Genomic DNA, 144,179 nt, shown 5'->3' with positions numbered 1-144,179 from the left:
GTTTCAATGGAAAATCAAGTGCACCAAAAACGTGTGTGAGTGTTAATGTGAAGCACATTTTGCTAGCTTAGTGTGAGTATTTTTATCTGTTTGGCCTATTCTACAAAAATCAGTGGAAATAAGGATCAAAATTATTTTAACCAATACAAACTGATGGAATAATATAAAAGTACAAGAAGAAGAAGAAAATACAGGAAATGTTCAAATAACAACAGAAACACAGTGCACTGCAGGGTTAACAGCTACACAATTAGCCCTTAGAAGTATTATGAAATGAGAAAATTAGTGTTTTGCAGTTGTTGCCTGGGCTCTGGGAACTTTAGTAATATTATCACTATTGAAAAGTTAAAACGAGACATCCAAATACAGGCAAACAGGTTTGGTGCGTACAAGATTAGCTTGCTACGTGCTACAAATATGAGCAAACACATTCGATGTCTGAGATCAATAGAAAGACTGCAAAAACGCCACTGTTGAGTATGGAGTAAAAATTGCATTTTCTCAGGTCAGGCCACACATCTTAATAATTTTTTGAACAAAACTACATATTTTAGTTACTCTGCTGTAAGCTAACGTCATAAGCTAATTTGCTAAGACCTTAAGTTAGCATTTTTTGCTCCATAGAAAACTAAAGACAGGACTGGATTTTGTCCTCTGTTTCCTTTCAGGTCATTGTTCTTTTTGGATAAATGGTGAATTAAGGTTTTAACCAATATATATGAACTGTGAGTACTGAAAGGACAGTTTTAACACAGTTTTGGCCTGGCAAAATAAAAGCGCCCTCTTTCATTTCTCTCCATTCATTTTCCTTATCCTGAGATCACTGTGACCTTTCTGTCCTCTTTTTTTCTTGCTTTCTCTCTCACTCGCTATCTTTCTCCTTGCTCTCAGTTTCAGGTAATCTGTCCAACCAGCTGAGGCGAGAAATCTCTTGACTGCAGCGCACACAAACAGTCTCTCTCTGTCCCTGTTGCTCTCTCTGCCTCTTGCTCTCTCTCTCTCTCACAGTTCACAGCTCATCTAAAGCTCCTGCCAATGCTCACGGCATTATTATTCACCATGTTCATAACTTTACAGAGGAGCCCTGTGGTCGGCCAGACAGTTGTAGTGCTACCGAGACCTCGTAATCTCTCTGCTCTCGGCCTTGTTAAGCCTTATTCTCCACTGGAAACCTGGAGGTTATAATTATCCTACCTTGAGCGGTCCAGGAGCACCTCGGTTGCTCTCTGTAGTTCTGGTGTCGCTCCAAGAAAAAGGCAACAGAGACTCTACAGAAGGCAAGCGATAGCACAGAAGCACCAGCACTGGGGACGCTAAGCTCTAAATTTTCCAGGTAAATGATTGTGCTGTTGGTGAGTGCTGTTTCGACACCATCTCTTACAAGAACAACAGGACACGTCCGACCACACTTAGCTTTGACAGTAGGCGTATTTTCTATTAATGTTTTGTTGCTCCATGGGTCATGCTAAATATGTACTCTCCACTTTCTGGGAATCGAGGAGTTGAACAAAGCAGAATGAAAACTGTATAAATAGACCCAAAAACATCTTCTTTCTTTTGTTTTATTTTCTTAAGCTCTGTTGTTCTCTTGGTCTCTCCAGTTGTTTTGGGGAGCTAACACGCTATCGCCTGAATAACATTGTTTATTAGAACCACAAATTCACGTGTTGTAGTTCTGCAGATGGGATAACGCCCACGCACGGACACATGGAGATTTTCTCTGTTTACCATCAGCAGGTCCCACTCCTGGGAGAAACAAATTCCCTTCTTGAACAGCAAAGCAATGAGCACAGGAACAACACCAGTTTCCCGTCGCGTCTAGATAAGACCCTAATGTCGGTCAGCCTCTACCTCTAGCCACCTCTTCCATTTGAGAAGCCTGCTTTCTAGAGGAAACTGAGCAAACTGACAGACTGAAATCACTTGCAATTATCCTCAAAGTAATCTGGCATTACATTTTACCTTTTTAGTTTCAATAAAAATCACCCTATCCTTTATCAGATAGGATAGTTGAGTCAGATGTCCCCAAATAGCTGTTAGCTATTTCCTTTTTGTCACACTTTAAAACAAATGTTTAAAATGACTCATGTATAAAACATTTTTTGGGCTAACTACCATGATGTACTGTTTGCAAAGTATTTTTGAAACTCGTCATTTCCCCAGACTCTACAATGGTGGTGCAGTGCAAAGTTGACGTAGCGCGAAGGTAGTCGCAATAATGGAAAAGAAGTAAGCGGTTGAAGTAAGCGATCCTTTACGGGCCAGAATATATAACCTGGTTAGTATGAAACGTTGGCGTGTTTTACTGTTTTTGATCTCTTGATTCAAACATAGACTTAAGGCACTTCCAACGTAGAAGTTCCTTAAACCTGCTTTCTTTCTTGTGTCCAACAAGATGGTTGAAAAGGAACTAAACCTGTTGTGTCGAAAACAGATCTTGAGCTGCCTTGCTCCATGACCTCAGTAAACACTTTCCTGAGTTTATTGTCTTGGTTGGTAGTTTCAAGTCTTACCAGGTTACCAAATGCATTATGGCAGCAATTCCCAAAGTCAAGAGTGCTGTGGCCCACTTAAAAGTCCCACGGGGCCCACCCGAGCTTCACTGTAATCAAAATACAAGAGAAAGTGATGTGTTTCCTTGAAGATTTTATTTTTAAAAACACTAATCGCTAATGCTACACAGTCATATTGCAAAGTGTCAAGGCCAGTCTGTGACCCACCTGCCACTGGGACACAAACTTCAATACAAAAGCAAAAAAATATTAGCTTTTATTCACTTTTTAATGAATAAATACATTTATATGAATTTGTGCTGTTAGCATTAATATCGTTAAAATAACGTTAACACCATAATCGCATTAACGCAGCAAATCTCTGTTAGCGAGTTATCGCGGCTCGCCCCATGTGTAGGGCTGGACGTTAATACGTTAACGAGCTAACCGCGCTAATGCGATGATGCGGTGCAGCCCCACGCACGGGGCGATCCGCGATAACTCGCTAACAGAGATTTGCTGCGTTAATGCGATTATGGTGTTAACGTTATTTTAACGAGATTAACGCTAACAGCACTAATATAAATATGTAAGTTTCTGTTGTTACTGCGGCCCACGTGCAGTAGCTTCAAGGGCCACCAAGGGGCCCCGGCCCACACTCTGGGAATCGCTGCATCATGGTTCTCATTTTAAAAATCGTAGTCCCCTGTTTGTCAAAATGGACGATGAAGCAAGACACACTTTAGGCCTCGTAGCTAGAAAAGTTACTCAGTGAGTCCACCCTCGAACTGTCGGCATAGTTTGCAGAGGTTATTCCGTGTGACTTGTAAAAACAGATATTTTATGATTCTCAATTCAAAAGTGTAAACTTATCCTGTAGAAATGATGGATAGGTGGAGGAGCAGGTGAAGCAGTAGGATGGTTTTTGGTGTGCATCAGGAGGCAAAGATGTGTGTGTGGAGGGATTGAGGGTGAAACACAAAGCAGTGGCCTGTGGAGAAGAAAGAGAGCTCCTCTGTGTTTAGAAGTCAATAGGCTCTTTGTTCACTGATCCTGGGACACAGTTAGCCATGAGACACACTGACACTTCATACACACCATAATGTACCTGCGGACACACACACGCAATTTAAATACCTAAGCCCGAAAGGGCATTCCTCCATTTTCAAAGTAGCTGCTTTCCAGTTTTAATCTGTCTACATACATATGCCACTCTTTATCGCTCAGCCCTCAGCTTTGGTGTCTTTATGTTGAAACTACAGAGAAAACCATTACCTTGACTCTTTCTTTCACTTATCTGGGAGGGGGGATGCGGGGAGGGGTCAGTGGGTTTTTCTTTTTTTTTTTTTTAACGAAAACTGGACAGAGGATATTTTGTGTGAGAACAAGAGAAAGAGGGTTGGGAAACAGAGAAGAGGGCAGGGCTGCAGGTACAGGTAAAAGCTTTGTGCAGGTACCAGAACCGAATACGTGAATTCAGATGGAAAAGAGAGCAGGAGGCGCTCTGTGTGTTGGAGTCAGTCGCACAAAATGGCAGGAATTGGTTCTTCTGTGGCTTCACGGTGACCTGGAAAAGTGCATAATTGTAAGTATACATAAAGGTATTTCTCTAATTTTGTGTTATCTCTTGAGCTGTAAAAGAGGAACTCGTGACTTTCGGGAGCTATATTGTGTTTCTTCCTAGTTGTGCAACCGCGACTCATTCAGGGTTTGTTTCGGGCAAATATTCAGAAACAAGAAGATGTTTCCTTTTAAATGAAGTCTCGCGCATTCAGTTTGGCATTACAGTTTTTTCTGTTATAGCTGTTTGGTTTTTATGAAAAGGGGATAAGGACATTGATCTAATTACACTTAACCTTAGATGGGTTGCCTGTGACCCGGTGAACCCCAAGAGGTTAATAATGTGTAAAACTTTCCATGAAACGAGTGCTGTGGAATTCAGGGTTTTTTTGGCCATTGCCGAGTAGAACTTCTGGTTCTTGCACCAGTGAGAGCAGGTAAGGCGCTTGATGGGAAATGTTCTGGATGGGAGGTTTCTCGGTGGCTACTTATTTTCCATGAGAAGAAGTCAGGCATGTGTCAGCACGAATCACGCTCACACACAAGGTTCCTGCTTTGTATGTATGTGTGTACGTGTCCGAAGGCGGGCCCGATATAAATAATGGATAAAGGTCTAATAAGTTTTCTGTGTTATGTCTCTGGGCTGTTGACCATTGGGATCAGCTTTAGGATCCCGTCACTCAAACTGTGGCACAACACTCGGCTTATCTGTGTTCTACGCACACAAATGCACACACACGTCCACGCCAACACTCCCACACGTCTGCGTACGCGCTCGCAAACACTGATCGCCTTATCTCATTGTCCAAACAAGAAGATAACAAATAAACCGCATTGTCTGTTTCCACAGAGGATCTCGATAAGACACAAATCAGCTTACGCACACAGACAAACGGACACACGCGTAAATATCTACAAACAGCGCACACAAGGAAGCGGTGCGAGTTTTCACAGGGAATGACGGTGGGGAAAAAAACGGATTAAAACATGGATGGATGACTTTGACATTAATCCCACCTGTTTCAAACTCTTTCTGAGTGACCCTTTTGCTCCATTTTCAAGCACTGATACCTTTATCTCTCATTTCTTCTTATCTTTCCGGCACGTCTTTGCAACCCTCTGACTTTCCGATTCCCATGCCTGTTGATACAGCAGGCTGCTGAAAAAAGAGGGGATTCCCCTTCAGTCTGAAAAGTAGCTCTTTGTTCACCAAACAAGGTACCACATATTTTAGATGTGATTGAGGTTATTAGCTGGATGAGTATATACTATTCTGCTGATCGCAGTAGTAAATATCAGAGAAATAATCTGACACTGATCTTTTCCAAGCACTTTTTTTTGGCACATTAGCTACTTTTTCACATATACAAGACTACAGCTAACAGCAAGTTAGCATGGCTTAGCATAAAAAAACGTACATCACAAAAACTGATACCTCTGAAACTCTGAAGGGTTCCAAAGATTTAATGCAATCCTTTTTTGTCCTTTTATCTCATGGCAGGTGTAAATAATTATTCTATTATGTATTCAGGTATCCTCATTCATTCCTATTCAGTGAGGCCCATCTCATAAGTACCTTCTTCTGCATCCCCTGACTGAACTGCAGCCAAGGCCTGGCTCAATAGATCGGCTTCAGCTGTATTTCTGCCATACAGCAGGTACCATAAAAACTGTGGGAACAGGCACTAGTTGGAAACAGCGCCATAAAAAATGGTTGCACACACTAAAAGTCATGTATAGAGAAATTATGCAGTTGAGTTGGATAATCTGGAAGAATTCATAAAAAAATAACAGTCAACTTACCAAAGCTGCTCAAAGACAGACCGAGCTGTGAGCAGAACTGAAGGTGAGAGAGAGCTTCAGCTATAAAGGCTGTGCTCGTGACGTTCGTGCCACAGCTTGTGATGCTGGCGGTAGAGCAGGTCACATACCAGTTAGATCAGCGGCCCCCCAACCTTTTTTGCGCCACAAGCCGACTTAATGTCAGACAATATTTTCGCTGTGTAACACATTGTGTAACTTTATTAGCAGCGTCCGCCTGAAATGTGGCAACAACATTGAGAGTAACATCCTCCTCTCTGCCCCTTAATGCTCTCTGGTCACTATGGTAACGCGTAAATATTTCTTTCAAAATAAGACGCACAACTACAACACGGGAAAAGACCCAGGGAAACCGAGTTAACGATAAAAACCCTGAAAACCATAAATTTCACACCCGAGCCTCAACTCTCGCGGCCTGGTACCAAACAACTCACGGACTGGTACCGGTCGCCCGGGGGGGGGGGACCGCTGAGTTAGATCAATTATCAGACGACCTGGTGGTTCGACCCCTGGCTGCTCCAATCTGCATGCCAATGTGTCCTTGAGCAAGATGATACTGAACCCCAAGTTGCTCTCACATCCAAGTGTTAATGTTAAAACACAGAAAGCAGTTAGGCATAGAAAAAGGTTCTTGTATGAATGAATGAGGCGGTTTGTTTGAAGTGCTGTAAGTGCTCAAGTAGAGTAGAAAAGCACTATATAAGAAGCAGTCTATTTACCATATAGGACGACTATTAAATCTGAATTTAAAACATTCGCCTGAATGTAGGGCTACCACGATTAGTCGACTAGTCACGATTACGTCGACTATCAAAATCGTCGACGACTGATTTAATAGTCGACGCGTTGTTTGAAGCTTTGTAAGATCCCAAAAGACGCAGGAATAAGTAGTAGTATTTAAGAGTGTAATAACGGACTGAAACAGAAGATGGCAGCACTGCATGTACAAGGATGCCAGCTGCCGTTAAACCCCGAAGAAGAAGAAGCAGCTCTGTCCCAGAATTCATAGCGCAGCCCAGCTCAGTTTCCAACAATGGCGGCAGCTAGTTAGTTTTAATATTACTCTTATTATTATTTCTGGGTCACAAAATAAACGTTTAACATATTTTCAGGCGAGAATGTAGCTGTGTAAACCTCAAATATCTGCTCAGTTTATCAAGACGCCACATATTTTCAAAAGCGCTCCAACGTTTTCAGAGACGTCTGTTAGCCACTAGCTCGATAGCTAACCGGGGGCTAGGCTCACTAGAGCCGTGAGAACACCGGACTCCCAGCAAATCGTTTTCAAACCCACCGCCGTCTTTCGCTACTCAGGTTAAATATAAATAAGTCACTTAGATAACTTAAAAATGTTATTGTTTGGCTTTTTTTTGTATTTTATTTGTTCCTGAGTAAATCGGTTTGGCTAAGATTAAAGTTATAGTTTTTACACAGCAGAATAAACGTCAAGCAGACAGCTGATTATCAGAAGTTTGAGATGCTCAAGAATTTACTCCGGTGTCCCGTTATATTTTAGATAGCAAGGAGTTTATTAAACTCCACCGAAACAATCTGCAAATTTCATTAATATTTAATAAACTATCATCTTATCTTTATTTTTAGTTAGCACATACCTTAAACACTTAAAGCTGTAAGCTAATGATAGTTATATAAGAGCAGAGGCTGCTGGTGCAATAAGCTGTACGTTTTACGTCCAATGGATGATGATCTGATTAGTCGACTAATCGCAAAAATAATCGGTAATTAGTCGACTATCAAAATAATCGTTTGTGGCAGCCCTACCTGAATGAGATTGTGAGAAACAAAGAATAATATATTTTGTGAAGATTAATAAATAAATTGCATTTTGTGGAAGACAACCATTTCAGCACCTGGGACACCTCATGACATCCAAAAATACTAATATATGAAACCTTCTTGCTAACCTTCTCATCATCTGCTGTAAGCCAGACCCTGACTTGTTCTCCCAGCATCTGGTATTGTTCCTGCTCAGCCTTTACAAGCAACACTAAATATCTCTGTTAACTTCAAAAGTTACTTCTAGTTAGAGCTGACTAAGCCAACAAACTAGTTAGTTGTAGGGATACTTGGGCATATTACTGCCTTGTAATCAATAATTTACGAGTGAAACTTTTATCAGAGCGTTAAATAATTCAAATTCATCGCCGATCTACTTTTTTCACTAACAAAAGCTTACGCTCTAACCCTTGTTTGTTTCCCACGACGGCTGGTTCATGCACAGTGCCATGCTGTACTTTATGTGCATATTTGTGGACGCACGTGGGCTATTTTTTTTATGCCACCCTCCCTCTCCCTTGCTCCCTGTTAACGTTGACTCATCCATTTTCAGCCAGTTAATAATTCAGAGGATCTGCAGGCTGTATTTTCATCTATCTCATCTCTACACTTGCCTGTGAAAGAACCTCTAGAAATTACGCATCGCCAAACAAGACGGTGACTCCGATGGCTGGCAGCGTGGCTGGAGATAGAGAGAGACGGCGAGCCGGATGAGTGGGAGAAGAAGAAGAAGCAAAAGGAAAACAGGGGAGAGTGAGTGGAGAAGGCCTGGAGTGGGGGATTGGAGGATACATGTGAGACAAGAAGGATACGCGGTGGAGATGGGTGTCTCAGCACTGCTGTAAATCCTCTGCAGGGCCTTGTAAGCTGTCAGACAAGCTGAGGGTGTTAAAGGCATGTAGTGAGAGAGCTGCACACACAGACACACACACTGCGCGTGCATCATTGTGTGGAAAGAAAAGTTTACTCTCGCTACCGGCGTGATGGCTCGCTGCTGTGTTTTATGGCTTTCTATTCCTATGTGATTTTCTCTGGCATGTCACATAGGGTCTAAAGCCATTGGGTACAGAGTGGGAGATCTGCAGACAAGGATTAGATGGATATATGGGATGGCAGTAAAGGGATAAAAGAAGAGCTCATGGAGGTTTAATAGTATATAGTACACACAAATGCATGCGCGCACACACACACTGCATATGGCCCGAGGCCTTTTTGTCTCCGCTCTCAGGCAGCCCAGAGCCCAGCTCAGCTAATTGCCCCCATATGAGACAGGTTGAATCAATCCTTAAACCACACACACACTCAAGCACACGCGTGAATGCAGACACTTCATGTTTCATCTGTGCTTGTGTTTTTGTCACCCACTCACTCCCTCTTGCACACACACACACACACACACTCCCCAGCCAGGCCTGCTGGTGCTGCTGACTCAGGTTGGTATTTAATGAAGCTCTTAGTTTCACCTCGCGTCTCCTAATCTCAGAGCTCATTTGTGATTGGCTGCTCGAACACTGGTGAAAAATGTTAACGCTTGGAGTTTAGTGAGCCTTAAGACATGCGTGTGTACGTGTGTGTGTGTGTGTGTGTGTGCGTCTGTCTGTCCATCTGTTTGCGTGAGAGGGAGCCAGAGATGGAGGCAGAGCAGGGAGAGAGTAACTGAAGCGCAGACATGGAGAGATGTTGAAAAATATGAGAAGTGTAGCAGTAAAATGAGTTTTTCTCCTTGCTGAGTGACAGCGCTCAATAGACTGTGTGTGTGTGTGTGTGTGTGTGTGTGTGTGTGTGTGTGTGTGTGTGTGTGTAATGACCTACTGACTGAACCCCTGTAACTTTATCTACATGGAGTTTTTTCTTGCTTAATGGGCTGAACATGGTTCTCCGTTGGCGGTGTGTTGGCAGACCGTAGCTTTGGACCGTCTACCTGCAGGGAGCGTCTGTTACCAGATGGAGGCAATGTGCTAAGTATGTGTTAGACCGGTCTCTGGGCTACTGTTGCATGTGCTGCTGTTGGTCGCTCAGCCAGCCGTGGAGAAGAGCAAAGTCCTAACATTCAAAAAACTGAATTCGACTCCAACCGCTGTCTGTGCTTTTCAAACTCTGGTTTTGATCTCATTCCTGATGAATTCCATGCACGAGAGCACGTTTGTGTAGACTGAAAATATCTCTCTGTAGCAAATACCGATGCAAATATACAGCAGCAGCATAAAACAAGTATAAGACACTGCAAATATGTGGAGACAACTATCTACACAGTCACACACGCTGCCTATTGTGATTTACTGAAATAACATCACTTGCACATCTGTACACCTTTACCATATAAGTGACGATAAATCCCAAAAGATTAAGAAGTTAATCGGTGTTTTTGCAGGTAAGATCATTTAGTTTTGGTCACACAGGAACTTCCATCGGTCCATTGGCTGTAACTCTTTTGTTTTGTAGAGTGAGTGTTCGCAGACTACAGGCAGTGCCGACCCCTAAACCCAACCCTACCCCTTGACAAGAACAAAAGGCTCTTGTATGCTTAGAAAAAGAGGGTGATTTTTGTTAATCTTTCGTCTTTCAGCCATAATATCAGAGTCATGGCTGGTACACAGCGGCCATTTCGCTGGACAAATTTACGACATTCATTTTTTTCGAACCAAGCTCGATTTTTGTTTGGATCCAAATAAACAGATCTGACCAGTCAGACCACTCGTAGCTTAAAATAAACCAGTCGTGAATATAAAATGCTATGGAAATGGTTAAATATCTTTTAGATCAAATATTACCTTAGACACACAGCTGCTCCGGGTCAGTCAGCTCTCTGAAATTATTTCCTCCTCAGATGGGGTCCCAACTCTGCCAACAAGAGTTCAACCTGCCCCACTGATATCCTGAAATATGTATGAAAGTGCTCGTGCTACAGCTTCATCTCCTGGATCAATCCATGAAACTCTCCCTGTTGCTCCCTTGTCTCAAGAATGGGATGGGTTAGGAATCTGTTTCTTCCTCATCTTATTTGGAAACATTGGGACCATCTCATCATCTCTTGATGCCGTCTTAAATTTTTTTTTGCACTGCGTTTTTTGTTGTTGTTGTTATTGTTTTTTAAAGACAGATTTTCCACACACAAACATTGACAAATACTACAGGTTTTAAATGTAACCTCAACAAAAATGTGACTACAAAAAATGAACACAAACACAAAGGATCACTTTGATATTCTACGGTCAACTCAAGGTGCTTTATATTGTAAGGTAAAGAACCTACAACAATACAAAGAAAACCCCAACAATCAGAAGACCCTCTATGAACAAGCACCTTGGCGACAGTGGGAAAGAAAAACTCCCATATAACAGGAAGTAACCAGGCATAGGGAGGGACGCCCATCTGCCACAACCAGTTGGGGTTGAGGGGGGGAAAACCTCATACATATACGTTCCATAATAACTAATGATTAATACAGAGTAGTGTTTAAAGACATAAATGGCACATTACAAACACTGAAAGTGTTAAAGTGTACATTATCTTGTGAAACCCTCATTTGGGCCTAAAGCTTACACCAGCTGACACTCGCTAAGAGGCGGCGTGCACCCTCAACAAATCAGCAGTCCATCCAAAGATATGTGGTTTTGAAACAGATTCAACAACATCAGTGTTTATGAACCAACGCACCTGCTTATTGGGACATAGACTTGCTGTGTTTTAAAATACTCTAGGATTGGGCACCTTGCGCCCACAGTAGCCTAGCTATTGCTGATTGATTTTTGGCAGCCTTAATGAAAAAAGATGAAGTTCTAGACTTCCACCAGAAAAAAAAACAACCCAAATGTAGTCAGCAAGAGCTGCCAAATAGATCAATAAACACATACATACAAAAAAATAACCCAATTTGAAAAAATAACCCAAGTTTCTATGCATAAAAGATACCTAGAAGAACTTTATATGACAATAATTATCCCCGTGTTTATTACTGGCTTCGAGGAAGGTGTAAAAACATATAATATGATCAAAACTCTAAATGACTAACCTGAACAGTGAGTCAGTGAAAACAACTTTAATGAACATGGTTCAGAAATTGTCAAGTACAGATGCAGCAAATTTGACACAACAGCCATAATTACTGAGCAAGTGATGGCCTTTGGTGAATATGCAGTGCTTGGTAGGAGTTTCAATCAGCTGTTCCTGGTCCCAGTTCAAGGACAGGGAGAAACATCAACAACAATCTTCTACTTTTCTATTCCCACACAGTATGAAAACAGTATTTCTGTGGGAGTTAAACAGTAAATACAGGCCAATGTAACACGTTCTCCATGTGAGCGTGACCTCTCAAATGCCCATTCTTTGTCCTGATCTAAGTTATCATCAGTTATGAACCTGACACTAACCCTTACTGTTTGCCATCATGTCATTTTTAAAAAAAAAAAAAGTTCTTCCAAGTGTTTGCTTGTCAAAAGAAAAAATAATAATTCTAACTCAGCCAATTTCAGACTCATGACACTGACCAGCATCATCTTCCCAACGGTTTCTTTATTAATGGCAACACACCTCAAAACAGAAGACCAGACTGAGATCGCCTTCCTTTTCACTCAGTTGTATGAGGGTAATGAGTTGCCAGGTTTTCTTTTTAACTTACTGATATAGTGGATGCCAACTGAATGTTGTGTTATCTCCACTGAAAGCCTGTCCAAGGTTCACACTTGTTATACATTCAATATCTGTCACTTTTACCTTTAAAATTAGCTCATTGCTCATTAGCTCAGTCCTGCCTCAGAAGCAGAAAAGCACTCTTTCTATATCCCCTCATTGCCAAGACTTCAGAGAACAATTAAAAGAACACAAACTCCATGTGTAGGGTTAGTGTCAGACATCACTGATGACGCCCTGGACCACACACGGCCTGATTCAGAAGTGGACAAATACTTTTGGGACAAGCATCTTATTCTGCTCAGTAATGTGGTAGCTGTAGCGACTTCTTTTCAAAATTAACTGTACGTTAATGTTGGTAAGTATTTTCACTGTAGACATTTCAGTATTGAAATAGAAAGATTGTCAGCGATGAACCTGTCTGCCATCATATGAATATTTTATAGGAGCACCTAATTTTATACATTTAAAAAAATGTTCTTCCAAAAGTTAACAGGCAGAAAACTAAGAACTGTTAAACTCGTGTTTTTTAATTGGAGAAAAAGTATCTGAATTTCGGGAATGGGAAAATGCCTCCAAACACTCCTTCTGGTTCTCATCTATATATGTTCCCCAGTTCAGAATCAGAATACTTTATTAATCCCGAAGGAAATTAGGCTTCTACAAGCGGTTCCTTCTCATTTACGTGTCCCACCCTCCCTCCACTTTTCAGTTCTTTTACTTCTTCACTTCTATTTAGTTCATGGGGATCTGCCGGGCCAGCCCCCTTCGAGGCCTTCCCCAAACCGCAGCTCAATTCACATCCAAGCCATTCACCTCTATCTACTAAAATGCTGTCAAACCTAAAATGAGGACGTGGGCCCAGCGAGTGAAAATGCTTTTTGATTAGGGTCAGGTTCAAAGGTAGAGTTGTGATTGTTTCCGATGATAACTTTGACCTCTGAGGGTTAAGAGCTTACAGGTCTGTGCAGAGCCTTTAGATTCATGTTGATTACAGTGAAATTTAATTTAGTTGGGGAGGCTCTCCCCATTTGTGTTCCAAGCATAAAAAGGATGCTAATTACTGTAGCATTTATTGTTTTAGATGGTACCTCTGCTTAAAGAGTCCACTGCACATAAAGAAATAGCCACTAGCTTAATCTTTGCTAAGTTCCATCCAGAAAACTGTCTTTGCCTGAAACGTGCATGAAGAGGAAGCTTCTTCTTCTATTGCAGATATCCACGTGCGTTCCAAGCAAAAGTCCTTATCATGAGCACTAGATGAAAGAGGACTGTTTTAATGATTTACCTATTCTTCTCTCTCTCCCTCTTCCCTCTGTGTCCATTCACAGGTTGACGTAGATGCGGTGCATCAGATAGGACATGCCCTTCACCTGCGCCTGCTTCTGTGGCCTTAATGGCTTCTGCCGCAGACGGAGGAAGAAGAAAAGTGATGAAGTGGAGGACGAGGAGTGCGAAGAGGTAGAGCAATGGAGGGATCAGGAGACACAGGTGTGACAGCATTGCTGTCAGCCCAGCTGTCTTCACCTTTTCTGTGGGATTTATCCCTAATGGACTGAAATGTGTGGCCTGGGTTATCACTGCTCAGTACAGACTCCACTGTCTGATATGCTGCCTGGAGTCATTATAAGAGATGGTAAAGGGGGTTCAACGAGCACAGGCTTTTATTTAAAGTTAAAAAAAGAAAAGAAAGAAAAGGTGCTTTTGATTCAGGTACTGTGTTTTTCCCAGAGTATCGGTGACTAACACTTCTTCTTTTGTACTTTTTAACCTGGCTAAACTCAACAAGCACAAGGCGGTCTTGAGCCACACTCTTCAAGTTGAAAATAAAAGCCTGCGAACTCCTCGCTCATGCCCATTACACATCCCTGCAGCACTCTCATTTCTCCCTTGGCAGCTGACTGAGAACTTTGCTTTTGCTGATGTGATTCCAAAAAAAGAGAAAAAAAATCGTATCTGTTTGATTAATTTCTTGCCATAGCTGGCGTTCCGTACAAGGTGCGAAGAGGCGATGGACTCGAGAAATCCATTATTTTTCCGAGTCGCACTCCTCACCGCTCCTCCGCGGGGGCTGAATTAGAGCCAAAGCTCGACGGAGCTCTGCACCTCCTCACCTACCTGCTTATGTCAGATCAACTTAGTGAAAACTTCAGCTGAGTGAGAAAGTGTGCAGTAATTTCCAGAGTCACCCATGGAGGGCCGGAGCCCATCTCGGCTTTTCACGCTGCGCTGGGCTCCATCTAAAGCCAAGCAGCTGTCCAATCAGCAGCTTAGCTGGAGTGTGAAGATAGGAGTCAGGGGTCAGAGTGAGCAGCGGAGTTTGGGAGAAGTCCTTCCGCTTACGGCGTAGCATCTCTGTCTCATTACCAGGCAGACGAGTAATTACAAACGCACGCACACATGGACGCAGACCCATCAATTAATGTCCCCCGTTGGGAGAGGAGTGTCTGTCCGTAAATGCCATTGCGGTGCTCTTCCAGCTGTCACCTGTTTGAGTGTAGGACTCTGCGAGTGTTGTGTGTCTGTGCTTCTTCTTGGCTGCAACAATAGCTTTTCAAAGCTGAACAAGTGGTTAAGATATCTGCTCAGCCACTACAGTACAGCCTTTCCAGAATGCACATGGAGACACAAAGACAAAAGACACACACACACACAGGTCTCATTAGCATGTGTGATTATGCATGGCACGTCCAGTCAGGCAGTGGAGATGTAATTAACCTTTTCCAGCAGGAAACAGATGCCTGGATGTCACACATAAACACACATGCGATGGCACACACACACACACGCACACACACGTCTGCTGTCAGGGAAACAAAGCCAACGTCATGGTGTCACGGAAACAAAGCCCCAAAAGCGCCGCCTGGCACTCTGTGATAATCCCCTCACGCATATTTACATTCAGGGCTTAGAATACGCCTCAGTGCCGCCGTCTCCACCCCCTGCTGCACGCTGTTTCGCCCCCCCTCCCCAACTTCTTCGCTGCCATCCTCTCTCCCCTCGCCAATCTACCTTCGGGCCTTCCACCTCATTCGCCCGAAGTCCTCCTGCTATCTCTCCCTCTGCTCCATCTTTCACTCGTCGTGTCCCGAAACTCTCTCCTTGCTCGGATTCATCTGTTTATTATCGGTGGATGGTACATGGCCTTGCATGGCAGCTCCCATAGATTAGCCCCCACCCCTCTCTCTTTCTCTGTCTGCAAATATCAGGGATTCCTTCAGGCGGGCAAAAAGCTGCTTTACGACAGATTAATGGACGGCCCTGATTGTGTCTGTTGGTGTGTGTCTACGCCTGCATGGAATAGATTGTCTGTTTACTCATTCTCCTGCTACAAGCGGCGAAATGAGACAAAGCTAAAGCCATTTCACAGTGTAGAGCACCTATTATGATTCACTGTGTTACGACGCAGCCCTAATGAGAAAGAGAGAGAATGAGAGGAGGGACGATAGCGGAGGAAGAGAGAGAAAGACGGTAATGAGAGCACGAGCTGGATGTGTGTGTGTGCGGGGAAGGGGGGGGGGGGGGGCTAATGCTAGACAGAGCAGTCATGCTAATTGGCTACAGTGGATAACTTTCTGAGGTGGGGCATGAGAGTGTGTGCGTGTGAGGGGGGAGGCAGCGAAAAGAACAGCCTGATCTGTCGGCGTTGCACTCGTTTAACTCCCTCCATTTCACCTCTTTAATGAGAGGAATATTCGCTCCAGTAATGGAGAAAGACTTTAAATTGGTAACGATTTGTTGCTCACACACACACACACACGCATGCACAGAGGTGGTACGATGTGGTGGTGGGGCATTGAGGATGGGGTGGGGGGTGAATTGGCACTGGCAAAGGTGTGTGTGTGTGTGTCTGTGCGAGCATGTTCTCCCTCAAGCACCACAACCCCTTTATGGATCATGGCAATTTTCGGGGATTGTAACTCAAGGACAAACAGCTAAAAATAGAGGGGTGGTGCATGACTCCTGCGAGAGCGGCGAGGGGGAGGGCGGGTTGTGGGAGGAGGTGAGCGCGGGGACGGCGAAAACGAGTCCTGTCGCATTAGATTTGGGTCAGAAACGAGGGAAGAGCCGGCGAGGCGGAGAGTGTTACAGACGGCTGGAAGATTCATCACTTGCTGCTCCCTGTACGTCTCACGCGTCTCCTGCAACACCTTGCTGCCCCTCCTCTCTGCTCCCACACATATGCGCACACCTGCAGGAGATGGAGAGGGGAGGGCGCCGGGAACAAGGACGCCCAGAGAAAGGGTGAGAAATTGGTGAGAAAAGACGGTAAACCACCGGAAAGACAAAGACGTAATATCAGGGCAGAAAAGGCAAATTTGAAATGTGGCCAAAAAAAGAGAGTGAACTTCAGTTAGGTTAGATATAATATTAATATATGTCATCCGATTCAAAGGCCCTTTGCTGCATAATGAGGTCATACATAAATTCAAATGGTGGATGATACTAGTAGGGAATGAACTCTAATGAAAGGGACTTACTTCTGAATTGCATCAGAAGCTCTGTTCGCCCAGCTTAAAGGAGAAGCTTCACACAGTAGGCTTATTTGCTCCTGTGTCAAAATGGCTAATCTTCTGTCTGCACGTTTAATTGTTAGCAAAAGGAAAAGGGCAGACTGAAGTCTTTACACGAAAGTGTCATTTCCAAAATGTCGGACTTCTGCTTTATTCTGAAGGGGAGCGAGTTAGTCTCTACCTAACCCCGTGTAACCCAACGATAGTTCCCTGTGAATTTAAAATGAGACTTCTGAACCACATTATTTAAGATCCATTTGAAAACATGAATCACCAAAAATCGACCCAAAAAAGATATTTTCATTGTTGGGCATTTGGATACAACCCAAGATTTGTCTTAGTTGGTTTGCAACTACTTACAAATCATAAGTAGAGTATAAGTAGAGTAGTTGCAGTGTCACGTATATACTGTATATATAAGTTGCAGATATAGTCCAAACATATGTGTCTGCATTTCCAGCAGCTTAAGGAAATGACATGATGTTGCAGATGTTACAGGGGTTTGTGGTTTGGTTAGCTGTACAGCATGATTATTATAGCAGGGTTAGCAAACTCAACCACAGACTTTATATAAACGATGGATATCACCAATTTGACTCTGTATTTGAAACCTCAGATTAAATTATTCATTCTTACATTCTTTTCACTATCCCAGGCTGTAAATGTGCTGATTTCATGGCAAAAATTTGCCATCTAAATATGTCTGTAGTTGGATGATCTGATATCCTCGTGTTGGTGTTGTTCCCAGATCATCATGAAAATGTTGTTCCAGGTTCAACATTGCAAGTGACCAATCACATTATTGTGACGTTATTCTTTTGCGCACCAACCCATTCGTGCATTTATGAAATTCCAATGTTGCAAGGACAATATCAATTCTGCTTAGCGTTTATTAAAGGGTCAGGGTCAGGGTTAGGGTCCGTTGATCGGCGGACAAAGGCGGTTTCTCGCAGCTTAAGTACAGTTTTTTGTTTTACGCCGGTTTTTCCCGAAGTCGCAAAAGTATGACATCACAACATTCTGATTGGTCACTTGCAATGTTGATCCTGGAACAACCTTTAGTATGATGATCTGGGAACAACACCAACACGAGGATATCAGATCGTGCTCTGTAGTTACTGACTTACCCTCAAGTGGCCAATATAGGAACTGCAATTTCTGCACCACAGGTTGATTGTTGTGCTTTACTTTTTCGAAAAGGGTAGAAGTTCTTATTCTGGTTCAGACAAGTCATGATCAACACGAGCTGATGGATCAAATCTATTTGCAAGTGATGTATAAATCAAAGAAGACCTTTGTAGACCCCAGAAAAATGACAGTATTGCTGGCACTAACATAAAGTTGTGTGGTATTCAGGAAAAACCAGTGAAGCAAGCTCGCATGGTTGCACCACAGTTGCAAGCTGTTCAGTCAGATGTGTGTTCTAGTATTCTGGTATTGTAGATGAATGCATTATACCTGCAATATGCTACAATTTGATTCTGGCCACCAGCCTATGTGTCACTGTCAAATAAGAGGCAAAATTCCAAAAGAATAATCTCAATAAAAAATAGGCAGTAAGCGTGCACATACACTTAGGTGGCAGACCCGATCTCTCTGTGCAAACATCCCCACATGCAGATAGACACACACATCACACACGCACATACACCCTACCATTCATCACACTGTTGTCTCACCATTGCTTCTGCTTCTCTCACCCACATCTGTTGTGTTGTTCCTAATGAAGAGAAAAGTGATGGTCCCACTAAGGCTAATTAGGAGAAATGAGATGCGCAGTGATGATAGACTGGTGATAGTCAAGAGGGAAGTGCTAACGCCGTCAGCTTAGAGCTCCCACCGGCTCTGGGGTATCAGAGGAGTGGAGCGGGAAAAATGGGGGATAAAAACAAGCAGTGGAAGGAGAAGGAGGGAGAGATATATAGCGTAATTGAGACTGTAATGGGTTTTGTCAGGAGCACCTGTCAGGGTCAAGTTAAAATGGCTTCGGTGAGAGAGGAAGAGAGGGATGAGAGGATGGGAGAGCGGAGAAGGGGCCAATTGGAGTCAGGATCCTGGTGAGGAGAGGCCCTCGTCCATGCCAACCTCACCTGATTGCCAATTTGTGCCAGTCTTCAGGCATCAAACACAATATGAGCCACAGTGAGACACACAAACACCTCTGATTGGAGAGTGGTAACCAGCTAAAAGCACCCATGCACACTCAATCACACACGCGCGCGCAAACTCACACTGACAGCCCACCTACGCCTGTTGATTGGGCACATCTAGCCTCTTAACAAGGTGTCCACGGTGCAGACCCAGGCGTGTGATTGAAAGATAAAACTGTCGCCGTTAAATATCTAATTCTCCCCCACGCCTCCATGAAAATAAGGCGCGGTGCTGATTAGATTGCAGCCTGCTGTGCCAACCTCAGGTCTGCGCCTTGGTCATTACCAGCCCCCCCCAACTCCACCAGGCCCAACCAGTCCTTGAGTTGCCAACCACACATGTGCTCCTCGTGATAGAAGAGCAATTCTGACACCCTCGAGAGCTGAGGTCGATGCCTGAGGAGTTATGAAATTAAGTTGAGTAAAAATGTATTTATAAATCACTACTAAAGCTGCACCTGGCAATTTAGCATGCTGCCAGACCCAAATGGCTGCACTGCATAACTGAAAATGTAAGACTTTACAGAGAAATTCTGTTAAGGTGGCGCCAGTGACTGCCTGACTCATGGGCCAGGGTAGTGGAGGTGCTGTAGAGGACGAGATCCATCATCCTGGGGATAAAGTCCTCGCTGCTGCTGTTTATGGATTTGCTTTTTCAATTTTTTTTCAACATTTTTTGTACTAGCAAACATTTTGACGCTGCATGCCACATTTGAAGTGAAAGGTGGAGACTATGCCTGGTGCCTCAGTCAGATATATTGGCTCTCAGTGACATCATACAGAGCCAAGAGCAGAAAAACCTGTCTCAAACCTAGTGCTCAGAGAAGTGTGAATCTTGACCTTTGGCTGTCTGCATTTAAAACGTCTAAGAACAGAAAATAAGTGAAACGTAGTCTCCTGTAAGAGTCTGAGGTGACAACCTGTTTGTTATTAGATAGAATGTAACCTTCCACCAGGTTCCTGCAACTCCTGAGTGGCTTATTAATAGATGTGCTGCACTGTTTTTAAAATGTACTATTTGCAAATGTACTTGTTTTTTCAAATCCTCAAATTAGATATTCATTCATTTCCCAGCAGTGTTATAGTTTGTTCACAGTTGCTGAAAATCTCCATAAATATTCAGTGATGGTTTGGAGAAAATGTTGTGTTGGGTAAATTAACACCACAAAGAATCGTTCAAAAATCACAACAATGAATTTTTTTTTTAAATCATGAAAACAGAAATATGCCTTTCACCACACAGAGATGTTAACATTTGTGAATACTATTTACAGATAATAGATGTGAATTTGAGCTTAGGAAGAAGTGGAGGAAGGCATGCAAGATAGCGGACCCTGCGTCGCGGGATATAAACCGCTAGGAAGAAGAAGATGTGAATTTGAGCTAAAGGGTAATTGACAAAAGGCAGAGTAAAGAAAAGAAGCAGAAAATGTTAAGGCCTACAATTCCCATCATGCAACTCAAGAGAAATAGCAGATAAAAGTTGCTAAAGAGCCCAGTAAATATAGCTGAGTTCATACATTGAGAGATGTGATAAGTAATTACGAAAAAGAAAAGATGTATAATTTAAGAAATGCAGGGTGGGTAAAATGGGAGGGCTTTGACTCCTGACATTAGAGTTTCTGGCTACGGCCCTGGTGCTCATCTACACAAACCCCATAATTATCCCTTTGTGCGGCATGATTTGCCTTAAACATAAACCAACAGCCTGATTTTTTTGTACTAACTTTTTTAGTTTGTTGATTGTAAGCTGGAGTAAAATCCTCAAGGTCTGCTTGCTATATTTTGCAAGTACAAATACAGCATCAAAGCATCAGGAAAATGAACTCTTTGGACTCTTCTCCCTTGTGTATCTCCTCAGCCTTCACCGCTAACTGGAGAAATGAAAAAATATTTTCAAGCGGAGGCTTTCGGTGCATTTACTCTTCCTCGCAAATTAGCGAGACACTCCGCCACTTCAGTTGCCTTATTTTTCGACCGGGTGGGGGTGAGGGTGGCGGGAGGCTCCGTTTATTGGAACATTTGCTGCTAGCGCTGGAGATGTGAGATTATTTTGTATACTTCACTGCACCAGGAGCTTCACTGGGGAACTCACTTTGCAGAATATAACCTGGTTCACTGGCACAATTCAGGCTTCAGAGCAGTTTAGCTTAATGGTCTTTAAGTGTCAGAATTTAGTAAGGGTAATGAGAAATTTTCTTTAAAGAGCAGCCTCAGCAGCAGCCCTGCCAACAAAATATCAAATTGATGTCTATTTGAGATGCTGGAAATACCCCAGGGCCTTCAGTTTTAGTGGGCTGAAGGTTAAAGGAGATGCACAGCGAGATGGTCGCTTTTTCCCACCATCACCTTTAACGGACTCTTCCATAAGTCTCCACAACTGATTCAGTCGCATCAGGCTGTCTGCTCTCTTACACGCGCCATTTTCCACACATCCCCCTGTTTTATACTTTTGTGTTATTGAGCTGTGTTTTCAAGCGTACAGAGGAAAACTTTTCTAATTGGCAGGCGGAGGAGGTGGGGGGGCTGTAAATAAGGTCAGGCATCCCACATATCTGACGCCAAATCACCATCATCAATGGGAGATAAATCAATCCCTCGCTGCTTTTTCCTCTTCATCCCGCCCCGCCTCCCATTCTCTCTCAAACTCCCTCTCTCCTTCGCGCACATAAGCACTCCCACCGAGGCCGATCGATACCGGAGCGGGTATTGAGCAGTGGCTGTGGTCCAAATGAGAGTTTGATTTCTCGTGGGGGGTGTTAGCCCCTGTAACCATGGTGTTGAGTCCCCATCGGGGACCTCTTCGCCAAGCGCTCGTTGATGAAGTGCGTGTGAGAGCAGCGAGCATGCGCTTTAAACACCTTTTGATTTAGCTGCGCTCGAGAACAATACTTTTCATTAGCGGCTGATAGCATTCATTAAGAGCAATTCAGCATGGCCGCTAATGAGCTGATCTGCTCTTGAACACTTCATCCTCCTTGAAAAACAATCAAGCGCGAGAGAAACTTGCCCTGACTGGAAAACCAGAGTTCGTCACAGCTCCAAATCAGTGACGAATAGCTGGTTGATTCTTTGCTTGGGAAGCTCTAGCTTTGAGCTCCTGACTGCAAATCCACCCGTTGGAGCTTATTCATTTATTAATCTGGCGATACAGTTTGTCTAAACTGACACAAAGCCTGTGCCTTCAGTCCAGTACGCGGCCAGAGCAATCGCAGACTCCGTCCATCAGCCGCTTCTTTGCCCGCGGGAGCCTCGGTTCTCTTTGACAGGAATTCGTTTGTAGCACCTTGCAAATTCTTTCACCCCCGTCAGATTTCTTTGCCCTCTGTCTCCTAACAACACCCGGAGCAGCCTGTTTGTCTGAGGGTGAGCAACGCTATCTGCTTCTTTCTTATATTATTCATATCCCAGTGCCTTTGCAGCGTAAAAACAAGCAAGGCAGAGAGACGAGAGAAAAGATGGAGAAGGGACCTTTGACAGAGCAGCTCTGATGAAGAGCGCGACATAGTGAGATACATAAACATGAGGCCAGAGAGTGCTGCGGCGAGAGACGGAGGAGGGAGGAAAAAAGCCGAGAGAACGAACGAGTACAAGGGAAAAGCAGCCGAGAGGCAGCGCACAGCTTCAGAAAGGTTGTCCGACATTGACGAGCTCTCACCCCGCTCAGGAAATCCACCAATCAATGCTTTGGCACAACACACACATTAACCTGTGATGAAGGGTGTGTGTGATGGAGGAGAGAGTGTGCTACTGGTTTGAAATGCAGAACACGTCAAGAGTCCTAGGGAGCTCCTTTTGCAGCAAAGCCTCATTAAAGAGACACTTGCCTTAAAGCAAGGATATACTGCCAGACCACACACACACACTCACGCAGGCAGACTCACTCAGGCTAACAGAAAGGGACACACACGCAGGAGCAACAAAATCGAACCCGAGTGCAGAGATAAATGTAGACGGGTAAATGCGGCGCTCTAATCCCTTTCCCCATTTCCTCTCCTTGTTCTCCATTTGAATAAAGTTTCATTTAACACCCCCCCCACCCCCCCACCCACCCAACAATCTCACACTAATATTATATTCATGTATATTTGATTGTGTCAACTCTGTGGAGATTGGCTACGCTGTATCTTGTGTGCCTTTTTAAAAATGCATCGATGAATAAATAATGTCTGTATTCGCTGATTGAAAAAGCCATATTGCCAGGAAGCCATGATGAAATGATAATGTAATATCTGTCCCTGTGCCGAATAAAGTCAAGCCATCCCCGCACCCCCTCTTTTTTTCCCTTAATTCTCTCAGTAAATGAAACCTGAAGCTCTGCAACTGCACCTTACACTGCCTGATGACATTCTGCTGTATGGTTTGCACTGCTGCACTAAGTGTGTTTTAATAAAGACGAAGCTTCTTTCTGTACGTCTGAATGCTGTGTGCTTGTTTCCAGATATTAATAAAGAGAAGCCTGCCATTTGCAGTCCACCCCGCCCCCCACCCCTCTGAGCGTCTCCCCCTGCTAATTGACAGTGATAGCAGAGACTCGTCTCCTGGGCTGATGTTGGGAGCCTAATAAAGATGCATTACCCACCTCCCATCTTCACATCCTCCCCCACCTCCTCCTCCTCCTGCTATCCCCACGCAAGCTGATTAAACTGATAAACTGTGCCAAAAAAGAGCCAGAGATGGGGATGTAAATAATGAAACAGCAGCGAGTAAAAGGAAGAGTCAGTAGGGGAGGTGAGAGCAGAGACGAGCCAGAGAGAGCAACCCCATTAGGAGCAGCTCCATGCCTAATGAATAAAATGCAAAGTTTGATATTGCCTGCTTAATTTCACAAATTCTTAATTGGTATGACATTTTAAGTTAAAGGCTCTGGCCTCTCAGCGACCTCTGAGGTGTCAGACTGTAAATTAACCACACACACGCACAAACTCTCTCACGTAAACTCGACAGGCAGCCGCTGCTGCTTGTGGCTTTGATATTCTCTCATTAGCATAGCAACAGCAAGATGACCATCCACAAGGGATACAGTAACCCAGGCAACCAGAGCTGGCCGGTCCAACTATGGGAACCAGAGGCACGAACAGAGCTCTCCTCCCAGTCCTCACAGAAATGCTTCAGTACTCAGGGCTCGGAGCAAACACATTTGCGCCCCAAGGGTGTAGCAATAGTTTGCAGTTTTTACCATAAGTGAGAAATACATTAACATGTACTCGTAGTCGTTTTTTGTTTCCTGAATCACATGGGTGACTTTGGTGAATTTTGAATAACGTTAAGTATCTGCAGCCTCTTCTCAAGGAAACAGAAAGTTATAAATTTGCATGTGATTAAAGAGGAAAAGGTGAAAAAACACAGCGCTGTGTAGATGCTCTTCACTTTTTTTCAGTAATGAAACTCAGTAGCGCTTTTAATGCCAGCCAAAATGTATCCGACATCAACTGCAAGCCATCGAAAGTTTGCACATAACCCTTTGTCCTTAAAAGCCACAAAAATGTCTTATGCTAATGCAACCTTATCACCATATTGCACAATTCTGCAAAACCCCGAATTTCCATCAGCCTCCTTTCTCACGACCCGTGCCAATCTTTTTTTGAGTTCCTGTTTTCTCTTAAGCTTGCTGAGCCCCAAGTGACTGAGAGCACATGAAGACTGCGGTCATGGTTAATAAAACACAATTTTTAATTGTGGCATGGAGTGAATGATACTTCTTCAGCACCCCGACACCTACAGTGTCTACAAGGTACATGCTGGCATGAACTGTATGTAAAAGACAGAGCGCTGTGACATCACCTGTTAGACTGTGGTGTCCCAGAGGGTGGCAGATCTGACTGAGAAAGTGAGGGACACCGCATGCTCACAAGGTAAGTAATAAAGATTTTAACCATCACATGCAGCCAGGGCATCTTCAGTCACCCCTGACATTAATTCTCTGCAACACTACAGGACAAACCTTCTTGTTGAAGATATATTTTTTTTCTTGTTTTGATGATGCAGTTGTATAGAGCACCGTCAAACACATCATTCCAAAAACCTTCCATGTGTTTAACTTGGATGAGAGCACATGGTGGCTTGTAAGAAACGGTTCTTCTGAAAGATACCAGTGACATCAGGCTAGAAATAACGCTTTCCTGTTTTAAAGGCTAAAACCCTTGTTAGAAGCTAAAACATCACATTGAAACACATTAAAAACAATCATTCAGAACAACTTAATGGATGGTGTCCAGGCTTAATGGTTTGGGATGTTGATTTTTTGCAAGTCAACCCAAAAGACATCCTGGTATCTTAAAAAACAACAACCCAAAAACCAAAACCCAATTCAACCCACAAATTCTGAGATTTTTAGAAGAGAGAAACCAAAGAGCAACATGCTAACTCGTTTGTAATTTCAGGTCTAGTTCCTGCCACACTCTGTCGCTGCTTTATCAGGATTTGCTTTTTGTATCTGTCTTTCTTACATCTTTCTCCATCTAGCACTAGGGTTGCCAACTCCCTGAGAAATAAATAAGGGACACCTCGTGGCCAGGGCCGGGCGACCCAGTTGTCTTCACCCTTCCCAGTGTGGTGAATTTTTTAGCTCTTTTTTTGTGTGTGAAATAATTTTTTTTAACCATTTGACTTGAATTTGATTTAAGTAGATGGGTATTCTTTGTGATATCAACACATGGGAAACAAAAATCATTTAGCCATTTATTTTTAGCTCAAAATGACAACATTAACACAATAAAACAGGTCTCTTTCTTAAACAGAAGCCTGTCATGCTTAACTTTTGATAATAAAAGTAAATCTTTCTTTAAAAGAACTCTGTCCTGCTTAACTTAAAATTATATAAATTAATAGAAAACAATAGAAAGAAAAATATTCTTGTAACAGTGCACATTTAGTGCATTTAGTGCAATTGGCTTCAGCAGAGGCATTATTTCAGCTTTTGCTCCCGTTTGTAAACCCACTTGTTCCCATGATTACGCATCATAACTCATCATCATTATTCATCTATGTATTACTTTTATGTATTACTCATCTATTTGTTGTAATCATCTATCCTTGCAGTTGTTTATTACACAAAATAAATTATATTATCACACTTCTGGCCACATAGCGCTGCACATGCCCATTTTAACCTTAACCAGAGGGTTTAAAAACAAACAAACCAGTGTTTACCATATCTGGTTCTGCCGTGGCCTGGTAGACAAAAATTGGTTAAGGGTTCCCCGAGCTTTCACGCCCCTCATGTTCTTCATGTGCCCACCATTAGAAGCATGCCTATGGAAAAAGTGCGCCGGCACACAGTGCAGTGCGCTTTATAGGTGTTATCGTGAACTTTTCCAGCCAGGTGTTTTCCTTTTCCCATTCTTCCCTGCACTTTTGCAGCCTTTTTTTCTTTCTCTGAGAGGCACAAACATTGCTGGTCTAATGCCTGGCTCACACTGTGCGATTTTTGGCCCATTTTGAGCCGATTTTTGAGTCGTGATCGGCCCGATTTTGGCCTTCATCGTGCATAGTGTAGTATACGTGGGGTAACGAGAAGCGATTAACACCTCACGACCAGCTCCCGATCATCAATCGCTCGTGAGGGTGTCACCGCAGCCGCTCACACTGCTCACGCGCAAACACGTAAACGTCGGTGAAAAAGACGGAGCAGCACGGCTGTGCAGCGTGTGATCTGGACACAAGCGATGGAGGCACAACTTGTAGAACTTTGGAAAGCTCATCCGAGCCTTTTCGATGTGGCATCACCAAATTATCACGACCACAACAACCGTGAAAATAGTTGGATTTACATTGCTGCTCAATCACAGCTGCCTGATCATGTTTGTCATTAGTAATTTAGCAATGTTGATGGCGGTGTGTGTCTGTGTGAGTGAAAGACAGAGAGGGAGAGCGAGCGACAGATTTTCTGTTATAACCTTCATTTTATGGAGGCACAGTGTGACTCATGTCGCATCAGAGCATCGGGCGGTATAGTGTGAGACCCTGCATCGTGACCTACGAACTTATAACCCATGCGAGCCAATCGTGCAGTTTGAAAATCGCACAGTGTTTGCCCAGCTTCAGGTGTACTGTCGTCTGAGACTTGCACCGCAGTGTCGGCGTTTGTTTCCCTGTTGGCCATGCTTTTTGTTGTGGTCATCTGTTGTCTTCCGGTATTTTCTCCGCAAGCGACCTTTCCTCAACCAATGAGATGAGCGGTAATCTGAATTGTCATACTCGAATTGTCATAAGTGTGCTGTCAGCTCATTGGTCACAAAGCAGGGGCGGGGCTGGGAATTATGGTTTCAAACAAAGCGTTAATTACATTACAACTTATAGACTACTTTTGATTCTCACTGTATTACGGGACAAAGTGCGTCCCTTATTAGCTCAATACGGGACGTGTACTTTTGTTTCTAAATACGGGACGATTCCGTTTTTTAAGGGACGGTTGGCAACCCTATCTAGCACTGTGCACCAATCTGCAAACAGATTGAGTGTTTGCGGTTATTTGTTGGGCAGTTAGAAATGTTGCATTTAAATTACTTGACACTTAAAAAACGTTTAACCCTTTAGGTTAGGTTAAAATCTCCTTAAAGCACAGTAATAATGTATTTTTATTAAGCAGTTTTGTGGTAGTTTTGCGGTGTTTTTTGGCGACTAGGCTCGGCTAGCATTGTTTATGCTAGGCTAAGCTAAACTGGTTTCTTTCTGGCAGTAGCACCGAACATAAACACTGACAGAAAATAGAAAGGCAGTCTGGTTTTACTCCTTGCACAAATATGAATGAGCCAACTATTCATTCAAAGTCTTCGGCAGTGCATGATTTTTGTTTTAAAGTGGCTTTTTTTTTTTTTAATGTTTCTATTTGGGATGAGCTGCTTCTCTCTAACAAACATTTGACTCATGTGCTATTTTTACTCTGTTCTCAGAAGACATTTCAGCCAAACAGCTCTTCACATTGAGTGAGACATTGTAACAAGCTCTCCACCCCTGTTCGTACCTTTCCCACCTCAATTGTAGACCGTGCTGCCAGGTGGAACTGTGTCAATCTCTCACTATCATTTAGCATGAAAACCTTGCAGAGTTTTTCTTAAATGCATATGGTGGAACCTGCACAGACGGATACCTCACGCTGGCAATTTCATTCCACCTGTCAGTGTCTATCCCTTGTGCCTGACATGTACAGGCGCACAGTCACGCACACACATGTGGGAGAACAGCGGAGGTGGTAGTGCTGTAGTTAATTAGAATGTAACGTATCAAACTGCATTTTCTCAGTACCTCCGTGTGTGTGGGGGGGTTAATTGTGTGGGCAGAGTGACTAGCTGCATAGCTGTTTGTGTTAATTCAACACAGAAACACAGGCTATGTATGGGAGTATCTAATAATAGAGACATGGACAGATTGGAAAATCCTCTGCCCAGGAAGAAGAAAAGTGCTTTAACTACGTCTCAGAGAAAGCAAAGAGGCAGCGGGAGGAGAGCAAGAGGAGGAGGAGGAGGGAAAAGTTGAGAAAAACGAAGACGAGGGAGAAAAAGGGTTTGTTTTCCACTCTCTGTTCGTTCTTTGTGATCATGAAAAAGCAATGCTGTTCAGTTTCTGGATGCGTGTGGTGGTATACAAGACTTTTCAGCACCACGTTTGCCTCCTTGCTCTTTGTGTGCAGACCCTTCGCAGGCCTCCCAAAGACACAACTCTTTAATGAGCATATTGATCAGTGTTTCTCACACCTTCATTTTCCCCACAGAGAAAGGAAGGAGGAGAAAAGGATACAAGGGGAGGGGGAAGGGGGGGAGGAGAAAGCGATGAAGAGACGAAAGCTTTAGAAAAGCTTTAGACTCACAAAGTGGGGCTTTTTTTCTAAAGACCGCAGGGGAGTCAGCTTTGTGCCTGTAAAATTCAATTTACCTTTTCACAGATGGGCTGTACCGCAGCTGGTATTGAGGTGCACAACTCGTAAACTGCTCTGTGTGTGTGTATGCTCCTCGTATTGCATGTGCATCAGTGAATATGCATGCGTGTGTGTGTGCACACGTGCAGGTGTTTGTGTGTTCATGCGTGCGAGCAAAGCAGCAGTGTAAGCCACCCTGGTGTGAACCTGGGCTTTCTCTCGGAGCGCCGTCTCGCTCCGGTCGCTTCTCTGCATCACATTACTTCTCCACCTCCACCCACCCAGCAGCACAGAGAGAACGGGAGGGAAAGAAAAACATTACAAACAAAAACAAGAAGAAAAAAAACATCAAAGACAGCCTGTGAGAGCAACTTAAATTGCTGGGATATGAGTTCTTTGTTGACTCGAGGGAGAACAGTCAATACTGTGCAGTTTGGGGGAGGTGGCTCTGTTGTTAACATCCATCCCTGTGTCTCCTGGGTGTGGGGCTGCACTTTAACAAACACTATGTAAGTGATAATAATATGCTATGTCAGCGGAACATCCGGTTCCACTTTGTATGCGACCCGAGTTCTTTCAAGTGACGCTCTGCAGTGACATTTCCTCACAAAATCAATTCCTCTCAGCCAGCCAGACAGCTTGCTTGGCCGCAGAAAACATCTAAAGATTACATGCTTGTTTGCACTGGTAACTCTGCTAGTACAACTAGTGACAAAATAGGACAAGGAACACTTGTAGATAATGTTTAATAGATATTGAGTGCATATGCTCTGTAGCGCTGATGTTACAGAGCATATGCACAACCTTAAAATGCTACAGAGCTGGTTAAATGACAATGTTGGAAAAGCCATAGAAAGTAATTTTTCACATTATCTACACAGAAAACAAACAAACATGCATGTTCAACTGCAGTGCTTATTTTTATTGTGTTTATGTGATGTTTGTATTTTGTGCCACATCTTTGTACCGGCCAAAAACAGCCCTCTTTCTTGCAGTGTGGAATGTTTCTCCTTACCCACACCGGCAGCATGCAGGTCCACTGTTCAGAGTTTGCAAGGTCCACAGCTTTCCACAGGAATTGCATGTTGGCTTTTAGAGACGATGACGACGGCGGCCATATGACAGACATACTTTAGCAATAATAATGTTGTTGCACTGGCCCACACAGCAATTATTACTGCCTGAACTTGCAGGGTAACTCCAACATTCTGTGTTATTTTGCTGTGTTCAGAAAACAACCAGATAACGCGCAATGAAGAAGTTATCCACTATCTCCACCACCTTCCAGAGATTCTGGGAGGCACGCAAAACAGCATGTGCCTAATGTGTGTGGATGAATAAGGTATTCTTTACATGTCATGTGCAACTATCTCATCATGAGATTTAGATTTGGTTCTTTGTGAGTCATGTGAGTCACCAGACTCAAGCAGCACCACTAATAGAAAAAAAACAAGTAGAAATAAGACTCAATGATGCTGGTGATTACTAAAATTACTACAACAGCTCTTTTCAATTAGCTTGTGCATGTTTGTTATTGTCAGGGCTCTGTGTGCGGGAAGGTGGAGATGTGGATCCAAGCGCAGGACTCTGAGTCGGAAATATAACTGAAAACCACAGCTTTATTGCTGGCACCAACAAAACAGAAACCAAACATGAAAACACTAACTGGAACACACAGGCAGGATCTGAGGGTACGACGCAACACTGGGTTGAGGACAACACAGGGCTAATATACACAGGGTGGTAATCAGGGAATGGGTAACAGGAGGGAGACACAGCTGGGAGAGATCAGGGCTAACGAGACAGGGGGGAGCTAAGCTGCACACACTAACATAAGACAAAGACTTTCACAATAAAACAGGAAACCACTAAATAAAGATGCAGACAGGACACTGAGAGACAGACCAGACACTGAACAGAAACTGCAATACACATGAGAACCCAAAACCAAAGAACTGATCCCTCACCAAGAACAGAAACAGATCTATAATGATAACAACAATAAACAAAGCACTAGAACATCAGAAAACAATCCATAATGCAAAAATAAACCAAAATATAAGAAACTCAAAATGCTGGGTCAACACTGACCCAGAACCGTAACAGTTATATTGTCCAGGGGACAGGTATCATTCTGCACATCCACCTTTGATCTATGTGCTCTACTTTATTTCATTCTTCAATCAACTTCATCATTTTACAGTTGAGTGTGAAGCTGCAGATGACGAGAATAAGAACCTCCAAATACGAGGCCCGAGTTCTTGGGCGCAAAAGGCTGCTATGCCCACTCCAGGTTGGGAATGGGTTGTTGGCTCAAGTGGAGGAGTTCAAGAATCTTGGGCTGTTGTGAGGATAAACGAAGGGAGGCGCTGGCTACAGTGAGGATTATAAAGGGTTCCTACCCTCGCCACAAGCTGTGGGTAGTGACCAAAAAAATTACACTGCAGATACAAGTGGCAGAAATTAGCTTCCCCAGAAAAGGAGTTGGGGTTCACCCTTAAGGTAAAGGACTCTACTCTATCAGAGTAGCTGCTGTTCTTCCACATCAGAAGAAGCCTGTTGAAGTTACTCAGGCATTTGTCCTAGATGCCTCTTGGACATGTCCCAGGTGAGGTGTTTCAGGCATGTTCAACTGGATTACTTGGGGATGTCCTGGTGTGTAGAAGGAGCTACAAGAGGGAAGCAGAGTCCTGGGTATCTCTCCTTACACTCCCTTAAACCCAGAATGGACAAACAGCAGAAAATGGATGGGTGGATGGGTGGATGGGTGGGTGGGTGTCCACTACTGTAACAGAATGTATGTGACAGAAAAAAATAAGGAAAAGCATGAAATAAGTAACAAAATAACTGCTTGCATTGTATAAGTATTTGCATTACTTGTTACAACAATAAAGTAACATTATTCTAATGAGTTTCTTTGTAGAGATTTAGCCAAAACAACATGACTGTAGTTTCTTTGTTTCTGAATGAAAACTGAAAACTTTTCAATAATTTCTTCTTTTTTTTTTTGTCCAGTTTACTTAAAGAAAAAAAATCATGGAGAAAACTGAATAAGTAAATTAAACTAAACAGGAAAAGTGCAGAAAAGAAGCAAGAGGAGAGAGTGGAGTAGAAGAAATGTGAGGACTTAGGTGTGAAGAAGATGAAGCAGCGATGAGCGCGAGAGCGAGAGAGAGAGCTTGTATGTGACTGTGATGGCTCTGTCAGGTTCTGTTAGCGTGATTGAACCTTCAGTGTAGCTCCTGGTTTATGTTTGTGCGTTCATGTGAGTCCATATCTGTGTGTTTACGTGCACCTGCCACACTCCACACTTCTTACAGAGTTTTTAATGAGGAGGAAAATTCTCTCCTCGGCAACCCGAAGTCTCTGCAAAGTCAGGGATGAAAAGAGAGAGAGAAACTGTTGTCTTCATAGAACAATTACAGTGACACTCCCCCTCTTTCTCCAGTAGTAAAGACACTGTGCAGCTCTGCACCAGCCACAGCAAACGCTTTGACATTTCAGACGCCCGAAAATGGAGCAACAAAAAAAGTAGCTTTCTTTGTCAACAGAGCAAACGTCAGAGTTGAAAGGGAGATACAAGAGCGGTGGGGAATTTATTCCCTCTTTGTCTGTCAGTCTGCGTCTCTGTCTGTAAGTCTACATGTCTGTCGCACACATATTATCTCTATTTGTATGCTTTGCTGTTGTATGCATGCAGTAACTCCCCATATTTATATTTATTGCCTAAGGTTTAACCATATTAAATAATTCACACATATTCAGGTAAACACATTTGTACGGAGCCCCGCAGGGGACATGGGAGGAAAAAAAATTAAGACGGACTTTTGCGAGATCTCGCAAAACTAACTCGGGATCTCGCAAAACAAACTCAAAAGTTTTGCGAGATCTCGCAAAACAAACACGGGATCTCGCAAAACTTTTGCGAGATCTCGCAAACGTTTTAGCCGCATTCTTCGGACGCTGGCTCGAAGCCGACCGGGAGGTCGAGGCACGATGTGCCGGGAAAGCGGTGTTCCTCCCGGCTGTAGTAGGTCTCGACCTCCCGCTCGAAGGAGGTCGAGACCCGTTGGCTCGAAGCTTCGAGCTAACGGGTCTCGACCTCCTTCGAGAAGCTAGCTTCGAGCTAACGGGAAGAATGCGGCTAAAACTTTTGCGAGATCCCGAGTTTGTTTTGCGAGATCCCGAGTTTGTTTTGCGAGATCTCACAAAAGTACGTCTTAATTTTTTTTCTCCCATGTCCCCTGCGGGGCTCCGTACATTTGAATAATGCATCTATGACAATCATTTTTATTGTATGTGAAGGTAAAAACTTAACGTTATGTTTATGTATTTCAGTTTGGGTTGGGTTTTTTTTTTTTTTACATCAGTGGTGTACATATTATGCCCAACACCATGAGCCATGAACACAGCAGCAGAAGACACTCGTGGTGTCAGCAAAGAACAGGAAACTGAGGCTACAGCTCACACAGGCTCAATAAAGTGGAAAAAAGTGGCCTGTTCTGATTAGTGTTGATTTCTGCAGTAACACTTTATAATACGGCCCATGACTAAGTGCATAAATTGCAATGCGTTATATTTAAAATTATAATGTAATTATCTTTACAGATAAATACTTAAGTTAAATTTAATATATTTAATATTAAATAAAGATGTTAAAAGTCAAGTTTAAGCTACTTGATAATAAGGCTCTGAAAAGTACAGAACTTTTAGGATGTGAAATATGGAAATATTCTTTGTTTTCCTGTAAAAATTCCTGTAATATTACACAATACTTAACTGTACTTACAGTTTATTATTCCTTTGTTTCCTGTAAAAACCTGACTTGCTACCCTGTAATTCTGGTGTACCTGCCTTTAAGTACTTGTAAGTATAATTACATTATAATTTCAAATAACAAACATTGAAATTCCATTTAATTAGAGGGTATTATGCCCTTAGTCATGGGTCATATTATAAAGTGTTACCCATTATTCAGATGGTACGGTCAGAATTTGCTGTAAACAACATGAAACAGAGCATTCTCATTCCCAACAGTAACATGCCAACAATTTGCCATGTCCCGAGGCATCTCATAGTAACGCGAAAGATAACCTTCCGTGTCCCTATGATACGCTTTGGATTGTGAAAGGAATCCAATAGAATGACGCTCCATAACACATACATATAGGGCCTTGAGGATGGGCACGTTAACGGTGTCCAGTGGACGGTCTGTGTATTCAACCCCACCTCTGGCGCCAGTGTCCACCTCTCAATTTTAAATCCATGTAGACATTGAGGGTTCTCGGGAGGGGCCGTGCTAACACCTGCTGCTCTCTGGCAGCAGCACCATGCTCTCCCGTGTTTTAAATGCACTTTAGAACAACACGCAGCAACACTACACATGAGTGAGAGGAGGGAGGTTTGGGGTCTTCACACACCCCTGTTCTCTGCTGGTCATCGGGGCGGGGGGGCAAGAAGGAGGTGTTGGCCGTCCGATTGGGATCTGGGATGCGGGGCCTCCCTGCTGCTGCGGAGCCTGGGGCGGTCTGCTTACCTCCACCCCCGGGGAAAGGGTAACATCTCCTGGGTCTAGGTGCCGTTTCCCCCTCTGGGGGCGAGGATACCTGGACCCGGGGTATAGAGTATGTTTGGGGAGTGTGATTGTGTGTACAGTGTCCATGTATGTCTATCCCTACGTTGGGTGAGTGCTGAGTATTTGTATATGTGTGCATGAGGGTGGGAATGCATGTTTGTGTCTGTGTGTGCCTGTTTGTCTGTGTCTATATGTCAGGTCGGGTCTTACACTCCACCTCTCTTGGAACTCCCAGGCCCTCCAAAGGCCTATCTCCCCTCACCACACTCCCTGCTGGTAACTGATGCCTTCAGGGGTCGGTGCGTTGGTGGTTCTTGGCGTCCGGGGCTGGGCGTTCAGGTATGTATCAGCTCACCCACGGTGACTACTTGGCGGGGCCTGGCGCCTGTTGCTCAGTCAGGCCTCTTCTGGGGCAAAGGGGGCCCTCATGCCTCTGGCCTGCGGCTCGGTTCACTCTGGCAGAGCCAGCGGGCACGCCACTGCAGCCCCCTCTGGCTTCTGCTCCGTGGCTACTGGGTGACCCCTCATCTGGGGCTCTCCTCAGCTCTTCCCAGGAGGGTGGCACGGATGCCCCTCCGGTGGTCCTCCTTGGGCTCTCGCACTCTGGGGCCTCTGGATGTCTGGGGCCTGGATCTCCTCCATGCCTGCTTCAGAAACTACACCTCTATTGGCTGCTATTTCCAAGCACATTGTGCGCTGTCGGTCCTGCGTGCTACACAACAACATTCATTATTTAGTATTTACTGCTGTTTACACTTAGCTAGATTAACATGATGGTGTTGTGTTTAGTATGTTGCTCTGTTGTTTTTGCTTGTTTTCTCTTCTTTTTCTCTCAACAGGTGATCCAGGAGATTTGTTTTCTTCTTTCTCTTTTTAAGTGCCCTTTCTCACTGTCTCTCTTCCCTTCTGTTTTTCTTTTCCTTCATCTTTCTTTCTCCCTTTCCTTTCCCTCAGTCATGTCTGTCCCGTCTGTAACAACTGAAAATAAAATAAATAATAACAACAAAGGTCGATCAAATGGACCAATACGGCAAGGCCATGATGATCAATTTGGCAAAGTAAATCCATTGGGTATCCTTGTTGGCACGGTGGTTAGCACTGTTGCCGCACAGCAAGAAGGTCCTGAGTTCAATTCCACCATCAGGCCGGGGTCTTTCTGTGTGGAGTTTGCATGTTCTCCCCGTGTTTGCGTGGGTTCCCTCCGGGTACTCCGGCTTCCTCCCACTGTCCAAAGACATGCAGCTTGTTGGGGACAGGTTAATTGGTTAATCCAAATTGCCACTAGGTGTGAATGTGTGATTGAAAGTGAGTGCGAATGGTTGTCTGTCTCTGTGTGTTGGCTCTGCGACAGACTGGCGACCTGTCCAGGGTGTACCCCGCCTCTCGCCCTATGACAGCTGGGATAGGCTCCAGCGCCCCCCGCGACCCTGAAAAAAAAGGATAAGCGGAAGCGAATGGATGGATGGATCCTTGTTGGTCCCCAGACAACAATTCTGACGGCTAAAGAACCAAATGGAACAGGCAAAAAAAAAGAAAAAGAATGACGCTCCAGGCGGTAACACACACTCCAGCCGTGTATTCCAGCCCTAACCATTCCAAATGGTTCCAATGTTTCCAAAGGCGTAACATACAGACGGGTTGGGTGGCTGAAAGCATAACATACCAATGATTTGTCACATAGCGTTGGTACGTTGCGTTCTGGGATGAGAACGTGTTGCATGAAAGTGTCGATCCAGCCTGACTTGTATCAACTGTTCAGACTGGTGGTGTCGGTGTAATAATGCAGGGTTTTTGTTGTTGGTACACTTGTTAGTTCCAGCTAAGCATCATTTAAATGCCACGGCCGACCTGAGTATTGTTGCTGACCAGGTCCATTTGTTACACACACCTTCTGATGGCTGCGTTCAGCAGGGTAATAGATCATTGTTTGTTTTCCAGTTTCCAGTATTAGTTAACTCTCTTGTGGTTACCTTCTGAGATGACTTGCCTATCTCGTCCTCACTGTTTCCACCTCAGTGTACATCGAGTCCTGTCTCATCTCTGTCTTAGTTGGATTTCCTGCATTGTGTTTCTGACCTTTTTCTCGAATGCCTACCTCTCTGCACCTTTTTGTTGTATTACTCTTTTGGAATGTATTGAATGGCTTTTTAAATTAAGTTTACTTTTTGATCATTTATTGTGATTTTGTTCTACTTTTGTATGAAGTCCTGTATAAACCTCAGTATATCCCTTTTATATTTTACAGAATTGCTTTTAAAACATATCAAGTCAGTCAGAAACTATGACTCACTATAGAGGAGAAAATGATCAATAAGAAATGGTCGATTATTCTCACCTGTGTTCTTCTTTGGTATAGATGCTCTATCCTTATATAGGGCGACCATGGTTCAGGGGGTTGGGAAGTGGGGCTGGGTATCGTCACTGATTTCTAGAATCGATTCGATTCCGATTCACAAGGTCCCGAATCGATTCGATTCGATTTGAATCTGGGAAATTTTGCCTCAGTCAGAAATATTATAATTCTGATCACGTATCAGTACATTTCCATATTTTTATATCTATACAAAGAAAGCTGACACTTGCGAGACTTTATCAAAGGTGTGAGCACCACAGCAGATGCCTTTGTGTCAAAGTAGCTGAGGATAAAACACAGAGAAACATGAAGGTGATTTTCCTGGCCTGTGATTTTATAGCAGATAACCTGAAAAATATTCTGCAGTAGATCAAAAATGAAAGAAAGTCATTAATCAACATATGAATATTACCTGATGCTGCTGAAGTGAAGCAGAGCAAAGTTACAGGGGTTTTATTAGAGACACAGCTAAGCGTTTTGCAATTCTGCATAATTTTAAAAAGTTTACATTTGTTCAGTAGCCTATTGAACAACAGAAATGAGGCTTTCTTTTCGGAAGTAAGTAAAAGAAAAACACAGCAGCCGACAGCGCTGTAAACAAGGAAACTGTTCTTGAAGTATACAGAGAAAGAGAGAGAGAGAGAGAGCTGTGCATGAAGTGTGATTTTATCGTGGTAAAAGCAAAACAGCAAAACTAAGAGTGAATTCATGACGATGTTTACGTGAAGCGAAATGTGAAGCGTAGTTTGGATCTTCTTTTGCTGCTGGTTCAGTCAATATTGTTTGGAGAGAGATAAAACCTGCAGCTTCAGAATCGAGCGCAAAAAGGACGTAAACACAAAGCTCGGACCCGCCGACGGATCAGAATCAGTGAGCTGTTGGCTTTAAGCCCCGACCGAGTCCGTGCCGTCGGGTGAGAAAGGCCACATCTCACTTATTCTGATGCGTCGGCGGGTCTGAACTTTGAGTTTACGTCTTTGTGCAGAATCCATGCTCCTGCTCTCATTTACTGTTTTAGCTGTTTGGTGGTTGTTGAAATTTTGTGATGTTTAATTTGAGATTCTGGGTTAATCGATTCAGGATTTTAATGAATTGATTTTACGTTATCCAAGCAAGAATCGATTTTAATCGATAAATCAATAATCAAAACCCACCCCTATTGGGAAGCTCATCTTGTAACCGGAAGGTTGCCGGTTCGATCCCCTGCTCTGTCTGTCTTGGTCGTTGTGTCTTTGGGCAAGACACTTCACCTACCGCCTACTGGTGTTGGCCAGAGGGGCCAATGGTGCGATATGGCAGCCTCGCCTCTGTCAGTCTGCCCCAGGGCAGCTGTGGCTACAACTGTAGCTGCCTCCACCAGTGTGTGAATGTGAGAGTGAATGAATAGTGGAATTGTAAAGCGCTTTGAGGGCCTCGAAAAGTGCTATATAAATGCAATCCATTATTATTATTATTACTTTGCAGGCCCAGCTGTTTCAGTGCTGATGTTGTGACACTTAGCACACTCGGACCACTCGGGTGTAATAAAACCAAATGACCAAATAAATGATGCTGTACAAGTTACATGACTTAAATGGCATTAGTCACCAAAGAGAATAATGGTGAAGGATGTGTATGCAGTAACTTCCTCCAATCAATGCATGAACCAAATAAATATGTTGTAGATCAATCAGCCTTTCCCACTGGGGTTCCTTTGTTTCAGACAACTGCTCTTTTACTTTCAGTCTTCTCACCTTCTCCAGTAATTTACTGACACCTTATATTACCATCACATTGGGGAAATCAGTGATAGGTCCTCGCATGATCAAGGATTTTGTGTCTGTGTGCAGTAACCTTGCAACCTTACAGTGGTTAAAATAGTTGCTCTAAAGATGTGGACCAGGTCTGCAACCACTCGCAGTCAGTTGTTGTCAAAGTGACTTTTGTGCATCAAGATGAGTTGATTCCCTGCGATAAAGAGATGTGTCTAAGAAAAGATGCGTTGATCAGCACAGATTGATCTGATTGCAGTGTGTTTTTGCAACACCGGTGGACGTGGAGGGCGTCTGGCTAATCAGCTGCTCACTGCAACTACTTGCAGTCAGTCTCTACCAGCTAAAAAAGTTCAGTGCTATCACCGGGCAACCACGTACTTTAGTTAATTACAAGGAGGTTGATGTCCTAATGTGACTGATTCATTAGTAGGAGCACTATTAGATATTTGTCTTAATGCCACCACCTCCTAATAATCATGGAACACTATGACATAATAATAATAATAATAATAATAATAATAATAATAATAATAATAATAATAATAATGGATTGGATTTATATAGCACTTTTCAAGGCACCCAAAGCGCTTTACAATTCACTATTCATTCACTCTCGCATTCACACACTGGTGGAGGCAGCTACGGTTGTAGCCACAGCTGTCCTGGGGCAGACTGACAGAAGCGAGGCTGCCATATCGCGCCATCGGCCCCTCTGGCCAACACCAGTAGGCGGTAGGGTAAAGTGTCTTGCCCAAGGACACAATGACCAGGACAGAGAGCCCGGGGATCGAACCGGCAACCTTCCGGTTACAGATGCGCGTAAACAAATCACTCAGATTTGTAGGAGATGATAACATAATACAACATGTACCACAGAAAAAATATCGTACAGAATAGTGATGTTGTTAGCTCTTCAGGTATCATCACCTCCTACAAATCTGAGTGATTTGTCAGTTAAACGTATAAATAGTCAGACACCGTAAGCTAGGCCAAATAGGTATATTTGACCTAGGTGCAGCAACGCCCCTCCCAACACACACACACACACACACACAAACTTTAATTTAAAATCGCATCCTGATAGTAAATGCTGTAGCCAACAGGTCCATTTCTGAGTACAGATCAAGGACTGGATCATGTTTTAGTAAAACTAAACTTTACACAAGCTACTAGAGACAACTATGAACAAATAGAGTCGATGAACTGCAGAGATATTTTTAACCCAAATACACAAGAATCTGCCACTAGTTGCACACAGAACTTACACACTGGGGTGCTACAAAATTCTTCCTCTAAATCACTTTAAGGCATCATGAGAATCACAAATGAGGACTGCATAGAGGATAATGAAGTAAATATTGGAGTTATGGACCCACAGCGCAGTCATTTGGCTGCAGAGTGTTTGGCTTCAAAGTATTTGGGTATTTTATTCACCAACTGCCTTTAATGGACCTCCATAACGAACCTGATGATGTCTGCTGCTTAACAAAATGTGGAACTGACAGTGCTCACTTATAGATGATATCTTTGTTCTTTGTTTTATGACTGTCCTCACAAGAAAAACAGCAGCTTTTACAAATGTGAAAGAATCTGCCATATAGTGCAGGAATTTACAGTAGCAGGTGGTTGAATAACTGACTCTAGTGAAAACATGAAGTAAGGTGCAGTGAGAGGCTTTTTTCTTTCTTTTTTTACTGTTTACAGTTTTAATGGGGCAGAAGCAAAGAGTGAGGAAAAGGTTTTCCTCACTCTGGTTATTTATTTTGACCACACAGGTCGGTGGTCAAAAAGTACAAAAGAAAAAGTCACTGGGAACTAAAAAAGTAACTGAAAGATGGGTTGTTGTCTTCTGGACTCTAGACACGTTGACGTTCAGTTTGGTGAATTAGCAAAGGGGGGGCTGTGGCTGCCGTGTTGGCACAGTTGTCATTTTACACATCCATATTCCTAACTTCTAACCTTGGATAAGTTTGGTAAGGTAGGCTAGTTAAGGTAAGTTGTGTTCCCTTCTACAGTCTTTTGTTTGTTGTTTGGCTGTGCCCACTCTGATGTTTTCTACCGCTAAAGAGAAATAAAACTATTCTGTATGGAACTGAAAACCTGAAGCTTGGAGCAGGGGAGTCACTTTTGTGTCGCGCTTCAGTTTCCCCAAGGCTGTGAAACCAGCATGCACATGAATGAGTTTTTACTTTTATTTGATGGACACTAAAGATTTTTCAGACAGGAAAGTGATGGAAGACACACAGCAAAGGCTCCTGGGTTTGAATCAAACCCAGGTTGCTATATTAAGCCTTGCAGCATATGATTGCCTCCTCAACCAGGTCATTAGCTGACCTGGTTGAGGAGGCAATCATTTATGCCCGGAAACGTTTTTTTTTTAATCCAGTGGATTATAACTGCTGTTTATTTGGGTATTTTGACATGAGCATCTGAGAGAACTGACTCACATGTACGGCCAGCCTCAAGTGGCCATTAGAGGAACTGCAGACGCTTTGCATTGACGCTTCTGTGTTTTCTTCATCTTGTAGCCCTGCAGTGTGGTAGTCAATGAACTCCATAGATGTGTTTCAGTCATCACTAACCTTAAAGAAAATATTTGGCACCTTAGCTGCTACATCCTCCAGTACCAGCCCAGCCGGTAGCTACCTATACCCTGGTTGGCGGTCGTTGGTTGGCAAAGGGCATGATGTTTTTCTATAAAACCTGGAGCATCTTTCGTGAGAGCACTTTGCGTGAACCAAGACACAGATGTAGGGCAAAGAAAGTAGAGCAGTTAGCTGTAAGATGCTCAAAGAACTGCCGTACAATCATGTAACAGTTCTGTAGCTTTTGCTATGACATGCAACATCTTTCACTTAAAGTAACCACATCTACTAACATATATCATCATCCTAGCGATAGATAAGCCAAGTAAGATGAACGCAGAAGTACAAAAACACATACAGTAGGTTGCAAAAGTGTTTGGGGCTTATAGAGAAATGAATTAAGGACCAATCAGGAGCCCTGAAGATAGGAAAGCATGCTACTTTGTCACAAGGGGCCACCACAGCAGGAAGCTCCATTTGATTTGGCAAATGTTTTGCAGCAGATACCCTTCCTGACACGACCACCAAGGGATTCACGTCTCCTCCTATGATCAAACTGGGGATCTTTTGCTTTTTACACTTTTGCACCTGACTAGACACAAACAGAGAAAACAAGAATAAATCAAAGCAAGAGCTGCTTGTTGTAAATTGGACTTGTAGTCCATTCACCTGTTCCTCAGGCGTATTAGGACCGGGGAGTAGAAAACCTCAGCAGCACTGACATTCTGATGGTGTTACTGGTGGAGCAGAGACACCCAATGGCAGCTTGCAGTACTGCGACTGCCTCAGACATCAGATCATCACTTTGACACAGATCCGCTGGGTTGAAGTTGAAGTTGTGGTGACTCAGGTAAACAAATACGATAATAACCACGTCTCTTCTGTATTGATGTAATTAACTTGCTGTAATCCAGCCTCTGATCAACTGTACGTGTTTGTGTGTGTCTATCAAATCCTGAGGCTCTTTGACCGTTATCAGAATTTTGATTCCAGTCCCGCCGTCTCAGTTCTCCACAGGCTTTGTCAGCCACTTGGGATTTGGAGCAGACAGTGTTGCTACGTAGATATCCAGACATCAGGACAGAGGGTGTTTCCCCTGGGAGATAAGGGAGCTTGATGGGTGACTGTATCACAGCATGGCAGGGGCCCGTTTCCAGCCGAGGATAAGACGTCGGGCTGCAAATCATTCTTCATCTGTGAAGCTGAAGGTCAAAAACTAAAGTTGTCTGGAGTCATGGAGGGAGATTTAATCAAAACGTGACTGAAATGCACAAATTGAAGGCTGTTGGTGCGCACTGCTCCACACCCTCTTCTTTGACAAAACAAAGACACACTGATTGTATTTGTGTTCATGTTATATCTTAGCATATATAGCACATACTGTATATATCTACATAGATATTTATTAGAATACCACCTCATTGAGGCGACTGTTGTGATTTGGTGCTATATAAAGAAAATTGAACTGAATTGACTTGAATTAGCACAGCATAAAATGACTTGGTGATTGCTTTTCTCATTTGCATGATGCAAAGTTTTGAATGTGAGGAGTAATATGAGCTTCATAAAGCAGAGAATTAATTGGAAAACGTTGCACTTAATTCCATCTATTTCTAGCAGGACCAGCATTGCCAGCTGGTGATCCAGACCAAAATACTTTAGCAGCAACTGAACACGATTTAGCCGACACTCCTGGTGCTTAGACAAAGTCAGGGTGTCATCAGAGTCAGGATCTCCTGTCTCCTGTTCTCATGTTGCTTTCAGAATACATAAAATTGGTGAACACTTTTTATCTAGCACAATTACCAAACTTGAACTTTATAAGCCTCTATAACCAACTGTTTGGTGATTAGACTCCGATGACCAATCATGGCAGAACAGAATTTCAACAGTGACGGGATTTGGGATGGAACCCCTGGGAGTCTAGAGGCTGGTGCTGGTGCTGATGAAGATGGAGGCTTGGATGGAGCTCCAAGTGACCAGGGTGTAGCAGAGATGTTGAGGAGGGGGGTTGCATGAATGCGAGTCTGAAAGGCAGAATGAGAGAAGACCAGTGAGATTTAAAGTACACAGGATTGAGGCTGATTGGCTCAAAGAAGATAAGCAAGATGATGATTGGAGCAGAGCAATGATGTCAGCACTGAGGTCGACAGCGTGGGAAAGTGGAAGTGATTGCAAGGAACAGACTAGCAGCTGAACAACCAGGAAAGGGGGCTGAGGAGTTATTATAGATCCTCCTTATTGAACTTAGTCAGAAGCTTCATTATACTAGTGCTGTTTAACAGGGCATTGAACACTAAGCTAAAATGGGAAAGTAGGAAACTAACCTACTAAACACTAGCATTTTAGGGCTCTATTTAAATCTGCACACAGCTTTAAGAAGCTTCTGCAATGGTGTCACATTCAGAACTGAAAACAATATCAGTTTTGCATTAAAATGGCATTCATTGTTCCGCTTTGTTGCAAGCCCAAACTCTGATTCTTTAAAGACACATTCTTTTTTGAATACACGTACATGTGTGCAGAAATCCGATCGTGATTGCCTTTTCTAAACACCAAAACCTCCCTAAACCCTCAGCCCGGGGACAAAGCTGATATTTGGATTTTATTGTGCTGATTCTCTCAGCTCTGTGCCTGCTAGATTTATTGGGATGTTTCACCACTCGTTACACTGTGGATTCACACTTCCAAGGACATAAAAAGACAGAGTTGGTAATGATACATCCCTTGTATTGCAGCGAGCTGACAAGAAGGAGATTTCACCCTCTTTCCAGTTCTGATGCAATGCCTTATTCATTACAAGCCTATTGCAGCTGTCAGATGGTCTCTCATTCCTTTTTATTTCTTAGTCCCCTCAGGGTAATGTACATCTGATATCAAGTTAAATTAATTTTTTTTCTCATAGGCCGACTGTTTGCCGTGTTGTGGCGATGCCTTTCATGCGTTAAAATGGTAAAGCTCCCTCTGGAAGTAGGTGGGTGCCGATAGAAACTACTCCCCGGCGTTTCCCTCATGCCTGGTGTTGACTTTGGCTCGTTTTTCACTCTTTCATCCTCCCTCTCTGGTACATGGCGTGTCCCCCATTCTTCCACCCTCATCTCTGTTTGTTCTGATAACGAGCATCGAGGCGCACACGGCCTGCCCACAGAGAGAGCGGTGGAGAGAGTGGAGCTGAGAGAGAACGCTCTGTTTTTCATAGGAGACTCCTTGTGTTCCACTTTTGCCGTAATGGCCTATTTGTGTACGGCAATCTCACTCCAACACCTCGCCTCTGATGCCTGGTTTATTTTAAACAATGCAGCGTATGTTTCCCCAGACGTAATTATGCAGGCATGTGGGCTTGCGTATGTGCATTTGTCTTAATGCCTTCATGTGCATGTTTGTGTGTCTTTTTCCAACTATGTGGGAGGCCCACTCCCGCGCCTCTCATCTGTCAGCTCAGCAGGGTTGCTATGGGAACGACAGAGGGCCGACAAAAGTAATGATGATGCTCGATTTGTTGCGAGGTGACCTTGAAAAAGCAGCCTCGTCTGCAGGTGAGACACACCAGAGGCTTTATTTAAAAAAGGGTGAAGTTTTGGCTCTGAGCCACCCCCACCCATCTCTGCAACGCTCTGTGACAAGAATCTCTCACGGTCGTCCTTTCAGCCGTTTTACATCTCTGAACTTGTTGAATCTCTCAATGGCCCATCTAGGGTTAGGGGTATGGTTTTTAATTTAACAAACTGTAAACCAAAACCCATCCCTAACACTTGACAGGTTTCTGTTGAATGAACACGTGATCCATCCATCCGTCCGTCCGTCCGTCCGTCCATCCATCCATCCATCTGTCCATCCATCCATCCATCCAGCCATCCATCTGTCCATCCATCCGTCCATCCATCCATCCATCCAGCCATCCGTCCATCCATCCATCCATCCATCCATCCATCCATCCATCCAGCCATCGGTCCATCCATCCGTCCGTCCGTCCGTCCATCCATCCATCCATCCGTCCGTCCGTCCGTCCATCCGTCCGTCCGTCCATCCATCCATCCGTCCATCCATCCAGCCATCCGTCCATCCATCCGTCCGTCCGTCCGTCCGTCCATCCGTCCGTCCGTCCGTCCATCCGTCCGTCCGTCCATCCATCCATCCGTCCATCCATCCAGCCATCCATCCAGCCATCCGTCCATCCATCCGTCCGTCCGTCCGTCCGTCCATCCATCCATCCGTCCGTCCGTCCATCCATCCATCCATCCATCCATCCAGCCATCCATCCATCCATCCATCCATCCATCCAGCCATCCAACCATTCATCCATTTGAATGGAGGGCAGCAGGTGGCAGCATCACTTTATTTTGAAAGTAATATCTTCAATATTTACTTAGCATGTGGCCAAATCCTAAACCTAGCCCATGACAGGTTGCTGATCAATGGCCAAGAACAATGAATCAGAGTTTCTTGCTCACTTGTTTTCATCCAACCATCCATCCATTTGGATGTAGGGCTGCATTACTTGTACCCCAACCATAACTGTAGATGGTTGCCAGGAGTCTGGTGGTAAAAAGCTGCTGCAATGAGGCAAACCTTCTGTTTCAGATGCTTCTTCAAATATTCAGAGTTTTACACACGAGAGCTGCAGATCACCAAAGCGCTGGTGTTGACGCTCAGCTTTTAATCAGACGCTGATGGAGTGGCATGGAAGCCAGGTGGAGACTCTTTCTAGGAAATTAGTGCCATTAACTGATCAAGTAAAGTAGCCAAAATGCACTGCAGTAGCATCTGTATTCCCTAATGGAGAGAAACTGCTAATAACTGTGTGTGTGTGTAGGTGTGTTGGGTTGGGTGTCTGGAAAACGTCAAGAGTAACAAATGCTCATCTGTGTGCATTCAGGTCGGTGCTCATGCATGTGTGTGCCGGCTGGGGAAATGAAAAATTGAGGTCACAGGAGGTGCAGACCTACTTTGAGAGATTCCGGTTTGTTTGTTAGTGTCAAGCAACCACCATTTAACGCTGATCCCACCTCCTCATTGTCTGGTTCACATTGACCTCTATCACCTCCTTGTATACGTGTGTTTGTGCATGCGTGCACTCGTTATGACCACACCAATCAACCAAGGACCCACTATTGATTGTGCTGCTCTCTGTTCACCTTTCCACTTGTTTACTTGTTTTAGTGATTAGCCTGACCCTCAACAAGCTAAAGCTCATCACAGCTGCTTTCCAATGGAAATGGGGAGGAAGAAGTACTCTGGGTAGGAAGGTCGGGGGAGTCGTGAATAGAGAGAGGGGGTGAGTGAAGGAGAAGGTGAGGAAATGAGGAGCTGAGGGAAGGAGGCGTGAAATCCCATGATGGGCTCTGCTCAGCATCCTGAGGATTACAGCAGCATCCACCAGTGCAGGGTAAGGCAGCATTCCTGATATACACACCGTATATTTCAAAATGAAATATCCAGCAGTGGAAAGAAAACAGAAGTTCTTTTTATAAGATGATTATGGCACGAAAGTAAACAAAGGTTATGTTGGATTTATTTCACAAAAGAGATCAAATGAAAAAAAGATATAAGAGTGAAAAATGGTACCAAAATGATAGAAAACAGCATAATCATTGGATATTTTTACTGGGTTTAGACATCCCATTACTTTTGTCTGTTGTGATAGTCACTGTGTCTTGCCTTTTCATGATTTAGAGACATGACAAATTCTCTGATCAGTCATATTTGCAGCTTTTTCAAGACAAGGGTGAGCACAATTTAGCAATTTTGACAAAAAGACATTAAACAGTCAGTGTGTATTTCATATATAATTAATATTAATTTTGCTCCCTCAGTTATATGAAGCCGAACCGTCAGTACAGTGACCTGTCCTCACATCGGTCAACTTCACAGAAGGGAGTGAAGTAGAATTCCCTCCAAAAATCGAACACTTGAGTTTTTCTGTCGCGATATGCTGAGGCATTGGTTGGTTTTTGTCCACTATGCAAGATAATTCAGCTCAATTCGAGTTCTATTTATATAGCACCACAACAACAGTTACCTCAAGGCACTTTATATTGTAAACTAAAGACCCTACAATAATAGGCAGAAAATCCCTATAATGACACAAACAGCTATTAGCAAGCATTTGATGACAGTGGGAAGGAAAAACTCCTCTTTAACAGGATGCAGCTCCAGGCTCAAGGAGCAGCCATCTGCCTTGATTGTGGATTGAGGTGAACGTGACTCAAAGTGATATCCCGCATTGTCTGTGTCAGGCCACAACTGGGCTAATGTGATGCATCTAAATCTGACATTTTGAATGTTTTAGAAGGGTTTGTTTTACATTGATTTTGAATTGGCAGCACGGTTGCACTGTGGTTAGCACTGTTGCCACACAGCAAGAAGGTCCTGAGTTCAATTGCACCATCAGGCCACAGGGGTCTTTCTGTGTGGAGTTTGCATGTTCTCCCCACGTTTGCGTGAGTTCTCCCTGGGTATTCTGGCTTCCTCCCACTGTTCAAAGACATGCAGTTTGTGGGGATAGGTTAACTGATTAATCTAAATTGCCCATAGGTGTGAATGTGAGGACGAATGTTTGTCTGGCTGTGTGTGTTGGCCCTGCGACAGACTGGCGACCTGTCCAGGGTGTACCCCGCCTCTCGCCCTATGACAGCTGGGATAGGCTCCAGCACCCCCCACGACCCTGAAAAGGATAAGCAAATGGATGATCTTAAATTGAGAGTTGTGGACATGGATGCCCTCATTCTTATTGTAAAACCTAAAAATCTCAAAATGATTTCTTCCATCAAGAAGCCAATATTGAAGCACTTTTATATCCAACTAAAGAAATCTGCTAGTTAAAACCTCACTCTAGATGTTTAACATCTGTTTTGCGAAAAACTGCCATTTTTTATGTAATTTGGAGCTTGTGTAGTTAAATCCAATAAAACAGTGTCAAATTCTGTCATGAGAAACACAAACATTAACAGATTTACTAAGTAAATCTTAGAAAGTCTGTCAAATTTTCCATGTTGTGGACATAAAAACACATTATACCAAATTTTATTTTTGCTTTATTGTTGATTAACGATGCAAATGAACACTGATATAAAATTTTGCCAGCCTTTAGGTTGTAATGGTTTTGGGTTGTACTCATTGTTGTCTACAGAGACAACCAGAAAGGTTGATAAACCCCGGGTGATGCCAATCTTTAATGCATTCTGCTCTCAACAATTTAAATCCTCTGAGCAATAAATTAGGACACATCTTCTCTGTAGAATCCTTTTTGTTTCCACACTTCCACATCAAAGCGGTCTGAATGCTTAAGCAGAGTAGAAAAGCTACCATCCATCCATTTACAATTTTAACTCAACAGTGCATGAACACCACAGAGTTGAAAGACTGACTTCAAATTTCTCAAAGGGGACAATCTGAGACGCACTTGAAAACACAGTCAAGGTTAGCTGTTATTAAAACTCTAACCACCTTCTATAGCTTCAGTCACTTTTGTTTTTGCATCAAGTTTGAAAGAATGAAGCAGCCATGGCAGCATGGGTGTTATACTGATTTCCTCTGACAGCTTCTTCTCCTAATTTACAGGTCATGGCTAATGTCGTATTCAGACACATCCACCAGAACAAAACAAATAATTAAACATTATGGTAGCCAATATGCACTGACTTGATGCCCCTAAAGAAAACCTCTAAAGAAGAAATTGTCCAGTCATAGCTTAGTGCCAAACTACCTTCATTTGGAACTTAAACCAACATTTCTTTCAGTTACATGACAACCTTTTTTGTGGCGTTACTATAGGTTTAGATGAATTAATCATTGTCCTGCTCAGTAATTGATTCATGAAGGTTTTCACTCCATTGACATGGCTGATTCTGTTGTGGTACACTTCTGCTTTTGAACACATGCCATTGATTATGTATTGGTTTGTCAGGTATGTCACTGGGTCTGGGGGGCGGCTGTGGAGGTAGAGCAAGTCATCTGCTAAACAGGAAGGTTGGTGGTTCAATCGTTGGTGTGCCAAAAATCCTTCAGCGAGATAGTAACCCCAAGCTGCTCTCCAAAGCATCTGTTCATCCTGATTATGGAAGTGTGTGAACGATAGATGGCATGCCATTTCTTGGGGGCGATCGTGGTTCAAGAGTTGGGAGTTCGCCTTGTAATCGGAAGGTTGCCGATTCGAGCCCCGGCTCGGACAGTCTCGGTCGTTGTGTCCTTGGGCAAGACACTTCACCCGTTGCCTACTGGTGTTGGCCAGAAGGGCCGATGGTGCGATATGGCAGCCTCGCTTCTGTCAGTCTGCCCCATGGCAGCTGTGGCTACAACTGTAGCTGCCTCCACCAGTGTGTGAATGGGTGGATGACTGGGTGTGTAAAGTGCCCTGGGGTCCCTAGGTGGGACTAGTAAAAGCGCTATACAAATACAGGCCATTTACCATTTGTTTTTTCATTTAATGTATTTTTTTTGTATCCATGACCGTATGTATCTTTGTTGATCAACAAATGTATTGGCAAGCAGTCCACCTCATTACAACTACTCTAACATTGCAAACTAACAAGAGAAAAGATAATCCTTTATTAGCTCCACAGTGGAGGAGATTTCAAAAGAAATACAAAAAAGTACCAAGCAAGGTCATCAGTTGTTTCACTCATGCCTTTATAGATACATGTAGCCTGGTTTAAGTAAGTTAAAGTAGGATTTGGGAAGTTGGGGATCTCAAGATCATATATAATGTTAAAAAAAAAGGGCAAAGGACTCACTCAGAAATAAATCCAGCAGACTTTTCTAAACAAACTATAATCCTCTGGCTTATGTCAGAGCTCTGCTCTGAGATTCACTGATATTTGTGGACTGAATCAACTGAATTCAACAAGATATAAACAAATGTTACATGACTTATTCAGCTAATTTCTAATCTAACACTCAGTGAGTGAATGTAATCAGCATCCAATATCTAATTTGAAGGAAAAATAAACATTTCCAGTTCAGAAGATTTCACTTTCCACGAAGTTCTTACCTTTGAAAATAATATCTCATCTTCCTCTCCTGTAATCTCTACATCTTTCTCCATCTCCAAGGGTATCACAAGCTTTTGTGTCTCTGAGAAACACAGCAGCTGTACATTTAGCTGCTAAGACACAAACCACAGTAACTCTTTGTGTTTGGTGATATTTGATGAGCTGACTGAAAAGTTGCATTTGAATTTATGGCCCACGTCTCTGTTTTACACTGTTTATGCTTGCTCCTCTTTAGTATTGCTAGCTCAATGCTGAAGTTCAATGAATGCAACACATGAACCATGAATGGATCAAGAAATGAGAAGACAAAAATAAATGAGTTGAGCATGTGAGTGAGGTATGGGATGTAATTTTTTTTATTTCAGATGAGGTATCTCCATGCTATCGCTAGAAGTGATGTCAGGTTGCAGCTCATGGAGGGTTTACTCACGCCCTATTATGGAATAATCTGTCAGTAAGTTTTAAATACTCATTAACTGAAGGTTCCGATCACTTTAACCCATTCAGACGTCTCTTCTTCCTCATGTTAAGCAGATTAATTGGGTTTTTTTCTTAATTATAAAGATCATGGTTAAATCTGAGAGGGGCCCGCATTTGGTTAGCTTCTTCATGGCCTCAGTTGGTTTTTGCTCAATCATCTGGCTGTTTTAACAAAGGCTAGCTTGCAGTCTTTGATGTGTCTCAGGGATAAGGTGTTTCAAAAGAATGTTAGTAATCAAATGAAAGGACCAGGGCAGGTTAAAAACTGGTTATGGACAAATCAAGTGTGTGATCATGTATGAGTTGTATAGTTTTAATGTTTTATTTGGGAACAGAATGGTGTGTATGTGTAAGTTTGGTGATAGAGTTTTTATTATGAATGAATGATGAATTTTTATGAATTATTATGTCTATTTTGTATGCTTAAGGACAACAGATGGAAATTATATATAATTTATATAATATATAAATATATAAATATAAATATATATATATATATATATATATATATATATATATATATATATATATATATATATATATATATATATATATATATATATATATATATAAATATATATATAATCTGGTATGTTTACATTCATGTAATTTTTTTTTTACATTTATGTTCATTAACATGCACTGTCCTAAATAAATAAATAAATGTTGACATTTATGTTACAATCATGCTAGGAAAAATGTAGCTTGAAGACCATGACACAACCAAAATTACTGGAACCTCATACAACATGCAGTCACTGTCTTAGAAACAGTTGTTTCAAAGACAGTTGGAGAAATGTGGAGATTTTTATTTTGCATACCCAAGAGGACACAGAAGAACAAAGTCAAACTCAAGGCGAGCACTTATTGCTGAGATGTCCAGGAATATTAGGGAATGCAAACATCAAGAGAAGACTAGCAATACATGTCCAGGAATCACAGGGAAAACAGAACTAGGGAACAGAAGACTGAGACAATATATCTGCATATGAGTTGATGAGAGAGAAGAAACAGTTGGGGGACTACACGCAGCTAAAAACAATCTAGATAAGGAGCAGGGGGAAGTCAAGATACAGAGCAAACAAGCAAAATATAACAGGAAATACGAAGGAATAAACAAGATTGGCTTAACCAGGGGAGGACAGAGGTCGGCAAAGACGAGCGATAAACACAGAGACGAGACTAAAGGAATAAAATGAAAATGCAAAGGGAACTAATGAGATAAAACCTCAAAGTCATCAGAAAACTACGGACTGGATAAGAATCAATACAGAAGGAAATCTGACAAACAAAACTAGAAAATAAATCATAACAAAATAAACAAAGTTTCTGTACTTTTAAATTAAAGCAACAACTCCACCAATAGAAGGACTAAGGACTAACTCAATGCAAAAGATACCTAAAAAGCAAAGTTAAAGTGGCAAACTTTCAGTTCAGTTCATTTTTATTTCAAACATTTCAAACATGTGCCTTCACAATCATTACAAAATATCTTTCCATTATTTGTTTGAAAAGGAGAAGGCAGAAGTATATACTTATTTGTCCCTACCCCCTCAGTCAACTTAAATATATACAAGGGCCACTGAAGAGGTAACAAAGAATATAAGCAGGACTATATTACTAAGGAAAAACTCCATGACAGAAATGAAGGACTGCCTGGAGATCCTTTATAGTTGTGTTCAAAGCAACTTTGGTGCATCTACACAGAGGTAAAAAGGCAATAGGACAGATTCAGTCTGCTCTCAGACTATGATTAATGGGGTCAGGTTGGCAATTAAATGCAATCTGCTAGTGATAATGCAACAATTAACTGTGACAACTTAGTGAAAATTGCAAACATGTTGCCATCTGTTGTTTGTTACACAGAAATTCATATTAAGTATTTACGTTCACAATTCAACCAGAATCTCATGACTCTGAAACAGATACATGTTGTTATGAATTCCTCCACAATAGTGATGTAGTTGCTGCATGTCGCCAATTTAATTGCAAAATGACATTGGCGCTTGGCAACCAACTTGCAAACCTTCACCAGTCTGTCTGAGAGGGATTACAGTCAGTGCAAGTCAGACCGTAACTGTGTGGTGGACAGGTTACCTCTGAATAGCCTAGACAACTTCTGCAATCGCCTTGCACGATTGTTCCATGCTCAACTTCTGGGTAATCAGTTAGACCTCAACTATTTGCAGTTGTTTACTGAATGCAAAAAACATACAATGCCTACACCTGATGACCAGTGATCTTTTTCTTTGCTGCAAGGTTAGGGATGGGTATTGATAAGATTTTCACGATTCAGATTCCATTTTCGATTCTGTTTAACGATTTGATTCTTTATCGATTCTCTTATCGATTCTTTTTAAAAAAGGAGAACACTAAGGTCTAATAGCTTAGAACTTTGTTTTATATCTTCTCTTTGAACAAGATAGAAATTTAGGAGTAACATGGCCTTACAAACCCAACAGTGAGATCTTAAGAGATCCACAGCCTACGGCTCTTCAATGGGGTGTCACAGGGTCCCCAGGAAAAAAAATTGTAAATGTAAAATAATAAAATAAATATTCTTCTGCAGCAATAACAAAGTATAACATCAATTATTCTGTAGCAATTACACAAGAATATCCAGTAATGTCCCTGCCTACAATTAAACACATTCACTTACCGAAAATCATCTGCTGTGGCAAATGGGTGCAAACCTTTGACCACAAACTGAGTCTCTGCTCGGTGACATTCGTCTATCCTGGCCTGAAAGGAGATGCTAACGGTAGACTGCAGTGAGAACTGCCAGCATCTGAGCCAGACTCTGTCTGTCTCTCTCATCATGGTCACCTAAATGCACAGTAATGGCAGGTTTTGTAATAAGGCAGATCGCGCTAACATAATCTGCACTGTTAGTTGATTATTTACCTGCCGTATTAACGGGAGAGGACGTGCAAACGTTACCGCTGCTGCTGGGTTGAGATTCAGGAGTCCGGAGCGGAATTAAAAACACGACATTCATTTAAGGTCATCGTGTGTTTTGTGACCAAATGCTTTTGCATATTCGTAGTGTTTCCTCCCTTAAATGAAATATCTACTTTGCAAGTATTGCAAGTTGCCCTGTTGTCATCCATTCTCGTAAAGTAAAACCAAACTTTTGAGCATTTGAGCCGCTTAGGCGCCGTGTTTCCTGCCAGGTAAATGACGCTCCGCAACGTGGTGACGTCATTCGGGGCGACTGGAATCGATAAGGGAATCGTTTGCAAAAATGGTAAACAATTCCAAGGAATTGAAACACTGGGAACCGGTTTTCGATACCCATCCCTATGCAAGGTCACTGTCACTGCCTATTTTTGTTCTAGTAACTGAGCCATGAAGCAAAGCTTCTTGCACTACCCTGTCAATAAATGTGGATCATAATCAGGCAAGAAATTATTTTATCCTCAGGTTAGTATTAGAGCATGTTGAAGGATTTCTACTCTGCCAACCTACCCCTAGTTTTATTAAATGCATATGCAGAAGAACGGAGAGCATAGCAGTTTCAATTGTGAACGCTGCAGGACAGCTGTTGTACTGAAACAACAGAAATACAGTCTGACAGCATAATCCTGACTCAAGTTCCACTCAATAGAACTTGTCACAGCAGGAAAGGCTCAGGTGTAATGGATCACTTTAACAATGACTGGCTTCCATTAAGTGTCGCATTAATCGGTGTCAGTCACCGAGCATGCACAATATACAACAGAAGACTGGAAAGGGCTCATCTAACTGGAATGCTGCCTTCAATATTGACATCAGTAATGATGGCTGTGCCTTTAATGCCACCTCATGTGAAACTATTTGATGTGAAAAAGGTCTATTATACTTCAGGCTATGGGACAACTGTGTTTTTTTTGTTGGTATTCAATACAACAAATCATTTATTCTTATTTAATTTCACAGTTTTTCGGAAATGTTACAAAAGGTCTGATCTTGGTAGAATCGAGACAAAGCACCAAACTTTCAGCATACTTCACTTCAGAGCTCTTGCCACAAAAACATGTCAGTTAAAAAATGTTTTCAGGCTAGAAAATGTTGACAAGCTGTACACCGTGTCCAGTCTGCAGAGCACTCACTGATACTTCACTGTTCACTTTCTATTTTGCGATTTACTTGTGATTCATCGCTTCTTGTGGGCAGATAGGGGACCTAAAATTTGAATTGGGCAACCACAGTGAATTTATAGCATCTCATTCAGCTGCAGTGAGGTGCTCTTCTCTGCTGGAGGACCTCTTTCAGAAGCGGGCCAATATATTTTACATAATTATCCTGTCTTTCCCAGCATTAGCAGAGAATATGATTACACCATGCATATTAAATGAAACCATGAAATGTAGAATATTGACTACCACTGTCAATTTCTAGGAAACAGAGACCAGGACACAACAAGAGATGCTAAGCAATCATCAGCACAACACATCATCAAGCTATTTCAGTGTGGAGTGTACTTACAGATGGCTGCAGGGCTGATTAGGATGCTTGATGAAGCATCTTGGTTATTTAACGGTACCCTTGATCATTTCTGCATGCTGGGAACATATGTGAGCTTTTCAGAGATGCTTCTGATTGACACTGGTATACACGCCAAGTGAGATTATTGCTGAGTATTATCTGCTGAATGGATTCAACTGTCCATTTAGGACAGATTTTCTTTTTTTAAATAAGTAAAACACCTGTTTTTAGGCCACTTGGGTCACATCCAGTATCGATAAAAAGACATGTGGCTGTTCAGCTTTTAAATACACAACTATGACTACGACTCTATGTTACCACCAAAGTCTAAAGACCCAGAAAATATGAAAAAACTTGGCTTTGTCTCGAAGGTCTTGAGTAATCAGCCCCCATCTTATCTTAAAGACCTCATAGTACCATGTCACTTTAATAGAGCACTTCACTCTCAGACTGCTGGTCTTTACTGGTGCTGGTTCTCAGGGTATGTAAAATAGGAACGGGAGGCAGAGGCTTCAGCTTTCAGGTCCCTCTTCTGTGGAACCAGCTCCCAGTTTGGATTTTGGAGACAAACTCTCGCTAAACTTAACTCTTCTTTTTGATATGGTTGGCTCAGGTGACGCTAAGTCCTCCCTTAGTTATGCTGCAATATAAAATAAAATTGAATTGAATTTTATAATGACAATAGACAATAACACCAGAGCCCCCCAATAGAGAGGCGTGAATTACATAACCTGTGTAACTGTACTGTCAAATTACAGTAAAGTTACATACATAATAAAATACCATAACTTGCTAGAAAATGCATATCCTATAAGATAGATAGATGTGTTACAGCATTATGATAAGGAATAATAATAGTACAATCCAGAATAAACGATATAGCCATTATATAACAGATCGTTCCACTGTTGCTATTTTGTTGCTGTTTTATATTTAGTGGATAAGGTGGTACACAGAAGCTTCTGGGTTTGAGTCCAGCAGCTGGCCGGGCTTTTCTCTGGGGAGTTGGGGTATCTCTATGGCATGCTAAATTGTTCTGGTGCACAGCCAACAAAGTTATTGTGACTATTAGCTTTTAAGCTTCTAAACAATTTCTTTTCCCATTAGATCTAGATCAAGTGGCTCAAAAAATATAATGCTTACTGTGAAAAAGTGGAAGATCAAACAGTGCCTTTCATATTTTATGTTGTCTGTGTTCTGATGTACGTCCCTCTTCTGTAACATCCCTTTCTGCTGTAAGTCATCCGCTACATTCATGTGGTCACCACATGATTCACAGGATTGATATATTGTGTAACCATATGATTACGAGCTATTACTAATAGGAAATGCAAAAGGGAGGAAGTAAGCGCTCAGCTTTTTGATGTTTGGCTCGCTCTACATCCAAGAGAATACATGTGTGCTGCTGAGCTGGATGTGCTACGATACAACCAAGCCAGTCATAACCGAGTGAATGTTGGTCTCTGCATTTGCTCTAGCTGGTTCTGACCAGTTCAGGATGTAGCCCATTTTGTTTTACTATTACCCAGTTATGATGTACTCTGAACACATGATCATGATGGTTTTTGATCAACAAAGTTAGCAGCGAACTGTTGTGCAGAGTGGAACGTTTTTCTGCTAAGGATGTGTTTGCATCACTCAGGGATTTCTATAAGCCTTATAAGCATAACTGACATGAATGACAGCTTGGCTCAGTGTCCACTGGATCTGTAAGTAAGTATATGTGAGCTAACAAAATTTCCACAAGTGGTCACAAAAATTGGTTGCAGCGTTTAGTATTTGAACGTACACTACAAACTACGTGTTTACATGTAATTCTACAGTTGCTGTCAGGGTCTCGTGCTGCTTTGTAACGAATCTTTCCACGCAAAGTCAGGACTAAGTGTCTACAATCAGGCAGCTGCTGTGTAATGGAGGACGTCAGATCCCAGGCTGCTGTCTATCAGTCCTCACAGGGAAAGGCAAAAGAGTCTCAACTGTCAAATTACTTTTTCAAGTCAGATTGGAACAAAAGCGGTTAGACTCAAACTTGAAGGTCATAAGTGAGGAATTTATTCATTGTTTCATCTCTGCCTGGGCCAGAGCAATTACTCCTGTATATTCTAATCTCACTTTGCATCCATGTACACTTCTGGCAAACTTCAAAGGATTTCTTTGAAAAACACCCTTCCTCTTCCTCCCCAACCACCTCCATAACAAATTACCATACAAAAGTCTCCCAGCACATGATGCTACACTACACTGACTCTCTTCACAGACAGAGCTCCGCTGGATGATTGAAGTCGAGCTCCCCTGAATTTCCTCAGCTCGCTTCCGTGATCAAAGTGGATGAAGGCAGGCGGTTAGCAAGACGGCCCCAGAAGTGAAGCTCTGCCTGGGGCTCACTCTGGTCTTTGCATGGAGAAACACTCCTCTGCCTTGTACCGTCTGCTCTGCAGAATAAGCATTGTCTAGCTCATGCAGGGCTTAGGAGTCTCCACTTACTTTTACTAGTTGGAGTTTTAAGCACAGCCAAACTTTTATTAGCATTTTAATCTTATGTGGTGCATGTTTCTATAAATGTAATAAATGTCAATGAATAATGTAGGAAGTAGTAGTCGTAAGAGTTCAACCGTGATCCCATCTGAAACATAAAATATAACTGTAATGTCTTTTAGCATTTTATAGCCTGATAAAGGCTTCTGTAACTTTTTACATCATTTTAGCCTTTTATTTAAAGCAGTGCAAGACCTTTGCAAACTTTTCTTTCTTACACTCCACTAGACTCCAACTAAGCGATGTCGCTGTATTACTGTAAAAGCCATGCAAAAAGCCTGTTACCTTTTGGATCCGGGCTGTCGGGACTTAAGTCATAATATTCAGTGCTGGTGTTGTACAATAAGGCCTGGCTTGCTTTTTGTGTTAGTTTCTCACACAGGGTTTGGATAGAGTTAACCCAAAGTCTCTGAGCCAACCAGTCGTCTTCTTCTACACCAATATGACCTGGTGTTGTATATGTATCATCATGTTGAATTAGAAGAGAGACTTTCCCAAACCTTCTGACACACAGTTCATCACATTTCCACAATTTGCATGCTAAAGTACTTGAATTAGGACATAAGAGACAATTAATAGTATCATCCATAATGACTATATGTATGTATGTACCCATATGGAAAAGATGTATATAAATCTTATAAAGTTTGTATCTGTCTTGTGTGAAACTTGTATGAAAAGCATACAAGAGTGAAAACAGATATAAGATCCCTTGAAAAATTATATAAATGAAACGTGTATGTTTTGGATACTTACTAAAACAATATATGAAAGTAATGAGAAAGTGAGTAAATCATACAAGCCTTATATGAGTCACTATATGAAGTAGGCCACATATGCAAGTCCTTTATAAGTTTTTACTATTTCTTTTCCATATGGGTATGTTCGCTGTGGACCAATCTTCATCTGACCAACTTTACACAAACACGGTCAAGGGCCAACATCTATATGGCATACACAAATATTTTATATAAATGCCACATCTATATATAATTGTACATTTGGCAGTTCAATTGAGCACTGAATGCAATGTCAGATTAGAATGGTGTGTAAGATACAACAAATGATAGCATATCATAATGATGGTAGTGTATGTTTGTATTAGGGGTGGGTTTGGATTATCGATTTATCGATTAAAACCGATTCTAGCTTGGATAACGTGATATCGATTCATTAAAATCCTGAATCGATTTTTTAATATAAATTTATTTTGCCCGAAACACCAGAATCTCAGATTAAACCTCACAAAATTTCAACAACCACCAAACAGCTAAAACAGTAAATAAGAGCAGGAACACGGACTCTGCACAAAGACGTAAACACAAAGCACGGATCTGCCGACGCATCAATTAGTGAGATGTGGCCTTTCTCACCCAATGGCACAGACACGGAAAAGCCAACAGCTCGCTGATTCTGATGTGTCGGCGGGTCCGCGCTTTGTGTTTACGCCCTTTTTACGCTGATTCTAAAGCTGTTAGTTTTATCTCTCTCCAAACAATATTGACTGAACCAGCAGCAAAAGAAGATCCAAACTACGCTTCACATAAACATCGTCATGAATTCCTTCTTACTTTCGCTGTTTTGCTTCCACCACGATAAAATCACACTTCATGCAGAGCTCGCTGTCTCTCTTTCTCTCTCTCTTTCTCTCTGTACTTCAAGAACAGTTTCCCATCTAAAAATCTGTTTTCTGCATTATTCGCTTGCTTATTATGCACAAGTCTACCGTTGTTTACAGCGCGTTTTTTCCCTTACTTCCGAAAAGAAAGCCTCATTTCTGCTGTTCAATGGAACAAATTTAAACTTTTTAAAATTATGCAGAATTGCAAAACACTTAGCTGTGTCTCTAATAAAACTTTGCTCTGCTTCACGTCAGCAGCATCAGGTAATGTTCATATGCTGATTAATGGTTCTCTTTCGTTTTTGATCTACTGCAGAATATTTTTATAAAATCCCAGGTCAGGAAAATCATCTTCATGTTTCTCTGTGTTTTATCCTCAGCTACTTTGACACACAGGCACCTGCTGTGATGCTTACACCTTTGATAAAGTCTCACAAGTGTCAGCTTTCTTTTTATAGCTACAAAAATATGGAAATGTACTGATGCAAGATCTGAATTATAATATCTCTGACTGTCTGAGGCAAAATTTCCCCGATTAAAATCGAATCGAATGGTATCGTGGATCGAATCGATTCGGGACCTTGTGAATTGGAATCAAATTGATTCTAGAAATCAGTGATGATACCCAGCCCTAGTTTGTATGGTCCCTATCTCTCAAACGGGAGGGGGGGGGGGGGTTGCTAGTATTGCAAAATACACCTGTTAACTTACTCTCATAAGCATTACTCACGTCTGTACTGATAAGACTTTGTAAGTATAAAAACAGAAAGCACTTTTGCCTTCTTCAAAGTTGTGCTACAGTAATCAACATCTTGTATCTCATGTGTTTGATCTGGTCAATTTTAGAAATGTGGACCTGACAGATGATAAAACTGGTGCTAAGCAGCCAGTGGTCTGCACTCTTGTTGCAGCATCAGCCTAATTATCCAGACTCCATCAGTTGGTTTTGCACACTCTGCATGCCAACATGTGTTTCTATTCAGGAGTGTTCACAGCAATGTTATGTTAACTACATCATATTGTAAAGCTCACAGCACACATTTTCTCTCACTTCCAGGTCTCTGTTTCTTTTTCTGTTCGGTTTTCTGACAGAGTAGCCTACATTCAAAATACCAAATAATCCATATTTAAGCCACTGGTCCTTACTGGACAGTCTGAGCCTGAGCTTTTGGCACATGATCTCTTTCTGAATTCATTACTAAGATGTTTTCATTTTGTTAATAATTTCTTTTAAAATGATTTTTAATGATTCAACAGGTGGTATAACAATGTATTACCAGCAGGGTGTGCTTAACCACTGTGAGAATTAACAAATGGGATTTCTGGTGAAACGCTGTGCTGTGGATCAGTGACGTTGGTGTTGTGTGTTTATTTGAACCAGTGATGAAATTATATTCTCTTGTAGTTTGATGGTTGCATCAGTATGAAGTTCAGCATCTCCGCATCACTTGCTAGGCAAATATATAAAGCACCAAATTAAAGAAACAAAACAAAACAAATCAAAAATAATATGAATGATAAGAAACACACGTTTGAGTAAAAAATAACACAGAAAAGCTTATAATCTACATCTTTAATTCATTATTTTGACATGTTAACATGCTGTGGTTGGTTCTAGACCAGGGGTGTGGAACTCCAGGCCTAAAGGGCCGGTGTCCTGCAGGTTTTAGATCTCACGCTGGGTCAACACACCTGAATCAAATGATTCGCTTGACTTCTGGCTTCTGGAGAACTTCAAGACATGTTGAGGAGGTAATTTAGCCATTTGAATCAGCTGTGCTGGATCAAGGACACATTTCCGGCCCTCAAATGTGTTCCAGACATATACACCAATCAGGTATAACATTATGACCACCTGCCCTTGTTGAGATCAAAACAGCCCTGACCCAATGAACCACTTACTTCACTCCATCCCTGAAGGTGTGCTGTGGTATCGGGCACCAAGGTGTTCAGAGGAGTGTGTTGCCCAAAGTGTGTGTTGACCTTCTCTAATCAACCCCCATCTACAGTCCTGCTTCTTAGATCTTCACTGAGTTCCTTGGACTTTCCTATTATTCTGAGCATTGGTCAATCCGAGGAGTGATACCAGATGTAGTCCAGTGTTGGGGAGTAACGGAATACATGTACCGCCGTTACGTATTTAAAATACAAAATATGAGTAACTGTATTCTGTTACAGTTACCGTTTAAAAAGGTGGTATTTAGAATACAGTTACTTTGTTGAAATAAATGGATTACACGGCGGTACTTCCCTGTTTCATATTGTGGCGGGTCAGGCCTGTTTGGGTTTTGTTTGACAGCTACGTTCTGTTGTTCCAGGCGGCAGCGTTACGGTTGCCATGGTTACAGGGTGACGCTCTCTCTGCATGTTTCCTGGGTGAGAGAGGCCTTTTTTTGTTGTTGTGCTAAGCTAACAGGCAGAATGCTACAGGTATAGCTCTAAAGAATGTAGCATCATAGGCAGTGTAGTCCGTGCTGCAGGGAGAATGGACTGCCATACACGTTATGTGTCTGTGAGCGAGGGAGGGAGAAAAAGGAAAAGTACGAGCTGTCATCGAGCAAAAACGGGAGCTGGAAGCATGTAAATATAATAATAACCACTGCAGCCAAGAAGAGTGCCAGACGAGCCCAGTTGTAAGTAAGCTATTAAGACTCGACTGTACACCGTGTTCGTGTTTTCCTCCAAAAACAATAAGTTCTGTTGGAGCAGCCTTTCAACGCCTCTCTCTGTCTCTCGCTAGCAAAGTTGACCCAGACAACAAAGTAAAGCTAGTTTTCGGCTACGAGCCGACACAGAACCCACCGTATTAGCCAGAGGTCCCTTTACTACGGTTCGGAGCAGCGGACCTTCAGTAACAGTAATAAATCACAGCAATAGTACATTCATGTAATTGTAAACAGCATGATAATATATTAAGTAATCCAAAGTATTCAGAATACGTTACTCTCATTGAGTAACGTAACGGAATACGTTACAGAATACATTTTGGGGCATGTATTCTGTAATCTGTAATGGAATACATTTTAAAAGTAACCTTCCCAACACTGATGTAGTCGGTCATGGTCACCAAGTGAAACAGGCCTTTGTGCTGTCAAGTTAAAAGAGACTGTAGAACTTTGAGCAGCAATTATTTAAACAACTTATGTGAGTGGTTCGATATATTTGAGCTTGTATGTATACTTTTTTTGTTAACAATGCATGCTGTACAATCATTCCACTCTGGATAAAGGAACAGAAATCACTTAGCCCAAAATTATTATGATATTCATTGCCATGATGAATGCATATACATTTCTGACCACAGCTGTACATGTTGTTGCATGTGCATACATAGGTATACTGGTGGATCCTGTGTTAGCAAATTATTCTAAACGTATCATTTGAATTCTTTTTCTCCAGGTGAACCCATCTGTTTGTTTATGGGAAGAGATTTAATCCAGTAATAGGATGAAACTGGAAAATTGTGATGCAGACGGGCACTGACAGTAATGGACAGATGGATCATTTTGCTGACTGCGGCTTCATCTTCTGAGCAGTAAGTTGAGCACTACACTGTGCAGTAGAGATTCTGCTACAAAACAGTTTTCTTTTATAAGTACACAATTGTTTTTCACAGTCTGAAAAAAAAAGCAATTTAGGCCCCAATTACTGCTCCTGCTGACCTGGTATGAAACAAACCCCGCAGCAACAGTATAACTCATACATGTGCCAAATACTATAAGCTGCAAGTTTTGCCAAGTAAAAACTGCTGGCTGTAGACAGTTTGACTCCCAGTTGAATTATAGATGTAGCAGCGGATTCCTTTCCCCAAGACCAGTGTTCTGCTCCAATGGAAACATCAGTGATGGGGAGTGACATGTCGACAAGCCAATTATGTGACTGGCCAGCTGTCATCAGCAACAGCGTCTCCAAAGTCATCTCTGTCTCACTCACTGAGGCTTCAGAGAGCCTGAAAATGCAGCGCACTGACAGAGGACCACACAAATCCAAGGCTCTTAGATAATAATAATGCAGTTGAAAAGGCATCGTAAATGAGCTGCAAACTACACAGCTGCAACTGTGTGTGTGTGAATGTATGCATAGTGTGTGTGTGTGTGTGTGTGTGTGTGTCCAGACCTAAAAGAAAGAAAATGATGGTGCTGTATTCAGGCTAGGTCCCTGGAGGACAGGCAGCAGTGCTGACAGCGAATTGGTACCCATCTTCAATGCTGAATTTCTGGGGCATGGTCTTTCTGTCTGGCTTAAAAAAAAAAAAGGTGGGGAGGAGGAAAAAAAGGCGAAGGAGATAAAATAAGGGGTGCTTCATTTTCAAGAGGCACTGACAATAACAAAAGCCGGACTGTCCATCTTTCTGTCACAGCCTGACGGACAGAATGTAGATTATAGACTGATGAATGAAGATAATTGTGGCCTTCACTGCCCAGAGAGCAGCAACTAAAGAAATACTGTAACACAAAAAGAGTTGGAAGAGTCGTACCTTTTAAGTTAATCATCAACGCATGGGCAGTTTGTCTGAAACGATCATATCCCAGCTGATTATGCCACACATACTACAAGCATGCTGCCTGTTGCCTTTTTAGAGCACAGTATTTAAAACAGTGGTCACACATGGATATAAAAATGCAAACACAAGTTTTAATTACATTTATTAATAACTACTAATAACAGACTAATATGCACATCAAGTTGCAACCCTGTCACGCTGCAACTACAAAACCACAAACCAAACAGTCACCAGTCACACATGCTTCTGTAGTCACGTGTGGGCAGACAGACGAGGCATCATCTCATCATCATCTCGTGGGAGTTTTTATTTAGCCATCCAAGTTTTAAGTCATCATTAGTGAATCATTAGTGATACGTGATTAGTGAACACCACCAACCCTAACCTAAAATCTGTTTTGGTGCTTCCCAAAATATAGGGTGACTTTTAGTGTTACCACCTACAGTATGATGACTTAGACCAGAGGGTTGGGACAGCTCTGCCTCTGGACACATGAAAGGCTTTTATAACATCTGTCAACTGTTGGACATATTTGTAGTAACATGGTTATGGCAGGTGAGGAAGCAATATGAGATAACATATAGTGTAGATATAAGTTGTAAATGCAGGAAATGCACAGTTTCAATCGTCCTCTGGGATTAACATCAGCAGAAAAACTGCACACCAGGAGCTTCATGGCGGCTGTGAAGTGCTGTGTGTGCAGCCCAGTGTTTTAGTACATATAGGGAATCTGCTAAAGGCACAGAGGCTAAAGGATTACTGTTTAATTGTGTTATAGGGTTAGTGCTCACCTATTAGAGCACTTCGCTCTCGCACTGCAGGCTTACTTGTTGTTCCTAGAGTATTTAAAAGTAGAATGGGAGGCAGAGCCTTCAGTTTTCCGGCCCCTCTTCTGTGGAACCAGCTTCCAGTTTGGATTCGGGAGACAGACACTATCTGTCTGTCTCCCGAAGAGGAGAAAGTTTTAAGATTGGGCTTAAAACTTTCCTTTTTTCTAAAGCATATAGTTAGGGCTGGACCAGGTGACCCTGAATCCTCCCTTAATTATGCTGCAATAGATGTAGGCTGCCGGGGGATTCCCATGATGCATTGAGTTTTTCCTTTTCAGTCACCTTTCTCACTCAACATGTGTCAATAGACCTCTCTGCTGAATCGGATGATCTGATATCGTCGTGTTGGTGTTGTTCCTGGAACAACATAGTAAATGTTGTTCCAGGTTCAACATTGCAAGTGACCAATCACATTGTTGTGACGTTATTCTTTGGCGCGCCAAGCCATTCGTGCATTTATGAAATTCCAATGTTGCAAGGACAATATCAATTCTGCTTAGCGTTTATTAAAGGGTCAGGGTCCGTTGATCGGCAGACAGAGGCGGTTTCTCGCAGCTTAAGTACAGTTTTTTGTTTTATGGCGGTTTTTCCCGAAGTCGCAAAAGTATGACGTCACAACATTCTGATTGGTCACTTGCAAAGTTGTTCCTGGAACAACATTTACTATGTTGATCTGGGAACAACACCAACATGACGATATCCGATCGTGCCTGCTGAATCACACTTGTTATTCCACAGCATGTCTTCATCCTGTCTTTCTTCTCTCACCCCAACCGGTCACAGCAGATGGCCCCGCCCCTCCCTGAGCCTGGTTCTGCTGGAGGTTTCTTCCTGTTAAAAGGGAGTTTTTCCTTCCCACTGTCACCAAAGTGCTTGCTCATAGGGGGTCATATGATTGTTGGTTTTTTTCTCTGTATGTATTATTGTAGGGTCTACCTTACAATATAAAGCGCCTTGAGGCGACTCTTGTTGTGATTTGGCGCTGTATAAATACAATTGAATTGAATCAAATTGAATTGAATTATAGCCTGGAAACATTCAAACACTATGTGAGAAGATTATGTATAAAAGCCAGAACCAGAGCTGCTTCTGCTCAGTGTGGTTTGTAAAGAACAAGCAGCAGTAAAAAAAATGTTATGTTTTTGCACTGAATAAGCCACTGCATAGAGCAAATGATGCCAAACAAAGAACAACATGTTTTGAAGGACAAACGAGGTTGTTTGAAAAGAAGAATTCTTTTTAAATGCTGTGGTGGATGTGGCGCTATCTTAAAATCAGACAGGAAAGCTGTTTCGTATAAACTGTGATGTTTTTGGTCTTTGTCTTATCTTTTTCTCTCCTTCCTTCCTTGGCTCCTTTTTGTTTGTACCATCTTTGTCTGTCAGTGCTAACCTTTGCACCACTGTGGCTCACACAAGACAAAATACATTAAAAGCTATTTATTTTTTTCATTACAGACTCATTTCTTTGAACTCGAACTACCAGAAATGTGTCCATTTATCTCCCTTTTACCACTTGGGAATGCATACACATTTTTTAGCTTTCAAAAGGCTATACTGCCATCATATAATTAGTTTGACTTCTAGCAGTGTAGACAGTAACCTTTCATTCCTCCGGCTGTTGTGAATGCAAGCTGTGTACTTATCGTGTTTTAGATAAAACTGCTTGCTAACAGCACATTTCAAACTTTTTCTCCATATTCTCATCGTGCTCTTGCTGTTGTTTAGAGTTTCAGCCCATGAAAGCTATGCAGCTGCCTTTAAGAGGCCACCAGGTGGAGGAGCAGCAAGCAGTGATGGTTTTTATAATCAGTTTTAAGTCTCCTGTCTACTTGAAATGTCTTTCACAGTGTGGACCAATTTCAAATCCGCAGCTTGTACTGGACAGTGCAGCTGATGCTGTGAGGCCCCGTGAGGCCACTCTGTACTAAGGGCTACTGCTCATTGTCATATAAATGAAACTGCTGGCTGCTCACCTATCTTTTGATCCATTGTGGTCTTGGTTCATTTGCTCACGCAGCTGGGCATGACTCAAAGGGACTAAGCAGGTTTCTATGTCAGATATGGATATGAATAAAACAAACATAAATTAAAACAGGAGCATGAAAAAAGGAAAAGCAAGAAATAGAAGGAAAAGTTAGAAACAGACCTTTTTTTATTAGACATCAGGCTGTACCACAGCATAAATAAAGCATTAACGATAGCGCTCTTCCGTGAAAGTATTTTTAGTGAGCCCACATGTACACAGCCTCCATATTGTTTTGGTGAAGCTGCTGATCATAATGCATCAGGACAGGAGGTCTGTTCACAAAGGATAACACTGCTGCATGCTCACTGCTTTTTACAAATGTTTTCTAGTTACATGTCTGCAATTTTTAGTGATAACATAATTTTTGAAGACACTATATTAACTATAGAAAAAACAGGACGTTCAAACATTCGTAATTCATCTCATTTGAACATTTTTAAGGTATGTAACATACCTTAAAAAGGTATATTGTTGAAAATCACAAAAATTGGCTCATGTCTACAGGGAAATGAGTTTGGTCAGGGCTACTGTACATATTTGTACAACAGATAAAAACAAACAACTTTAATAATTTATTTTCCTGGGAGCATCAGCAGGTATGTGTGCGCTGGCTCCAACTGTACAAACACACTCTCACAGAACAGACTGTAAATAAAAGATGCAGGTAGCATCCGGGTCCAGAGAGTGAAGCCACAAAACCTTAAACTTTCATTCTGTGTGATGACCAGTGTTGGTCAAGTTACTTGAAAAAATGAATTAGTTACTAATTACTGATTAACTCTCAAAGAAAGTAATCCCATTACTTTACTGATTTCTTATTTTCGAAAGTAATTAGTTACTTATGTTTTGATGCATTCTCAATCATCCAGGAAAGTAAATCTCCAGAAGTTGATCCTGTTCATCTAGACGTAGCGTTTTGTTTCTCCCAAGTGACTTCTTCAGTCTGACTGAAGAATTACTTACTTAATTAGTTACTTACTTTATTACTTTTTAAAACATGATACAAAACCTGACTACATAATAAAGCAACAGACCTTTCAGCCCAATTCTATTTTTCTACATAATCCATCATATAAAATTGTTTTTATTAGTTTGAATCTTTTAACTTTATGCACATTGCATTAAGTAAAAATGTAATTTTATGCAACATTCTCTGACTTGAATAAATTGTTGAATATTGTTAAACTTATTTTCTGCATATTCCAGATTATAAACTAAAATTATGTTTTATGTTTACACTCACTCTTTCAAATAAATGCAAGTAAAATAAAGCAAAAAATAAATAAAATCAAAGATTTAGCAGCACTAAGTCCTGTCTCTTAAATCTATTTTCACCTGTTTAGCAGGAGTGGGGCGGGTGGAGGTTTGCCCGGTGCCACAGCGGTCATGTCAGTGGGAGGATCCGGGGGTTTCTCTGTGAATGTCACATTCGTGGCAGCGTGCTCGGTGCTCGCTCAGATTTGAAGTTTAATTTTTCGCTGTTTCTTCCCATGCAGAGTGAACAGCAGACGCTAATGTTTTTGTCACTTTTTACAGAGTCAAACTCAAAGTAATGTCAGTACTTCCACGCTTTAAACGCTGCACGGTCGTACTCTGTCCTGCACTCCATATTATCCATTGTTGATCTGCACATGTCTGTTGCTGCCACGGATGTCGCAGAAACAAAATTATGGTTCAGTAACACAGTAACGCAGCACGCTTACAGGAAAGTAACAGTAATCTAATATTGTTTTGCAATAGTAATACCTCATTTTACTCATTACTTGAAAAAAGTAATCGGATTACACCAGCAACACATGACTTGTTCATTTTATAAAAGACCTGCGGGTGTACATGACCCTCGACACCCTGGATAGTTAATCTGAAGAAACACTTTTCTTACGGATTTCAGTCAGTAGTTTTAAGTCTTATTAAGCACAATTTGATGTTCTTTTATATAAGATCTTGTTTATAGTCAAGGAGAAGGCTAAATCAGGGTATGGTGACTGGAGAGTCGCCGTTTTTAATTTAAAAAATGTTTTGCACTCTCTCAGATTCCTCCATCATCTGATGAAAAGGTTTTGTCTGTAGCTCTAAGAGAAATCTGTGGATAGCTAACTGATGCTGACCAACCCCTGCACCACATCCTGGACATCCAGCTAAACATGTCACCTGTAATATCCATTTGACCGAAATGCAAGATGGCAACAGTGAAAACTCTCAGCTCAAGGCTTCTCAACAGGGCTTCACTAGTTCCTGCGACACTAGAGTAAAAATAGATTGGTAACCTGCTTGTGACTAGGAAAAATTGGTGATTGCCTGGTGACTGCTTTCATTTTTTTCACTAATTACAAGCATTTACAGAGGCCAGATGTTGAGCATGCAACACTGTCAACCCTGCTGCCTACTGGTGTTGGCCAGAGGGGCCGATGGAGCGATATGGCAGCCTTGCTTCTGTCAGTCTGCTCCAGGGCAGCTGTGGCTACAACTGTAGCTGCCTCCACCAGTGTGTGAATGTGAGAGTGAATGAATAGTGGCATTGTAAAGCGCTTTGGGTGCCTTGAAAAGCGCTATATAAATCCAATCCATTATTATTATTAATGTCTGTGTAACGAATTTGTGATTTTGGTATATTTATCAGTTAATTGCTGTAATATCACAAACAGATTTAATGTAACTGCCAACTTGACCCCATTCATCACAAACTGATCGCAGACCGAAAGGCGACTGAGTCATTCGTATTGCTGTTCTTTTGCCATCTCGATGCAGCAAGGTAACTTTGAAGTTGGCAACTGGTTCAAACAGTTGCAGACCTCAACCTCCCATACGCTGTGCATGCTTTGTATTCTGGGATGCAGTAAGGTACTACATACATGAAAAGATCTGTTGGGCTAGCAAAAAGCCATGAAATGAACTTAAACTCTCCATGTTCTCTGATAGTTCAGAACACAACACCTTTTTCCTGTTTTCACTTTTACTCCTCCTGCCCCAGACACATCTGTCCCAAAAACCAGACTGAATCTCTAATGTAGCTTTAAGTGATGCATTTTGGTTTGCTTGGAGTTCTCGCTGTGAAAAGAAACCAAATCACAGTAAAAACCGAATCAGACCAGACTAAACGAACTATTGGTGTGAAAACTAGGGGTGTGTTTTAATAATCGATTCATCGATTAAAATCGATTCTGGCTTGGACAACGTGATATTGATTCATTAAAATCCTGAATCGATTTTTTTTATATAAATGTATTTTGCCCAAAATTCCAGAATCTCAGGTGAAACGTCACAAAATTTCAACAACCACCAAACATTTAAAACAGTAAATGAGAGCAGGAACACGGCTTCTGCACAAAGACGTGAACACAAAGCGCGGACCCGCAGATCAGAATCAGTGAGATGTTGCCTCTCTCACCCGACGGCACGGACACAGTCGGGGCTGAAAGCCGACAGCTCGCTGATTCTGATGTTTCGGCGGGTCCGCGCTTTGTGTTCACGCCCTTTTTACGCTGATTCTAAAGCTGTTAGTTTTATCTCTCTCCAAACATTATTGACCGAAGCAGCAGCAAAAGAAGATCCAAACTAAGCTTCACATAAACATCGTCATGAATTCACTCTGACTTTTGCTGTTTTGCTTCCACCACAATAAAATCACACTTCATGCACATCTTTCTCTCTCTCTCTGTGTACTTCAAGAACAGTTTCCCGTCTATCCCCGAAATCTGTTTTCCTCATTATTCGCTTGCTTGTTACGCACAAGACTACCGTTCTTTACAGCGCTGTCGGCCGATGTTTCTTTTTCCCTTTTACTTACTTGCGAAAAGAAAACCTAATTTCTGCCGTTCAATACTGAACAAATTTAAACTTTTTAAAATTATATTGCAATATATATATATATATAAATGCAAAACGCTTAGCGTGTCTCTATTAAAACCGCTGTAACTTCAGAGGTAATGTTCATGTGTTGATTAATGGTTTTCTTTCATTTTTGATCCATCCATCCATTCGCTTCCGCTTCTCCTTTTCAGGGTCGCGGGGGGCGCTGGAGCCTATCCCAGCTGTCATAGGGCGAGAGGCGGGGTACACCCTGGACCGGTCGCCAGTCTGTCGCAGGGCCAACACACAGGGACAGACAACCATTCGTGCTCACATTCACTCGCACATTCACACCTAATGGCAATTTGGATTTTCCAATTAACCTATCCCCACAAACTTGCATGTCTTTGGACGGTGGGAGGAAGCCAGAGTACCCGGAGGGAACCCACACAAACACGGGGAGAACATGCAAACTCCACACAGAAAGACCCCAGCCTGATGTTGGAATTGAACTCAGGACCTTCTTGCTGTGCGGCAACAGTGCTAACCACCGTGCCACGTGCTGCCTTTGATCTACTGCAGAATATTTTTATAAAATCCCAGGCCAGGAAAATCACCTTCATGTTTTTCTGTTTTATCTTCAGCTACTTTGACACAAAGGCATCTGCTGTGATGCTCACACCTTTGATAAAGTCTTGCGTGTGTCAGCTTCCTTTTTATAGATACAAAAATATGTAAATGTACTGATCTGAATTATAATATTTCTGACTGTCTGAGGCAAAATTTCCCAGATTTAAATCGAATCGAATCAAATTGTCGATCGAATCGATTCAGGACCTTGTGAATCGGAATCGAATCAATTCTAGAAATCAGTGACGATACCCAGCCCTAGTGAAAACTCAGTAACTCAGTATGAGCTAAGTACTAGTGTGATAAATGTCAATACATTTGGCGCAATAAGATATTGTGACCTAACCTACAATCTTGTGTTGCATTTCTTTTATTATAACATCAATAAGCAGCACAAAAGTGTAGCGCGTTGCTTCTAAGCCTATCTGAGTTGAGCAGAAGCCCAGCATAACCTAAACAGAATGCAGCCATCGTTCATTATTTTGATTCCAGCTCTGCATTTCCTGCTTTGATGTAAAATATCATAAGAAAAAAGATCAGCTTATGTTCCATGTTAGTGTGCAGGGCTATGTCTGCTCCAGAAAATAAGATCTAAGTATGCTTTAAGGAGATCAAATAGATATCAGTGAAACTGGAAACTGCATTACCTAATTCCTAACAGCGCCATAAAGTATTCAGACCATCTCCTCATCTCAGCTCAAAGACCAGTAATCTTCTGCTCCTGTCTATAAGAGACGCAATGTCTATCTCTTCCACTTCAAACACTTCAAGTGTGTCAGTGGGCTCTCCTGTACCAAATATAGGTTAACACACATGCCCCCCCTTTCGGATTATACCGTCACACGGAACGAATATGAACTTGTGCGATGAAAACTGGAGATGAATGCTTCATCTCTGACCCACATAATGGCGATATATCAGGCTGGGTAAACGGATCTGAGCCGTGTTACCGCCTGCTCCTCCGCTGTGAGCTCCCGGTGCGGTGGGAGCTTTTAGCGGCGCGCCTCGTCTCTCATCTTCCTCCGCCTGGACCTGACTCTCCTCTTCCATCCTCTCTTCCTCTCTCCCTCTTTCCATCTCGGTACCAGAGGGAGGAGAGGAGGGAAAAACTGAGGCGACACACGCCGGGAAAAGGGGCGACGGAAACGGGAAAAGTAAGTAGCTCCGGAGGGGGAAATGAATGGAAGCGTTATCGCTCTCCCTGATAGACGTGACTCCCGCCTCAGTTGGGAAGTAATGCTGGTACTTTAGCTAGCGCCGTTTCAGGACTCGTTCCATTATTCAGGCGACACGATGGAAACCTCGAGAAAGTTACCTGCTCTTAACTTCAGCTAGTGGCTGTGACTTGGTATAAGTAGGCTAGCGGCTCCATAGTGTCCGGTAGGCTAACATAAAAACTATTTTAAGAGAACCTCACACATTCATTGTCCCTTGAGAGTAACTGTTGTGTTAACTGAAGTGCTTTTATGTCTTATACCAAACTTATTACTTCTTCCAAACCCTGACTTTACACATTGAAATATAGTTTCTTGTACGTCCTTAAGCTAAAAAAACAGCACTTGTCAAATGGTTGTTCAGAGATTTGAAGAAAGGGGAGATATTGGTGATAGCACTAAAGAATAGCACAGAGTAACAGTGAATGAGAGTCCAATATTATTTAAAAAGTAATGTAGTGAAGCCATGGGCAGCTAGTGGAAACCTGTGCTGTAAGGTGAACATTCATAAAACAAGTTGCTAATTTATTGGATAAACTTGGGTAGAACTGATGCAGGCTAAAGAAGAAGCGGTGGTTCAGAGGTGGTGGTGCTTGGTTCCTTTAGCATTTACGAACAGCCTGTTTACTTGTTGTCAAATGGGGCCAGTGTCAAAAATATGTGGTACAAGCAGTCTGTGGGCTACTGTTGCTTGTGCTGCTGTTGGCCCATCAGCCAGTCGGAGAGAAGAGCAAAGTTATAACCTACAAAGGGGTGAAGAGAAGCAAAGTGTTAAAAACAATGAAAAGTGTCCAGTGCAGTCACAGCGTGTTCGAACTGTATTTTTTAAAATTTTTGATGTGTTGTTTTGTGTGCTTCTCCCATTCCTGGTGAACTCTGCTGTTCCCTTCCCTGTCGTGGCCCACTTGTCAACCAGTCAGCGTTCGACAGCTGCACAGCATCATCCATGTTTAGCAAAGTGCAAAAATCAGAAAGTCCTTACTGTCCCTGTATTTAGGAATACAATGAAATTTGAACTTCTGCTCCTATTTGCTGCAGTAAAATAAATAAACACATGTAAACATAACAAACAGTTCTCATATGACACGTAATAATATGCATAATGCATGAAGTAGCATCAAGTGCAAGATAAACATGCTAGATATAAAATCTGGGAGTTATTTGGGGATTTTGACAAACTGTACAGGAGCAGGTTTGCATCATTTGAAAACCCCTCTCCATAGACAAATACATACTCAGACAGAGTTGCCGTACACACACATGCCTGCCAAGCTAAAGGTTATGAGGGTATGCACTGGGGATTCTTATAGATGGCTATAACTAGTGGATGAAATGTTACTATACTAGTAGTACACTTCTCTTGCTCTTCTCTAATTAGTTTTAACATAAAGCTGTACACTCAAACCTCAAGGTATGGTTCATGTTGAGGTATTATTAGGTTCCCATAAAGTTGTAACTGACTTGGACTGTTTACCTGTTTTTTCAAAGTTCACTAGTTCTCTTTTCCAAAACTTTTTCCACAGTCTGTGAAATAATGATTGATGATGATGGATCCATTGTTACAGTCCTCATGACAGTGATGACAGTGAATATAACGACCTTCCAGGCCTTATCTCAAAAGGTCACTTACTCAATATTCACCACGCTTGTCTGTCTTCAGTCTGTCTAGGTTCAGGCTCAGCACAGATGTAAAGGAGGAAGAATGACATTTCTTTCTCTTCCCTTCTCCCCCAGGGAGATTGTCACTCTTCTGCTTTCACTCTTTGCTCCAAAGTTGGAAATTCTCAGCTCAGCTTACACTTACATAAAACATGTCGAAAAACCCCAGGAGAAAGATTGGTCCCTTTGCTCAGTGTTAACTACTGTTTCAAGTCTAACAACTACCATGTCAATTGGTAGAAGAAAACTTATTTAAAGAGTGATCACCCCTTGGTGGCCATTGAAGAGACTGCAAGTTTAGGCTTGGTCATGCAGGTCACATGGGCCCAGAGACTAGTTGACGAACCCTGCCAACCCAGACACTAGGGAAAAATGTGTGTTCCTCCACTGGTTGGGAAGTAGTTGCTGGAGGTTACTGGTTGCTGCCAGGTAAAATCTGTTGCAAGAAAGGTGCTGCACCAAAGACCGTCTTGTAATTGCTTTGTTTGCGAGCAGATTACAGTGGTTGCCCATAGTTTGCGTAGAAGATGCCAACTTGTCTGCAAACACTCAAAAACTAACCACAGAGGTGTAGTGAATCTTGTATTGTGTGTTGTATTGCAAACCTGAAACAGAGACTGTTCCTCGTCAAAGTACAAATATGCCTTACTAAAGAAATCGGCACATTTCAACTTACAACTTTAAGTTTGAAGGGAACTATTCTCAGTTTCCAGTTTGCGCAACCACTCCAGTCAATGACCAAAGCAATTGCAAGGTGGTTTTTGTTGCAGGGCCTTATACCTTTTCGTGACCAATTTCAGCTATCAACTGCCAGCAACATCCTGCAACCACTTGCCAACCAGTTGCCCTTCACTTAGCTACAGCTTAATAAAGGTTAGGCCATTATTTTTTACAACATCATTTTCAATCCCACAGTAAGACTTTGACCCCATCCTGTAACAAGAGAAACTATAGTAAAGAGATCATTTCTTGCAAAATTAACATAATTTTCAACTAATTCTTCCAATTATAAGTTAGATTTTAAAAAATAAGAAAGAAAATAGAACGTTTCATTGCACATCCTTAAGGTAAAATATAGTTTAGAATCTACTAATAAACTAAGAGTATAGCAAACAACACAATACATTTAAATATTTAATTATTGTAGAAGAACCCCAAAAGGTTGATTCTGTTCATCTGGACGTAGCGTTTTCAGTGGGAGAAACATTTCATCACTCATCCAAGTGACTTCTTCAGTCTCAGCTGACTGCAGGTTTCATCAACCTTATAAACAGTTTGGGGAAACCTGATTTCCCCATGGACATGATCAGTGATCTTTGATTAGTGTTTGTTAGTCAGTGGTCATGACAACCCATTGTTCATTCAGGGGGCTGGTTTTAGTCATTGTGCAAATGTACTGTTTATAAGGTTGGGGAAACCTGCAGTCAGCTGAGACTGAAGAAGTCACTTGGATGAGTGATGAAACGTTTCTCCCTCTGAAAACGTCCAGATGAACAGAATCAACCTTTTGGGATTAACTCACCTGGATGATTGAGCATGCATCAAGATACTGTCGAAGAAGAACGTTATGGAAAAACTTGAGTAAAATTGAGTTTTAATTATACTAAAATAAACAAGTTTACTGCATTGTAAAACTGAAAATTTAAGGTTTATCATCTGCCTGCAGCCTCTTTCTTATCCACCTGTCATGCTTCTCCCTGAATCTGCAGCCCTTCACTTCCTCAGCTCTGCTCTTCAGGCCTGAAACCCATTTATTTTCTGCTCTGCATTTTACTCTTTATTTGCTCAGATCAATTCTCCACACTCAGCTATGTTTTCCTTGCTGCTCCACAGAGCCAGAACCACACCGGTCCTTCGTGTGTCTTTAATCTGCTCTGTCACGGCTCAATGTTCCATCTGTGACCTGCAGTCCACTAGCTACTACGTTAGTGATAACTGATGGCTAATTTTGATATCGGATAATTGCTAATAGTTAAAAAACGAACTTAAATGTGTGCATCAGCCAGGTTAACATTTCTGATTACTGTTTAATACTTCAATGTTGGTGAAACCGGAGCTTTACTGACCTCTTTAAATGAATGCTACTGTGTTGTTCAGTGTTATGAATATTAACTACTCTGTGCCTGTCTGTGTGCAGCAGTGCTGTAAAGTTATGTGTCAGCTGGAGGAGGCAAAGATGGCACTGTTAGCATCAATATTGTTGCAAATGAAAATAGTAATTTGATATTAATTTTAGCATTGATTCACATTTGAGCATAGATTTTTTTGACAACTCATCTGTACGTGTCCATTGTAGCCAGCCATTGTAGTGAACTTAATCAATGGAAAGCCCATCACATGCCCAAATGGCCTGCAAATGGTCAGTCCACTTGCCTAACATGCTATTTTAATGGTCCCATGGTCCCTACTAAACAGACAAACGAGTTTGAGTTGGTGCAATCTTTGAACAGGTCATGAAATCTGAGGATTCTACACATGTATAAGACAGTGAGGTGCAGAGTTTTAAAGTACCAACTTCTTGACTTCACAGGTGAGGCTGAGAGATTACCCAGAGCTTCCTCTGTGGGATTCCAACCTGAAGGTAGTGCCATTACTTTTCTTCTAGTTGGAAGGCTTCACCTCCAACACCTCTGCTTTTCTTTCACTACAGCTCTTCTTCCTGCTCGCATCTTTTCCTGTCTACACATGCATTGATTGGTTCCTTGTGTGCGCACACCCACATGCTCAGACACACACATAAATAGCATTTCAGCCAATTGTTGTGCATAGCTCGCAGTGGTGCATTATGTTAAATCAATGCCTGCCTCGCTGTAACACCAGCACACCCATTATTCGTAAGGCAAACTAAGGACTGAGCTCCTTCCTATTGATGTTAGCAAGAAATTTACAACTGATAATACTGTGTGTGCACACATGTGTGCGTCAGTGTGTGTGTCAGTCAGTGAGTGCTGTTGGGATGATGAGCCATCTCCTGACAAGGCAAATGGCACTTAAAAATATCAATCTGGCAGTAGGTCTCCACAGTCACAGTTTTGTTTGACAGCTGGTAGCACATGCTTTGGGTGATATGGTTGTGTTGCAAAACACACAGTAAACATGTATGTCTATGCAGAGTGAACTATTTTACATTGTTCACCAGCCGTATGAAGAAACTCACCAAATGAACAACAATTCAATTCAATTCAATTCAATTTTATTTATATAGCGCCAAATCACAACAAATGTCGCCTCAAGGCGCTTCATAGATACAGAGAAAAACAACAGATAATAACATTTTGCCTAAAATCAATGTAACAGTGAATAGTCACATTAGTTTAGTTTTTATGCACTTCAGCACAGAGTCAGTCTTTTTTGTCATTTTTGCTGTGAAGTAAACAAAAATTCATTTGCAGGTAACATTTCTTTAACTTGATAGTAACAGTAAGGACACTGTACACTGTAAAAAAAAATCCTAAAAAACAGTAATATTCTGGCAGCTGGGGCGCCAAAATAATACCAGAAAATAACAGAAAATAACTTTCCCATGAAAATACGGTTATTTTCAGTAATGACAATACAGTTTGTTGCCCTAATTTCACATGGGATTTTGCCTTTTTCAAGTGCTTTTAAACATTAAATTAGGAACATTTTAATGTGATTAAACAATGAAATTACCTATAAACAAGGTCAATGAATGCGGCAATATGAATAATAATACTTAAACGTACAGAAATATACAGTTAACAGTTGGTTGGTAATAATGGATTGCATTTATATAGCGCTTTTCGAGACCCTCAAAGCGCTTTACAATTCCACTATTCATTCACTCTCACATTCACACACTGGTGGAGGCAGCTACAGTTGTAGCCACAGCTGCCCTGGGACAAACTGACAGAGGCGAGGCTGCCATATCGCGCCATCGGCCCCTCTGGCCATCACCAGTAGGTGGTAGGTGAATTGTCTTGCTCAAGGACACAACGACCGAGAGTGTCCGAGCCGGGGCTCGAACCGGCAACCTTTTGATTACAAGGTGAACTGCCAACTCTTGAGCCACAATCGCCCTAAATAACATTATTTGATGTAAAAAAAGTTTATAAGAATCATTTTATATATTTTTCCATAGCATTACATTTTAATTTAACAGTTCCATCTTTCAAATAACGGACAAATATTTGTGAAATTATGATACATTTGTGAATGTATTTTAACAATCTAAATATGCACATGTACAAACAAATATATTTAAAAAACAAGAAAATTATGTTTTATTACATTTACAGAGATTTTACGTTAATTTACATTTGAAATGTAAAATCACAGTCTATTTATGTAAATTTAATGATATTCTAGAAAAACACTACAAAACTATAAAATGCACAATAAAATACTTTTAATTACAATTTTTTTACAGTGTAGTCCTGTAGTGCCTTGAACGCCTCACAAACTGTCTGGGAGAAACATTTTCATGTCGCGTTCACTCATCTTGTGAATGATTTTCTGAAATATAAAGTGAAACTGCAGGATTCTTTCACATCTCTTTAGTAAATCAGAAAATAAACTGCAGGGCTGCACATGTTTTAACAAAAGGTTCTTATCTTAACTAAACAGTCGAAGCATCGGGAGCAGGATTAGCAAACACTAGGTAATGAACTGTGTGTGTGTGTGTGTGTTTGCACAAAAGTCCCCAGGTTAGATCTTTCCTGCCGACACAAATTGGTTGCTTTTTTGAGTTTTTGTTTTTTTCTTTTTGTAATATTGGCCTGTAGCCTCATTCTGCTCTGTTATGTATGCAGTTTACTGAAACCAGAGTGTAGCCTGGCTTACATGACTCTGTTTTTCTGCTGCAGCCTCACATGCACCTGCGCTGCTTCTGTTTTTGGCTCATTGTTGCTGTCCTCATTATCTGTGCCCGAGTACATTTCAGGCCGAACTGTATACCCGTCAGCCAGTATACAAGTCGGTATATCTGATTACTGTACTCTCAGCACTGTCTGCATACTGAGTAGCATGGCAGCTGAGTTAGCTGTGATATGGAAACAAGTAGTGTCTCCACCTATGGTAGTTGTCTAGTTTGTTGAATACATGGCTGGAAACAGTATTGTATTCACTTAAAATAATGTCTTGGGGTCACAGTTGAGTCTATATTTCCCACAGTTAGGCTCTGTTGGTGGTTTTAGTTGTGGTGCATGTCCATGCGTGGAGTGTGGAGTGTGGAGTATGTGTGCCCAAAAAGAAGTCAAGGTTTTTTCTTTGTAGAGAAATAATTTTGCTTTCCAAAGGCATTTTAATCAGCACCAAAGAAAACTCACAAGCAGCAAAGTGATAACGTTTTAGAATGAAAAAAAAAAAACAAGAATCAAGCGGTGTGTGGATGTGTTTAATTACATCATTCAACAAGCAGCACATACTTGGTGTGTTGGTCTTCTTAGAGGCCAGCTCTTCTTTATCCCACAGCTGGTGGATCAGCAAGCACAGATGTAGTGATCTGGTTTTGACAGGGTCCCACTTTTACACTGATAGTGACCTGAGTGCTTCATTAGAAACACTAGAGCCCAGCTTCTCCCGGCAGTATATTACAAGGTGGCCAACACTCACTCATGTCAAACTCCATGTTTCAGCACCAGCGTAACATCATAAATGTTGAACTGAAGACTAATGTAAACCAGACTCTAGTTTCACACCGTTTTCCAGGCTTCTTTTTTTCACTGCTAAATCCTGATTTTATAACAAAAAGAGGTTCACTGACAAAATCTCCGGCCACACTTTAAAGTCTTGGTGATTCTGTGATTTCAGCAGTATTCACATGTTGAATCTTCACTCAGAGACACAGTGTGAAGTCCTATCAGGATATAACTTCTTGTTAGCGGCTGTACTGACGATTTGTAGTCAACAGTTCTTTAGGATTCTACATCGTCATGAACTGTCTGAGTAACAGTTTAAAATGGAGTGTTTCCGACAGAGGCTGAACGAAGGTCCTGCAGCAATGTACAGTATAAAGACACAAGTGTGTTCAAAACTCTAAAATGTAACTTTTCTAGTTATAAATACATTTTCACAGCTGTTTATTCGACTGACAATGATGCTTTTTTTTATCGTTACCAAAGTTGTAGCGCAGCTTCCTGTGTTTGATGAGGTGCAGTTTGTGTATAATCTATTCAGCAATAGTCACAAATAGCAGAACGATGCAAATTTCTGTCTATTTACTCAACACAGACTCATTGCTGTTGGATTGTAATTCTGCGTGTTTCAGTGGTGACTGAGCATGGTAGTAAGCCAGAAATAACCCAGGAAGTACACAGCGTACTTTATTTAATGAATTATAACGTAAAATAATAGATACCGTAATTCCCAGACTACAGAGCGCACCTGATTAAAAGCCGCATGCTCCAATTTTAGAAAGAAAATCAATTTTGTACTTGTACAGGCCGCACCGGATTTTAAGCCGTATGCGTTTCACTCGTAATATGAGATATTTACACAGAAACATTACACGTGAGGCTTTTTAACGTTTAATTTAATCCGTAAGGTAACATAAACGTTATGGTAACATACAAAAATACATACTGCAAATGCTTTTTTTCCTCGAAAAGCGCCTGTAACACGGCTACCGTTAAGTATACGTACGTATCAGTAACACACAAATTAGGTTGCTTATGGTTTTTTTTACGGAACAGTGCACAAACAACATTACAACGTCTCTTAACAACCGGTAAAAATATATACCGTATATATACTGCTTATCAATTTTATTGGTCTACTGTTACCAGACAAAATGCATTAGCCGCACGTCAGTATAAGCCGCAGTGTTCACAATGTGGGAAAAAAGTAGCGGCTTATGACCCAAAAACTACGGTAGTTAGATTACTTACAGAGCAATCAACAGTTGTGGACTGCAGCTGATGCCAGTAGTTCTGTTTAGCTTGGTGTGCTCAGCTTGTGTTACTGCTTTCAACATTTGATATTTATTCAACCACAGCAGTGGTAGTTACTTTACCACAGGTAACTTGTTAGAGTACTTTGTAGTGTAGTTTGTTCAGAGTCTTTTACCCTATGGCGTGAAACCCATACTCTCGGCGTGACAGCTCATTGAGAAAGGATATAGTACTCTAAATGCAACACTTTGTACGGTGCCACACCCAACACACCTGATAAAGCGGTTACACACACACACAGTCTCACGTTATTTTTGTGTTGCTCACTTCTTTTCCGAGCGTTTCAGTGGAGGGTGTTGCACTTAGTCGGTGGCTGATGAATCTTTTACCGCTCAGCAGGTCTGTAATTACATCTGACCTCGCTCAGCCACAGCAACACGAAGTGGAAGAAATTTGAATTTCTTCAGGTCAGGTCAGAGACTTACTTTGGTGAGTAAAAAGGGTCTGCTTGAACTCACAGTACACAGCGTGCTAAATTACTGTGTGCAGCACTGGAGCTAGTGATCCTCAGGGACCTGTAATGTTAGTCTAAGTCTTCTTCTGCCTAACAAGGTGAATGTTGCTGTACCACAGCAGGTGAGCAGCGTGTTACTGCGCATCTGTCTATGAGACAGGAGGAAAAAACATGCCAGCCTGCTTGCTGGGTTAAAATTTTCAAGTACACTAACCTTACCTCCTGCTGATTTTATATCCATACGCCCAGAGGAGGGGTGTTACAGTCCTGCACCCTTAAACGCGCCTCCTACACCTAAACCGTTTCACTCTATATAGAAGTGCAGCCTGAAAAAAAATGTCCTCAATATGCACAAATGCGCTCACTCTGAAAGTCACCCACTTAAATCTTTAAAGGCTAGAAGTGCAGCTAACACACGCGCACGGACACACACATACACACACATATTAAACCATGCTGCAGTAAAGGAACCGTTAGGGAGTTAATTCCAATTCTGCTGACAGTAGATAGGTTTTACCATTCTCTCTCACTATCACATAGTAATTACTTATAAGGCCACAGGGATTATGATGTCCCCAACTCCCCTCTGTAATAGAGCTCTTGCTCCATATAACCCTTTAGCTTTGCTTCCCAGTGTCTATCATCCCCCTAATTAAGCTGTCCCTCCCTCTCATTATCGCTGTATGTAATATCCTCCAACCATTAACTTAGCCCACTTCACCCACTCCTCACCATTACTAACCCCTCCCCCCTCTCGCTTCTCCTTCAGCTTTCCTGTCTTGTTTTTGTGCTTCTCCCTGCTGCTCTTTTCTTCACTCAAGCCTTCACCACACTGCCACACTGCATCAGCTTGGTCTAATTCGACTCCTACACAGCAGTGAAAGGAAGCAGAACCACAATGCCCTGAATATACCCGTATTTGAGTTCGGGGAGTGGGGGTTCGGGGTGGGGGTTGCGTCTTCACTGACACAATACAGTACAGAGATAATTCGATATGTATTGGCCTTACGTAATCAGCCACGTTTTTTGGTGCGGGGACATCATGTCCAAGCATACATCGTGCTTCATTTTCTCAGCTCTGATCATGTTTGCTGTTTCCTAAGTGCCTGCGTCTATTTCCGTCTTGTCTCCATGGCTCCTGTCGCAGCCACATACAAAATGCAGTTGCATCTTCAGATGAGCTGATCCACAGCTTCGGCGTACTCCACCTCTCAGCTGAAAACACATTAAGACGTTTGTGCATCTGCGCATCGAGGCACGGCTGTGTGTGATGAACGTCCCCTGGGATCTGTGTCCTGTTCTTTGTTGACTCCATAGTCCGCTGTTTCCTTATTGGTGGCTTTTGAACAGTTACTTGATAGCTCGGTTAAAAACAAACATCTTTATTAGTTGACCTATGAAGATAATGAAAAGTATTCTTTTCTAAGGACTGTGTAGCTGTATCTCTGTAACTGGGAAAAAAAACACCCCAAAAATAGAAAAAGCAGGAAATGTGTACCGATTTCTAGGGTTGTGTTTGTTTTCATTTGGTTTTTTTTCTTGTTTTCATTTGTTTTATGTACATTTTAATTATCCCTTCATTCTTTTCATTTGCTCTCTACTTTGTTTTGGTTGACATTTTCCTTGACTGAATATCTACTTCACTGCAACTTACTGGTATTCAGTAATCTTTCACCCTCAATCATTTCATAAGCAGTTTCATTTTTTCACAGTTTTTAGACTGCATGACTCAGGGCATTATCATTCTCAGCGTGTAACATACCGACGATTTGTCACACCCGAGGCGTCTCTTAGTAACGCAAAAGGTATCCGTCCACGTCCTTATAAAGTGCTCTGGGTTCTCACTATACTCCAAAATAGCAGAGGCTCAAGCCGTCCATTCCAACACAAACACATGAAAGTATCACTGATAAATCAACACTAAAATAGCTTCATGTTGTGGCCGTTACAAAGTGTATTCCAAGCTGATTCAGGATCTGAAAGTGAACAGATTAAGGTAATAGTGCTTTGTTATTATTATTATTATTTTTATTTCTCATGTATAGATTCATTCCCACCTAGAGCAGGTCGATATGACCAAAAATATTTATCACGATATACATTTGAAAATTTGCGATAACGATATAACTGACGATATAATTGACACTAGGCAAAATACTTTACAACTCCACAACTTTATTAGTGCAAAAAAATGTATTTTCACTTAAACTAGCAGCTGTTTTTTTATGTGCATTAAAGTTATGTAAAAATGTAACAGTGCAAATTCCTTGCTGACAGTTTAACCAAAAGGCATTTCCAGTGGAAATTGACCGACATATCCTCAGCATAACCATGTATAATATCCACAAAACTTACAAAGAGGTTATACACACACAATATGGTAATATTATGTTGAAGCACAGTACGTATCACTCCGCGAGGCGCCTGCCTACGATAGCCGTAATGCTCCGACAATCCATCAAGCGGTTGGTTCGTAGCTTAGCAAAGTTGTACTGAAACATTTGACAGATTTTCGAGCGCCATGTACATAAAATCGTTTCAAGGTCAGTAAACGCAACCAGAATTCATACATAAGGCACACGGGATTATAAGCACGTGCGCATTCGCTGTCAAAATAAAAGACGCGCACCAGATAAGAAGTTGCAACGCGCGTTTGCGTACATATAAAATGCACTGTTTTTGTCCGCCAGAGTGGGATTTTCACAGCATATTCTGCACCACATCTCTGTGCGTTCATCATTTTTTTGAAGCCAGCTCACCTCCTGCAACCACTTTTCCGAGAATACGCGCTTCTTTTGCGGTTCGGACTCCTTCTGACATTTCTGTGTAGGTGGAGGAACACCAAAGTAACTGCTTAAAGGAGCTTCTTCGACATCTTTAAGAGTTCTAAACAAATGTCTGTCCTCCTCCAGAAAATCTTATGTACACAAACGTGCACTGCAACTTCTTATCTGGTGCGCGTCTTTTATTTTGACAGCGAATGCGCACCTGCAGACCACTTATGTGCACCCCTGATTTTAAGGGGCACTGCCGATTTTCAGAAAAATCAAAGGATTGATTTTAAGTGTGCCGCATTTTCCAAAAAACACAGTAATAACGACGGCCCGCTAGCATGCTCTACCAAAAATAGTGCTTTGTTGTGTATCTGACGGACGAAAGCTAAACCAGCTCCACACCACTGATGTTGCAGCATTTTTACAAACCAATTCTGGTTCATCCGTTTCATTGAACGATCCGCTTTCGCCCTTCTCAATCTCTGTCGCCGCCATGCTTTTTCCGCCATGTGCGTATGAAAACAAAAACACTGCTCATGCGCGTTTTACCCATATTCTATCGCAATATTTCATTTTCTTATCGTTGCCCAACATTATACCGATATTACCGTGAACGAGCCCTATTCCCACCTACTCTCATTCCCAATGTGTAAAATAGTGACGATTTGTCACAATCGTAGCTATTTTACGCATTGGGATGAGAACCTGTTGCATCACTAGGTGCTTAATTTTATATACCTGTAGCAATGAGACTGGAAACTGGAGACCATGTTCACAGTTTTGAACCAGCCACTGTCAGTCCAACAGTCCGTTTTTTTTAAATTGAACAAAAAGTGACGATAAAATATGCTAATAAGCACGGTTTTCAGTCTGTAATGTGTCAGTTAAGTGATGGTATTGGTGTTGGTAAAGAGCTAGCAAACACAGTCAGCTAGCTAAGTTAGCTCAACCTTTGTCCAACACAGGAATGTCCTTTTTCTGTGATACTAGATCTACATGATGCTACACTTGCTAGTCATACATGATGCTCTGTGTCAGAGCAGTGTCCAGATGGTTGTGTGCAGCTCTGACTGTTGCTCAACACAACTTAACAGAAAATCCACCACCTTTTGGTGACCACCTAGCCAAATTCTTAAGGAAGCAGACCACAAAATAAGAAGAAATGACAAAACTCATGCAATCCTGTGACTATACTGGCTATAACCAGCTGTTATACTATACTGGAAAATGCTGTGAATGGCTGCATCCTGATATAAGAGCGTCTTGTCATGTTGTCGACCACACATAAGGATTTACGTCAGCTTTGACACTAAGGATTAGTTTTGTAATTAAACAGGTTAAATTGGCAGGCAACCTGACGTTAGGTGACTTCTCCCTTCATCACAATGGGGCAGCTTTTTCCTGCTTGATAGGTGGTCAGTGTGTTTGGGTTTTAATGGACCGGTGGAGTGTTGTGAAAGCCAGAGCAGGAGAAAGAAATAGGTGCTCTATTTTCTCCCCCTTAAAAGCGGCAGTGTTCTCACTTTTACTGCATCTGCCAGCTGAGCACACAGACACGCCCAAACACACTCGAATAAATGACACATAAAAACCATAAGGACAGCCAGAGGGAGGGAAACACAGCGATCTGTTTGCCTTTTAAATACAGATAAGAGAGACGCCAACTGCTCCCCAACAGCCTCGGCCAACAATCAGCCACAACTGATTTAGTCTCTGCTCGCTCATTACAGGACCTGGACCCTGTGCTGGCAGATTTAGGTTGCCAGTTGACTTCATGGGTGCGAGCACAGACACAGGAACAGCTGGGCTGGAGCATTTTGTAATTTCAGTCTTGTGTAAATATGTAAATGCTAATATAGCATAGCATGATGGCAAGCAGCAGCATAGTTTAAAGAAGCTCTGGTGACAGCAGCAAGATAATTACACCTCATTGTGATTTCCTACCACAGAGTCTCTGCTGAAAGCATTTTAATAATGATAGCTCATGGTGTGTTTGTTTGCATACAGCGGAGATGAGATTAGTGAAGAGAGCACCCTTTGCATCTCTGGAGGCTGAGGGATGTAGTCTCTCCTCCTCCTGGCCTATTGATCTAGAGGTCAGCTCAGATTCACACAACAGAGTGCAACCCATAAGCCATCAGACATGTTCATTTTTCCCTGCTTTGTGCAGGTTATTGTCTGGAGCACTAAATCAGATGGAGCTGGGCAGCCAGGAATGCCAGAGCCTCATCTAATCTTCAGGCTGATCAGTGGCAGGGTTTTGGCTGGGAACAACAAGGTGATTCAGCCGGCTGTGAGGAGCTGAGCTGTGGATCTGTCAGCCGGAGAGGCTGAATATAGTAAGACTGGAATTTGCCACATGTTCTCTTGAGAAGACCTATTGCACCTCAAGCTATTACAGCTAAGAGGCTGTGTAAATGTCAGGTAGAGTATACTGTGGCTGGCTTGAAGTAAAGCAGACAAAGGCCCTGCTGTCCGGAAACTCCTATCCAAAGGAAGTTCCTCTTTAACTTTCTTTAACTAACTCCTTCCAAAGTGTGCACCTCTCTTCATTATAGCAGTTTTGCATGGCTCTCCCCAGACATTGCCTGTCAGTGTGTTTCACACTTTGTGTTAGCGTTTTCTTCATGTGAAGTCTGAGCTTCTTTAGCTTTCTCTGTCAGTGTCAGTTCAGCTATGGCAGCTCTTACTGCCAGTCCTTCTAATCATCCCACAAGGAGCCACAAACATAAAACCCATTATCAGCTTCTGAAACCAGATCCTGCTAAAGAAGTGCTAAAAGAGGCTTTTAGGTAGTGTGCTGCTCAAGTTTAGCAGTTGAATATGGAACAGCACTGGTTTTATTAAAATGTCACAGTGAGAACTGCGTGTTGCTGCGTAGGGCTGTTCGATATAACGATATACATCGGATGATGATATAAAAACATCTATTGTTTGTTTCGTGGTGTCGCAAAATAAACAGTTTACAGCAATATTTTTCATCGTTTTGATGGTCACTGTAGTGGCTATATTAATTTCTTAAAGTTCTCTCTTTCTCTTATATTTAATATAACCACACTACTGACGGACAAGCGCTTGTTTTTATGCGTTGTCGTTAGCAACAATGACCGTAAAACCATCGCGTGTCCGCTTGTTTATTTTCCACATAAACCTTTCACAATAAAGCTCAAGATCCTGTTGAGACTTTTCAAAATAAACTGAATTACGTGAAAGAGTATTCAGAATATTTACGGATGAGAAGTAACAAAGAGCCGCCAGGTGCTAAAAAAATAAACATTAGAATCAAACGCTAGAACAGGCTTTTTTTTTTTTTTCAAGAAAACGGCGGCCGTTACAACTTATGTTTAAAAATGTATCGTTTCATGCATCGGTTAAAACACGACGCGCAGCTGGAAACACTTCACGCAAGTCGAGCTGCCTGAGATTCACAGAACTTTCAGAAAATGTAAAGTTTTTGTGATTTATATCGTTATCGGGACGATAGATGTCTTATATCGGGATATGAGATTTTGGTCATATCGCACAGCCCTGCTGCTGCGTTTAAATGTTCAGTTTCATCCAGTGAGCACACAGAGTGCTTTTGAGTTAGACGATAGGTGTAAGAAGACAGGAAGGATGTCACCAGCTGCATTATGAATGGATAGAAAGAGTTTGATTTGATTTGATATACCTTTATTAGTCCCACAAGGGGAAATTTCATGTTAACCCTCTCAGGCTCAAATTTAACTTTTTGTTGCCTAATGCACAACCAAGTCCTGCAGTGATACTTCTGAGTAAAAAAAACCTCATAAAATATGTATGTGGGGGTAATCAGGTTGTTAGTTTTTAACTGTTGCAAATCTGCAACGCCTGCCTTGAGAGGGTTAAGGCTGCCGACCTATTGCACGCATCTTACCCTCCGACCATACATACATTACACAAAAACATCACATGTCACATGTTGTTAACCATTATCAGGTACACTTCTTGCTTTTCAAACCCAATCACAGGTTAGTTATCCATCTTGTCACAGTTTATGCTGCTTGCTTTGTAAAGGCAGCAGAGACTAACTACCATTTTAGTTGAACTCTTTATTATTCACAATTTGTATATGAGATATTTGACTTCTACCTACTGATACAACTATTTTAGTGAAATTTTAAGGAAGGTGCTATTCATTTGTACAATGCAAGAAAAGAAGGAATCTTATGTATAAACTACAGTAGCAAATGATTTATGCACAGATTATTCTTTAGGTGTGGTGAATAGTGCTTTCAGCTGATACTCAAAATTCAATTGTAAAGTTGAATATTTTAAAAACTGTTCAGCTGTAATCAGCTGGATTCTCACCAGAAAAGTTGTAGTAGCCAGCACTGCTGTGAGGCTAACGTAGCACCATCCACCTGTATCCACCTGTGCAGCTCTCACTGCATGTAGAGAGGGAGAGTGGTGAAGGATTAGCCTAGCATAATCAAGGAACAGTGAATGAATATTAGCTGGATATTGAAATTAAACATTGAATGTATTTATTTATTTTTAGTCTTTGTCAAGAAGTGTGTGAGAGCACAACCCTTATGTACATCAAGCCTTTTCTGATGAGTTAATGGTATCAATCGCAAGGCTTCTTTAATACAGCACAATGTTTTTGATGGTCCCATTAGAGTCAAAAAGGAGGCTAAAGCAGGCTGTGCTTTGGCAACACGTTCTCACTCCCAAAGCGTAACATTTTAGGCTAGGTGACAAATCGTCAACATATTACGTTTTCAGCTACCTTAGAAAAATGAGGAAATATGAGAACCATATAGACTCAATCCACACATGTTCACTCTTTTTCTTCAAATCGCTTAGAAACACGCTATTTAACATCATTAAAGTCCTGGTTAAGCCCAGGAAAAAGGTTATGGTTAGGGCTAGGGATAAGGTTAGGTTTAGGGCTGGAATACAGGGCTGGAACATCGATTACCGCGGGAGCGTCATTGCACTGGATTTCAGCCATAACCCGCCGCGTACCATAACAATGCTGAAAGTCTCCTTTCGCGTTCCTCAGGAACGCCGCGTGACGTGACAAAACGTCGCCATGTTACGCCTCGGGAGTGAGAACGGGCTCGCTTTGGGGTGACTCTATCTACTTGCTAGCATTTGAGTATGCAGTGTCTGTGGGTTTGTCAGACCTTGTCTGTTGATATCCAGTTTCAAAACACCAAGATGGATATGGCAAAAATGCTCAGCTGTATTTACATCTTGGATACTGTGTATATCTGCAGACTCAATCCGCACTACAGGAAACAACCTGGGCCTTGACAGCTGTCTCCCTTTTGTAGGACTTAAAATTAAAGTATGGTTGAGGAAGTATTTGGATCTTAATGATTCTACTCATTAGTGTGGGACTATTTCTTTGTACATACACAGCAGAATAAATAAGAAAGAACAGAAAAGTGAAGGAGAAAGATGTCCCAAAGCTCTGTGATCATTTACGCAATCATTCAATGGAGTCCGATTCACGGTGATGTTGCTCTCATAACATATTTTACCGTTTCGGTTGTCAGACGATGGACAAAAAATGGAAGTTTGATAGTTACTTATACCTGGCATGTTGATCAGCAGGCATACCAAGCTGCTGAGCTAAATGTGAAATAATAGTCATGACAAACAGAGAGCAGCTGTGATGCTGACACTCACGGTGAGGGACGACAGTTTGAAGCTTAAAGCAATAAACTGATGGTATTTAAGTACAGTCAAAAAAACATCTGTTACCAGGACATAAAGTGGAAGTTTGAAATATTGAAGAGAACTTTTTTTTTTATTTGTGAAGTGCAATTTTGGCTGATGTTTGCATAAAGAATGAGGCGAGTAGAATTAATGACCTGAGCAATGGCTCAGTTGCATTACGCGAGGTATTCCAGTGAGCCACTAAGTTCAGCAGCAGGACCTCCTAAAGCACTTTGACTGTGTTTTTTCCCCCCTGCTCACAGACTTGCACCTACTCCACTACTTTCAACATGAACCTGTCATCTATAAAGAAGAAGGTGAATTACAAGAAACAGGTTGCAGCTCCTGCATGAGCCACTCAGGTTTGTGAAGGAGCTCCGACAGGTTCCGAGTGTACTCTCGACTTAGCAATGAGCAATTCAATAAACACTCTGCTGGTGAGAGTTGGACTGGGATTTGTCGGGATCGGTCAAATTTCTGAGAGGCAATTTCTCCAAAGAAACGTTCAGCAATTTGTCTGAGGTGGGTAATTTATGTCAAAATAAAGCGTGAAAAGCGAACGCTCCTGTTAAGTCTGTTTAGAATAAAGCAATGTATTTAGCATTAGGCGACTGAGAAGCTATTCATGAATTGAAATTGTTTACCAAGACTTTCTGGCTCTGTTTTAATAGCAGTTACACTTGTTTGTGGTTTTATTTTTTTTATAGACCGAAATAAAATAGCCCATATAAAAACACTACTAAATGACTTTGGTTAGTAGGAGTCAGTTTCATTGATACTATTAAGGTAATAATACTGGTGACTCCAGGTATAACAAAGTAACAATTTTCTAAGCTTTTACACTTGAACTTGAATGATGTTGTTATTAATGATGTCCTGCAACATGATTGGCTCCAGTTACGGGGTGGGCATCTCCACTGTAACTGGAGGTGAATTACAAGAAACAGATGTTTCTTGTAAGATGTGCCAGATGTCACCAAGGCGATATGGGAAAGCCTGGCTGTCATGGTCCCCGTGCCTCGCTGGCTGACTCTGTGATAGGCAACATGTTTTGTTTGTTTGTTTTGCTCTCTCTCTCTCTCTCTCTCTCTCCTCTGCCGGGGCAGTGCTCACCGGCACCTGCAGCCAATCCCAGCTGATTGGAGCACTATTTATGATGGCGGACCTGTGTCACTCTTCGCTGGATCGTTGAGCCATCAGCGTCAGTCTGTCTGAATCTGGTAAATCTGAATCTGTGAGTTTGAGATAGTTTCTAACCTGGACGTCTTTCTGTGTGTGTGTATATAGATCTGCCCTGGACCGGAGAGAGCGTGTGTGTTTTTGGAACCTGCCGAGGAGAGGAGCTTGTATAAGATTAATCCCTGTTTCCCCTGGACCCTGGAGCCCCGGATCCCTTTCCCTGCCACACTGTATATATATTTGCACCTGGTGTCTCACTGTAAATAAACTCTCTTTTTCCAAGGATTTCTCGTCTACGCCTGAGTCCGTTTCAAACATTGTGACACTGGCGGACAAATGTCTGCCTGTGCCAAAAGCTCCTGATTGAAAGGAGATTGCTCGGGGCTTTGAGAGAAGTGTAATCTCCCCAACTGTGATGGGGCAATAGATAGGAAACATGCAGTGATCCAAGCACCACATAACCCGGGTTTCCTAGTATTTTAATTACAAGGCAATATACTCGATAGTGCTTCTGCCTGTTATGAATTCAAGCTACCTTTTCCTGGTGGTGGAATTTGGAACCACTGAATGATGCTGAATGTCTGGGGCCTTCTCGACATGTCTTTTTATTATAGCTGAAAAAAGTGTGTTCATTATAACATTGTAACATTTATATTATTTCAAATATCAACCAAAGTATTTAAGTGTCAGTTGAGTTCACAAACCTAAACTACACATACTAGCCTACGATACAACAAGCTACATCTCTGTTTAAACAAAACCTGCCCAATTTACTGGAAAATGTTTCGCCAGTACTGCTGTCCCTATAAGCATGTGAACTGGTGACATTAAGTTCACAGTATGTAGGAGTGCTCCCCAAAAGCGTGCTTGCACTGCATTCCGCTTAACGCTGCACTAAACTGTTATTGTGTGGCCCGAGTTATATAGAAGAATGGGCTTCAGAGCATAGCCACACTATTTCCCTGTTCTCAGTCTCACTGTGAGTGCAGTCCTTGTACTCAGCGGAGCTAACAAGAGAGATGAAATGAAATAATATTAATTGAGTTGACTGACAGCAAATTAAGGCACTATAAGTGTAATGAAAGTATTAGACTTAACATTAGCATGAGGGCATTCCAGAGGGCAGCGACTGAATCCACCCTTTTCAGCTGCATCATCTCACTTGAGTCCAGTTTGTGCATCCTTCAAAAAGTATTGAGAGGATAGAAGAAAAAGCTGTTTGTGCAGCGGGTGAAATACTTATAAACTACTGACTATTTGCTGTTAGCTTCCTCCATGTTAAGTTAGCTCTCCTGCTAATAGCTGGTACTCTCCTGAGAAGGTCTCTTTTTTTCTTTGCCTTTCTTCTCTGAACTCAAACATGCATATCAATAGAGGATTTTACCAGATAAGGCTTGTTTGAGCCAAACCCTGATTGATTCAGACTGTGCTGGGAGAGCTGTTGGCCAATAAACAATGCCTTGCTTAAATTCCTATGTGCACCCACAGAGAGAGAGGGAGGGTACACACGGGGTCAGTTGTAGAGCAGAATAAACACCATGTGTTTGATCTCACCTCTAAATAATGAAAAATAGGTTACTCCACTGAAAAACAACCTGGTGTAGGAGGTTACTGAAGCCTTTTCCCAGATTTAAGCCCAACCTCTAAGACAGAGTTGAAAGGAGGATTAAAGCAGAAATCACATGATGTGCTTTTTCAGAACATTCAAAGATTGCTGCTGCATTTCACTTGTAATGTCGTTGGTGCAGTAGCCAAGATGACAGTCTCTTTCATTCTAAATGTACAACCCGTTTGTAATCTGCAGGACCATGATGGTGATGAATATAGATGTTTTAGTCTATTTGCAGGATTTCTCCCCAGGAGATTATCCTGTAAAAACAAGCTGAAGCAAACATATTGATGCAGATCAGGCACAGGAGCTGCTTGATGTTGGCATTTGTTTTGGCATCCAGTTGGCTTTTTCACATACATTTAACATGGTACTCCAGTAATGGCATGGCATTTATGTAACGTCGGGATCCACAAGATCTCTGACTTTTAAACACCAGATTGTTGCATCCTGTATTTCCTTCAAAGCATTTCTTTTATTAGAGCCTTTCTCCCTGGTAAACACAAACTCCCCAACACCAGTTTCTAATCTAATTTGCATGTCACACCCACATACATTTAGCTGTGAATGTACTGTATGTGATTGCACATGAACATAGTCTGATCAAGTGGCGGTGACGTAAAGGAGCTGCCGTGCCACATTACAGCGTGCGATCGCGTCAGATTCAATGGTTCAGGCATCGTGTAACTATTTTCATTGGTTACTGTGGTAACAACCTAGATAGTATGTGTGCATGCTAACTGCTGTGATTTCCCAGCACAGCATGAAACAACATGCCGTTGTCTATAGTGATAATGTGTCCTGTCAGTCTGTCCTAGCGGCACCTTGTCACGGTGAAGGAGTGTCTCTGTGACAGACGTGTTTAGGCAGTTGTTATTCTGAGCTTATTGGATTCTGGATGCCAGCGTATCCATGGGTGTGTTTACAACCATTAGGTTCAGTTAAAATGTGTGGTTTGATTCTTGGGTGAAAGACATATGGTCGGACACGGGAATTTTTGATAACACGGATAAGAGATAAGGGAACTGCTTCTTTGGTACCGAGCTGATGACGAAATTCTGAAAGTGTGGCAGCGCTTGTTCGTTTTTTTAATGGTACCACAGATGCTGGCGATACGGACAATGGCAGCAACATGTGGAGAGTCAGAGGTAAGCTAACAAAGCTTCAATTAGCGGCTAACATTAATGTAGCTGTCCTTGACCATATGAAACAGGCTGATCACTCTTTTGATCAATTTGTCATTTGTTTTGATGTCAAATGGCAGCTTACAGAAGCAACCCTCTCTCTTAGAGAATGTTTTGTTCATCTAGCGACCAAGCTGGAGTATTTAAATGATCTGATGTGGATTGTATCAGCTGGTGCCTGTGGTGGTGATTGAAAGGTTAAGCCTTTTAAATGCAGATTTCAGGTTGGCAGCAAGTGTCACACCAAATCAGGTGAATGAGAAGTGAGACCGTCAAAGCTTGAAACTCATGTGGTTAGTTTAGCCTAAGAAAAAGCACTAATATGTGTATGTGTGAAAGACTTTGTGTGTGGTCACCAGTATATGAACATAGACAGAGCTAGATCAGAAATCCCCAACACCGTCCACCAAGACAGTACAAATATGTGGGCTGCAAACAAGCAGAGTGCGAATAATCGACAAACACAGACAGAGCTTGTTGCTTAATCTGGCAAACATCATACAGACTAAGGGTATTTTGTTTTCCCACTCAGACGAAGAGGGCAGCCAAAAAGAAGTGATATGTTCTGATACACGAGCAAAAACTTCAGTCAGACACTGAGATGAAATTTTTATCCTACCTGTTTCCCGTCAGTGAGTGAGGGCAGCGTGGATGAATCCTGACAGCTAAGATGGAGCACAGGATTCATCCACCATATAAATGTGAAGCCTGTGTCAAATGTGTAAAAGAACTTTGAACATTGTTTTCCATCCTGACAAATACAACATTTATGTAGTTATTTCTGCTGTTCCACTGTCACTTTTCCTGCTTGCTGGATGCTGCTGCAAATATGTAGTCTAAAGAAGCTGACACACTACTCACCATAAGTAATAAGAGGAAATCACTCCGTCTAATGCAAAATCCTAAAAAAACCCTTTACTGATGCCTGAAACGTGTCATTGTAAGATTTAGACCCAGATGTTTCACATCTGCCTAAGTCATACTAATAGGTGTAATTTGACAGATAAGACAGTTTTTAAAAATGTTACGTAACAGATATGTGAGAGGAATAAAAAATTGAACTGAACCTTTAACATCTGCAGCAGTCAAATGCAGTACACATATTAATGCTGTAGTTACAGCAATCCAAAAACATAAAAGGAAACATTTGCTGCTCAGTAGACACTTTCATCTTTGAAACTTGACTGCTTTATTGCTACTTCTACAACCGACTACCTCCTCCATCACTAAGAGTTGTGCTTGTAACATATTTAAACCTTATTTTTTGACATTCATTCATATACACTGTTCTTTCGCTCCCTCTATCAGTTCTGCATGAACTACTGTCTTTACTGTGGAGATTCATGAGAAGTGAATATCAAAAGCTTTAAAGGAAAAATGGTTTGTGAAGTGTAAGCTCTGAACAGTCTGTGTAAATGTTAAAATGAGAGTGTTACATAAGTAAGTAAGTAGGTACACTTCTATAAACTCCCAATGACTGTCCTGATGTATTGGCCCTAAAATAGCTGAAAACTGTGAGAGTTTAGAGAGAGAGAGCGATGGAGAGAGAGACAGGAAGGAAGTGCTTGGTGGGGTCAGTGGTCAACTGTTACTATAGATACATATAGATACATATAGATACATACATATCTACTTGGCTAACACCCAAGGTTATTACAATTAACTGAAACCAAGCTGAAAACTAGACTTAAGAGTGATAAAACATTTTAATTAACTTCTACTAAAGTGTTTTAGGTAGAATTTAGATTTTAGTTAGTTTTTTTATTTAGTTTTGAAAATAATGAAAACAGCAAATCCTGTGTTTTCATCTCACCTTACTCCTAGAATCTTCATGGGTCGCAGCAACCCTCTACACCAGCGGTCCCCAGCCCTTTTTTGCGCCACATACTGGTTTAATGTCAGACAATATTTTCACAGACCAGCCTTTAGGGTGTTGCGGCTAAATCCAACAAAATAAAATGATACGACCAAGACAAAAACTGTGCTATTTTGTAAATATAATAATAAAGGCAAATTCACTCTGTAATTGTGTAACATTATTAGCAGTGTCCTCCGGAAATGCGCCAACAACATTGAGCATAACATCCTCCTCTCTGCCCCTTAATGCTCTCTGGTTGCTACGGTAACACGTAAATATTTATTTCAAAATAAGACGCACAACTGCAACACGGGAAAAGACCAAGCTAATGATGAAAACCCTGAAAACCATACATTTCACACCCGAGCCTCAACTCTCGCAGCGTGGTGCCAAACGACTCATGGACCGGTACCGGTCTGTGGCGGGGGGGTTGGAGACCGCTGCCCTACACATCCCTTCCTTTATTACATATGTGTATCTTCTCTGTTGTCTTCCAAATTAGATTGCTATTCAGAGATGTAAGGGATCACATTAGTGTTGCACGCCCCTGACAGTGGATAGCCTCCTGCTAAATCACCTTCTACATCAGACTTGGGCATTTTACAGCCCCATCTGGCCCCTTGACCCTTCCTGTCCAGCCTGCATTCAGTCACTCACGTGAGAACGTTCCTCTCTCCCACCTCACTATAACAAGAAGAATTGAGGACATTGCGGGAAACTTGAGCTGCACCAAAGTGGTCAACTTTGTTTTCTTAGTTTTGGATGAGAGCTGTCACTGAGCTGTGACACTGCTCAGCTACTTATGTTTGTATGCGTTTTGTATGTGACTTCAGAATTATGGGGGAAATCACAGGTTGTCCAAATGGAGAAAAATATTAACTTTTGAAGAAAATGTAGGATATAGTTATAAAATGGGTCCTGAACAGAAACTGGTATTCTTGCATTGTATTATACATCCGAAAGTGTGTAAGTCAGTGCAAAAAGTTAACCATGTTGTCAGCCCTTAGTTTTTCTGTTGATGTGACTGGTCTAATGAATCAACTAAACTGCAGTGCAGGAGCCTTTTTGTGCTTGAAATGTGCAGCTTGGTGAAGGTGAAGGAAGCCACACATTCAACCTGACCACCTCCACAGGTTCTCATCCATCCTAGACACTGTGCACGGGGAATTTACAAGGCAATTTCAAGACACTCTATACTGTGTTACCTTTCAGAGGAAGTTCATTTCTGCCACTTGTATTCCAGCAACTCCAAGCTGCCACTGTTGAATCAGAGGTGCTGATTCTCACTCCAGCCATTTCAAACTCAGCTGCAGGCTACCCCAGTGCAGGCTGGAGGTCAACATTTGATGAAGCTAACAGAACCACATCATCTGCAAATATCCTGAGACCACAAAAACGGACACCAGCTGTCCATAAAAGTTAAAACAGCATCTGCCAAAAAAGGAAGCCCTGGATACTGAATGAATCTAACTTACTGCCTGCAATACAAACCAAGCTCTTGCTACAGTTTTACAGCCTTCATGAACAGGCCTGATACCCCATATCCTGTGAATACCCCTCACAGGATAACTTTAACGCACAGGACATGAATGCTCTCTCCAAGTCTACAAAACATATGTGAACATGTTTGGGCAGGGTCCCACATAGCCTTGGCTGTCCTCAAGAGAATAAAGAGCTCGCCCCAGTGTTCAATGACAGGACATAATTAAGATAAGATAAGATAAGATGACCTTTATTAGTCCCACAGGTGGGAAATTTGTTTCGTTACAGCAAAAGTGCAAAGTTATGTAGCAGAAATACAATAGAATAAAATAAAATACGATATACAATAGAATAAAATAGAATAGAATAATATATACAATAGAATAAAATAGAAATACAAATACTATATACAACTGAGTAGGAAAATACAAAAATACAACTTCATCAGAAGAAGAATTGCACAAGAATTGCACATATAGCAGTCTTATTGCACGTGTGAGGGTTTGATCAGCTGTGTGACAGCAGTGGGGAGGAAAGACCTGCGAAATCTCTTCATCTCTTCAGTCTCCCACTGAAGGAGCTGCTCAGTGCTGTCTGAGTCTCCTGCATGGGGTGGGAGATGTTGTCCAACAGGGATGACAGCTTAGCCACCATTCTCCTGTCACTCACCACCTCCACTGGGTCCAGAGGGCATCCCAGAACTGAGCTGGCCCTCCGGATCAGCCTGTTCAGTCTCTTCCTGTCCCCAGCAGAGATGCTGCTGCCCCAGCAGACCACACCATAGAGTCATAGAAGGTCTTCAGGAGTGGGCCCTCCACTCCAAACAACCTGGGTCTCCGCAGCAAGTACAGCCTGCTCTGCCCTTTCCTGTAGAGGGCTTCTGAGTTATGAGTCCAGTCCAGTTTGTTGTTCAGATGAGCATCAATTAAATCAATGATTTACATAATCTTTTAAAGCAAAAATGAAATAAATAAATAATGTGAAAATAAATGTGTAAGTAAAGTGAGTAGAGTCCCTGAGGAAAAGTAATGCTGGATTTCTTCCTTGCAAGTTTGATTAAGAAGGGATTAACTCGCATGGCGGCACAGTTGGATCCAGTTTAGTCATCTCAAGTATTCTAATTTGTTGTATCAAATGTTATTAGCAGTTGGATCCATGCCTTGGCTTCAGGTTAGCTTTTGCAATCTCAGTATTTGCATATTCATTTTTCTGAGGTCTATGAGCAGAACGACCAGCGGAGAGACTTCAGATGTTTCTCCTTCATGACAACCTGTTTGCCACAAATTATATTCATTGTCATTCAAACTTGGATGGATGGTTGATAAGGCAATAATGACTCGTAAGACACAATTTTTCATTAAAATGCATTTCAGTATGTTTCATTTAACGAATGAAGGTTTCACTAGTTTTACATTCAGATTAGAGTCCCTGCACAGTGACAGCAGAGGGATAGTAGGAAGGCAACCTAATTAAAAGTTTCAAGTTGGAGGCATGCTGATTGTAAATGACTTCAGACGATGCTGGTAGGCTTACTGTTGATCTCAAGCTGTTCAAGCAGTTAATTGAAAAACAAAAAACAAAAAAACAATATGGCAAACCAAATTGGTTACAGATTGCAATTAATGCACTCTGTGAGCTGGGCTGGATGAAAACTACCCAGCCTTGTTAGCAAATCCCCTCTCGCCCCCCGCTGGGGTCAGACTATATGAATGCAACTGCTTTTATTTGTTTTTCATCTGTTTTCATAAGCTATTATTAACAGCAAACCAAGCGATAAGCAATCACAGGCGAACGACGTTAATAAAACAAACCCCAAAAAACAAAAGCAGCACCTCTTGAGAAAAGCCTAACTGTTGCTATGGCAACATATCCCTGCACAATAAAATGTGGGAGATTTTATTTTGAAGGATGGTCCTCTTTATTTTCACCCTTTGTCCTTTATCGTCTCTGTTTGTGAGGTGATTAAAGGTGTGACAGGTAGATAAAGCTTGCCAGTAAAATGGACAGAGAGGCGGAGAGTGTACCTTTCCAAGGTGAGGGGGCATGTTTTTAAAAGGAGATGTAAAGCTTTAAAGGATAAACTGCTTAGAGAGTGTGTTTAATCACAGCTGGATAATTAAACAGTTGCCTTTGTGTGACCTCAAAACACCTGAGTTTGGGAGCAATAACCATCTGTGGTCTGTGAGACAGAGTGCATTTAAGGTGATGTACTCTGTGATGTAGTCGAAATTAGCCTTGCAGTGCATCGTGGGCTTATTCTGGAAAGCTTCCTCCCACGTCTGTCACAGACTTCCTCCCCCTTTCCTCGCTGGAAACTGTGTGTAGGCAGGAGAAGTGGGTTACACGCAGGAAAGAGAAAGCTCCTGAGGGATGACATAGGAAAAAACAACAGCAGCGCCTGGCTTCACAACGACAAGGAAGGAAAGTTAAACATGAGAGATGCTGACTCACTTCAGTCCAGACTACAGCTGCTGCTCATCTGAGGATACCTGTAAGAGGTGGATATTTAAATTCACAGTTACACACGAGCAAAGTGATGCAGGGAAAGGTGTGTGACTTGTAGTCAGTTATTCCCGTTCTGCAAAAGTCTGTCACGGGAAGCAAGGTATTTTGTGTCATTGGCTTGTACATTATATGACAAGATGACTCAAGCAAGCAGTTAATATTTTTTTACTAAGAAGATAAGAACAGGTGGATGGTTCTTTTTAATAAATACAACTTAAGATGAAAAGGGTGGAAAAGGGTAGTAGGCACTCTGGGTTAGGAACAAGTGGAGGAGTTTAAGTATCTTGGAGTCTTGTTCACGAGTGACAGGAGATTGATAGACGGATTGGCGCTGTGGCTGCAGTGAAGTGGATGCCGTATCGGTCCGTTGTGGTGAAGAGACAGCTGAGTGTAAAAGCGAAGCTCTCAATTTACATCCTTACCCACACCTATGGTCACAAGCTGTGTGTAGTGACCAAAAGAACGAGATCATGGATACAAGAGGCGGAAATGGGCTTCCTCCGAAGGCTGGCTTTTCCCTTCGATAGGGTGAGGAGTTCAGCTATCCGGGAGAGGCTCAGAGTATAGCTGCTGCTCCTTCACATCAAAAGGAGCCAGTTGAGGGTTCAGGCATCTGAGAAGGCTTTCTCCTGGCCATAGCCAGCCCAATCCACCAAGTACTGAACCACCGGCGACAAGAGTCCAGAATTCCACGGACAGTTTAACCCCTATTGAGGATTCTGGATGGGTGGGGGCTGGAGACCGTAGTGCCAGCGGGGACGTAATGTGTTGTTTAAGCTGTGACAAGTGGAAAACAGGGTGGACCTTCATAAAAATGCAACCGATAAATGACCCGACTGATTCTGGCTGCGATCTCGTATGGGCCAATAAACATTGGCTTGAGCTTCTTGGATTTGGTATGTCTATTCAGGTGTCTTGTGGAGAGCCAGACCCGGTCCTGTGGTTGAAATGAATGGTCCAGGAGATGTTGACAGCGATGTTGTTTGGTATATTGAGCACTGAAGTATATAACAGGGCCAAAGAGACAATTAGGTGGAGATGAAGCATTACAAAAGCGTCCCAATTGTTGGTTGGCCCATATTGCCTGTCCATTATTCTGAGGGTGGTAGCCAGATGTGAGACTGGAAGAGGCCTTCCAGAACCTGGTGGTGAATTGGGGCCCCATATCGGGGATGATGGAACCCATGTAGCCAGACGACGTGTTCTAGAAAGAGTTTGACCGTCCATTTCGTAGAAGGGGGGGGGCGGATAATGCGACCAGATGTACTGCCTTGTAGAATCAATCCACAAGGGTAAGGATAGTGTTGAGATGGTTAACAGACAGATAGAAGTGACAAAATCATTAACGTGGGACCACGGATGTCTGGGAACAGGGAGGTGCTGAAGGTCACCAGCAGAATGTTGGGTGGAGGATCTGACCCGGGCGCAGATGTCACAAGCAGAAACGAACTCACGGATGGCCCAACCCATAGAGATCCACCAGAAGGCATATCAAAGAAGTTGGAGGATCGTGTTGGGTTCCAGATGGCCCAAAAGCAGTGAGGAGTGTGCCCAGACCATGCCCTCCTGACGACACTTGGAGGGAATGTAAAGCCAACCTGCAGTGGTGTGTGGAGGTGCTGGTTCGGCGGACAGCGCAGCACAAATGGATTCCACCAGGGGCCAGCGAAAGGGTGCTGAAAACCAATGGGGGCGCGTAGGAATAGTTCCTGGTCCAATGTGTGTCACGGTTTGCAGGGCAAGCCGTGTTGTGTTAGTGAAGGAGGACCCAAAATGCAGGCAAAGGCTGATGGTATGAGTGGCGAGGACAGAACTAAACATAGACCTAAACTGGGAAAACTAGTAACAAACAAAACCTGAAACCAAAACTCACAGAATGACACGCAGAGAAAAACACAAGGGGGCTACACAAGGGATGATGAGCGAAGATGACACGGAGAATGAAGAGCAGAGAGACGTGGAGATTCACCGCTCCAGGGAGGAGCTCGATGGGCATGTTGTAGGAGCGATGTGGGGGTAGATTAGAGGGTCCCTTTTTACACCCGACCTCAGAGAGATTGTGGTAGAAAAATCAATGGACTCCGGAAGCGGGAGTTCTGTGGAATCCATTTTGCTGTAAACACTGTGTACCCCAGCCCTGGATCTGACTCCTCCTGGTGGTCCCTGATGGACATGCGAATCGGCTCTGTCTGAAACTGGATAGGGTAGGACTGGAGAAGGTGGCCGTCTATTGAAGTGGCCAGAATGAAATGGTCAACCAGGCATGAAGCGGCTGAGCTGTACCTCTCTGGAACTGGAAGAGTTCCAGAGAAGTACGAGGTTGTGACATAACTGGTTGGTCTATCTTCAAAGCTCATCAAGAGTCTTGGAAGCCTCATGTCCTGCCATCTTATCTCAGATGTCATTGGTCAAACTCTCCATAAATATTGAAAGGAGAGCAGAATTGCCCCAGTTTAATGTAGTGGCCAGAATATGGAACTCTGAGAAAAAGTGACACATGGATTGCTTACCCTGATGTAAATAATATAGTTGCGACTCCACCTCCACTTCACTACAAGGGGGATCGAAGGTCTTCTTTAACTCCTCCGCAAACAGGGCATAATCATTGCAGGCTGGGGACTTGGCATTGTAAAGGGCCACTGCCCATACCTGGGCAAAGGCAGACAAGAGGGAAGTTAGGCTAACTCCTGGTGCGCTGATCATGGCTTTGGAAGCAGTGGAACCAAGATGGAAGAATGAACAAAGCTGGATAACACTTATGGCACCTGAGGTGCGCGCTGGTTGACAGTGGCAAGCGTTCTAGAGCTCCTGACATGAGGGAACCAATGTCTGAGCGGAGAACAGGTGGGTCAGTCTCCCTTTCAAACACAAACCCCGTGGTCACCTGACCACTACCTGACAATCTTTCAGTTTTTGACAGTTTCTCTGAGCATTCAGTGGTCTGACCTTAGGATGAATTTGTTGGAACATCGGCTCCAGGGCAGACTGGCAACTATTTGGAATGTTGTTTTCCTCAGATAATCCTTTTCACTATACAATCATGGACTTCAGATAGTTTGGTAATGGCCCTGTAACCCTTCCTAGAGTAATGAGCAGCAGCAATTGCTTCTCATTGTTAGTCCATAGCATTCAGGCCTGTGTGAGCGCAGTGCCAAGAAGGAAATACATCAGCAAATTATTAAAACTTGTGCTTTTATATAGGCTCTCAGAGGTCATCATTAATTAATCAAGTTGATTATCAACACCTTGTTATAGTGCATATGGAAGGTATTTACAGCTTGTTCCACATTGTGTCATGTTAAGCCTTGTTGCAAAATGGATTAAATAATTTTTTCAACTCAAAATTCTATTCACAATAGCCTATGATGAGCATATTATCAGCAAAGTGTGCTTTTTAGGTATTTATCATAACGTGTCTGGAAGCACTTGGAAGTGTCAGTGAAAACAGCAAAACCTTAAAAAGCATTAATAGGTTAAAAAAATAAAGTTAAATGAAGGTTCCTATTTGAATATTGACCACAACATTAAACAGAGGGATTCCCATAATTGACAAAACTATACATTATGTATCTCCAAAAAGTTGATTCTGTTCATCTGGACGTAGCGTTTTGTGGGAGAAATGTTTCGTCACTCATCCAAGTGACTTCTTCAGTCTCAGCTGACTGCAGGTTTCCCCAATCTTATAAACAGTACATTTGCATAATGACTGAAACCAGTCATATATACATATACATTATGTAGTTCGGCTGGCAGGGCAGTGGCATACCGCCTATATCCATTAGAATCCATCTGAGGTGAACCAAACTCTTCCACCTACTGCACATATGTCACATACAATACATTTGCCAATTTATCCATGGACTTCTTTGCACAAGTGATCCATTTTTCCTCACATCATAATTAAAGTTTAATAAATCTTTGTAAATCTTTATTCAGTTGGCAGTGTGACTTCATTCTTTGTTGCAGCCTAAGTATAGCACAGTGCACACAAACCGAGGCGCAGAAGGAAGAATAAATCTATGAAAAATGTCAAAATTCTATTGTAAGAAATATCCCTGAATGAATTTAACTCATAACATTCGCTTAAATTGTGTCTTGACTTTAACTTCTTGTCACTAATCTAATGTAAACAACAATCTTTTTCTTTTTCCATTCACTAAACTTTGTTTTATCAAATAAAAAAACTTTGTGGTGTTGTTGTGACATCACGGTTGTCATTTCAAAAAAAATATTAAGTGTATTGTACATCTTTGTCAATGCCCTTTCATATGATATATTACAAGATCAGATGCTTAGCCAACAGAGGTATTCATGTCCCCCAAGGTCTTGTGTATTGCTGTGAAGTTTGATGACGGTCCAATTCAATTCAATTCAATTCAATTTTATTTATATAGCGCCAAATCACAACAAATGTCGCCTCAAGGCGCTTCATAGATACAGAGAAAAGCCCAACAATCATATGACCCCCTATGAGCAAGCACTTTGGCGACAGTGGGAAGGAAAAACTCCCTTTTAACAGGAAGAAACCTCCGGCAGAACCAGGCTCAGGGAGGGGCGGCCATCTGCTGCGACCGGTTGGGGTGAGAGAAGGAAGACAGGATAAAGGACATGCTGTGGAAGAGAGACAGAGATTAATAACAGATATGATTCAATACAGAGAGGTCTATTAACACATAGTGAGTGAGAAAGGTGACTGGAAAGGAAAAACTCAATGCATCATGGGAATCCCCCGGCAGCCTACATCTATTGCAGCATAACTAAGGGAGGATTCAGGGTCACCTGGTCCAGCCCTAACTATATGCTTTAGCAAAAAGGAAAGTTTTAAGCCTAATCTTAAAAGTAGAGATAGTGTCTGTCTCCCGAATCCAAACTGGAAGCTGGTTCCACAGAAGAGGGGCCTGAAAACTGAAGGCTCTCCCTCCCATTCTACTTTTAAATACTCTAGGAACAACAAGTAGGCCTGCAGAGCGAGAGCGAAGTGCTCTAATAGGGTGATATGGTACTACAAGGTCATTAAGATAAGATGGGGCCTGATTATTTAAGACCTTGTATGTGAGGAGCAGGATTTTGAATTCAATTCTGGATTTAACAGGAAGCCAATGAAGGGAAGCCAAAACAGGAGAAATCTGCTCTCTCTTTCTAGTCCCTGTCAGTACTCTTGCTGCAGCATTTTGGATTAACTGAAGACTTTTCAGTGAGTTTTTTGGACATCCTGATAATAATGAATTGCAGTAGTCCAGCCTGGAAGTAATAAATGCATGAACTAGTTTTTCAGCGTCACTCTGAGACAGGATATTTCTAATTTTAGAGATGTTGCGCAAATGGAAGAACGCAGTCTTACATATTTGTTTAATATGTGCGTTGAAGGACATATCCTGGTCAAAAATGACTCCAAGGTTCCTCACAGTGTTACTGGAGGCCAAGGTAATGCCATCCAGAGTAAGAATCTGGTTAGATACCATATTTCTAAGCTTTTCAGCGCCGAGTACAATGACCTCAGTTTTATCTGAGTTAAGAAGCAGAAAGTTAGTGGCCATCCAAGTCTTTATGTCTTTAAGACATTCCTGCAGTTTAACTAATTGGTGTGTGTTATCTGGCTTCATGGACAGATAGAGCTGGGTGTCATCTGCATAGCAGTGAAAATGTATGCTATGTCTTCTAATGATGCTGCCTAGGGGAAGCATGTATAATGTAAACAGAATTGGTCCTAGCACTGAACCCTGTGGAACTCCATAATTAACCTCAGTGTGAGAAGAGGACTCTCCATTTACATGCACAAATTGGAGTCTATTAGATAGATATGATACAAACCACTGCAGTGCAATACCTGTAATACCTACAGCATGTTCTAATCGCTCTAATAGGATATTATGGTCAACAGTATCGAATGCTGCACTAAGGTCAAGAAGGACAAGCACAGAGATGAGTCCACTGTCAGAGGCCATAAGAAGATCATTTGTAACCTTCACTAAAGCTGTTTCTGTGCTGTGATGAGCTCTGAAACGTGACTGAAACTCTTCAAATAAACCATTCCTCTGCAGATGATCTGTTAGCTGTTTGACAACTACTCTTTCAAGGATTTTTGATATGAAAGGAAGGTTGGAGATTGGCCTATAATTAGCTAAGACTGCTGGGTCTAGAGATGGCTTTTTGAGTAAAGGTTTAACGGCAGCCACCTTGAAGGCCTGTGGTACATAGCCGATTATTAGAGATAGGTTGATCATATATAAGATCGAAGAATTAATCAATGGCAGGACTTCTTTGAGCAGTTTTGTAGGAATGGGGTCTAAAAGACACGTTGATGGTTTGGAGGAAGTAATTATTGAAGTTAACTCAGAAAGATCGATTGGAGAAAAAGAGTCTAACTTAACATCAATGGTACTAAGAGTAGCTGTAGATAATATTACATCTGTGGGATGATTATTGGTAATTTTTTCTCTAATGATAAAAATTTTATTTGTGAAGAAGTTCATGAAGTCATCACTAGTTAACGTTAAAGGGATGGTTGGCTCAAAAGAGCTCTGACTTTTTGTCAGCCTGGCTACAGTGCTGAAGAGAAACCTGGGGTTGTTCTTATTTTCTTCAATCAGTGATGAGTAGTAAGCTGTTCTGGCTTTGCGGAGGGCTTTCTTATAAAGCAACAAACTATTTCTCCAGGCTAAATGATGATCCTCTAAATTTGTGACACGCCATTTCCTCTCCAGATTACGAGTCATCTGCTTTAGGGTACGTGTTTGAGAATTATACCACGGGGTCAGGTACTTCTGATTAGAGACCTTAGTTTTCACTGGAGCTACAGTATCCAGAGTCGTACGTAGTGAGGAGGTGAAATTATTAACAAGATAATCGACCTCTGTTGGGGTAGCGTTCAGATAGCTGCTCTGCTCTGTGTTGGTACAGGGCATTGACGATGATAACAGTGGCTGGATTATATTCTTAAACTTAGTTACAGCGCTTTCAGAAAGACATCTACTTTGATAAAGTCCACTCTCCACTGCTGCGTAATCAATTATTGTAAATGTAAATGTTATCAAGAAATGATCAGACAGGAGAGGGTTTTCAGGAAACACTGTTAAATGTTCAGTTTCTATGCCATATGTTAAAACAAGATCTAGAGTGTGATTAAAGTGGTGGGTGGGTTCTTTTACATTTTGAGAGAAACCAATTGAGTCTAACAACAGATTAAATGCCATGTTGAGGCTGTCATTTTTAGCATCTACATGGATGTTAAAATCACCCACAATAATTATTTTATCTGAGCTCAGAACTAAATTAGATATAAAGTCTGAGAAATCAGACAGAAACTCTGTGTAAGGCCCAGGTGGACGATAGATGATAACAAGTAAGACTGGTTTCTGAGTTTCACAGCTGGGGTGGACAATGTTAAGCATCAGGCTTTCAAATGAATTAAAAGTCTGTCTTGGTCTTTCATTAATTAATAGACTGGTGTGAAAAATTGCTGCCACACCGCCCCCTCGACCTGTGCTTCGAGATTTCTGGTAGTTAGAATGACTCGGGGGTCCATAATGAACTGTGGGTAATATAAAGTTTTACATACACAGTTGGTGTGACCTTGAACCTGACCCGTTTTTTAGCAAAATTAAATAAACTCAAGCTGTTATTGGCATCTATTTTCTCACAAAATTTAAAAATTTCATCTTGAAAACTGGACGACTGCACTGCTGACACTAACAGAGTCAGAGAGACAAACAAAGTGAATCGATTACATACTCCCCCACTGGGGTGAGAAAAATGAAAACACGATAAGTACAGTTCATCAATGACAACAGATCTGACTCTGATTGCATGAAAGCCTTAACTTATTTTAGATAAAATTAACATGTTGTTGTAAACATTCATTCTGGTAACTCAACTACATGTACACTACCATTTAAACAATGCCACTGATTCCCATCTTTATGCTGTGCTATGTTGCATTACTAAAACCATTTTTGCCTGATGCTGTCTCCGCTCCAGGGCCCAGTGTGAGGTGGAAGACCATCCAGAGGTGAGGAAACACACCTTTCATCTTCTCAGCGTTCCCTGAATAATCCTGCCCTTAACTCTTCTCTGGATCTGGGCCTCCGCCTACCTGTTCCCCAGCTCCCCAGAGAGTCTCCGACGGGGTGCCGATGTCATGGCGGTGCCCAGTGCCCAAGAGTTTCACTGGCAGAGCCTGGCTCGACTGCCCAGCGGCCGTGTCTATCACACTCTGTCTGAAGTGGGGGGGCAGATGTACATGCTGGGGGGCTGTGATGCTGCAGGAAGGCCATGTCCATCCCTGGAGCTCTACTCCCCAGAGGTAAACAACGTGGACAGCGGAGCTGATAGTTTACTGTTTTCTGAGCAGGAATTAATAACCATAAAAATCTTTCAGTCCGTTAGAGACACAAATACACTTTTTTAAGCTAGAAATAAAACATATGAATTTATAAGAAACACGCAAGCATTGAATCTGTTTGATGTGTATGTACCCTGAACTAAAGGAGCCATGGACTTGTCTGAACACAGAACTCTAATTTAAATAGTTAAATACAACCCAGTTCTTTGACAGCTGACATGTCTTCCTCCTCGCAATTTTCAGGGGGACCGGTGGATAAGCTTGCCCCCTATGCCCACTCCTCGTGCTGGGGCAGCTGTGGCAGTTTTGGGAAAGCAGATCCTGGTGGTGGGAGGGGTGGGAGAGGACCAGAGCCCTCTGAAGGTGGTGGAGATGTATAACACAGAGGAGGGGAGGTGGAGGAAGAGAAGTGCTCTACGGGAGGCACTGATGGGTGTATCCATTACAGTGAAAGGTATGGATTATACATAAACTGTATGCACCACATACTGCGTCTGTTTCTGTTTCTATAGCAAGGGGACAATAATGAGACTAAAAATAGGCGACTGATCACAACATTATTATTATTATGCATTTTAAGCAAAATTACTTTGTAATGGTTATGTCACGGCGGGGTGCGCCGGTGTGAAGAAGAGGTAGACCCAGATGCAGACACGGTGGAGACAGAACTAGGTTTCCAAAAATAAAGCGAGCCTTTACTGTGACTGATGGCATGACAAAAACACCAGAGAACACTGAAACTGGGAAAACTAAGGAGACCAAGAACACTGTGTAACCTAAAAAGACTATGACACTCTGTGAAGGAACTATGAAGAAACTATGAACACAGAGTAACTAGGCAGGCTATGAAACAGTGACACAATAACGGAAACTATGAAAAGATGAGGTGAGGATAACAGACGATCTGACCCCGACTGAGCAGAAACACACGGATTAAGTACACATAAGGAATGATCAGGGGAAGCGGAATCACATGGGGAAAACAGCTGACAACAATTAACATAATGACAGGACAGGGGACGTGAAGCTAAATACAATAAACAAAAAACACAAAGATCCTTCAAAATAAAACGGGAAACATAACGAGACCCAGACATGACTCGAACTAGTCAAACAAAGAAAACTTGGACATGAAACATGACAGATAAACACACGAAGACTTAACACAGAAAACTTCACACAGGGATGAGACCAATGGGGAGCTCGATAAATCATGAATTAAAACTGTAACCTAGGCATGACAGAATGTAACTAGATAAACTGAAATGAAACTAGACTGAAAGGAATAACAAAAACATGAAGAAACTCAGAATACTGGGTTACATGACCCAGGACCATGACAGGTTACTGAAAATAATTAGAATATTCCTCCTTAGTTGCCCCCTTCCAAACAACTATTCATAGTTATGGTAGACTTGCAACATGCTAGCTTTTACTCCAGAGTTTGCACTTGGCCTCAGTTTCATATACTTTTAAGAGATTTTGACTTCTGTAAAAGTCTTTGGCTTTGCTTGTTTGTCATTTTGTGTTGTATTACCCAACATGTTCTTCTATGGTAAACATCTCATAGCTACGTTGTGACTACATACTGGCAGTAGAGGCTGTATTATTGATCAGGACTGATTGTGAAATGAAATGAAATCAGCAGTTTTGAGGGAAAAACAATAAACAATTAAAAAAAATCAAGATTCATACGTCGGGATTGTACTGTTATATCTCTTTGTGAGAATATGTACAGTCCATGGAAATTGTTGATATTGTAGAACTGTAATAACACAATGATGCCATTTGAATACTAAACCATCCCACTCAGAAAATCTGTAAGTGTTGTTGATTTCAGCTGCAGAGCAGGCATGTGAAGAATGCCACCAAACACCATCCTGGAGTTAAATGTGTTCTGAACACAGAATTCAGAACACATTTAACACATTTAAATTTCCTCCAAGCTGCCAGGCCACACTGCGTTCTTGGACAAATTTAGTTGTAACTTTTGCTGCACAAAGAGTCAAACCAAATACTGAAAGTAAAAACGTACATTATATTTGTGATTAGTTGCTGTTTTTCAAAGTGGCCACTGTTAGCTTTGATGAGTTTAGCCCTAGCTGGCCTTATGTTTAACAGTTTCATCAGGTTATCACATAATAGTTTTCAGTTAACAGGTAAGCTATCTTACAGATCTACCATTAGACGGATAAGCTAACAGTAACTCCTGGAAGTTTTGGCTTCTTAACGTTTCTGTGTTCATGTTCTGCTTAGGTAGTGTTATTGTACAGCAAATAGCCCTTTACTGGTGACACATCTGGTGATTTATTCAGCATTCCAGGCAGCAATGTGGTTTAACATTACAATAACCAAAACTCATCACCAAAATACTCTCAGGGCCGTTTGGACAGGTAGGATAGTGATGAACAGCAGCTTTAGCTCACCTGGCTGCCACAAACGGTCATGGTCCTGGGTCATGTAACCCAGTATTCTGAGTTTCTTCATGTTTTTGTTATTGCTTTCAGTCTAGTTTCATTTCAGTTTATCTAGTTACATTCTGTCATGCCTAGGTTACAGTTTTAATTCATGATTTATCGAGCTCCCCATTGGTCTCATCCCTGTGTGAAGTTTTCTGTGTTAAGTCTTCGTGTGTTTATCTGTCATGTTTCATGTCCAAGTTTTCTTTGTTTGTCTAGTTCGAGTCATGTCTGGGTCTCTTTATGTTTCCCGTTTTATTTTGAAGGATCCTTGTGTTTTTTGTTTATTGTATTTAGCTTCACGTCCCCTGTCCTGTCATTATGTTAATTGTTGTCAGCTGTTTTCCCCATGTGATTCCGCTTCCCCTGATCATTCCTTATGTGTACTTAATCCGTGTGTTTCTGCTCAGTCGGGGTCAGATCGTCTGTTATCCTCACCTCATCTTTTCATAGTTTCCGTTATTGTGTCACTGTTTCATAGCCTGCCTAGTTACCCTGTGTTCAGAGTTTCTTCATAGTTCTTTCACAGAGTGTCATAGTCTTTTTAGGTTACACAGTGTTCTTGGTCTCCTTAGTTTTCCCAGTTTCAGTGTTCTCTAGTGTTTTTGTCATGCCATCAGCCACAATAAAGGCTCGCTTTATTTTTGGAAACCTAGTTCTGTCTCCACCGTGTCTGCATCTGGGTCTACCTCTTCTTCACACCGGCGTGTGTTCGAAACCCTAACGACACATTTCAGAATGAGTTTAACGAGTCCAGAGTGAAGGAAAAGCAACCAGTAAGTGCTCAGCATATGTAGAAAACTTGGAGACTGTTGGAAAGACTCCACATGATGACCTCATGAGACTGAAGAGTGAGCAAAGATGTTTTCAAAGCAAAAGTCGGCTACTTTGAAGAATCTGAAATATAATATAAAAGAGCTTTTAGGTTTGTTTACTCTTCTCTCTGCTTTCACTGTTCTGTATTCTCTTTTGATCTTCTTAGTATATCCCTACACTGTAAAAGAAATAAAGAAAAAACAAGTAGTGAGCATTCACAGTGAAGTAGGGAACATTAATAAGATCTGTTACAGACATAGACATACTCCTCATCCTTAGTTGGGGTATATAAGTGTGTGTGTGCCAAAGAGCCATTTAAAACTTTTTCTAACAGCTTGTATATAAACATACATTAATAGGTCAAATTGCTGATGGACCTCATTGATCAGCGGGCTGCTCATTTGTCTTGCTTTCAGCTGTGTTTGTTTAAGACATTTGTGATAGCTGGAGGGTTTCAGCCCAGCTAATCCCTGGGGACATGAGACTGTTTCTCTGAGTGTACACAGAGAGAGACAGATAACCATTCACACTCACATTGACACCTCCAGAAACTCTGCAGACTACTCAAATCTGACTCCGGTAGCACGTGGGTACAGTTTTATTACCCACAGGCTGCACACCACAGTAATTAGAACTTTTGCTTAACAGCAAAGCCGGCTGGGGCTTCACAGTTTGCATGAGTTCTCTGCGGGTACTCTCGCACATGCATGTCCAAAGATATGCACGTTAGGTTAACTGGTAATTTTAAGTCGACTGCAGATCTGAATAAATATCATCAGTGTTTGGAGGATGGATGTCCAGAGGCTCAGCTCAGTACAAATACGCTCTCCCTGAAACACAAACCCGTGAGAAACATCACTCACGTGTGGCTGTCTGATCGCAGCTGTTTCACAGTCACAGAAAATATGAATGCATTAACATGTGGGCAAAAAATTAATCATGTTAAATGAAACAAACAAAGATACAGTTATATTTTTGAAACAATGGCTAAAATAACCTCTCAACGTTCCATTTAAGACAAATTTAACCCAATTTTAGCCTTTGTAATGTGCACTGGTCATCATCAGCCTCTAATCAAGGAAACATTGTTGCTAAGTGCATGAATGGGAATCAGTCACAGTTCGGTGAAGTTATCCTTTGAATAGGTTTTGGCTGGAGGTGATAGTTTTTTGGCTGTATTTGGGTTATGTATGGTCTAAACTGATCTCTAATGTAGGCCGTTATTTATAGCGTTATTCAGACTAAACAACCCAGTTTTCAATGAGTAATTTGGGGTAAATAAAGGACAGAAAAACTATTTCCATCAATGTGTGGTGCTTGCTTGGTATTATTTCTGGTGTTGAGTGAGTCACACATATGCCAGGTCCATATGTATGATTGCCACCCTGAGCTCAGTTAAACTATAGCTATCTGTCACCTTGTTAATCTCCCAATTTAACTTTAGTTAAAATTAAAACCATACATTTTCTGTGCCCATGTGTAGTTCAAACTCTGAAATTTCATAGGATAGAAAAGAGTTATGGCTAATTTTATGTGCCTAAAAACGAGAGCAATAAAAACAAACAAGTTGCATCCATCAAGAATTAACTGTGCAAAGTGTGAAGCAGATAATCAGAGTAGCTCTCCACTGTGAACTTCAGATCAACACTCGGGTGCACTTTAATTTTTACCAAAAAGTCGACTCTGTTTTGCTGTCTGAAGTCATTGGAGCGATATTTGGGGGCTCTGATTTATTCCTACATTTTGCAGCTAGTATGAGCGGTCTTCTCAGGGAGCTTCTCTATGACTCCGGTGCATCTGTCAGTGTCCGAGGGAACGCAGATAGATGCTGTATACACATAGACTTATTGGCTGTGTATGGGCTCCATTGTGCTCCCTCTATCTCCCTGACCACTTTTCGATCCTCTGCCCTTTGCTCGCACTTTCATCCCCCAGCTCATCCCGAGCAGCTGAAAAAGAGACAGATCGTCTGACAAAATAATCAATAATAGCAAATTAAAACAAATCTGGTATTTCTGAATGGAGCGTCAGCCACCACATTGACTAAATGATGCCATTTTTATTGACGTTTGTGGGATCGTTATTTTCTGGATATTTAATAATGAACTTGTGGTAATGAGACATTCTTTTCCCCAAATGAATATAAAGTGTTTTTGCAAACTTTCTTCCCCTCTTGTCACTAATGCAGATGCATTGAGGTTACAATCTGAAGTCAAGTGGCTTTGTAAAGAAACACTTGAGTAAAGTAAACACACAATAAAAATGCAGATTGCTTCCCTGCAGCTCTTTTCCTCTTCATTTTGACGATTAATGCTGCTTTTCTCACGCTTCGACACTCGCCTTCGCTTTCGATTCTTATGCTCGGGGTGTCATGCCAAAGTGCCAGACGTGGACTCTTGCATTTTTATTCTACTGCTGTACTTTCTGTCCTTCGTCTGTCAGATTTTCTTGCCTTGTCACAAGCTAACTTCTCATCCGTGTCTGCCAGTGGATGAGCAGATTTTTTAGCACTTCATGAAGTGCCCACAAGTTGTTTCCATCAGCTAGGATGCGGTGGAGAAGTGTAGCTTCACTTTTGTAATCATTGTGATATAATGTCTGAAATGTCCTGTCTCTGTGCATGTGTCTAGATGGCCGTGCTCTGGCTCTTGGGGGAATGTGTGCAGACCTGCTTCCCCGTAGTATCCTGCAGCAGTATGACCTTCGAAAAGACGTGTGGGCGCTACTTCCTTCCATGCCGACCCCACGCTACGATGCTAACACACATCTGCTTGGCAATAAGCTCTATGTGGCAGGTACTAACAGACGAGCACAGCTATTATGTCTGCACTTTATTTGTCACTCTAGTAGACAACTTTTTTTTTACTCTTAAGGTGGCCGTCAGTGTAAACGACCGTTAAAGGCCTTTGAGGTGTACGACACAGAGACGCGATCTTGGACTACGCTACCCATGATGCCATGCAAACGTTCCTATGGGGGTGTGATATGGGACCCAGCTGGCAGGCTGTGCCTGTTAGGAGGACTGCGGCAGGGCGGGGGACACCAAAGCTCCAAGTTCACCAAGAACGTCAATATTTTTGACACCAACCAAGGTACAGCGCTTAATGATTTTAACCTGTATGCTAGTTTTTAATTTGGTTTTTCACATGTAGTAAAAGCAGAAAGAATTCTTGCCATATGCATATCAGGATTCATTGCATATCAGGACAGATAATCGTATTAGAACTGCACATCCAGAACACACTAGCTCAAGTTTGAATCTTTCACTAAACTTAAGCAGGGCTCAACTTCAGTTAGGAGCTGAACAGAGAGCAAAACATGAAACAGATCTGAGGCGTTCAAAGGCAAGTATGCGTCATACTCTTTTACATGCAGCTCTGTATCCAAAATTTATCAGGTTGTGAAAGAATAATTCAACATTCTGCAAATTATACACATTTGCTTTCCTTCTGAGAGCCTGATGAAAAGTTCAGTGTTGAAATAGCAATTCCAATCTGTCCTCAAGTCCCTTCGTTCCCTCCGTTATCATTTCCCTTATGCGTGCATAGAATGGATAAAAGAATATTCTAACATAAAAACATTTGACAGCTTAATGTGTGAAATCTCACGTTTGATTGAACCCAATATCAAAATGACTATGACTGGGGGAAATATTTCTTAATGAACAACATTATAAAAATCTGTTAACTCCAGCTTGACAGCAAGACTCCTGCATGGAGTCACTGTGTCAAGCTAATGTTTGCCAAGAAATACAGCAGCTACTTCCTATAGTCATGTTTAAACCAATATGTTGTCGTCCCAGAGCATCATTTACTACTGTTCTGTCAGCTGCATCTGGCGTCTCAGACAGACACACACACACAGTAGGTTTGGGCGATTTGCACTATAATCCAGTCATCCTGCTATTTTGACTGACTGATAGAATTGCCACCAGGGCTCCAGAGGTTAATGTACGCCCACCAGGGTAGTGCTATCAACCCTCCATACTGCACACAATTGGGCTCAAAGGCTAAAAGACTTAGTAGTGTGCAGGTGAAGGAGCAACACACAAAAAAATGAATGATTTAGCTTAACTGTGATTAGTTAGCATAAGTGGATGGATCTCAGCTGAACAGTTGAAACAGTGTTAAGTCACACATTTTCGGTCTTTACCCTTTTAGCTCACACCTACAGTTCTACTAACTCGTCCAGTCTTTTTGTGTGTGTTTAAAGTATCTCCTCTTTATCTGCTCCACTCTTTACTGTCCTCCCCACATACAACAGATTTTCGCTGTCAAAGACACCCGGCAGGAAAAAAGTGAAGAAGAAATAAACAAGATCATCACATAATGCTGTAATTGAAATAACTTCCTCTTTTCTATCACTTGATGATAGAAAATGTTCACATCATTCTATTATTTAATGACACACACACTCGTTTTCATGTCTTAGTGAGGACAAAGAATTGACAAAACGCTTTCCTCAGCTCCATAGCCTAACCCTGACCATCAGAAATGAATGCCTAACCCTAACCATCAGAAATGAATGCCTAACCCTAACCATCAGAAATGAATGCCTAACCCTGACCATCAGAAATGAATGCCTAACCCTAACCATCAGAAATGAATGCCTAACCGTAACCTATTTGTAACCTAACCCTAAAACCACATTTTAGGCCTCAAAAATGCCTTCAAATTCATTAGAACTGGCATTTGATCCCCACAAGTGACTGTTGGGCCCCCAAAGTATAGTGCAATTCCAATTTCTGGTTCTAAAAAAGACCCAAACACACACACACACACACACAGACTTACATCAATTTCAAGTCACGTAAAAGTCCAGGCAGGAGCGTGAAATAACACATTTTTCCTTCATAAACTTTTATTGCACTCAAACTATTTCAAACTATTCAATTTCAGCACCATGGACAGCTCACAAAACACAACTGTTTTTAATGGTGACCCTACACAAAGTCAGCTGCATGCACTTTAATCACTTTAATAACATGCAGGATATAGATCATATGTACACACACACACACACACACACACACACACACACACACACACACACACACACACACACACAAGACTACTCCATGAAATCTGCAAATCCATTTAGGTTTTGATTAGTTTCTTTTGTTAGCTTAACAAATTGTTGTTGTTCTATTAAAACACAAAGTATAGAAATAAAGTTCTGTCAATCAGGCATTTTTGCTTTGTTTTATGCTATAAATTATTCCGTCAGTTACTCTGACTGCCAAACTGTCACCAGACTTATATATATCACACACAAAAGTAACATCAGTCTGTGAATGTCAGCGACTTGAGGAGAGTATCTGCTGGACTTTTGAACAGAGCCGGAAAAGCCGGACGGTCCCTCTCCTCTTGGAAAATATGAACGTATCATAATTCATATTTTTGACCACACTCGTCTCCATTTACATGACGCTGCGTGCACTCTCATCTTCACACTGTCATTTCTTGCATTCTGTGATTATTGATGGCTTGTGTTTTTGAACATGAAAGCATAAAACAATGATTTCATTGCACTGCTAATGTACTTATATAAAATGCGAAATCGAAATTTAAACGCATGCAGTAATGCCTGCATGCTCTGGTTCAAAAATACTGCGCCGTGAAAGGGACACTTCAAATCCAACAACGAGTACATGTCCAGCAAATAGATCCAACCTGCAGTATTTATTTATTTATTTAGTTATAGGTGGAAAAACTCCACAGCTGATCCTTTAATATACACTTTCTATATAATTTCTTTGGATTTTTTCTTAACTCTCCTTTCGTGCTCTGCACATCTCTCATAAGTCGCTGCAGTGATTTTAATGCCCAAACCAACTTTTACAGACAGGTAAGAGAGTGCAGACCGTCATTAGCATTACAGCGGATTCCTTTGTCACGCGTTAGGTGATCGCTCAAACAGCTCTCCCCACAGAAGGACAACGACCTCCAGACCAAATAACCCTCTCTGTGCCAGCCGTGATTTTAACACATGTAAGCGGTATTCCAGGAATCACTGACAGAAAGTTTTATGTTTTATGAAGCGCCTTGAGGCGACTTTTGTTGTGATTTGGGGCTATATAAATAAAATTGAATTGAATTGAATTGAATTGAATTTTCAGTGTATGTTCACAAACTTTTTATACAAACTTTAAATGAGGGATTGTTGCTTTTCTTATTATACTGCTTGTTGTTCAGCTGCCGCTCTTCATTTGCACTGGAATTATTGGCACCTCTTAATGATCGCCTTCTACAGATAAGCAGCAAGACCCATCTCTGCCTGTCTGTGAAACTTTCTTAGTGAATGCCATTGATGTGTTTTGTCCGTTAATAAAATTAATCACAAAAGATTTTCGATTTTTACATTATTGTTTTTAAAAGTATACAGTCCGGAGTATGTACTAAAACTGTGGTAATACATCTGCAAACTCATTTTGAATTTCTAACAGAGTTTAACTTAAAAATATATAGAAGTAATTTTTACTTGGTGCGATGAGCTGACAAACCAGAACATGCCTGGTTAGTTTATTTAGGTCACTCAGTCAGAGAAACCTTTTTTTAGCGCACAGCTGAAAAGAATATCATTCTTTTTCTTTTATCTTGTGGTAACTGTGAGAGCATGTAATCTCCTCCTTGAAAGAAATTGACGGTTTCAGCTGAAACAACAAAAACTGAATATCGGGAAAACCATAAATTTATAGAATTCACATAGTAGTATGGATGGCGTTTTTTGCTAGTCTTCTAATGTCCCGTTTTCACAAAGGCACCATGAGGTTGTTTCTATTTGCTCAATCAAACTCTGCCCAAAAAGCTGTCCTACGCATATCTATCACAATAACACTTTAATTTGTATGGTTGGTTAAAACAGAGCTTGAAAAAAACATTCCCCTTAGATACAAGGACGGGACTGAACATCCTTTACAAAGCAGCCAATGTCCAAAGAAACACCTTCACAAAGCCTGTCTCAGAATTAATTAACCTCTACGTCTCCACATCGATGTATTTAATTTTCTTTTAAATTGCATCTATTTATTAGATTATATTGAAATGGATGAATGAAGAACTATTTACTGGAAATAGTTTTGATGATCTGCAAATGATGATGCCCAAATTGACTGTCAAGTTTTATCCATTTATTTTACATTTTCAAAACTTGAATCAAAGTTTTTATATTGTAATATATTGAAGAGGTTTACAACAAAACCTAGCAAAAGAATATGAAATTCAATTCAGTTTTATTTATATCGCTCCAAATCAAAACAGTGGCCTTAATGCGCTTTACATATATATATTAGGTAAAGATTCTAGAATTATACTGAGTAAATCATCTATAGCTAAAAATGTTTTTGAAGAAGAAAGCGCCGTGTCTTGGTGACACTCTGAGTGAAACGACGTATTTAAGGTGGAAAGGAGATAAGAGGACAGACTCCCAGTGGCTGACTGCTAGCTGACAACTAACAGTCAGGCGGTATCTGTCTATTAAAGTAATTCATTACACTACTCACTTATTTCCACATTACTCCATAACATGCTCTGCAATGCACTCTCATATAATGAAGAGTTAATAATATAAACCCAACGCTACAGTCCCAAACGCTAACACAAATCCCTATCCTAATGAGGACACATTTTTATATGTGATATAAATATATTTTATAGTGTCTACAGAAAACCATTAAAAGCCGTTGAAGGCAGAACACACAGACTTTGAAGGCTCCGGCTCCCAGGCTCAATTTAGTATTCGCTCAGCTTTAACATTCTTCTGGGATCTTTGTTAGCTTTGTGTTATCATGCTGTTTGTCCTCCCTGCACACAAACTGAAATCAGCTGATTGCAGCTCATTTCTGGAGGACCTCTGTGTCACAATTAAAATAATGGTAGCTGTAATGTAATTCAATTACTTCAATACAGTAACTTGTTACATTACTGCATTACTGAAAAATGTAATGCATTCAAACTTTACCTTCCATCCATCCTTATCCTCTCATTTCCTGTCTTTATTTTACTTTTCAAAAGAGAAAAGAAATGCTAATTCCTACAGAGCAGAATGAAGACTGGAGGACTGAGCACCGCTTGTTTTCATAGCACTCAGAGGTTTCATCAAGCCTTCTACCCAAAAATAAAAATCATTATCTCGTTTTTGCAATTGCGTCCCTCTTCAATTAGACCCTGCTCTCTTACAAAGCAGTGATTAACATCAACCTCACCGTGCAGATAGCTGGTTTCTTTCCTTGCTTAATTCTGTGCACACTCCATGTCCCTAAACACAGTGACATGACTTATCCCTCTATCCAGCAAAGGCACCCCAGAGTAACAGGTGAACAAATTGAGAAGAGACCGGAAGGAGAAAAGGGAGAAGAAAAATCAATAAGTCATTTTAGACAGCTGGAAAAGCGGTCACACTTTGGGATCGGTCGAATGAAAGCCGAATAAAGCAGAACATGGGCGTGATAATGTTAATGTATGATAATGGGGAGAAAGTTTGCCTTATGTGTGACAGATAGAAGAGGAAAGATGAAAATAAAATAACTTCCAACACACACAAACGCTTGATACTGATACAGGCACGCACACACACGCACACACACACACACACACACAGCCATACCCCGTTTCTCCAATCTAATTTTGGTGGAGATGAGATGGGAGATGAGCTGCTGAGGGAGGGTTGGGGATGAGAAGCACTTTAAATTACAAGATCCAGAAACAGATTGCTTTATCATCCATCTGCAGCAGTATCTCTCCACACATACACCATGCAATCTGCTGTCACACAGTGATATTGTATTACTGTTCCATTTCATATTGCCAGTATTAAGACACACGCCTGTTAGCGAATGTCGCAATGTGGGCAAGACGCAACAAGTACAAAGGAAATGCAAAGAACGAAGCTGTGGCAAGAAAATTGCCTGAAAATGACACATTTTGGTTTTGGAAAAAATATTCAAGGTGTCAGTTCACCCAAATTCCACCCATGCGTTCTCTTCCGCTTATCCTTTTCAGTCGCGGGGGTGGCTGGAGCCTATCCCTGCTGTCTTGGGGCAAGAGGGAGGGTATACAATGGACAGGTCACCAGTCTGACACATAGACGACCATTCGCACTCACATTCACACCTATGGGCAATTTAGAGTTTCCAATGAACCTATCCCCACTAACTGCATGTCTTTGGACTGTGCGAGGAAGCTGGAGCACCTGGAGAGAATCCATGCAAATATGGGGAGAACATGCAAACTCCACACAAAAAGACCCGTCCTGATGGTGGAGTTGAACTCAGGACCCTCTTGCTGTGAGGCAACCATGCTGCCTGAGTAATGTTGCACCCAAATTACTCAGGAAATATTTTTCCCACTTTCTTCAAGTGGTAAGTCCTGATATGGACAGTTTATTTTTCAAAGTTTAGGTTTTTTCATGTTTTTTTGTTTAGTTTCCAAAGTAGTTGATTTCAGTGCTGTGCACCACACAAAGAAAATTCAGTTCATGTCACTTTAACAGTGTTGTTAAGGGTAAAGGCCTAGGCTCATGTCTTAGAAACTGGACAAAAAGCTGTTTAAATATTTTGCAAGAGTCCTGGAGCTACTGGAGCAATTTTTCATGGAATTCAACTTGAAAAATATCCTCTAACTTAAGTTTATGTAGCATTCTTACAATCCCTGCTTGTGAGGTGATACTTGGCTGCAGAGCTGCTGGTGTTTGAACTTCAGCAGAGATGTGCTGAGGTGAGGTGCAGCTGATGATGGCGAGCTATCGGAGATCGTTTAATAGCAGCTCTATAAAACAGAATTGTTCAAATAAATGATTTGTGCAAAGATACGCTAAACTAAAGGTGACAAACTCTGAGACTAACTCTTGAGGATGATTGGTTAAACATCCATTCCAAGATGCAATTAAAAAATATCCAGATACCTTACAGAAACAAGACAATTTCCCAAAGAATTCCAGTCACCCTCCTGTCATCAGCTGCTAATACGAACCTGGACCCCATTTTGCCTTTAGGGCTCTCTTGCTGTGAGGCAACAGTCTTAACCACTGTGCAACCCAGTGAGGCTAACATGTTTTTAAAACCTATTAATAAGTAGGGGTGGGGGGGGAAATCGATACTGTGTAGTATCGTGATATTTTGTTTGCTAATAATGTATCGATACAGGGACAGCAGAAATCGATATTTTGTTACAAAAAAAGTTCTACCGGAACATGACTTCAGAGCATGTTGATCCTTTTTCTGAGCAAGAATCCTGACATTCCTTCACTGTCCAAATGTGTTTAACTTTTTTGTGGCAGCAATAAACATGACAGTTTACTTATTTTAATTTAAGACATGTTTTATTTTAATTAAGTTTAAAACTTTTTTATTTAATGTAAAATTATATTTTGCTTTAATTTACTTTCAAATTCTTCAGTTGCTGAAGGGGCTGCATAGTTTTCATAAACTGCATAGTTCAGAATAGCTGTAATTGTACCAGATGGTTGCGTTCAGTTAAGTTGGACTAGACTGTAATACAAACCGTTCAGTTTGTCAACAATAAAACTGAAATGAGAGAAAGACTGAGTGTGAGACTTTGATGTTAGATAAAATGAATATTGATAAGGTTTACCAGCACGGTGGTTAGCACTGTTGCCGCACAGCAAGAAGGTCCTGAGTTCAATTCCACCATCAGGCCGGGGTCTTTCTGTGTGGACTTTGCATGTTCTCCCCGTGTTTGCGTGGGTTCCCTCTGGGTACTCCGGCTTCCTCCCACCGTCCAAAGACATGCAGTTTGTGGGGATAGGTTCATTGGATAATCCAAATTGCCACTAGGTGTGAATGTGCGAGTGAATGAGAGTGCGAATGGTTGTCTGTCTCTGTGTGTTGGCCCTGCGACAGACTGGCGACCTGTCCAGGATGTACCCCGCCTCTCGCCCTATGACAGCTGAGATAGGCTCCAGCGCCCCGCGACCCTGAAAAGGAGAAGCAGAAGCGAATGGATGGATAAAGTTTACCTTTATGTACAGAATCTGAATATTGCAAAATATTTTTAAAAATTGCAATAATATCGTATCGTGCGTTAAGTATTGTGATAATATCGTATCGTGGGCTGTATGGTGATTCCCACCTCTATTAATAAGCAATACATTTTAACAGAATGATGAGCAGATGCCTCTCCAGTACGTTCTTTATACTATAGATGGACCCCAACGTTACGATCTAGAACTGCAGCAGGATGTGGTAGTGCTTCTCCTGCTGTGCATTCCCAGTGAGCTCCAGCGTCGGTCCCTATTAACAGTGGCTCTCCAAAGGAAAAGAATGACTTCAGTTCAACACAAGGAACATTAACAGTACCAACCTGAATCTCATGTCTCCCTACTTTGGACGATGTAGAACTACATGGTTCGCAGCGACTGAGCTTTCAAAACAGTTTGTTGCCCGGTGGTAAATCAATAGTGTTGTTGTGCTGGATGACTCGAGTCATCTTTCTTGTTTTTTTGCTTAATATGACTTTGGTGAAATCCCGAGAGATTTAGCTTTAGAGAAAGAGAGTGAGTGAAAATAAAAGAGAGAGATGAGTGTCGGTGGTTAAGCAAGCTAGAAAGTGAACAGAGAGAGAGAGTGATGTTAACAAAAACAAAGTGATGAAATCGGAGAACAGAAAAAGAGATGCAGACAGATTTAATGTGGTTGTTATGTTTTTATAATCCTGCTAGTAAACACAGTTGTCACTACGTCAGTTGACTAATTTGTCTAATCTTTACGGATCTTCACTGCAGGGAAAAAGTTACTTTGGGTGGAAAAACAACATCTGTGGGCTTCTCAGCTTGCATATGAACCATCCAATCAGCTTTTCAGCTTCAGCTTTATTTATATCACATCAGTTGACAACAACTTTGTAAGGTGCCTGTTTACTTGGCAATGGTGGGGAGGAAGAACTCTCATTTAAAAGGAACTGAACCAAGGTCAGGGAGGCTCAGCCATCTGCCGTGGGTCAGTTAGAACGGTGAGGAGAGACGGTGGAAGGAGACAGAAAAGAGGACATAAAAAGAGCACTGAAATGAGATTAATATTTCTAGTAGTAGTAGGTGTGGCCTACACCTTTTTCTATGTTTGTTTGATTCCTACTGTCACTTATAAAATGTTATTAAATAATACAGTTTATATAACAACGCTAAAACATTCTGAATGTCTTTGAATTAAAGTAGTTTGCATACTAATTGAAATTTATATTCTGACTACACTCTAGCCTTGTGTTTATAGTATTTTGTATTGAATTTTATTTTATTTTTTGTTTAGTTTAGTTATTTATTTTCATTTATTTGTATGTGGGGAACTCATAAAGTAAAAATGTCATTGCTAAGCACCACTGCTGTGCGGCATACATGACAATAAACCTCTTGATTCTTCCTAAATTAACCAAATAATAATAAGTCGAGATTTGTGCTTGAGTCTTCACCAATGGTAAAAGTTTAAATCTTCAGTAAGCACAAGAGCTGTGAGCTACAGATAAACCTCAGCTGGTGTTTCAGTGCGATTGAAAATTTCAAATTCAGTTGCTTTTCTGTTACAAACCTTCAGCTGCAATATTGAATTCTGCTGCTTTTACTGCATCTAACAAAGCAGCACTTTCCTTTGTTCTGCTAAAGCTCGTACAGCTCAGGCAACATGAACAATAACCACAAATGATGCAGTCCCCCGAGACCTACTTACAAACGAACTCCCATGTTGTGACTGTGATTTATGTCCCGCTTGAGACAATTTAAAAAAACAGAAGGGACTAAAACATAACAAAGCAGATGGAATGAAGCAGAAATGAGAATAGAGCAAAAGTGGACTGGCTTCTTAGACCAGCTTGTAATTATTAGAAATGACAGAACATCATAGTGAGATACATTCTGTCCAAAAGGATCATCTCTGCGGTCAGCAGTCTGTAAGATTTCAAACGTGACACACGCAAGCTATCAAAGAGCGAGAACCAATCACCATCCCTTTCTAGTTTTAATCATGAGGGACAATTACAGAGGAGAGCCACAGACGAAATTACCACCACACAGACTACAAAGCCCAGTCTTCAGAGAATCGCTTCATCTCCTTCGTTCCATTGTCTCGCTCTCTCTCTATCTGAAATCCTCTCTCTGTGTTTTCTCTCTCGTTCTCGCCTCTTTATTCTCCTCTGCAGTCTCCCACCAGAGGAGAATAATGCATGCTGGTGTTTTCCCCACATCCTACAAAGAAAATCTTGGCGTGAAGACTTGTGTAATCCCTCCAAAGCAAATAGGAACGAGGCCTGCAGTTGCAGTCTCAAAGGATTGAACCGCAAGTCTGTAGAAGGATGTGTTGACACAGCTGTAATTTAAAGACAAAAACCCAGCCTGCAACACTGTAAGCACTCTTTGAAAATCAGCTATTACTGTCTGAATTCTTTCTACATTGATGCCTGTTTTTATGAATACAAATATAGAAGAAAACACCAAAGACGAGGTTATAGAACTGCCCTTTTGTGATGAAGTCTTTAACAGACGATGTAGTGCAGTGACGAGAGATATTTTTATTCAACCGCTAAAAAATAAAAAGCAGACACAGGAAATGCACTGTGCTCTGTAGTGGCTCGTTTTCTTTTCCTTTGGCCATTAATTGAAATTAGCCCAAGTTTTGTAAAGAAGATTCACATATCACTACATGAGATTGTTTTGCTGTCATATAGCACTTTTGTTATATAATATTTCAAAATACATCCTACAGAAACGACCCAGTATTACTGGACTAAATTACCATCAATCACCAAAATAACTAATCTTCTTAAGGTTTAGTTTAATCAAAAGACTCTGTTGCTGCAGCTTAAATGTCGATGATTCAGAGCATACATCCAGAATCTTTCACAATGCAAAAATCAAGCAGTTTTTAGATATTGCTTTGGACAATTATAGGATTAGACAATTAGAGGATATTTTCCACAACTGTCCTTTCTCACATGCAGCAAACAGCAGGAAATAATCTGCTTCAGATGTCTTTGCACTGGGAGGGTTGGTACAATACTAGAATATCAAACCCAGTACCAACACTTAGACTACTTGATGCCATTTTGACACCACAGGGGAAGAATGTTTTTTTCTTAATACAAAGATAAAAATAGTAACTGGTCTGGATGTTATATGGCATTTTTCTACTTTCGTGGAGGACTCAAAGCACTTTTTACACCATGCCTCGTTCAGCCAATCATACAAGCACTTTTTTATTTAAGTGTTGTCGATCTAACGTTCACACTTCAATGATCGAAGAGCAACTTTGGGTTAGTTTCTTGCCTGAGGATTATCTGGCATGCTGCCACAGAGCAGCCAGGAATCAAACCACCAACAATCACTGGATGACCTGCTCGACCTCCTGAATACAGCCAAACCACCAATAACAAGAATGTCAGTCACAGGACTGTACTTAAGTTGTCTGACATAGTGCCAAAAAATACAGTAACATAAGTACAGCCCAAAAGAATAAAATAAAATAACAACAAGTTGAAAAAACAATATTGTGAGTAGGGATGGGTACCGGTATCCGGTGCCATGATGGCACCGGTTCTGACATAAACGGTAGTAACCAGACCGAAAAGCAGCGCACATTTCGGTGCTTTATTTCGGTGCTTTTTTTTCCTGAGCTGTGATACACTTTCTTCTTCTTTACATTTATATTGGCGGTTGGCAAACAACTGAAAGGTGCATTACCGCCACCAACTGGTATGGAATGATACACTTTAGATTCTAGCCAATCATTTTACGTTTCCGGATAGTAGGCGGGTCCATGTACATACGTTCTTTTAGAGCAGAGCTACAGATTAAAAATGCCCAAGGCGAAGCGGTCAAAAGTCTGGCTGTACTTCACAGCAAAATATGCAAACTCAGCAGCCTGCAACAAGTGCTTTAAGCTGATACTGTGATACTGTCAAAGGAGGTAACACCTCAAATCCGATGAAACACCTGGCGACGGATAGCGTTTTTTTTAAAAGCCGAAAAATGCGCCGTATTTGATAGCTTGCTGCAAGACCTCACACCAGCGCATCGATGCGGGTGGGTTGCCTGTTATCGGACCCGGAGTTAGCAACATCCCCCAAAAACCCGAAGAGGAGAGTCCTGGCCCCTAGCCCTGCCAGTGTAGCAGAAATGATGACGGATGATGATGCAGCAGCAGCTTTCTCTGCGTGAGTAGCTTAGTAGGCTAACCACGTTATTAAATTAATGCATGTAAGGTGAACTAGCAAACATCATCATAGCTACATGCGGCTGTCTTCTTGTTTGATGGCAGATACTCCCTTCACCCTGGCCAAAAAGGCTAAAATGACCAAAGAAAAAGTGGAAAACAGCTAAACATGAGAGGTTTTTGGACAAAGTTTGTGTTTTTTCCATTGATTAAGCACTGCTTCCAGCCAAGAGTGATACCATAAATCCCCTATAGCTGCAGAAAAGGCTAACATTGTTATCTTTTTACAAAAAAACAGCTGAACATGAGATGTTTTTGGACCAATTTTGTGTTCTCCATTCTTTAAGCACCGGTGTGAGCACCGTTTAAGCACCGTCACCGTTTTAAAAGTACCGGTTTGGCACCGGTATCAGATAAAACCTAAACGATACCCATCCCTAATTGTGAGGTTGTCAGAGGTTGTCCCGCGCTCGTCACGTCTCATTGCTGATCAAGTAGAGTTGGTAAGGCTGTCGTTAGTGGCTGGGAGAGTTTTTCCTGCCTCAATCACACTGTAGACACATATAACTGTATTATCCTGTTTAATGAACACTGTCTATTAATCGTATAACTTTAATAATAATAGATTGCTAGTGTGACTGTCAGTAATTGCTAGCTACTGTTTATGTGTTTGTATGTCAGCTGGAGGAGGCAGAGGCGCCACTCTTGATATCAATACTGTTGCAAATAAGTATTTAATCCAGTAGCTGTTTTTAGTCGTGATTAGTACCTGAGTATCAATGGTTTCAGCAAGAAAGCTCAGTCAGGCTATTGAAATTTGCACTGACTTTGTACTGTAGAGCTGGAACACTAAAGCTCCATTAACATCTGATCCAAGTCTGTTGGACATTAGTGTTATGAAATGACTCACATACAGCCTTAAAGCTGTGATTGTGTGTGAACATTTTTTAACAAGCAATTTGATAATAAGCGGCATAAAGAAGCTAAAGTAACATTGTTTGTCTGCTTATTATGCATCACATTATTCAACATTACAACCATGTTCTGGTGGTCTAACCTGATTCCTGACTATAAATAACTTCTGGGATTTTTTGAATTGCACAGATGATGTTCAACACCAAGACAGGTTTTTTTTGCTATGGAGAAAACAGAACAGAGTGGACGGCCAGCTGTGATCTCTGCTCTGTTCCCTTTAGTTTAACTTAACCAGGTTGGAAAGAGAAGCACGGCTCTTCATTACACACTGCTGCAACACACAGCAAGACTCGCCATCTGGCTTCTTATCTCGTTTTCATTCTCTACCTCTGTTTGTCGCTCTCGACCTTGTCTCTACCTCTTAAAAAGATTGAGTAGGAAGAAAGGGAGAGAGAGAGAAAGGAGAAAGAAAAATGGTAGAAACAGGGCAATGTGGGAGAGAAGGTAAAGAATGGGGAAAAAAACAAGTGCAAAGAAAAAGCAGAGAGAGAAGAAAGGTGAGATAGACAAAGATAAAGTGTAAGACATTCCTTTTCTCTCCTGTTCTGTCTCTATCTTTTTAATTCTCCCTCGCTTTCCTTCACTCCCTAATGAAGTTATCTGTCTTCCTCTGTCACGGTTTTCTCCTGTCTGGGTTTTCTTCAGATAAACAAAGCTTGGCAGCAACAAAGCCTGAAAGTAAAATGAGAAGTTTTTGCAGAATCTGTTGGGGAAAGAGAAAGATTGTTTTCATGGCTGAATTTCCATTTCCTGTTACTATCAACTACACATTTTATCATCGTGAGTGCCGCAGATGTCACTTCCACGTGCCAACCACATCAGACAGCACTGAAGAAAACACTGTCCGTCTTACGTTTTGGTGATTAAGGAGATTAAATTATAAAGTCTTTCCCACCTGTGACCTGTCTGATGATTTTAATGTTGTTACCAATATTTTAGGATTAAAGCTGCCAATAGCTGTTTGATGGTGGATAGGAATTAGCGCTCAATTAACCCTGCACCTGCGTTCAATTCCCAGCAGTGAGGCTTCAGTTTTGAATGCAGTGGTGTTATTGACACACAAAAGAAATGTGTCCAAAATGCTGACTTTAAGTCATTTGATTACATCTAATTTTGTTACATAAGTAATAAGTGTTAAATTTTAAAAGGATCTGGTTAAATGGTCTGAATAGTTTGTATACATTCAGACTAGGGATGGGTACCGGTATTCAGCGCCATGATGGCACCGGTTCTGACATAAACGGTAGTAACCAGACCGAAAAGCAGCGCACATTTCGGTGCTTTATTTTCCTGAGCTGTGATACACTTTAGTTTCTAGCCAATCATTTTACGTTTCCGAGGATAGTAGGCGGGTCCAGGTACGTACGTTCTTTTAGAGCAGAGCTACAGATTAAAAATGCCCAAGGCGAAGCGGTCAAAAGTCTGGCTGTACTTCACAGCAAGAGATGCAAACTCAGCAGCCTGCAACAAGTGCTTTAAGCTGATACTGTGATACTGTCAAAGGAGGTAACACCTCAAATCCGATGAAACACCTGGCGACACATAGCGGGGGTTTTTTAAAGCCGAGAAATGCGCCGTATTTGATAGCTTGCTGCAAGACCTCACACCGAGCACATCTACTGGAGGTGTGGTGCCTGTTATCGACCCGGAATTAGCAACATCCACCAAAAACCCGAAGAGGAGAGTCCTGGCCCCTAGCTCTGCCAGTGTAGCAGAAATGATGACGGATGATGATGCAGCAGCCGTTCTTCTCTGCGTGACTAGCTTAATGTTGTTCGTGTGTAATTTACGTTGTGTAGGCTAACCACGTTATTACATTAATGCATGTAAGGTGAACTAGCAAACATCATCATAGCTACATGCGGCTGTCTTCTTGTTTGATGGCAGATACTCCCTTCACCCTGGCCAAAAAGGCTAAAATGACCAAAGAAAAAGTGGAAAACAGTTAAACATGAGAGGTTTTTGGACAAGGTTTGTGTTTTTTCCATTGTTTAAGCACTGCTTCCAACCAAAAGTGATACCATATATGCCCCATAGCTGCAGAAAAGGCTAACATTGTTTTCTTTTTACAAAAAACAGCTGAACATGAGAGGTTTTTGGACCAATTTTGTGTTCTCCATTCTTTAAGCACCGGTTTGAGCACCGTTTAAGCACCGGCACCATTTCAAAAGTACCGGTTTGGCACCGGTATCGGATAAAACCTAAATGATACCCATCCCTAATTCAGACCATACCAACCACAATTATAAATATATGTGTAGATGGTAAATGGACTGATTCTTATATAGCAATTTTCTACTCACTGCATGCCATATCACTGTTTTCAGTGCTTTCTGACTAACATTCATACTCCGATGGAAGCATTGGAGAGCAACTTGGAGTTAGTTTCTTTCCCAAGGATATTTGGCATACAGGCAGGGAGCTAGGGATGGACCCACCAATGTTCCAATCAGCAGATGACCTGCTCCACCAACCTCCTGAGCTACAGCCCGATAAGGCCTCCTAGATGCACTGAGGACTGAAGCAGAACGAAGTCTCCCAGCAACTTGAAAGCTTGGCAACATACCTTACAAACTCTGCAGTGAAATATGATGATATGACAGGTTGCTGTCGAGTGGATGTTGGAGCTTTGAATTACTGCATGTGGTTCCCTAAAGGAGTATTCTCAAAATCTGAGACAATGTTTCCGGCAGCGTCAGCCCAAATGATAAATGTTTTTTCTTTTTGACTTTTTCAGTGTCCTAACACACATTCAACTAGACTCCCTCCCAGCATTATTTTGACCCTCCTTTTCTCCCTTCCTGTACTTTGAATTCGTTATAACCTTTTTCTGTCCTTGCCTGTGTGTGTGCGATCCTTGTCCTGGCTGCAGCTGCCTTGTGGGTGACCTGTTTGGGTAGGTCATCCTCTGAAAACTCAGCAGCATCCTATCTCGCTGAAGGTGGATTACGGTGCCACCAGACTTCACCTCATCTACTTTATAAGCTTGTGCACACACACAAACATGCTCACCCCAGCTGTCGCTTGTTATCCTTTCCCTTTTTTCAGGCACCTGGCTGAAGTCAGAGGAGACAGTGGCGATGAAAACAAAGAGAGCTGACTTTGCTGCTGCCTTCCTGCGTGGACGGATGGTGGTCGCAGGAGGACTTGGTAAGAGAGATGAACTGCAAACGAATTTCTGCTGATCAGCTTGATTGAAAAACCTACACACAAGGACTTGATGATTTGTAATCACTTTTTACTGCCTGAACACTTTGGATTGCTGGGCTTTAGATAGTCTGAATAAATTATCAGTGGCAGTTTTGTTAACTAAGCAAAATCCTGAAACTTCTCTGTAAACATGAGTTTCCCCCTGAGAAATCTCCTGCACACCAGCAAGTATAACAAGGCCTCACAAGCAAGTTCAAACATTTGATACATTTTACTGTAACAATCAAGAGATGATTAGTATTAGTATTAGCATTTGCAGTAATGTATACTGTAATTTACACTGGCATGGCTCTCTTGTGGGCCAAATACCAGGACGGCAGTAAGAAGATCCCAATACAGTACAGAGCAGCCATCAGTGACACAGATAAGACATTCAGTCAGAAACAGAATGAAAGGACATGTTGGGTTGGACGTGGGTTGCAGACTAAATACATTTTAGTCTTAGCTTTGTAAACTGGATGTGTAGAGGACTAGAATAAAGCATAGAGATTATTCGCTGAGCTGGTCTTCTCCATTCTTTAGGTCATGAGCCTTCAGCACTAGACACTGTGGAGGCCTTTCATGCTCAGAAGAAGAAGTGGGAAAGGTTGGCTCCGATGAACTTCCCCAGATGTTCCGCTTCTTCTATCGTCATCAGAGACCGCCTCCTGGTAGTGGGAGGAGTCAACCAGGTACACGTGGACTTAGTATAAGTGGAAGGGTTATGTATAGTCTGTAGAGTAAACCAGTGAATAGTTGCATTACCTCACCGCTGAACAATCAGGACAGCTGTTGGTATCCATAGTGACAGATGCTGTCTCTCATAAGCAACCCACAGTTCACCTGTTTATTTGTTTCTAAACCTCAGCGAGCAGCTGTGATTTCATGCCGAGCGGCACTCTGTGGTGAAGGACTAGTGAGCAGTAATACGTTCTGAAAAGGACCTTAACAGTCTGACTACCTGCTCACTGCACATCTGTCCCATTGAGATAGAGCCTCTGCTGATCTGAGCCTGCTTTACACAAAATAGCTGTAAGTGGGCTGAAAATAACATACTTAACTATCCAGTTAAAAAGATCTTTATTTGCATTTCCATGCATTCTACTTCTTGTCAAAACTTGGTGACTACATTACCCACAATGCAGCCATATTTTTTTTGCTTTTCCTTCTCCAGTGGCATCACCTGAGGACATTTGTCAGACTTCACGCAGCTCCCTCTGGGACCTCAAATGACTTTTTACAAAGTTTTTCCACACATGCAGTAGTACTCCTTGTTACCTGTAAACAGACTTTGATGTGTAAAAGCTCTGGAGTTTCCCTTCAAGCGCACTTTATAAAAAGCCTTTTTTGAAGTAATGCGAACAGAAAAACAAGCAGGTCTCTGTTGTGTGTCAGGTTCTGAATTCAAATCCACAAACAGCAGCAAAAGCTCCCCTGGCAGGAACTCCACTGCTTAAATAGTGAAAGCAGAATTATACTTTTTAATATCAGGTTCATAGTGAACGAGCTCACTGCCGTAGAGGCCTGGAGACCAGCCAAATCCAATCCCTCATCTGATTGCTTTGGTTGTTATAAGACTGCAGTGTTAACTTGTAGTTTGCATGAAAGATGCAGACCGGACTCGCCTTTTACTCTTCAAGCTGTTTTGGAACTTGAAGATGTTTGACACACGATGGAAACAGAGCATGTAGAACTTCACTGTAAAAGTAACAAAGCAAAACCAACATTTTTCACTGCAGATCATTTATCTGAATTTCAGGAGCTGGGCTGCCCTCCAAACACTCTACTTCGAATGATGCATCTATTAATTAACGTCCATTTACTTTTGTTTCACTGCTCCATCCTCCCTCCCCCTCTTCTCTGATGTCACCATCTCAGAGGTATTGGAGGATTTGTCCACATTTGGGGTCGGGATCCTCGGTAGTGAAAAGGTTGACCCACCTCTAGGCCTGTGTGACCGGGGCCTAACTCTGTATTTAACAAGGAAAAGGTTTCGTTTTCAAACACCACAAATCTATTAAGCGCAGCATGCATTTAAATGTAGTTTTAGTTTAGCGGTGTTATATTACACCACTAGTATTTATTTGACTTTTAAATAATCTCTCTGAGAATATATGTAGACTCCAAATCATTCAACCTCTGTTAATATGAGCAAGAAAACTGTATTAGCTGATAATAAGCAAATGTACACTGCACATTAATGGGAACCATTTGTCAGTGGAGCAGATTGTGAGATTCAGTATTCAGCATTTTTCCAATTATTTCCAATTAAACAGCAGTGCAGTGTTTTTCCTGCGTAGAGAAAGACCTAAAAGATGTTTTAGCAGAACAAAAACCATCAACAGTTTTTTTAATAACCAGTTTTTTTAATCGTACTCTCGATGTATTCAAGTATAAATGACAGCGAGACACATAGAACTGTTAAATAAAGTAATACACTCACTGATCGACGCAAAATGACTGACATGCATGTGCAGTCACGCTCCCGCCAGCCCCATTGGAAGGCTGAGTCCGATCTGGAAAAAGGCCAGAGTATTACTTCTAACTATTTACCTTTAAAATAAGTCCATCTCTTGCTTTGTCACCAGTCTGTGGTCCTCAGCAGTAACCTGCTCTGTAAAAGCAGCTCCAATTCACGAGTGATAGCCTGTCAACACTGAAGTGGGCCGTGCTACCAGCAGGCTAGGAGGAGCGGACATGTCCGCTGAAGGTAGTAAGTTTATTTCAGGTGAGGGAGGAGGAGGGTCAGGTAGCAGTCAATAACAAATTTATAGTCAACACAGTCGTATCTATTTCTATGTTTGCCCAGTTTCCAGGTTACGCTTGGAGAAGGTTAGACTCAGAATGGCATGGTAGTTAAAGACATTGATCAGTTTTGACCATTTGATTAAATCCTGCATGGAGGAGATAGGATCTGGGAAGAGTACATTTCATAAACATAGCATCACTAAATGGAAAAAAGGGGCACATTATGTCAGTGAAGGCAGGCCGGCAACAGCAGAGCCACATCATCAGCACTTTCATACCTGCAGTCCAAGCTGCACCATCTGCTGGCAAGAACGAGCGATGCTTCAGTAGCAGCACATACACAAAGTTCAGGCCAGCATCATATATGCTTTCAACTGTTTCAACAGTCCATGTATCACCAAATCTGATGAGGAGCTTCAGTCAAAGTCAAAAAGACTTTATTTATGTAAAGTCCATGTAAAGTCCTGTCCTCTTCTACGTACTGAAGGTTTAGATTTAAATGTATGCTTCCAATTCAGTTAATAGATGAAGAGATTGACAATGAAACAACACAACAGCACAAGTGCTTCATACACAGTCACAGAAATAAGCAATAAATACTCCTTAGACTGGCTGACTCAGCTCATTAAAGCAGCGGCACATGTCTTAGCTAGTTTTTGTTTATTTTTCTTCATTTATAGTCTTTTGTTTTTAGCTACTAGCGCTAAAAACTGAGGGTTTTATTGCTGTGTTGAAATTTTGGACCAGTCTATAGATTAATTCATTCACACGTTTCCAGACGCTGTCAGTCATTGATGACAGATTCGAGTGGTTTAAGAAAGTCAGCCTGTACATAGAAAAATGGAGCACTGTGTAAAACTGTTGGAGAGGTTTTGTGTATAAAATGTCTCTTTCCCAGTTTTGTAAGTGCAAGCTGAGCCTTAGCTAAACATTGTTTCTGTTTAGCTACCAATTACCTGAAAGTGCGAATGGTTCATCCACGTGACAGACAATATTGGACACATCCAAAAAGATCATATTACATTAAAATGCTGTACATATTTACTAAGAATGGGAAGAAAAGTAAATTATTACATTGAAGTCAAGGACCAAATGTGTATTTTAATTTATTTCATATATCTGGATTTAGTTTCTATGGAGACATCTCTTCAGCCTTTGACGGCCAGTCTTTTCTTTCAGGTTCCCAGCTCGGCACACGAGATCCTCTACATTAAAGAAGAAGAGTATCTGTAGCCTGTAGTGACTGACGCCCAGATGATCGCGGATGATCGCAGATGAGCCGTGATTCCACTTCCTCCTTCCCGAACACCCGTTGTGACTGTAGTGCAATATTTAAGAACCATCACAAACACTGAGAAATGAGTGCAAGTCTGGCTGCCTGATGTAATGTATCGGATAAGACTGCCCCCTGCTGGGCGTAACTGGCACTGAGCCCCACATGTCAGCACACAGATGCACAATGGAGGAGCTGGCTCTTTCTTTTTACCGAGCTGATCCTTGATACCTTTATGTATGCAACACTTCTACATTGTACACTGTAGTGCATACTTGAGGAAGGAACTATTTTGTAGCTATCGTGTCTATTCCTGTGGACAGAAGATACGTGGAAGATGTATTTATATTGCATATATAGCGGTTTCATATCTGCATTCATTTGATTTACGTGTAGCTTGCCGACTATTGAGCAAGGGTAGATTTTAATTTAGCTAAATGACACAACTGCAATCCTTATCTCTAATTTAATATGATCTAGAAACAGTTGAGTGTTTGGTTAATAAAATATTCAGTAACAACATTTGCACTGAATCAGTCAACACTGAGTGGGAGCTTTGCCTTCAATTATTTCTAGTGTAATGTGTTGTAGTAATTACACTTAGAAAGCTGTAATAAAACTCCTCTGTGCTGTAATAGTGCACATTTGTGGCCAAATGTAACACTTTGCATCCATGAAATGAGACTTGTGTTAAATAACCGTGTTTTTTGTGGTTAAACTAGTTACTGAATTGCTGTTATAAGCAAAGGAAGGAATCCTGTGGGACTTACGGGATGATTGTAGACGTTTAATTCCTGCAGCAATACACTTTCTCTGCGTTTTATAATGTTGTGTAGTGCAGTAGTATTGTAGTCGTCTCACTCAGGTTATGTTCTAGGTTGACTTTTGTTTGTCTGTTCTTGTAGCTAACAACGAAATCATCTCTTTGGTTTATGTTCTGTGACAGATGATTAATCTGTGGAGTTTTTATATTAATTGTGATGACAGTTCAGCCTTTGCAAAATGTTATCTCAGTCTGCACCGTGATCATGATCTGTCATCCGATCATGCCACACCATAGTGTAAACATGTCATATTGTTATATTCAGTGAAATAAAAGTTTGTATTACACCTTTTTCCCCACAAGATGGCAGTGGTGACACATCATTCTGAGCCTACACATTACAGCTGCATCACAGGCGGTCGAGGTCCATTTGTTCATAGAGAAACGTTAATAGCCTCTTGACATTTAAAAAAAATATTTAATTGCTGTTAAGAAATCTAGTTCACTTTTGTTCAGTAAAAATGACCAGAAACACTGTTGATAACGTGGACGTGCATATGTTTGCTGCACAGCCACAGTGCAGATATCCTTAACCCCTATTGAAATGCCTTGAAATTCATTGTGTTTTGGTGGAGCTGCGTTTTTTTATTATTATTATTGTATGATGATTCCAATTACTGTTGAGCCTCTTTGAATATTTCCATGTGTTTGTGTGAAAAGTAATAAAATAGGTAATTGTGATTATGTAACTAAAATAATGAAATACAGTTATATATTATATTGTTTACTATATTTAATAAGACTCAGGTCAAGTTTTTTGCACCACTGGACTAACAATGACAGCAGCAGTCAAGAAGTAGACAGTCTGATACGGTGATTCGTGGTGAAGAAGATCTTTAGCATACGAAGTGTAAGGTGTCGACCCTAGCTTTATCCCCGACCAATCAGAGGATGTCATTTTGGTTGATTGCCAATATTTCTCCCAAGTCTTGGCAATCAGGGAACGAAGGAAATAATCAGTCTAATTAAAAACTCACAGACAAACAAGATTAAGTCTGGTTGAGTCTGTTTTGCCTGTCTTCAAATACAGTTAGGTTTTAGATTTAGAACTCAGGTTAAAGTAAAAGGTAAACCTTATATCTTGACTGTTTTCACAAGAAACAAAAAAAGCAACAAAAAACTCTTATCTTAGTGTGGGGACAATGTGACTAAATAAACACTGTATGATGCCTGACATAAGCCTAGCACCGAGCTGTCCCCTGGTGAAGGGAGCCGAGCAAAGCTCACTGACTGGGACAGGTGGGAGGGGACAGGGAGACCAGGTGCCTGGAAACCACCTGCAGCGATCCTAATCCATCTGGTAGACAGTATGGCCAGCAGAAGGTTGTTACCAGGGACAGCGACTTCAGGTCAGTGCCCCCCAGCAGCTCAAAGGAGGGTGCTGAAGGGCGTCAAGGACCTAGCCTACGTCCCACGGGGAAACCGAGGCCACGGCCCGCCTCTGGCTGGGACTGCAGGAACTGCAGGATGGCATCCGCTGTATTCTCTTCGTCCACTTGTGGACCACGCACCTGAATATAACAATCCTGAGGAAGGGAGTAGGCAGCCCTGGTGGATCTGCAGGGGGCTCCTGCAGCTTTAGCACATGGGCTGGCAGCCCTGGGTATGGAATTTCACCCTCTCAGGGGCTAGTCAGCTGCCAGAGCCCTGTGGGGAAGGGACAGGACAGAGATCCGCTCGCCTGGGACAAATATGTCCTTCCGAACTGGGAGCTCCCACAATGTCCCGGCCAAAAGCAGCAGAACGCCGAACCAGAGTATGTGGAGCCAGAGCGGGGCCGCTGGATAGATAGGGTCCTACAGCCATCCTGCTGATCCACCATTGCCTGTGAGGCACCCACTTTTCCCATCTTTGCCCTAGGCATGTCAGGGAAGTGGAGACCAGAGTCAGCATCCTCCTCCTGATATCCACCCTACTGTCTCCTGCCCAAGGACAAAGACATACAACAGTATGGCTTTGTAGGTAAAAGAGTCGAGCTTCTGCCTGCAGTTCACGCCTTTCACCAACTGAAAACATTTGGAGCCTCATGAAAAGAAAAATATGACAAACAAGATGCAGAAGTGTTAAACTGTAGCCTGGATCAAAACATAAATGGGACAATTTCCCTCTACCAAAAGTCCAGAACTCAGATCTGATTTCATTTTTCAGATGTTAAAAAATCTGAAAAATGAAATCACAACCCTGTGTTTGTCCCTCTGTCAGCAATGACGCATACATTTAATTTCCATTTTCGTGAAGCAGCTGTTGGTTTATAGCATTTATCCCATGAAGGACACAATTTTTGTTATTGTAGCCATTACCTTCAAATGCTCACACATCATTTGGTTGAGTTGAATTTGTGTTAAAAACAATATGATTTCATAATAGAAGCTTGAGTGAGGGTGAGTAACTATTAAGGATGCAGACTAATAGTTCCAAAGAGTCATTGTACTGATTTACACTGTTAAACATGTTGTAGACGGCTCTTTAACAAATGATATATTACTTATAGTATAGGTATGCAGTATAAAGACACACTGTTTAGCCACACTATTAAATCACACCCTTGCTTTATATACATGTCAGCAGCTCAGACCCATGGGGGCATGGAAAAAGATTTGATAGGTATCCGGTGTTATTCGACACCATGACTTTGTGGAACCTTTTGTTTGTTTCGGTTTGGGGCCGGGCCTCTGTGAATCAGACATGTTCCTGTTCATCCAGCAGATGCAAAGTCACAGCAGAATATTACAAGTCTGAATGTCAGCATAGCGCCTCAGCTTCTTTGTTGTGCGTCCAAGATGTTCTTGAGCAGTTGCCTTCGTACACTGTCATGAGCAGTATTAAATGGTAAATGGACTGGTTCTTATATAGCGCTTTTCTACTCTGTCTGAGCACTCAAAGCGCTTTATACAGCTAATTCATTCACCCAATCACACCCATTCACACAAGCACTTCTAAACTTAAGTGCTAAGTAGCTAACATTCATACACATTCACACTCCGATGGATGCATCGGAGAGCAACATGGGGTTAGTATCTTGCCCAAGGATATTTGGCATGCAGACTGGAGCAGCCTGGGATCGAATCACTGACCTTCTGGTTAGTGGCTGATCCGCTCTGCCACCTGAGCTACAGCCACCCCGCACACCATAGGGGTGGCTCCCCAAGCAAGTATTGTCCTGCTTGGGGAGACCACTCCTGCTGGGGGGGTGTCCTTACCATGTTTTTGTTCTGCAACATATTATTTGGGTATTACATGTGGTTTTCCAATAGAATATCATAAAATAACAGTAAATAGGACTTTTATATTCTATTTGAGAACTCTTTCTATACTTTTTCTACATGAGTATTTTTTATGTAACATTCACATTGCAACAGATGCATCTAAGACCAATATGGCGTTAGTATCTTGAATGGAGACCCAGGAGCACCCAGGAACTGGATCACCAACCTTCCAATCAGTAGATGACTTGCTCCACCTCCTAAGCTACAGCTACTCAGCAGTTTACACCATGAAGCCTAAGCTACTTCCTACTATCGGTTCACCTGGTCTCCTTGGGATTTACTGGAACTATGTCATGAATTTAATATCTAATACTTTAATAATATTGAATTGAATTGAAATTTGTTATTTCAGTCAAAAACAACAACAACAACAACAGATTATAATTTTACATAAAAGTACTCAAACAGTAACCGAAAAAGGAATAGGCTGAAGCCTTATGGCTTATACTTATCCTATCCCTTACCCCCATAGAAATAATCAAATCCTTAACCAAGAAAATAAATAGCATTGATAAATAAGTTGTATAACAGTTTGAAAAGAAATCAATGATAAATCAAGAAATTAAATCAACACAAAAAGTTTTTTAACAAACCAAATTTCTATAACCTTGTATAATACTAATTTTTAAAATCTTCCTGAAGAATGACAAAGAAAAACACATCTTCAGTTCATCATTAAGTCCATTCCATAATTTCACTCCCAAAACTGACACACATCTATACTTAACATTGGTTCTCACTTTAGGCATTTCAAACTTATAAGACCCCCTCAAATCATATTTTCCATCTCTTAGTTGAAACATACTTAAAATACAAATTGGATCATTCTTTTTAATCACACCATATATCATTTCTAAAGTTTTAGAATATATAATGTCCATGAATTTTAACATCGATGATCCTACAAAAAACTGGTTGGTGGACTCCCTATATCCAACTTTATTTATTATTCTAATAGCTCTTTTTTGCAATTTAAATATTGAATCCAAATATGTTTTGTATGTGTTCCCCCAAATTTCTGCACAGTAGGTCATATAAGGCAAACAATCTCTTGTTTTATAAAGAATAGAAATAGACTTGGATAATTTCCGTTTCACATGTTCTAATATGTTCATAATAAAAGGTAGTTTGAACACCCTAACATGAACCTTTTAACTAATGCTGCTTTAATGTTCCCATCCTTTCTAGCCAATGAAATGGAGCAAACAGCTGAAATCCATACTTCTACCAGTCCTCCACCACGGCCTACCACCACACTAGTGCTCGTTTCACAGGACTTTGCAGTCGGTGGAATCAGGCTCAGGCCTGTGAATGCACTTACACTTTTAATGAATGTACATGTTACTCTGTACAACTGTGTAACTCACTAGTGTGCTTTTAATAGTCAGACAACAGCAGCGCTCTATAGAATAATCTGTATCTGATTCTGGCCACTATGTTATTTATAGTGAAAACAATACAAATCACCAGATTTACCATTTCAAGACTGGACACACGCACACACACACACACACACACACGCACACACACACGCGCGCACACACGTTCTCTCTGTCAAGCCAAGTTTTTGCTGAGCATCTATCTATTCATTGATCAAACAGGATGTTGTGGTGGCAGGCTACCAATGAAAATTTGTTGTTTTACAAAAAAAGTGATTTAAAGTTTAACTACATTTCCGTTTTCTTTAACACACTGTTAAATTAATATAACACTAAAACAGACAGGCTGTGTCTAACTACTGACACATTTCTTGCATATTTTTTTTTTTAATTTAACAATAATCAGACCTCACAGAATGATCACTCAGCACTGCAGTTGCACTTAGAGGTTAATAAAGTCAGTCAGCTTTTTGCACTCATGAGTATTGCATTTTAAAAAGTGGCACATTAGAGTGCTTAACAAATGTATCCGACCGCTGCTTAATATAAGGTTTAGTGCACAGCATTGATAATTACTAAATTAGTTTGCTATGTTTCTGTAATGGCTAATCCACCAATAAGCACAAGCTTCCTTACACAAGGAAACAAAATTATATTTTAAATGGTAAAATTTAATTATTGTTGTTAACCAAGAATCTTACAATTACAGTTATTTTATTTCAAATTACAGACATTTTACCTTTAGTGGTTCAATGTCATGCTTCATTGCTGTGTTTTAAATTCTATCAGCCCATCGGTTTTTACATTTTGAAACTCTACTGATGCAGCAAAGGAAAGTGACACTTGTTTTTATATTAGAGAGGCGTATTAAAATATTCCAGTTCGTGATTAAAGAAAGTGATATTTTTTCTTTTCTGACACAATAAGTTGTTGAACGAATGTGTCTCATTGAAGTGACACTAGTGAAATACATGTAACCTCTGTGTTTGGTGCCCAACAAGAAGTAGAAAATTAGCTATTTTCTATTAGAATTCAGTTTTGATTCAGCGTGTGAGAGTTGAAAATCAGAGCTTAGGCTTTGTTTGTTTCCTTTTACAAAATGCTCTGATGACTTATAGACATTTCTTCCTGTTTAAATCCCTTCACTTCACCAAGAGCTTGCTCACAGGGCATCATTTGAATGTTAAGGTTTTCTCTGTATTATTACCTTACAATGTAAAACACCTTAAGGCAACTGTTCTTGTGATTTGGCACTATATTTATAACAGAATTGAACTATAGGAGACTTCAGAAGGCATTATCACAGGCATTTTACCACAGCAACAATCTGAAAAATAATTTCATACTAGAAACAAACCAATTCAAGTTGGATCCATACAGAAGGCAGTTATTCTTGTAGGACTGACAGTTCAGACTGTGGCACTGGGAAATGTTTCTTAATGGTAAATTTGGTTTTCTGTTAAATTGATTCCTTAATTCCTTTCCTATTAACCTCCTGAAGGTTCCTGAAATTGATACTGAACTCTTATCGCTTATAGTGGAGTTGACACTGCAATGGTCTGGTGCCTGCTCAGGCAGGCAGAGAGAATGGAAACTTCTTAAGAGGATTCTGGAGCTAAGAGGATTCATTCTTAAATTTAGTTCACATGATGCAGTAGATTCATACAGTGAATCTAAAGATGTTTTTTAAAGAATGGCAGACTGTATATTTATGTGATTACAGTGAAGATGTGTAGGCCAACACATTGAGTCATGTTCGATGACTCTGCCTGACAAAGAATCATGTGACAACAGTTATTCAACACCTGAAATTGCTCAGACAGATTTGTCAGAACAAATGTCGACAAATCTGAAAAACAAAAACAAACATAAATGTATCCTAATAGAACGTGCTATGCAGCCTATTATCTGTTAAACTTTATATTGTCAGTGTTACCATAGTGCAGTCTAAGAACAAAATGAGGCATTAAAGTTCATTTGTGTTGGTGCAGCAGCTTCAGATGCTTCTGTGAGGGAAAAGCAGATTTCAGAAACTTGTGTTGACCGTCACTGATTATCTCCACCTTAAATATGCATAGATTTACACAGAGCAACTGTCATGGTCCCTGAGTCTGGGGCCCTTGGTTTTCTGCTTTTCTCTTAGCTCATCAACTCTTTTTAGGTTTTGAGAAGTGATTAAGATTCATGTTCTGTATTATTTTATAGTTTTCTTTGGGGTGTTATTTTGTATCTTTGTGCGTTTTGTTATTTTCTGACGCTTGTTACTGCCTTCTTTTCATTTTTCCTGTAGTTCTTAGTTTAGCTGTAGATGACTTTATTGATCTATCTCTCAGTCAATCAAAGACACGTACTGAGATATGGTTAATGTTGTAGAATGGAGGATAAACTTTTCTTAACCCTTGTGATGTCCACGGGTCATTTTTGTCCTCTAAAGAAATCTTTTGCTATCAAAAATGTGTTTTTTATTCATTAAATGGTCTGAAAATAACAGAAGTTATTCATTACTATACTATGCGTGATTGGAATAAGTTTTAAGTAATTTGATTTATTTATGGGGTTTTTATTGGATTTTATAACAGCTGCTGTCCTCAGGGGTCAAAAATGACCCCAAAGTACAAAGTGTTGCAAAGGGCCGTATTTTCACAACACACTGCTTTCAAACATCTTTGATCTTGGATCACTGATGTGTGGGGTCAAGCACTGGTCATAACAACCAAAACAACAACAACAACAGGCAGCACAATGAGGAGGCAGGTGCTCTATATTCAATGAAAGTTTATTTACACAGCACCGAATCACAACAACAGTCGCATCAAAGTGCTTGGTATTGTAAGGTCGACCCTACAATAATACATACACAGAAAGTAGCTCACAAGCCTCCATTGCACTAGAGATTTGCATACTTTGATGAGCATACATTTTTTTACCATGTTGTGCAAAGCAATGAGCAGCAGGCCAAAGCACATATTGTCCTCTAGTATAATGAGGAGGGAGAATCAATGTTCAGGAAGATCCAGGGTTAGAAGATAATGAAAATATAGCCAATATTTAGAGCACATGTTAACCTTTCTCTGAAAAAGCACATCACCCACCTGCAGAAGTGGAAGAAGACTATGAAGTGAAGGAAAGTGATGAAGAATCTGAACTATGTTCAAGTAGGTTCTCAGGCCTCCAGGGCTTGGTAGTCTGAGGAGCTTGGAAAGAAAGTGACTGGGCTTCTTGAAGTTTCTTGAATTTTCAGGATGTGAAACTGAAATAGAAGATGTGTCAGAGGACTGCACATCTTCTATTTTAATTATGATGAAGACAAAGAATCAAGCAGGAAAGAGGAGTCAGCTGAGACAGAGGAGTATTTACAGTAATGTGAGGAAACATTGATCTGGTCTTCTATCTTCCCAGTGTCAGACGATGCATGACTCTCTCATGGGCCTCAGAGAAAGACAATCTACCACAGTCCAAGCACATGTGCCAGGTCCCATACTCCTTCAGTTACTTTTCTACTCGAGTACTGAAAGCATTACACACAGTGTATTCTGCTTGTATTCTGCCTTTGAACGTTTACATGCCAATGGATGCATCAGAGACCAAGTTGGGGTTCAGTAACTTGCCCAAGGACACCTTGGTAAGAACTCCAGACTAGAGCACACAGAGATTGAACCAACAACCATCCAATCAGCAGATGACCTGCTCTACAGCCAACTCAATGACGAACAAGGAGGGACAACGAGAGAGGAAGAAAAATGGATCGAATGCAGCTGTAGGCGTATGTGGGTGTGTTGATTCTTACTGCCGAGCATCCAGTAGAGTCGCTACGGCCAGTTTATGACATCCTGAGTCTGGTAGAGAAGTTTTAAAGGTGACACAAGATTAATCATAGAAGCACAAAAAGGATATAATTTCTTGATAAAGACACAATAGATGATCATCGTTCATGACACAAACGTGCTCCCATTTGAGGTGTATGGAGCAAGTGGGCGTGTCTCCTGCTGTGATGTCAGACCCTGGTACTGATGTGACTGTATGAGCACCAAGTCCCCTTCAGAGGACTCTGTCCAACAGAACATCCAAGTAAACCAGGGATGAGATAAAAACATGGGCAGCATGTGATGCAGGTCCAGCTGTACATGGAACATGCTAGTGTACGATGGCAAACCGTCTCCTGCAGTCAGGACACGCGAGTTGTCCCTAACATTGCAGAAGGTTTCCAAAAGAAAACAATCACCTGTAACAACTTGTTTACTGTATATGACCCTTGGCCTGCAACTGCAGAAAGAAAGCTGTC

The 144,179-nt window shown here is 41.5% G+C and overlaps 2 protein-coding genes across 8 annotated transcripts in view; both read left to right on the top strand.

Moving 5' to 3' along the window:
• Positions 1–17,443, top strand: part of blacat1 (BLACAT1 overlapping LEMD1 locus) — a 24,239-nt gene extending 6,796 nt beyond the window's left edge. For both annotated transcript variants that reach the window (XM_085160696.1, XM_085160697.1), the window contains exon 2: positions 13,631–17,443. In XM_085160696.1, the coding sequence (XP_085016822.1) occupies positions 13,662–13,796 (135 nt within the window). In that variant the 5' untranslated portion in view covers positions 13,631–13,661 and the 3' untranslated portion in view covers positions 13,797–17,443. The remainder of the gene's footprint in view (positions 1–13,630) is intronic.
• A 54,075-nt stretch (positions 17,444–71,518) lies between these two features.
• klhdc8a (kelch domain containing 8A) lies at positions 71,519–137,327 on the top strand. 6 transcript variants are annotated; one of them, XR_014874105.1, is made up of 10 exons: positions 71,519–76,414; positions 107,455–107,485; positions 107,581–107,779; positions 108,062–108,272; positions 113,724–113,888; positions 113,967–114,185; positions 130,268–130,369; positions 130,952–131,100; positions 131,277–131,440; positions 131,583–137,327. XR_014874105.1 is itself a non-coding variant. In XM_085159578.1 (10 exons), exons 4-10 carry the CDS (start codon positions 107,615–107,617, stop codon positions 131,343–131,345), a joined length of 1,080 nt encoding a protein of 359 aa, XP_085015704.1. In that variant the 5' UTR covers positions 71,519–72,114; positions 76,364–76,414; positions 107,455–107,485; positions 107,581–107,614; the 3' UTR covers positions 131,346–137,327. The 6 variants fall into 6 exon arrangements, 5 of the variants coding, with proteins under 5 accessions (XP_085015704.1, XP_085015705.1, XP_085015700.1 ...); XM_085159578.1 differs by having other exon boundaries at positions 71,519–72,114; positions 76,364–76,414; positions 131,277–137,327; XM_085159579.1 differs by having other exon boundaries at positions 71,519–72,114; positions 131,277–137,327.
• Positions 137,328–144,179: the final 6,852 nt, after the last annotated feature.

Source organism: Neolamprologus multifasciatus, chromosome 5, assembly GCF_963576455.1.
Source record: "Neolamprologus multifasciatus chromosome 5, fNeoMul1.2, whole genome shotgun sequence".
Lineage (NCBI taxonomy): Eukaryota > Metazoa > Chordata > Actinopteri > Cichliformes > Cichlidae > Neolamprologus > Neolamprologus multifasciatus.
The sequence above is the reverse complement of the archived record's forward strand: the minus strand, read 5'-3'. Positions and strand labels throughout refer to the sequence as shown.

What these genes read in the sequence shown, in the direction of transcription:
- klhdc8a (XM_085159574.1), top strand. Translation starts at nt 76,309, where the DNA reads ATGTATAAGACAGTGAGGTGCAGAGTTTTAAAGTACCAACTTCTTGAC. An exon ending in CAATAAGCTCTATGTGGCAG is followed by an intron (nt 113,889 to 113,966) that starts GTACTAACAGAC and finishes TTTACTCTTAAG; the next exon opens with GTGGCCGTCAGTGTAAACGA. An exon ending in TAGTGGGAGGAGTCAACCAG is followed by an intron (nt 131,101 to 131,276) that starts GTACACGTGGAC and finishes TCTAAACCTCAG; the next exon opens with CGAGCAGCTGTGATTTCATG.